At 38.1% G+C, this 144,179-nt stretch overlaps 1 protein-coding gene across 1 annotated transcript; it reads right to left on the bottom strand.

The window, feature by feature from the left end:
* Positions 1–6,210: 6,210 nt before the first annotated feature.
* On the bottom strand, positions 6,211–118,514 carry LOC131067289 (uncharacterized). Its single transcript, XM_058002243.2, has 6 exons — positions 117,661–118,514; positions 96,418–96,516; positions 90,402–90,579; positions 45,703–45,800; positions 6,819–6,883; positions 6,211–6,685 (listed from the first exon to the last, which is right to left on the bottom strand). The coding sequence occupies exons 1-6, from the start codon at positions 118,162–118,164 to the stop codon at positions 6,559–6,561; spliced, it is 1,071 nt and encodes a 356-aa protein (XP_057858226.1). The 5' UTR covers positions 118,165–118,514; the 3' UTR covers positions 6,211–6,558.
* Between the last annotated feature and the right edge of the window lie 25,665 nt (positions 118,515–144,179).

Raw genomic sequence — 144,179 nt, forward strand, 5'->3', positions numbered from 1 at the left:
TAATGTGTTTTACTACAACTAGGTGTATCTCCTTAGGTTCACACATAAACTGACTTAGAGCATTAACTGCATAACAAATATCTGGCCTTGTATTTACCAGGTACATTAGGGACCCAATCATCTATATGTATTGAGTAGGGTCAGTGGGTTGTGACTCTGTTGCTGCTTCTTTAAGTTTATGTAAATTGGTTTCCATAGGAGAGGTCATGGGCCTACAGTTTAGCATTCTGAATCTCTTCAAAATGTTCAAGGTATACATTCCTTAGTTTAGTATAAAGTTGTCAGAATTCTGCCATACTTTGAATCCTAAGAAGTAATGAAGGAGTCCCAAGTCATTCATATCAAATTCTTTGGATAGATCTTTCTTGCATTGATCTATAAGGTGATCATTTCATGTGATTAATAAGTCATCAACATATAAAATTAATACTAGCATATCACCTTTGTTTCTTTTGTAGTAGAGATTAGGATCTGCATCATTCTTAGAGAAACCTATTCCTAAGAGATAGGTGTCAATTCTTTCATACCAGGCCTTGAGAACCTATTTAAGCCCATAGTGATCTTTCTTGAGTCTACACACGTGAGACTCTGCATCATGAATTTCAAACCCTTTAGGTTTCTCTAGGTAGACTTCTTCTGAGATCTCACCATTTAGAAATGTTGTCTTAACATCCATCTGGTGTACCTTCCACCCCTTCGTTGTTGCAATGGCTAGTACAACTCTTACTGATGTATACCTGGCAATAGGTGCAAGTGTTTCTTCATAATCTACGCCTTCCCTTTGTGAGAACCCTCTAGCTACAAATCTGGCCTTGTGTTTTTCAATACTGCCATCTGCAGCATGTTTGATCTTGAAAAAGCCATTTAGATGAAACAACAGATTTCTTAGTTGGCCTAGGAACAATCTCTCAAACATCATTCTTCATAATAGACTGATACTCTTCAAACATGGCATCCTTCCATACTTGATGTTAAAGTGCATCTGATACATTGTTTGGTTCGGCTTTAGAGAGATCATTCATAAGGGCAACATAGCTAGTGAATTTATTTGGCCTTTTGCTTTCCCTGAAGGAGCAACAAACTTCTAAGCTTCTACTACAGTCTTGGTGGCCCATAGTGGTCTTTTCTTGAGGTTTTCTCTAGGTGGGTTTTGAGTTTCACCTATAGTTTCCTCGGAATTCTCCCTCTAAAGCTCAGGAGTAGGATCTTCATCTATGCTAGGGGTGGGGATATAGACTTCAGGCTCTAGTGAGCTTTGGGCTCTTTTGAAGGCTAAGTCTTCTTCAAAGATCACATCCCTACTTAGTTCAATATTCTTTTGACCAGTTATATAGATCATGTAGGCCTTGGAGGTTTTACTATATCCTACGAGGATTCCCCTTTTTTTAGAAGGCTCTAATTTTAATCTTTTCTCCCTAGGTACATGAATATAGATAGGGCATCCAAATATCCTAAGGTGGCTGATATCTGGTTTTGATTTAGTAAAGACTTCCTCAAGGGTCTTATCTTCAAGATGGGAATGAGGACATCTGTTTTGAAAGCAGTGCTAGTTGCTTCTGCCCAAAGATTGACATTTAGATTCTAATCAAGAATCATGGCTTTGGCAGCTTTAACGATTGTCCTATTTTTCCTCTCAGCTACCCCATTTTGTTGAGGATTATAAGGTATTGTTAACTCCCTCTTAATCCCTGAATTTTTACAAAAAACTTTAAATAATTCTGATGTGTATTCTCCCCCATTATCAGTTCTTAGGGTTTTAATTTTATTTCCTGAGTAGTTCTTTGTTAGTGATTTGAATTCTTTAAACCTATTGAGGATATCTTCTGATTCTTTACATTTCAGAAAGTAGATCCAAGTTTTCCTAGAGTAGTCATCAACAAATATTACATAATACAAGAATCCCCCCAAAGAAGGTACGGACATGGGTCCACATACATCATAATGAACTAACTCTAAAATTTTACTTGTTTTTCTAGTACTATTTTGAAAAACACTCTTAGTATTTTTACCTAGGGCATATCCTTTGCATGACCCTGAATGATATTGCTTTAACTTAGGTAGGCCTATGACAAGGTCTCCCATTGATGATAAAGCTCTAAAATTTAGGTGGCCTGGTCTTCTATGCCAAACTTCATTAGCATCTGTAGTTTCATGGATTAGAACTAAGTTGGGCTCTGTGCATAGCTCATACAAGTAGCCTTGTCTTTGACCAATAGTTTTAGCTTTCTTGATCGATGAATTCTTTGGCCAAGCCAACACTCTGTTGTCCATGAAGGTCACTCTGTATCCATTGTCCTCTAGTGCTGATATTGAGACTAGGTTTCTCTTGATGCATGGGACATATAGTACTCCTTTATGTTGTAATGATACACCTGACTTTAGTTTGATGGTGCAGGTTCCAACTCGTCTGACTAAATGTGTGGAGTCATCTCTGATAGTTACTTTCTCATCATTCTCCTCTTTCATGGAGTCTAGCACTTCTCTGAATCCTGTAATGTGTCTGGATGAGCCACTGTCGATCACCCAAGAGTTAACTTTGTTTGATGCTTGGTTTGTGAGTGCTGAATAGAGTACATACTTCTCAGGGTCTGGCACTTCTCTAAATCTTGTAATGTGTTTGGATGAGCCACTGTCGATCACCCAAGAGTTAACTTTGTTTGATGCTTGGTTTGTGAGTGCTAAATAGAGTACATACTTCTCAGGGTCTTCTTCCCTTTAAGATTTTCCTGTTTGGGCAAATGTGGCTTGTTGTTTGGCTCTTTCTGGACATTTGGCAACATGGTGCCCAAATTTGTCACATCTGTAACATTGAATCTGTGAAAGGTCCTTCTTGAAGGTGTTCTTGTCGTGATGACCTTTTCTCTTTCTAAATTGCTTCTGCTTTCTTTTCTTGTTTGAGTTTCTATTTAAAACTTGGAGATCTTTATCTACATTCTTTTGCTTGATCCCTTTCTTATTTTGTCTTGATTCCTCTTGGAGACAGTCAGCCTTTAGCCTATCGAATTTTGAAAATTCATCCCTTGCACTGATGCCTTGGACGAATGTTTCCCATATACTAGGCAACCCATTTAGAGAAATGAGTGTTAGTTCTTTGCTTTGGATCTCATATCCAAGAGTTGCCAGTTCATCCCTTAGGGCTGATATTCACATGAAGTAGGCATTGACTTATTCTCCTTTGATCATGGCTATGTGATTTATTTCTCTCTTTAAAGCCAAGGTTCTACTAGCATTAGATATTTCAAATGCATCTTCAAGTGCTTTGAACATGTTGTAGGTTGTTTCATGTTTCCTTATGATGGGCATAATATTATTTCTCACCCCATCAACTATGATTTTGATGGCCTTTTCATTTCCCTCTCTCTAAGTTGTTTTGTCAGGCTCAGTCTCTGGTTCTGCAGTTTCAGTTTTTACAAATGATTCGACTTTATTTTCTTTTAGAATCATCTGAATTTTGAACTTCCATGCTGAGAAGTCATCACCTCCTCCAAGTCTATCTTCAAATCTGATAGCTCTAGCCATTAGAAGAATTTTGATGTTGAATATATGCTTGTTTGAATTTTCCACAAAATTGAACAGCCTCAAGTTCAATTTAACTATAGCTCTGATACCATGTAAATGATGTTCAATTCTCAATTCAATATGCAAGTTATATTCTAGTTTATCTTTACTTGATCTATGTAATATCTATTTTATTTTGATAAATCTGACTATCTTCTTTTCTATGGCAGGTGAGAGGAGCATTTATTGATTTCGATGTCCTTCTCACAAATGTCGATTGATATGTATATGCAAGCAGGGAGGATCAAACAATGCCTTGACCAGTCATGTAATTACAATCAGTGTATGTTTAACAAACCAATACCAATTGATGTATACTTAACTTAATAGCCCGATACCAATTGGTGTGTATTTATCTTGCCACCCGATACCAATCGGTGTATACTTAACCCGATATCAATCGGCACATGCTTAAATTGCCACCCGATACCAATCGGTATTTATTAGTTAATCCGATAATCATTATTGTTCACTGTTAAATATATTAACCGGTATAAATTGGAATGCATTGCTTAACCCGATTAATAATCGGTGATCACAGTTAATAAGATAACCAATATTAATCGGAATTCATACGTTATAATATACACCTATATTAATCGGTATTCTATGTTATAGGATGATTATCGATAGTTAAGCATTGTTTGAACTAAGTAGATTGAACATATACAAATCAAATGAAGGATTAATAGCTTGAAGTTTTTCATCATAATTTATCGATAGGATAAATGATTGAATGAGAGACTTCATTTATCTCTCATTCAATCATTTATCTTACCAAAGCTGTCATCAAGGAGTCTCATTCCAGCAAGTAGGGTTTGTTCTTGCATGAATCGATCATTCTAATCCTCATGCCACAACATGAATAATGGCATCCACACAAGCACCCAAAATTGGCACCAATCACCTCAGAGTTACAAAGCCAAGCTAATAAATAAGAATGCCCAATTACAAGGAAGTCCCACAATCCACAAAATTTTCATAAGATGGCATACAACTGCATTCTTTAGCTTACAGTGATTCAAAAAATGATCAGGGAAATAATAATTTTTTCATTTTCCTGCAAACCTCTAAAAATTTATTCATCTTCAATCCCTCATGCTCTTATGTGAAACCTGAGTGATTTCACTTGCAATCAATTAGGGTGAACATTTCACCATTGAAACCAATTCCCATAGATGCACCTATGAATCTTGTGTAAATCCACCAAGGTTGGCTAAAATGAGTTTTCATCAAATCAATCAAGAAAGAACACAAGGATTATCATCCTTAAATTGCTCTCATAGAAAACTTCAAAACTCACAAAAGATAATGTAATCTAAAATGGGCAATTAAACTCTCAAATCTCCCTTTTATAATTGACCATAAAAATTTCTCAAAAATATCATCAAAACACCTTTATAAAATAACTTTATAATATTTATTTTTTAAATCACTTAATTGACTTGTTAAATCAATTAAAATAATATCATCCGAAATTTCTTTTTATGCACAACTTTATTTAATTGATTAATTTATTCACTAAAAAACCTAAAATTAACCTACCAAAATTTTAAAAAACTAAAAGGAACACTTCCGACTACTTTGCATGAGTATATCACATATGCTATGGTTATTTTTATGTTTGTGACCAAATTCACTTTTGCATATACCTCCTCCCATATTTTATTGTATAATATATATTTTGCAACTACTTCATTTATTATATGCATTATATTTTAACTTGTTTTTGTGTCTGTTTGTGCCATTGCTACAGATATCACACTATCCATGCATAAATAATGTACTAGTATTTGTGGTGTGTTTTGTTTCGTATATGACCCAATATTTCCATTGTGATTATGTCACCAATTCCATAAATATTGACGAGATACTTGAAATTAAAACTTTAAGCTACAAATTTGAAATCCAAAATCTAGGAGGACAAAGAAATTTGAAATTTATATCGTGATGAGTAGAAAATTACAAATTTATATTGTAAATGATACAATTTTGGTTTTTTTTATTTTATTAATATAATATAATGTTAAATTGTGTGTGTTTAACAATTTTCATTTCTCTCAAACTTGTCCAATCATATTCTTGATTCCCCAAATGGAATCTCCTTCCAGAAATATCTTTCAAATTTCATATGTTATGCATACTTGAAGTTCTACGAGTAATGCTTGAGCTTCTGCTTAATTATTATTTCTATTGACTAGTGTTATGGAGGCTGCCCATGCTATTTATCCATTCCAATCTCATATAAAACAGCTAGCACTTCACACTCCCAAGCTGGCATGGGTCACACAATTAAAATGCAGTTTGAACATCACATTTGGGGGGCGTTCCGTTTGATGTTGGCAAACAGATTTATTTCTATTGACCCATAAGACCCATAAAGAAGAGACTTTTTTATATTTTTCTAATTCCTTATCATTTCATTGTTCCAAATGCTAAAGTTCTATTATTTTGAGCCTACTCTTCAACTCTGAACTACAACTGCACTGTTCTTCCAGTTGTCTGCAGAGCCTGAGCATGGAAACAGATCACATGAAATGCATAACAAAATTCTAGCGAGGGCTGAAGGTATTAACTTTTCTTTTTTTTAGGATTTCCAATTTGCTCTGGTACACACCAATGATAATCTTGAGCACTCCTATAAATATAAAATAAACCAGGTGAAAAGATCTCCATGTATTTTTTATTTTAACTGAAGAATGATGAATTCTCAATATTTGCAAAGGCAAACAAAATGAATAGTACACTTGCTTCTCTTGTGTAGTAAAGCAACAGAAAATAAATAACCGCAACTTGGGAAGTCGGGATATGCTTCCATTCATATAACTTCCCTTGTCCTGTATTGGATGTTTTCATACTGGAAAGAAATCTGGCTTTTGATCAAATTATTTCCTGGATAACATCTCCTGCACTGGTCCATCTTCTGATTTTATGGCACTCACATTCTTGTAAAGTGAACAACCTAGAAGGCTTTTCTGATTTTTTTGAAGTGAGAAATGTTTACTGTCGAATTTCTCCATCAGCCTCCTCTGAATCTGATTCAGAAGATAATTCTACCATCTTCTCAAGGGAATCCATGTCAGATGCCTCAGACAATGTCTCGATCCTAAGAGCATCTGCATCTTCACTGCAAAACAATACAGATTGATGATTGAAATATGACAGTCAGATAAGGAAGAGGAAAAGACAAGATTGAACAAGGTAATTAGTGAACAAATAATAAAGAAGTTTTCCAAAATAGGGGAGACGATAGCACTTACTCAGTTACTCCAAAGATTTCCTTGATACTAAGTGAGCTCCGCGCTGTTGAACAAAATTCATCGAGCTGCTTCATCCAAAAAAGGTTAGTATGTGTAAATCAAATCAAAACAGAATTCGAGTATAAAGTATAAACAGACTAGAGAAATGAAAGATGAAACTTGAAATGTTCAATCACAATCTTCTTTAGGCGTTATAATTTCTAATTATGCTTGGCATTTTATGACTGACAAATCTCTACTATTATGCTGATATAGCACCATTAAGTATTAATATTGGCATTTCACATTGTTTTTGTCATTTGCTTAGATGCTTCTTTTTCATGTGTTGGTCTCCAATGGCATCAAACTCGAGGGTTACGAAGAAAGCAATTGCAGAAGATGAATAGGGTGGACCAGTCTCAAACAAATTACTAATGGTGGCCTTTGCAAATTCAGACTCAAAAGCCATGCATTATATCGAATGGCTTCTTAGAGAGAGCATTCTGAATGAAAAACTAGGTGTCAAAGATTGACATTGAGTCCCTGAGGGGCAATTCTGCACAAAGGTTAAGAAGAAAGTGAAAGGGTAGGAGACATAAACCTTTATTAGGAACACTTCTCTTTTGGAAGTGGTAGGTGAGAGCCTGAATGAGTTGCAAGAGCAACTTCAATGTCCAGAGAAAGGGTAAGCAAATTGGCATAAATCAGTGACAGGATTGCACACATACATCACAAAGCTTTATCTCTTTCCTACAGGAATGATCACCCAAGTTTCTGAACAGGAAACTATGCTGGCTTTAGCCACTGAATGAAAAATTTGCAGGAATATGATTGCAGATAGGCTCTGAAGGAATCCATTGAAACGGAGGAGAGGAATACCATTAAAAGGTTACGCTGGATTTTGGAAGATAGAGAATGCTAAAGCAGTGGAAAAGCTCTTCTTCCTACTGTCCAAATAGCAAATTGCAACCTAAAAGAACAGAATGCAACATTGACAGGTATGGGAGGAATGCATGATGCTGTGATAAGGAGAACAGTCTAAGTTGCTGGTTCTTGTACTGGACCAGGTACGGATACATCGGTATGATAAATTTTTGTTCTTGAATACGATACATTCGGATTCGGCAGTATTTTATATATATATATAAATAAAATTAAAAATATACAGGATTGTAAATACATTTGATAGTATGATACTCAATACTATGAAATGTATTTAGTAGGAAGACATTTACAAGTACAATAGGTTAAGGGATGGAATTAGTGGTTGTTTGTTTTATATATAATTTTAAAAACATACAGAATTGTAAATAAATTAAATAGTATGATACTTCATACTGTCAAATGTATTTAGTGGAAAGACATTTACAAGTACAATAGGTTGAAGGGATGGAACTAGTGGTTGTTTGTTATCTCGGGAATCACTGGAACATGCTTGTCATTTACAAGTATAACATAAGTTGGAATTGAAATACATTTTTTGTTATTGTTATTTGGGGAACTCTTGGGTGAGCTACTAGACCAAATCAATCTTTCAGGTGAAGCTTGGAGGGTTTGTTGAGCTATTCATCACAAAGGAGAGATTAGATCTACAGAAAATGACCAACATAAATTCTACAACATAATATTGACAAGAAATTTTATGGCGAATAAATTGGTATCAATTTGACAACTAAAATATGCAAGCTGAATTTCTGACAGTAGAATTGAGAGTTAGAATCTGAGTGGTAAGAGATTCAAGACACAAAACACACAATTAGTGGGTTAAAAGCTGAATGGTGGAGCCAATACCCAGGATGAAATTAGCATGCAGAAATCTGAATTTTGGAAAAAAGGAACGGAAATATTCAGGAAATGGTAAGGGCTTAATGATTAAGTTGACTAATTGATATGATTATTTCTAGATGTCTATTTGTAAGAGAAGCATATTTATATATTAAAAATCTTACAATGACATTTAATGTTCCTTGCTTTGGGGAATGTCTTCCCACTAAATCTATGTGTATGACATGGGAAAGTCTAGGAGCACCCCAAATGTTCGGGGTTCCGAGGTGTCCAGGGTGCTCCCCAGCAAGAACCTGAACCCAGATGCTCCCACTACGAGCACAGGAAATGAAACACAGGAATGCAGCAACTAAGAGAACAATGGTTGGGCTTGATCAACATTTCCTGCCTCCTCTTTTGTTTATATTGTTGTGTTGCATAGAATAACCCAATAGGCCATAGTTTCAGCAGTATCCAAGATGGTGTTTTTCTAAGACCATGAAAGATGGCTTAGTTTGAATACAAATATGGCTCTGCTATACAAGCATTTGGCTAATCTACAGGTATCTTTTCCTTTGACTACCAATCCTTCAAGTCGATGCATGTAGACTTCCTCATGAGGATCTCCATTTAGGAATGCACTTTGACATGCATTTGATGAATGCACCTACTAAACCATGTGGCAAGTGCAAATACACACCTAATTGTTTTCAATTTTCTTGTTGGAGCAATATTTTCTTTGTAATCAATGCCTTCCCTTCATGCATATCATTTTCCTACCAATTGGTTTCATTTGTCCTGTACTTTGTTTGGAACACTTGTTTGCAACCTATGGTTCTTTCCTCCTGGCAATATTAACAAGCTCACATGTATTATTTCTCATGATAGCATCATACTATGTCTTCATTGCAATAGTCCCTTTTTTCAATTCTAATGCTCGACTAACAAAATTTGGTTCTGAAGATTTGATCACTGTGCTCATTAAAGCCAAATTTACCGCTTCTTGAGATGTAGTTTTGGACTGCTCTGTATTTTTTCACATGTTCCATGTTGACCTCTAAACTCTTAATGAGCAGCAACCTCTTGGAGTTTAACCAGGTTTTGTTTAAATTTGAACCATACCTCCTTTCGAGTTTTCTCTCACTTTATTTAGCATTTCTTGAATATCATAATTTGCTTCATCATCTCAATTGTTTATACCTAAATCTTTCTCGAGGTCTTCTTTTCAAGTCTCCCTTTTCATTCTCCTCCGACTTTCTTGACATCATTGTCCCCCAAGATAGCTGCAAGTTATTGTTTAAGATCTTCAAAGATCACATCTCTAATAATGTTGATCTTTAGGGTTATAGGATCAACTAGCCTATATGCCTAACTTGAAATATCTTTGTGAGATTTTGCCAAGATCAAAAGCTCAATGAAATGTACAAAATAGAGACACAATATAGGACAAGAATAAACTGTCTTCTCATCAATAGAAAATGATCAATAATAATGATTACATACAATGTAGATGAGCCTGCTTATATAGGCAAGGCTAGGGATATGTGAGCACACAAACATGACATGTGGCTCAATAAGAAACAAGGGTAGGTAGAAAATAGGTGTGGGTAGGTAGGAGAAATAATATAATAGTCCACATGAGGTGGATCACCCACTGAATGTGGAGTGTAACAACAAGATCAACACCATAAAAGGTGGAATTTCTCCTACACACACTATCCCAATGTGGCACAAACACCCAAGTGTCTCATACCCAAACTACTATGAAATGCATTTCCTAAGTAAACTTAAGTAAGTGTAATAATATCCAAGATGAATAATTATTTTACACCAACACCCCCCCTTAAGTGCAACTTAGGGGAAATGCACGTAAGTCTACAATGCAACTAAGGAATGCAAGATGGGTCCCGGCTACTAGGCCATGTTAGGTACCCATGTACAAATGCAAATGCTTGAAAACCAATGCAATGAAATCTCTCACAAAGCGGGGAAAGAGAGAAAAACCCAATGGGAAAAAACCCTCCCCCAAAAGAGAGATGAAAAACATACAAGAGAACTCTCATAGAAGAATGTGAAGGACAAAACCCCATGTGAGGAAAAAGTCCCCCCCATATGAGAGAAGAGAAGCTAGGAAGCCCCCCCTCAATGTGGAATCTGCACCAATGATAGAAGCTCGATGTAGGAAGAAACTGCTCCACGAACGTCGAACAACATTCCTCCCCTTAGAAAGAAACAAAACCAAAGGTGTATCCATGAAGTCTCCCCAATCATGAAGGGAAGATGTATGAAGAAAACTCATGATGAAAGGAATCTCTGAAAACTGTTCGAGTGTCCCCATGTTGATGCTGAAAGATACCCCCTCCAAAGGTGGTAAACTGTGCCACACTGCTGTAAAAGGCACTCCAAGATCTAGTGGAGATGGATGTAGAACATGTCCCAAAGACTCACATGTCTCCTCAAAACATAAAGAGACCTCCTCCAACTGTTGTACATAAGTATCCACAATCATGTCAACCTCGAAAGAATGATCATGTAGAGAATGAACAAGAGGGTCAAAGTGTGCCCTCGCAACAATCGAATAAGGATCACCTTCATCAAAGAGAAGATGAATGTCATCAATGATGTCCCCCAAATCTGCAATGTAGGATTCCACAAACAAACCTGCAATGTCTGTCAAGTAATCATCCCATGAATCTGAAGCTGGAAGACAATGAATATCCTGCTGCACTGAATCACATGAAGGCAAAACTGTCGCACTATCCGCGTCATCAGGTGCAATAGGTGATGTGATATCAATATGAGGAGATAAAATACAAGGCTCAAGAATGAGGTCACATGTGAGAATCACCATGTTCAAGTGCCCAAAGTTCTCCTCAAAATCTGAACCATCACAAGAAGTGTGATCATCATGTGTAGAATCATCAAATGTGAAATCATCATCATCAACAAAATCTGAAAAGGAGTATAACCAAGATGCATGATCAACCACCCCAATCGCAATGATAGCTCTAGTCTCCAAGTCTCTAATGAAAACTGAGTCAGGTGTGAACTCCACAACTCTATTAGTTGCGCCATGTGTGATTTGATAGATAGAAAGGAGATTGTTTGTCAAGTGGGGTACACACAACACATCATTGAAGGAGTTATCCCCAATGTCAATAGATCCTTTCCCAATCACATCCATGTATGTATGATTGCCCATCAAAATCTGTGGCATGGTGCAAGGCTCAAATGTAGAGAACATAGACTGCGAAGATGCCATATGATGAGAAGCCCCTGAATCTAGAAGCCATCTCTCTGAATCATGACTGACAGTAGCACATAGAGCTTTTCCTTTTCTTGTTCCAAAAGAGTGAGTCTTCTCACTTGTAGAAGCCATGAATGCTTGCCCTTTTCCTTTTGAATGTGAGGAAGTGGAAGTTGATGAATCATCCTTCTTGTAAACTTTAGGCAAATCAATGTTATGTTTTTTGATGATATGTGTGAGCTCATCAATCTTCTTAGAATGGCAACGATGCTCCTCATGACCAATCTTTTTACAATAAGCACAAGTAGGTCTCTCCCTCTTTGGTGAATTATCTCTCTTGGAAGAGGATGAATCTCCTTGTTGTGGGGAAGATGGTGCCTTTTCTTTAGGCTTTGATTGCCATTTCTTCTTGTTTGAGTTGTCCTTTCCTTGATTTCCTTTGTTCCCTTGATTTGCCACTAATGCTTGAGACTTAGAAGCCTTAAGAATGCCCATGCTTATCAACTTAGTTTGTTCCATCATCAACATTTCATTGAAAGCATCAAATGTAAGCATTGTGTAGCTTGAACCCATTGTCATCCTATGGGTTTGGAAACTAGAAACAAATGCTGCATATTCTTGTGGAAGCTTGCCTATCAAGTTGAATATCAATTGAGTATCTGTTGTGACCATTTCACACATCGCCCCATTGCAAATGGGGACCCTTGCTTTTTTTTGCTTTTTAGGGTTTGTTTTTTGGTCTTTTAGGGTTTTGTTAGTTAGCCTTTGCATTTTGAGTGCTGTCGGGAAGATCAATAGGATAGCAGGTCCTGAAAATTTAGCTAAGTCTGAAAGTCCTGATCCTGAAATTTGGCTAGTCTGGAATATCCTGAAAATTTGGCTAAGTCTGAACGTCCTGATCCTAAAATTTGGCTAAGTCTGGAATGTCCTGATCCTGAATTTGACTAAGTCTGGAAACTGAAAAACCTCAAAAAACTAGATTTTGCAATATAACTCCTGGAGGTCTGAAACCACTCTCAAACATCCTGAAAGTATATATGGAATATAACTTAAAGTATACTTAAATGTTATATTCCATAAAAGTTATCCTGATAGAGAGTTCGAAAAGTCAAATTTCGCTCCTGTCCTTCACTGAGGACCCAGAGCGAACTTCGCTCCTGTCCCTCCCAGAGGACCAAGGCGAAGCGCTCCTGTCCCTCGCCAAGGGTCCAGAGCGAAAATGCTTAGTGGAGTCATTCCTGACCTTGTTTGGATGAATTGAGACATCAAAGGCATGGTGAAGGACGAAATGAGCATGATAGAGCATCCAGACTTGATCAAAAACAATGAAATGATGAAGTTTTTGCCTAGAAGGTCAAATTCGCTCCTGTCCCTCACTGAAGGACCAGAGCGATTTTCTTTATATGCACAATTTTAGACCTTTTTTGGACATTAACTTTTATTCATAGCATTAAGTAAGATGATATCTTCCTTAGCCAAGACTTTTTTTGATGAAAATTGTAACGATTTGGCCTAGAGAGCAAATTTCGCTCCTGTCCCTCAGTGAAGGACCGGAGCTTAAAGTCTGACATTGCTTTGTCCTCGCAGGATTTTAACGACTTGATGACTTGAAGAAGTCCAAAGAGATGCATTTTACCAAATGAATATAACTTGAAGTGCCGTCGTAAAAAAAAAATGAACCAAAATGCAAAAATCGCTCCTGTCCCTCAGTCAGGGACCAGGGCGAAGTCTATTGTAGCTCCCGTCCCTCTCCCAGGGACCAGAGCGAAATTCTTCATAGGGTATGCACTGGGCAAAGATCAAGCAAGTTTTATGTTCGAAGGCAAGAAAGGAGGTGAATTGAACCCATTGAAGATAAATTGAAGATTATAAAACGTCAACAAGGGACCCAAATGCCCAAGTTCGCTCCTGTCCCTCAGTCAGGGACCAGAGCGATTTTTACTTTTGACAAATTTCTTGCCAAGTCACAATGATTTCCAAGCCAAAGATGAATAAAATGGGGCACAACAAGACCATTGAAGATAATTTTTGAAGGTGGCAAAGTGTAGTTGAGCTTGAAAGTACAAATTCGCTCCTGTCCCTCTCCAAGGGACCAGGGCGATATCACATCTAGAGGCATTCGTTCACACGAGCAAGTCAATCAAGCTCGAATGACCCAACGAAAATGGCAATTTCAACGTAGGAATGAAGATTTTGAACGTCAAAAGTACAAGAATCAAGACCAAAATGGTAGTTCGCTCCTGTCCCTCAGTCAGGGACCAAGGCGATAAGGTTTGCATCTTTCCACCTTTTTTAAAATTCTTGGCGATTAAATCATTTTTTTTTTTAATTTATTTTAAATGCTAAAATCGACAAAATCAAAAAATTCAATTAAAATAGCATTTAAAATTAGCGCATGGGCCTTTATTAATTAATTTTTGCCTTTTAAAAATCGAGCTTATTTAAAATTATAGGCATTAAATTAATTAATTATAAATAAAATGGGGCGCTTGATTTAAAATTTGTTTCATTTTACAAAGGTCGGCCTTTTAAACTTATTTTAAATTTGCCTTATTCACCAAAGTCGGCCTAAGGTCAATATGAAGGTGAGCGCCTATAAAGGAAGGTGTTTATTTCATTTTCACATCATCATTTATCATCTCTCATATGCGACTTGGAGAAGGCAAAAGAGGAGCGAATTTCATACAAAGGGCGGGCGAAATTATCATTCAAGAGAAGGTGCGAATTGTGTTCAAGGTGCGAGTCTTATCAATAGGAAGGCACAAGCATTATCAAAGGAGTTTGAGTTTCAAGTTAGGCGAACTTGCCAAGGACATTGAAGAACACATCAAAGACTCCAAGGGTGGCGAATTGATAAAGAGGACGTTCCTTATCCTTGAAGATCACGTTGAAAGTTTCAAACATTAATTTTTGCCTAGGCGATTTTCTTCATTTTGCATTTTTTGAGTTAGCACTCAAGTAAGGTATGGCAAGATCCCTTGTTCTAATTTTGAATTTTGACCGTCATAGCCTTAAAGTTTGAATTTTGAATTTTGAATTGTAATAGCTCAATCGTTTTTTAGGAAATAATAACTCAAGGATTTATTATGAAGTTTCCTAAAAATTAATCTAATCTATTTTATATATTGCAAAATCATGTTTCTAATTTTGAAATGTTGTGTAGGCATCAAATGGAGATCCCGGAGTTGGAAAATCAAGCCAGATCAAGGACGATCAAGCAAGGACAAGGACGACCTTCTTCGATCCAGCCTAGCATCGACAAGGACGGCCTTCTTTGGACTAACTTCATCAAAGGCGACCTCTTCCAATCTAGCGTTCCAAGGCGAGGTACATCATCGTCCTGCACATCAAGGACAAAAGGAGTTAGAACAAGAGTTAATTAAAGATAGCCTCTCAACGACATCAAATTGAATATCTAGCAAGCTACAAGTGTCAGATGAGGTGGCATCCTAGTCATCGCTCATCCAGTCAGTGTGGTCCACCTCAGCATGTCCAGATTCAATGTACCTAACTCATGGAAGGTGGCACAAACTTCGGTGTACCTACCCCGGCTATCCATTGGTGGAATTTTCTAGAGAGGACATGTGTCAAAGCAATACAATTTTATCATTGGTCAAGCATTAAATGTTATGTAATGGTTGTAACAAACCCTAATTAGGGTTTTCATTGTTGAATCTTGGCCATTGATCTCGAATTGATCTAAGCCATCAAATTGTATTGTGGGCACTATATAAGCCCTGGCATTTCATTTGTAAAGGGAATTAGCAATAAATTAGAGATAATATAGAAATAGTTGAAAGCAGTTAGTAGGTAGAGAGTAGTTAGAAATTGATAGAATAGCAATTAGAGTAGAATAGGAGGACAAGGCAAGAAATTGTTGCCATTGATTGTAAACAAACTCCATTTTCATTGAAGTAATGGTGAAGTGTGTCGTTTCTTGTTGAGTCTTCAATCCTAGATGGTAGATGATTAGATGAATGGAGGAAATGTGATTGATTAATGGTGGAAATTCGTATATCCATACTACTAGAAGTTTGTTGATTGCAGACTTGCCTTGTGTAGTCAACTGGAATCGTTCAGCTTAAGCTCAATTTCAATTTGTCGCTTCTTCATTGATATGCATCAACTTGATGGTGTCTATGCCTGCAGTGATGATTTGAACATCATAAAGCTTCCCTTAGAAGATCGCACTAGCCTTGTGGAGATGGTCCATTGATGTCAAAACAAGACCTAGTTAGAGTTTTGTCAAAGATCAATCATTGCTCTTACATTCTTAGTATTAGGATTAGATCCTCTCTTCGCCCCATCCTTTTTCATTTTTTTTAAATCTAAGTTAGTCAGAGCCTGTGTTCCAGCAAAGCAGATCGGAAGTTCAATCATCAAATGTAAGTCCCCTTGTGATTCCAGCAAATCACATCACACCACGGAGAGCTTATCCACACGTAGAGACCCTACCAAAAGAACATTGGAGTCATCCTAACTGATCCTTCATGTGAATCTTCAGCAGTTAGAGACTTTATTCAAGAGAGGATAAGATGCCTTTGGGTATTTTATTCTGTGTATGATCGTGTACAAAATACACGTCAATAGTATCCTTCTTATCAATGCCACAATCTTTGAGTTGTGCCCTCAACTCATTTGCCTCAGTGACATAATCTTGTATAGTATCAAAGTTCTTGGGATCTAACATGGTGAGATCACTATCAATTTGATATCCCCTAATCTCATCAACTTGACCATACAAGTCTTGAAACTTTTGCCAAGCATCCTTGATTAGAGTACACTTCTCAATATGAAAAATGAGATCCTTTGATACATACTTTCTTAAGATACCAATTGCCATGATATTTTTAGTGAGCCAATCCAAGTGACCAACTGGATCAACCTTAGGATCAGCGGGAGCAACAATAGTTCCATCAATGTAATGAGTGAGTCCTTTTTCCATAAGTTTACTCCATGCATCAATTTTCCAAGTAACATAATTATGAGGAGTTAAGAGAGGAAACTTAGAAGAACCCATAGCAGCAAAAAAGAAGGAACACAAGAGCACAAAAGCACAAGAGACACCCCCCCAAATTCACTCAATCAAAGTACCCCCCCAAAAATGATGATTTTGGCACTTTATATGTAGTGCGTGTATAATAGGCCACTTGCAAACAATGGCAAGGTGGACTTCTGATTTTGTTTTACAACTACCCCAATAGGCTGAGAACTACAAAGCAAAAGATCAGAAGATAGATCTATGCAATACAAATGCCAAATTGGCCAAATAAGACCATATGATGAAAGTACAATTTCTACCCACAATTGCTACAAATTGATAGCATATTCTGAGAGTAGACAAAAAATAACACACTTTCAAAAAAAACGGCACCTAAAAAGGAGTTCGTATGAGCTCAAACAGAGACCTAGAAGTTGTAGAAACGAGGATTGGACAAGTACAGTCACCAAAAATTGAGAATTTTGAAAAATCTGTCCATCAAAATCAGAAAAGAATTCCACCACGTGAAAGTACACGAAATTCTAGCCCATTTCAAAAAAAATTGCACCCAAAAAAGAGTAAAAATGAGCAAGTTATGGCCATTTGAAGTTGAACTACAAAATCAAAAAGCTCAATGAGAGGGGCCTGCAAAATTTTTGAAAAATGATGACGTCAGCAAACTAGGGGGTTAAATTTGACGGCCGTATGACCGTCACAAAAACTTCACCTCCCTGCTGACTGGGCGTTCGTACTATACGGACTGCTGACTGGGCAAGTGACTGTGCTGGCCGTACGGATGACGTGGTGCGATGACTGTGCTGTCGTACGGTTGACGTGGCACAATGACTGTGTGTACGGATTAGCTCGTGGGCCAGTGGCCGCCTGCCACGTGGCGGACGCAGGGCCGCCTGTTTTGGTGGTCGCCGACGGAGGGAGCGGCCGGAGCCGAGGCGCCGGCGGAGTCTGTGTCCCGGCCGGCAAGAGGGGGTTGCAATCGCCAAAGAGGGGAAGCGGTCGCCGGAGCCGAGGAAGCGGCCGCGAGCAGAGACGGGCGGGTACCGGTGCGAGCGGCGACGGCGGAGACCGGCAGCGGCACGGGCGACGGCGACGGAGACCGACAGCGGCGCGGGCGACGTGGACGCGGCGGAGACCACGGTTCTGACAGGTACGGCGGCGACAGAGCAGGTACGCGGCCTGCAACACCTGCGACATGCAAGTACACACTGCACAGGGGGGGGGTGTGCGGACCCCCCAAAAAACCAGAAAAAAAACTTTTTTTATTTTTTTTTTTATTTTTCGATTTTTCATGGAAACGGCCTTCTAGACGCAATGGCGGGGTCGGATCTAGTCTAGGACGCCTCCAAAAGATGCTGCTCCTCAGATCTGCCTCTTGACGTCACAATAATGCCTCTTCAAGACAAATCAATGAAGCCCCAATGGCTCTAATACCATGTGAGATTTTGCCAAGATCAAGAGCTCAATGAAATGTACAAAATAGAGACACAATATAGGACAAGAATAAACTGTATTCTCATCAATAGAAAATGATCAATAATAATGATTACATACAATGTAGATGAGCCTGCTTATATAGGCAAGGCTAGGGATATGTGAGCACACAAACATGACATGTGGCTCAATAAGAAACAAGGGTAGGTAGGAAATAGGTGTGGGTAGATAGGAGAAATAATATAATAGTCCACATGAGGTGAATCACCCACTGAATGTGGAGTGTAACAACAAGATCAACACCATAAAAGGTGGAATTTCTCCTACACACACTATCCCAATGTGGCACAAACACCCAAGTGTCTCATACCCAAACTACTATGAAATGCATTTCCTAAGTAAACTTAAGTGTAATAATATCCAAGATGAATAATTATTTTACACCAACAATCTTTGTTTTGCTCCTCCAATCTAAGAAGGCATGTTTGGTAGATATGGGACCCATACTTGGCCCCATCAAATCCTAACTATGGTCTACTATAAGTTAGGCCTAGCCTTTTCATTTGTAAAGGTTAATAGACAATAATTTAGAGCCAGACAATTGACAATAGTTAATAGTTCAATAATAGACAGTTGATAGTTAGAAGTAAAGTAGGAGGAGGAAAGAATAAATTGTTGCCAACACTATGTTGAAATCAATTCAATGCTTCCATTGCAGTTATGTTAAATTCATGTGTTGTGTTTCTTCTACATTTTGCATGGTTTCTTGTTACTTCTCAGTTAATTAAAGTTCATTGATTATGGTGGAGCAATGTGATGATATGTGATAAATTCCCTAGTTCATACTTTTTGTGGTTTGCTAGTTGCAAGCTATAGTGCAAAGTTAGACTGAACCTCATTGTGCTAAGTTTGATTGTGAATGTTTCATTTGGATTGCGTCGGCATTGGGTATTTGAAATGAATGGTTCGCAGAATGAAAATCTTTCATTTCCTTGCGAGATTGCACCAGCGTTGTGTACTTGTTATCATAGCGAAGCAAAGCTCGGTTTGAAGGAGTTCATCTACCAGAGCATTATCCATTATTATCATTGTCCTTAGGTGTTAGCATAGATTAGTTTCTCTAAACCCTTTCTCTTTTGCCTTTTGTTTGAGTTTGGATTAGTGTAGGAAGAAAGTGTTAAATTTTAGTGATCAAATTAAATAGAGATAATTCAAACACAAAATGCACAGAATTTACCCTGGGAAAACCTTCCTCTTGAAGGTGAAAAACCCGACAATTAATAGAATATTAAAATAATGTTAATTTTAGTATTAATGCTCAATAGTGTATATTCTATTTTAGTCAGATCGTCTTCGATCTTCTCAACAATTTCTTATTAGAAACTTGCTATTCTTGTAAATATCCTTGTATTATTTATGAGCGTCTTGCTCATTCTGATATTGAATCAATTCTTTGAAATCCATTGCGTGTCTCGCATTGTTTTATGGTATCAGAGCTATAGGAGAAAATTTTTCGAAAATTTTTTAATCCTAATTTCCAATTAGTGGAAATTTTCGAAATTATTTTCTAAAAAAAATTCATCAAAGTTTTTTGCCCATCTTCTGGGGTGGTATCATCGGTTTTTTTCTTCCTGCGACCTGTGTTCTCGACATGCAGGGTCGTCGCGTGTTGCCACGACCTGTGTTCTCGACCTGCAGGATCGTCGCATGTTGCCGCGACCTGTGTTCTCAACCTGCAGGGTTGTCGCGTGTTGTCGCGACCTGTGTTCTCGACCTGCAGGGTCGTCGCGTGTTGTCGCGACCTGTGTGCGACATCGCGGACTTCGAACACACTCCGGCGTCGCCTCCACCGCCCCCGTGACCTGCAACAGACTTCGGCATTGTGCGTGTCTGCAGGCTTCGGCGTCGCCACCTCCAGCGTCGCCACCTGCAACTCGCCCCCTCTGCAAACACGTGATCTGCACCCCGCGACCTGCATCTTCGGCAACGGCATTTTTCGATTCAGGTGTTAACTTTCAGTTTTTATCGAAAACCAGTTTTTTCTTGCAGATTCGTGGTGGGTTTTTCGAACCCTATTCTGGGTAGTTGTCCGTTTTTTCTGGGTGCCTCGATTTTCGTGCCTCGATTTTCGAGCCCACGGATTCAGATTCTGACAGCAGATTCCTTCTGGGTTTTTGGCACAAATTTGTGGGTGTCTTTGGATTTTTCTGGGTCAGCCGAAATTTTTTTTGGGAAACGTGCAAATGGCTTCTCTCACCAATCTGATGTTAGAAGGCAGTCAACGCTTTAATGGTCACAATTACAACATCTGGAAATAGCGTATGTTGACCATTTTTGAATATAGGCGTCTTGACCAGCTTGTGTTGGGAAAAGAGCTCAGTCCTGGTACACCTGGTGCAGATCAAGATAAGTTTGATGAACGCAATCGGGAGGCAGTTATGCTTCTCAAACTCTTAGTGACTGATGATCAGTTACCGCAGATTCCTTCCGGCAAGACAGCTTCCGACATCTGGAAGCATCTGAAGGAACTGCATGAGACATCCGACAAGAGTCGAGCATTCTTTCTAAAGAATCAGCTGTTCTCCATTATGATGGACGAACGTATGTCCTTACTTACAGGAACACCTCACGAGGATTAAGGACATTCAAGATCAACTCGAAGCTATTGGTCGGACTATGGAGGAAGAAGACATGGTAGTAATCACTCTGAAAAGTCTTCTGAAATCGTATGAACACTTCATTGAGACCCTCAATATTACTTCCACTAATGTTGATCTGAAGTTTTTAGAATTGTGCGTCAAACTTCTACAGCAGGATCGCTGGAAACAACAGTTTGGTAGTGGTACTACATCAGCCTCTTCGGAAAATGCCTTCACAGCCCAATCCTTTCACAAGGATAAAGGCAAATTTCAGTCCTCTCAGTCTTCTCAGCAGAAAGGCTCTTCTCAGACACAGGATGGAGCTAAGAAGAAGAATGTGTAGTGCAATTACTGTCACAAGTACGGCCATATGAAGAAAGATTGCCGTCAGAGGCTCGCTTCTGAACAAAAGAAGCAGGGAGGGTCACACCAGAAGGCGCATGTTGCTGAACATTCCGAGCAGAAAGAGTCTGCCTTTTATGCCTTTATGGCTAAGAGGTCTTCAGATCATGCCAGGTCTTCTGCTTGGTACATCGACTCTGGTGCATCACGTCACTTTTCTCATCGGCGTGACTGGTTTACAGACTTCTCACCTTTTAGTGATTCCGTTGTATTTGGCGGAGGTGAGGAGTATACAGTTGTTGGCAGAGGCACTGTTCAGATACAATCTGGTGGCAGGACTCTCCTTTTTCTGAATGTGTATTATGTTCCTGGAATGGAACTTAATCTGCTCTCTGTTAGCCAGATTATGAGGAATTCTCCTCAACTAGATGTGGTGTTCAGTGCTCACAAGTGCTCCATCATTGATCGGGAGACTCGTCTTACTGTTGCTATTGGTCTAGAGGATCATGGCCTATATAGGCTCCTTGACACTGGTGATTCTCCTAAAGTGGCTCTGGCAGCTCGTGTTTCTCCTCTTAGCACTTTGTGGCATTAGAGATATGGACATCTCAACATTCAGTACCTCTCTCAGCTATCTCGGGAGGGACTTGTCTCAGGGTTACCTGATATTCAGACTCAGCATCTTGGAGTATGTGGCGCCTGTCAAGCTGGCAAACAGCATCAGACTTCATTCCCACATGGCAAGTCTTGGCGCGCATCTAAGGTACTTCAATTACTTCATGCTGATATTTGTGGTCCTATGAATACATCTTCTGTTACTGCTTGCAAATACTTTTTGCTTATTGTAGATGATTTTAGTAGAAAGATGTGGGTGTACTTTCTTAAACATAAATCAGATGTATTTAGTATCTTTCAGAAGTTTAAGTCCTTTGTTGAAAAAGAGTCTGGACATAGTATCATTACTCTTAGGACAGATAACGGGGGGGAATTTTGTTCTTCTGCATTCTCCAACTTCTATGATACCCATGGCATCAAACGCCAGTTGACTACACCCTACACTCCTCAGCAAAACAGTGTTGTTGAGCGTCGCAATCGTACGGTTGTTGAGATGGCTTGCTCTATGTTACAACACAGGAGTGTTCCGAATAAGTATTGGGCTGAAGCAGTGTTTACTGCTGTCTACCTTCTTAACCGTTCTCCTACTCAGGCTGTTAAGGGGAAGACTCCAGAAGAGGTTTGGTCTGGTCGGAAGCCTAAGATCAGCCATCTGAAGGTTTTTGGCTCTGTTGCCTATGTTTGGATTCCAGATGCTAAGCGCTCCAAGTTGGATTCTAAAAGTCAGAAACTCATGATGACAGGATACAGTGATCACCATAAGGCCTACAGACTGATAGATATAGACACTGAACGTCTTATCTTCAGTCGTGATGTTGTATTTGATGAAGACAGAGGATTCTTTCAGTCCCCTTCTTCTGCACAGAGTTCTGAGGATCAGCCTCACAGTGTTCTTATTCCATTAGGTTCGCCTGATGGGAGGGATGATGCAGAATCTATTTTCGATGATGCACTACCTGAGTTCTCTCCGGAGAATAATCCTCCTCTTGCTGCTCCTGTTCCTGATCCTGAGCCTCCTCCAGCTTCTCCAGATGTTCGCACTTCTACTCTCCGGCCTAAATGGTGGGCCAAGACCATTGGTGATCTCAGGGATACTGAGCTCATTGAGGGTAGAACCTCCCGTAATAAGAGCAAACAACAGCATACAGTCAATTTTGCTCTCATGGCTAACATACACAATGTTTTTGAGCCTCAAACATACTCAGAGGCTAAAGGTATACCTGAGTGGGAACAGGCTATGGAAGCTGAGTTCCAAAGTCTTCAGAAGAATCACACTTGGGCCCTTTCTGATCTTCCTTCAGGGAAGAAGCCCATTAGCTGCAAATGGGTGTACAAAGTAAAATACAAAGCTGATGGAACCTTAGACAAGTATAAAGCTCGCCTTGTTGCTCGTGGGTTCTCACAGAAAGAAGGCATTGACTATGAGGAGACTTTTGCTCCTACAGCTAAAATGAGTACCATACGGCTCGTTCTTGCCTTGGCAGCCCAGTTCAGTTGGAAAGTCCATCAAATGGACGTCAAGAGTGCTTTTTTGAATGGTGACTTACAGGAAGAAGTCTACATGACGCAACCCCCAGGATTCAAGGTTGCTGGTCAAGAACAGAAGGTCTGTAGACTAGTCAAAGCACTCTATGGTCTGAAACAAGCTCCTCGGGCTTGGTACATGAAAATTGATAAGTATCTGACAGATCATGGTTTTCAGCGGAGTCCATCTGATGCAAACTTATATATCAAGCATTTTAGTCATGATATTCTGTTTGTAGTTGTCTATGTGGATGACTTAATCATTACTGGCAGTTCAGCACATTTGATCACTGGGATCAAACAGGATTTGTGCCGCACCTTTGATATGACAGATTTGGGACTTCTTCATTACTGCTTAGGAGTTGAAGTCTGGCAGACTGAGCACAGTATCTTTCTCTCTCAGTCCAAGTATGCCAGAAGTCTTGTGGACAGGTTCAGAATGCAGGATTGCAAACCTGTCTCTACTCGTATGGAACCCGGGCTCAAACTTTCAGCTCAGTCATCCTCACCAGTTGTGGATGAATCTCTGTTCAGGCAACTAGTGGGCAGCCTCATTTACCTTACTGCCACTAGACCTGACATCAATTTTGCAGTGAGCTACATTTCACGCTTCATGATAGCTCCCAAGGCTGATCATTGGATAGCAGCGAAGCGTGTGCTGCGTAATGTGAGTGGCACTCCTGATTATGGACTTCTGTACACTCGGAGTTCTGATCCTATACTCAGTGGTTACACAGATTCTGACTGGGCAGGTTCGGTTGATGACCGTAAGTCTACAGCAGGGTATGTGTTTAGTTTGGGATCTGGTGCTGTCACATGGACTAGTAAGAAGCAGCAGGCAGTGGCTCTCTCCTCGACAGAAGCAGAGTATCGGGGAGCAGTTAAGGCATCTTGTGAGGCGGTTTGGCTTCGACGAATGCTTGCAGATATGCATGTCTCCCAGGCAGGTCCTACTCCCTTGTTCTGTGATAATCAGGGAGTGCTCATACTCGCCAAGAATCCAGTCTTCCATGAAAGAACCAAGCATGTGGAAACGCATTGTCACTATATTCGACAGCTGGTTGAAGACGGATCCATCTAGTTGCTGTATGTTCCTACCTCGGAGCAGCCAGCAGACATCTTCACCAAGCCCCTTGGTCCTGATAAATTTGTAAAATTCAGGGGGTCTATCGGTGTAGTTAATAGATTGAGCATTAAGGGAGGGTAATAGAATATTAAAATAATGTTAATTTTAGTATTAATGCTCAATAGTGTATATTCTATTTTGGTCAAATCGTCTTCGATCTTCTCAGCAGTTTCTTATTAGAAACTTGCTATTCTTGTAAATATCCTTGTATTATTTATGAGTGTCTTGCTCATTCTGATATTGAATCAATTCTTTGAAATCCATTGCGTGTCTCGCATTGTTTTAGCAATGAAGTTCCTTATTATATTTATTGATATACAAGATGTCTTTACAATGAATTTGCTCCACTCCTTGAAGCTAGCATTAAACAATTTATTGCACTGTTCAATGTACAAACTGTGAGGAATATATACGATCTGCTGTAAATGTGAAGCGCAATCCACTCGCTGTCTATGAAGCCGCTGCTGTGAGAATATATTCTGAAATGTGATCTGCTGAAGATAGATATATCACGTCTCAAGAAAGGACACGATCTGTTTGTTCGAGATGATAGTTGATTCGCTGATCAAGGAATACGATCTGCTAGATAATACACAATCTGCTTGTGTGAATGAATGATTATGAGGGGAGATTAAACCAATCTTATACCCATGCATAGAGGACACCAAACAACACGTCTCTTTCACAAGGTCGGCTTATATTGAATCAACACGTCTTTTGTTAAATAATTATTATATCATTATTACGTGTCTCATTATTCAAGGGTGGCGGATTACACATAATCAGCATATTAATAATTAGTAGCAAATCGATATAACTAAATTGTCTAAGGCCGATAGGCCAATTAGACAATTTAGTTGTCTATGTCGGCCCCTGAAGAATACCGACCAACGCTATCACATTAACAGAAAGCATCACTAAATTGCTACATCAAGTGATCAAGTTCCAGTTGTGATTCATAAGCGTAAGTCCCTTTGTGATACCAGCATATCACATCATATACACTGAGACTATCCATTTGCAAAGTCAAGACCTAACTAAAGAAACCTTGGGGTAATCTTATTTGATCATATCATTTAGCATATAAGGTTTCCTTGTTCAAGAGAGGATAGAATACTTAGTATTTAATTTTGTGTTCGAAGTGCATAAAAAGCACATCAATGAGTCCAAGACATCCCATCAAAGTCGCACCCTCCTTTGTTCTCCAATGATTGAGTCCTCCAAAGCTATTTAATATTTTATGATTGAACTAATAATTCTGCTATGAATTTAGTGATTATGATAATCTGATTATTGTTGTAAATCTGATTTAATTTATTGATTATAATACTCTGATTATTGTTGTAATCTGAATTTTGAAATCATTGTTGTAAGCGGCTTCCAGTCTATCTGCAGGGTTTAAATCAAGGGAAAGGTATACTCGAAAGGCACCTAATTACTTAGAAATTGAGAATTAGGGCAAATTTAGGGCATTCCCAATTAAGGGACATTACACTAAACATACAAAAGCTCTTGGATGTCCTTGTACCTTTGTCTCCCTTGATCTATTGTTTCAAATTGAATCATGTAAAGATTTTCCTAAAGCTTGGAAATAAATGAAACATTATATGGCACAATAGATGGAGTCAAAGGCTATCAATTTGATAATGAACTAATGAGCTTGTTGGATATTGGGGAGATTGTTGGACATTGTTGCTGCTAGGATATGTTGTTGTCATTGATGTCAACATACTCCTGTGATTTGCTCCTATGATTGCAAATTGGGAAGATCTTATGATTCGGTTTTGTAGTTTGTTTGTCTGATCAGTGCTATGCAGAGTTCAGTATTTCCTCAACTATATTCCGATGTGATCAGATCTTGTGCTGAGTTTTTGGGATATTGTTTGGGATGGTCTTGTGTATCTTCATTTCAGATGGTTTGTGATTTGGTGCTCCGCAAGTTATCTTTTCTTCGTGACAGTTGTTGTTGTTTGAATGTTCCCGACTCTCAGATGTTGATCGATGAAGATTTGATAAGTGGTGTTGGTGTAGATGTTACTGATGATTCTTACATGCTTGCTGGTGTTTTCTAACTGTGTTCTATTTGTTTTGATGATCTGCATTGATCGTTGTGCGAGTTATTGGTGGTTTTCATGAACCGGTGATGATTTTCGTGCTATGCGGAATTTCTGGTGTAGCGTGTTGTGGTTGATCTTGGCATGATTTCCGGTGGAGTTGAGCGTTTGGGAATTTGGTTTAGGTCCATGTTATGTCATGTAAATCATTATAATGGTCTAGTGGTCGATCTTTGTATCGTGAGATGTAATTTTGTAATTGTAAGTTGAGGGTTTAGCCGACCTTGTTGTCAAGGTTGTTGATTTGTATAAATAGGTGATATATTCATGTGATTTAGGTGTTGAGGTTGTGTCTGCATTATTAGAGGGTTGTATATGTGTGAACAAGTGATTCATCCTTTGGCATTGTGATTGAGCAGAGATTGGTGTTGTATAGCAGACATTTATGCTTAACCAGAACTGTAATCAAGCATTTGGAGATGCTATTCTTTCAGTTCATTTCTTCCGGATTGTAGTCTGAATCTTGTTGTAAGTCAATGAGACTTCCCTGAGGGTTGTAGCCTTCTAGGTCATTGTATTTGAGCAGTAAGCTCTAGGCAGTGTGCCTAAATGCATGTGCATTCCCCATTGTAATATTTTCACATACTACTGCAAAGTATTATCTTACTGTGGATAGGCTCCCACCGTGGTTTTTCCCTTAACCGGGTTTTCTACGTCAAAATCTTGGTGTTGTGTGAGGTGCTTTTAATTTGCTTATTGTTGCAGTTTATCAAATTTGTGTTTGTGATTAAGTTTGTAGATCCGGTGAAAACTGATTCATCCCCCCCCCCTCTCAGTTTTCTACATTGTTGTTGCCAACAATTGGTATCAGAGATAGATCCTCTAGAAGAAGCTTAACCACTTGAGGAAATCCGGGATGGCAACTGGAGGTGTTATGTTTAAGAAGAAGAGTTCGAGATTTGATGGTAGTAACTATGCTATATGGAAGAATCGGATGGAGGTACATTTGAGATGTCTTGGCGAAGATTACTAGAAGATTAAAAAGAATGCCTATTACACTCCTCCGAATGGACCAGTCACTACTGATGAGATCAAGGAAGCTGAAAATAACATCAGAGCGAAGGAAGCGTTGCTTAGTGCCTTGACTGATTCAGAGATGACAAATGTAATGGGACTTCAAACCGCACATGAGATCTGGGAGAAGCTTGAGACCCAATATAAAGGAGACAAACAAGTGAAAGTTGCTAAGTTGCAGAGCTTGAAAGGAAAATATGAGATGCTGAAGATGGGAGAAGATGAGAACATACACTCTTTTATGGCTAAGGTGAATGACCTTGTCCTAGTTATCAGATGTGTCGGTAGAACCCTTGAAGAAGATGAAATTGTTGCTAAGGTGCTGAGATCATTGCCTCTTTATAAACATAAGGTAGCTGCTATTGATGAGATCCAGAGTGTGACTATAGTGACAAGAGATATGCTGGTTGGGAAGATTGTTGCTTTTAAGCTGAGCGAATTTGGTGAATCACATGGAAAGTCTGAGACAACATTTAAAGCGTCTGTATCCGGTAAACAGAAGTATGATCCTGATGAGTGCAGAATATCCAGATATGAAAGAGAGAGAAGAGAGATGGAAGAACAAGAAAGAGAGCTAGATGAGCTTGAAGAATTGATTGCCCGAAGATTGCCTAAAGGCGCCGGTAAGTATGATGGAAAATTGCCCTTGAAATGTTTTTCTTGCAATAAGGTAGGACATTTTGCTTCTAGATGCCCAGAGAGAATGGCTAAATATGACAAGCATGATAAGTTTGATAAGCATGATAGGAATGATAGATATGAGAAGTATGATAGGCCTTACAAGTCTAATCGGAAGTATAAGAATCAGAAAAACTGCTATTATGTTGTTGATGAAGGTGTTACAGATGAAGAATCAGAAGGAGATGAAGTTGTATTTCTTGCCATTAAAATATGGACCTGTACCTGTTGATCCCACTAGCTGTACTATTGAGGAGAAAGCTTTAGCTGCTAAAGTTGAAGAAAAGGATGAATGGGTGACTGACAACGGTTGTTCACATCATATGACCAATGATAAAAGCAAATTTGTGAGCATGGAAAGGTATGAAGGTGGAATAGTAAGATTTGGAGATGACAAAGCCTGTGTGATCCATGGCAGAGGTTCTATCTCATTTGATGGTAAGCATAACACTAATGATGTCTTGTATGTTGAAGGTTTGAAGCATAATCTTTTGAGTGTTGGACAGATGATTGATAAAGGTTATGATTTGCAATTCAAGAATGGAAAATGCAAGATCCTAAATGTCTCTGATATAAAAATTGCATCTGGAACTATGCCTGAAGGTAATATCTTTCATTTGAATGCTGGTGAGAAAAGTTGCTTGATTGCTCAAATTGATGAGAGTTGGCTGTGGCATAGAAGAATGTGTCATGTTAACTTTGATTCTATGATTAAGATCAGTTCTATTCAAGCTGTTAGAGATCTGCCTAAGATTGTTAAGCCTGCTAATCCGGTATGTAAGGAATGTCAATTGGGTAAGCAAACAAGAATTTCTTTCGAGAGCAATGTAATGTCCCCTACCTGATCTATTTCAATATATTAAAATTGATTGATATTCTTCAATTAGTTATTAACAAGTGCTTATCTATTTTCCTCATTAGATGATTAATATCATTATTAATATCATAGATGAAAAAATTGCGATTTTTCTCGAGTCAAAACCCTAGGCAATTTAATCGCTGTTAAAATCGCAACCGATTTTTTAAAAAAAATCGCGAGACTTACCGAGAAAAATCGCGATTAAATCGGGCAAAAAACTGGAAAAAACCGTGTTTTAAAAAATGCGTAAAACGTTATGTTTTTTGCGAATCCTAAAAGTTTATTTTTGTGGGCAAAAAGTTCATTTTTTTAACGCGCGGCGCGACTGAGGAGATGCGACGGCCGGCCAACGAGAGGCGATTGACTGGAGGGAGACAGCGGACGGGTTTATTAATATTTTTTGCATTCTAAAATACCAGTTTTACATTTTGTGCAATAAAGTATAAACCCGTTTCACTTCTGCATTTTAAATTTATTTTTCAATGTATAAACTATAACTATATAGCATATTCCAGATTAATGATACCTATATAAACTATATATATTATAAACTATAACTATATAGTATGTTCCAGATTATATATAGTTATAGTATAACTATTTGCATTTCAGATTAATGATACCAGTTTGGTCTAAAATTAATTAATCTTCTGATACCAGTATAACTATTTGCATATTTATTAATTCTGATATTCTGATTCTAAATAATATAGTTATAGAATAAAATTTTAAATTAATATGTTATTGTGTTCTAATAAATTTAGTGTATGTGTTTTTTAAAATATTTTATGAAATTATATATTTTCAAATGTTCAATAATTTTGCCGATTCCCGATTTTTAAAAAATTTCCGGCCAAAAGATTTATTGCCGATTAAGATTTTTTCATCTTTGATTAATATAGATATCAAACCCTACTACTACTTTAGTTTTAAGGGAGAAGGGTTTATGTATGTTACCTCAAAGTTTACAAATCCAAGCCCTTACCTCTCTTGGGTCTATACCCTCAAGGCTTACGGGTTGTTGATCCCCACCCTATCTTGGGACTTAACCTATTGCTTGGATTTAGATTGCCCCTCTTTGGAACATCTCTTTCCCATCTTCTTAAACACTAACAGTAATAACATGATTTAGACTATAAGTATACTAATTTCTTATGTATTATGAATATATATGAAATTAAGTATGATTGTCATACATATTGCAATTTATAACAAAATTATTACTAGATTCTGCATAACAACTTCATCAGGCTTATATACTAAGCATACATATTAAGCACATCCCCATGCATACCACCAAGAACACAAATGTTACTGCCTGTAACTTGATAAAAATTCTGATCGATGGTCATGTCACTAGATGCTTTTGATTCTTTCCCTTTATATCTCTCAATTTGAGGAAGAGGTCACACCTCTTCATCATGTATGCCCTTTGGCAAGAGACATACCCTTTAACCATTAGCACCCTTTGAAAGAGTGCAACTCTTCATTATTTCTACCCTTTGAAAGGGACACAACCTTTCATAATCAGATCTACACTTATTATTTAAATCAGATCTACACTTCTCATTTCCAAATTATCCCCCCTCTCAAATGAGGTTCTCTTCTCCCTTTTATATCTCATTATTGACGGAGTCACAACTTTTCCTTTCATTTATTTTGACTTTTCATTAACTTAATTAGTTTTTTATTAATCATATTTAATTATATTATTTTATATTTTAATTTAATTTTTGATGTTTTAATTTTATTATTATCATTTATTATTAAATTATATTTCAAAGTGGGGACATTACAAGCAAGCAGTATACACCTGATGGATTTTCACTATCAGACGATGGAGACATGGTATGTAAACTAAAGAAAGCTCTTTATGGATTGAAACAAGCCCCTAGAGCTTGGTATGCTAGATTAGATAAATATTTGTTGAAATTGGGATTTAATAAAGGTGCTGCTGATAGTAATTTGTACTTTAAGATTGAAAATGATAACATCTTGATTGTTGAAATCTTTGTTGATGATATTATCAAATCTTTGTTGATGATATTATCTTTCGAGGAGATGATGACTTGAGCATGAAGTTTGTCGGTGTTATGCAAAAAGAATTTGAGATGTCTATGATAGGTGAGATGAATGTTTTCTTAAGTTTGCAGATTTCACAGACTAGAAAAGGTATATTTATATCTCAAACTAAATATGTGAAGGAATTGTTGATGAAGTTTGGGTTGGATGACTCCAAACCAGTTGGAACTCCTATGGTGACTGGTTGTAAATTGTCTAAGAATGATGAATCTCTAAAAGCTAATCAGGGCTTGTACAGATCTATGGTTGGTGGACTACTATATCTTACTCAAACTAGACCTGACATTATGCATGCTCTATGCATGGCTTCTAGATATCAGGCTGATCCGAAGGAGAGTCATGTCACTGTTGTGAAGAGGATATTCAAATACTTGAAGGAAACTGTGGATTATGGTTTGTGGTATCCAAAGAATGATGATTTCATGTTATGTGCTTACACTGATGCTGATTGGGCTAGTGATGTTGATGACCGGAAGAGCACTATCGATGGAGCATTCTTTTTGGGTAAGAAATTGGTTTCATGGGCTAGTAAGAAACAAGATATAGCATCCTTATCTATTGCTGAAGTTGAGTACATTGTTGCTACTAGTAATTGCACTCAGGTAGTTTGGATGAAGAAAATGTTGAAGGATATCACAGTTATCTATGATGAACCTATTGTTATATACTGTGATAATTCCAGTGCTATTAACATGTCAAAGAATCCAGTGCAACATTCAAAGACTAAACATGTGTCAATAAAATGTCATTACTTGAGAGAACAAGTCAATGAAGAGAAAGTGAAGCTGGAGTATGTATCTACAAAAGAACAAATTGCTGATATTTTCACTAAGCCTTTGCTTGCAAATACATTTGTCTATTTGAGAGACAAGTTAGAGGTATCTACCCCAAAGATGAAAAACTCTTAATCGGCAATAAATCTTTTGGCACAAAAATTTTCAAAAATCGGGACTCGACAAAAAATAAAGAAAAAATCGGCAAATTTATCAAACATTTGAAAATATATAATTTCTTAAAATATTCTTAAAAAAACACACATATTACATACACACTAAATTTCAAGACCATAATAACATATTACACTAATTCACAAATTTAGTCTTAAATATAGTTAAATATATACACTTTTTCTTTCTCACTGCACTTGAAAAACATCATGGAAACTCATATGAATGGATTCCAAGCTTAAGTTATTTAATGTATAATATGACAGAAATCAAAATAGCACAAATTTGATCCATTTTTTCCAGATAGGGTTTGTGAAAGAAACTCGACCACCATAACAGAAAATTCAAGATACAATTTGATTGTGACGTATTTACGATTTTTTTAAAGTTTATAATATTTTAAACTAATTTATTAAGTTAGTTCAATTTCTTTGAAGGTGAAGCGAAGTTTAGGGATGAAATTGTGTCGTATCAACAACTTTCATCGGCTTTTGCGTCTTTAGTCTCGTGCTTAAAAATAATAAAATCACCCCCGTGCGTAAAAAAATGAAGCCGCTTTTTAGGTTTGCCGGAAGTTATAAACTAATGCAATTTTGAAGACGCGATTTTTCCAATTTTGCTCACGATTTAATTGCTTGGAATATCACGATATTTTAAAAAAAATCGGCCACGATTTAAACGCCAATTAAATCATTTGCTACATTGAATCGTGATTTTGGCGATTTTTTAACGATTTCTTCATCCTTGATCTACCCCTCCTGATGAGGACTAAGATGCATTGAGTTGCATCAATCCAGTGGATTTCATAGTCTTATTCCTTTTATCCGGATTGATGAGTTGGTGCTACTCCTCTGGTGGAGTAGTGTGTTGATTTGGTTTCTTGTTTTTAGGAGAGAATCATGATTTGTTTATGAGAGAGTTTGGTTATCTGTTTTGAAGAAGATCTTTGGCATTGATGTCAAAGGGGGAGAGAGATCATGTGAAAAACTACTTTATCTGTCTTGATCTTAGGGGGAGTTTGTTGGAGATATCTTCTCTCTTTGCATTGATTGTTTTTCACATTCATATGTTGCCATCAATGCCCAAGGGGGAGATTGTTGGACATTGTTGCTGCTAGGATATGGTGTTGTCATTGATGTCAACATATTCCTGTCATTTGCTCCGATGATTGCAGATTGGGAAGATCTTATGATTCAGTTTTGTAGTTTGTTTGTCTGATCAGTGCTTTGCAGAGTTCAGTATTTCCTCCAATATATTCCAGTGTGATCAGATCTTGTGCCGAGTTTTTGGGATATCGTTTGGGATGGTCTTGTGTATCTTCATTTCAGATGGTTCGTGATTTGGTGTTTCGCAAGTTATCTTTTCTTCGTGACAGTAGTTGTTGTTTGAGTGTTCCTGAGTCTCAGATGTTGATCGATGAAGATTTGATAAGTGGTGCTGGTGTAGTTGTTACTGATGATTCTTACATGCTCATTGGTGTTTCCTAACTGTGTCCTATTTGTTTTGATGATCCGCATTGATCGTTGTGCGAGATATTGGTGGTTTTCATGAGCCGGTGATGATTTTTGTGTAATGCGGAATTTTTGGTGTAGCGTGTTGCGATTGATCTTGGCGTGATTTCCGATGGAGTTGAGCATTTGGAAATTTGGTTTAGGTCTGTGTTATGTCACGTAAATCATTATATTGGTCTGGTGGTCGATCTTTGTATCGTGAGATGTAATTTTGTAATTGTGAGTTGAGGGTTTAGCCAACCTTGTTGTCAAGGTTGATGATTTGTATAAATAGGTGATATATTCATATAATTTAGGTGTTGAGGTTGTGTCTACATTATTAGAGAGTTGTATATGTGCGAACAAGTGATTCATCTTTTGGCATTGTGATTGAGCAGACATTTGTGCTTAACTGGAACTGTAATTAGGCATTTGGGGATGCTATTCTTTTAGTTCATTTCCTTCGGATTGTAGTCTGAATTTTGTTGTAAGTCAGTGAGACTTCCCTGAGGGTTGTAGCCATCCGGTTCATTGTATTTGAGCAGTGAGCTCTAAGCAGTGTGCCTGAATGCATGTGCATTCCCCATTGTAATATTTTCACATACTACTGCAGAGTATCATCTTATTGTGGGTAGGTTCCCACCGTGGTTTTTCCCTTAACCGTGTTTTCCACGTCAAAATCTTGGTGTTGTGTGATGTGCTTTTAATTTGCTTATTGCTGCAATTTATCAGATTTGTGCTTGTGATTAAGTTTGTAGATCCGATGAACACTGATTCACGCCCCCCCTCCCTCTCTCAGTTTTGTTCATTGTTGTTGCCAACAGAGCCTTCATCCAAAGGACTTTGATAACATTCTGGACTATACCACTAAGGTTAACAACCTGAGAGAACAATGTAAAGAAAGTGGAAGTGAGAAAAAACATTCAGTTGGTCTGCAATGAATCGAACAAACTAGGTCCTAAATATCTAGCTTTTGTTTCTAGCTTTCAAAGTCATAGGCTAACTATGGGATCTACATATACATCTCCAATTTTTTCTTTTTTTGAGATGTCAATAAATGAGCAACAAAATCTTATTTCTATGGATCTCAAGAAGTCATCACAATCTCAGGCTTTGCTGCTTAGTCAAGCAAAAGAAGAAATCAAAGAACAATTCACAAATAGATAAAGCAAAAAATAAATCCTCTTCAAAAGGGAATTCGTCTAAGGAGAAGCCTACTTGTGCATATTGCAAAAAGATTGGACATGAAGAACACTGTTGTTATAAGGATATTGATGAAATGAAACATCTTAAGAAAATCACATTGATCTACCTTCTAGAATGTCAAAGTAAACCTCTTCTTATCCAAAACAATCTAATAAGAAAAAAGGATGTGCAAGTCTTGTTCTACATCAAATGAAAATTAAGGAAAAGCTTTTTGTACTTCTATGGGTCTTGAAGCAAAGAGCCTCTAGATTCAAGGGCTAAATAGCTTCTTCACAAGCCATGTTCTCTTCTTTTGAGCCTTGTTCTAAGTCACCTATTTTGATGGGAAACAACACATATACATGTAATTGGGAAGGGATTTATTGATATTGGGGATGGCACTTTCAATAATGTCATGTGTGTACCTCATTTGTCAAACAATCTTCTTTCCATCTATCAGATTACTCATGGTGAAGCAAGAAAGCCTGCGGAATTCACATCCGATTCAATTATCTTTAGAGAATTAGATAGTAGAGAGATTATTACTACTTGGGCGGTTGATCATGCATCTCGGTTGTACACCTTTTTAGATTTTTCTCCTGATGATAGCTCTAATCCTTTAGATGATGATCACACTTCTAGTGTGGACCATGATTTTGAGGAGAATTTTGGCTTCTTGAACTTGGGTATTTCACATGTAATCCAATTCTTAAGCCTTGCATTCCATCTCCTCCACCTATTGTTGCATTTGATGATGCTTTTGTTGCTACAATCATGGCTACATGTAATTCAATGCAGCAAGATATAAATCGTTTTCCAAATGTGGCTAATTGGATGGCTTCTTGACAAACATTGCAGTTTTGTTTAGAGTCTCATATTTCAGATTTGGGAGACACATTGACTATATTCATCTTCTCTTTGATGGAAAATGATTCTTTTTAGTTGTTGTGAACAAACCTTCGGACCCTCTTGTTCATCCTCCACATGATCATTCATCACGAATATGGATACTTTTGAGCAACATTCAAAGGAGGAATCTGTGTCTTCAAAGGAGACACTTCAGTCTTTGGATCTTGTTCTACATACATCTCCACTAGATTTTGGATTGTCTTTTTCATCAATGTTGCCTAGAACACCTGATGTGGAAGGGGCAACTTTCAGCATCAATCTGGGACACTTGAGCAATTTTCAGAGACTTCATACATCTTGATCCTTCTTCTCTCATCTTCCTTTCAAGAATGGAAAGACATCATTCATCCACCATTGGTTTTGTTTCTTCCTAAGGGGAGGAACATTGTTTGACGATCGTGGACCATCTTCTACATTTCGTTTCAACCATCTATCATTGGTATAGATCTTACATTGAGGGGGGACTCCATGGTCTCTCTTCTTCTCTCTTACGTAGAGGATTTTTTTCTCACGTGGGGTTATGTCCTTGACATCTTTTAAAGAGCATTTTTCTTTGCGATCTCTCTTTCGGGGAGGAGTTTTGTCCCATTGTTTTATTTTCTCCTTTTCTCTGTTTGTGAGAAATTGCATTTGTACTTAGGTACCTAACATTGTTTGGTAGTTGAGACCCATCTTTGCATCATTTGCATTTGTTCATCATTCTCCCCAAGCTGCACTTAAGGCGAAATGTTGGTGTTAATAGAGGTATTTCCCATCTTGTTTCCGCTTTCGTAGTGTGAAGAGGGTACATTATCTAATTAGTTCCTAGTTAGGGCCTTTTCACACATGTTTACATGTTGCTAGTGAGTTAGGAATCTTTCAAGAAGTCTCTTGTAGACATTTGATGTTATCCTTTAGCTGTCACATCACATAGGATTAAGACACTTATCATCATCCTAGTTAGTCCTATCTCTCAACATTGTCTATATAAGCAAGGTTTCATATGTATATTTTGACTAATTCATTGATTATAGTATTCTAATATATTTTGCATCCATTGTTGCAAATTTATGCTTGTTCTTTTCACTCTTGTAGAAGGTTATTTTTTATTTTGCAAGTGATCCTAGGAGCTTGATTCCTTGAGTGACTCCAACATTGCATCAAAGCTAGCTATCAGCTCTAATAGTTTATAGATTTGACATTCCTTTACACTAAATGATCAAACACAAATGCAAGCATTGCTGCTCAAAAGGCTCCCCTTGATTGGCACTAATTCTTGATCACTAAGAATTCTATGAAAGCAAGATAATGATCTTTTGTCTCTCTTCTACCTTGCATTTCTCTTGGACTCATCTAGACTTTTCTCTCTCTACATGGATTTATAAGGTCAAGAAAACATGCTAACATCCTTTCTTTGAGAGGTAGCATCAAGGGATTGTCCACTAAAGGTAACCTTCAATTCTGTAGGCTCATCCTATTCTCTAGTAGGTACATGTTTTATGCTAAACGGGGCACTGCTCTCAACATTGCTCATGATCATGCTAGGACATATCTTCCATAAGGGGTGTGTATTCTATTATTGCTTGAGTTTTGGAAATATTCTTGCTTTTACCCTTTTAGATCCCAAGTAGTTTATCTCTCCTATCATTTCTAGTGGATCCCTCATAAGTATCTCACTCCATGGACTTTGTCCCTTTTGTCTTCACTTTGATCCCTAGGGTTTTAAATTCATTTGCCTCTCCTTCCCCATCTAAGTCACAGATACACATTAAAGACCCTTGTGCTGGTGGGTTCTTCAAAACCTAAATCTTTCTCTCAAAACAACCCAGGTGACAACTCTTCCCCCACCCACAACTCTTCTTCTGCCAACAACTCTCATTCTTGTTCACCAATTTGATCATTCTTCATATCATTTTGGGAGATATCCTTTTTTCATCTGTTAGTTATTCTGTATTCAAAGTGAATAAAAATCAAAATAGTGTTTTCATGCTAACAGATGTGTTATGAATATAAGAGGTAAATGGTCACAATTAAATTTTTTAGATATGTGACGAAGATAATTGTTATCAATTAAGCTTGCACCCTTACTAAAGCTATGAACTTCAGCAACCTATTGATATATGGGAGCACTTCAAGGTTGTGGGTGACCTAAAAACGAAGTGGACCTCCAGAGTAAGCTGGCTCTTTCTAAGTACTTCACCTAAACTAACACTTCTTGCAGAGGAAAGAGTAAGAAAGAGGACATGTAAAATGAAATCTAATCCTAAGGTGATGCACCAGATGATATCTTGAGACTCACACAAACAAATGACACACAATATAACAATGTAATGATTTTCCTACACAACCCAATGATACACAATTATGCATCAATAATTCATGAGAAGGCTAAACAAAACACAGTTCTTAGTAGGAGAAAAATCTCTTCCTCACAATTTAAGACTGATTCCTATGATTAACACAACTCACAACCTGCAAAATATGTGTATTCCTGCATAAGGTATCAACATGAAATGCAATTTTAAGGGCAAAACATCACCACAAGAAACTACATAACACTAAAGACACACAGTACAGAAAAATGAGAAGGCACAAGTTATTATAACTACCAAAAGGTGTCACCAATCTGTATTTCTCTCCAAATGAGTTACAAAATTGCATACTTCTGCAAAAGAACTCAGAAAATTGCAATATGCCAGAAGCAAAAAGGTAAGAACCCCTTTAAAAAATGAAGTCTGAAAGTATATATGCTTTTCCCAACAGATGTATCCAAATAGGAAACCCGAACCATCTTGGTCGAATTCACCCAAAAAGCCTATTTTTTAGGGTCCAAAACAAATCTAAAAGTAAAAGGGCTTGAGAAAAAAGTCAAGCCACCCTATCTCCTGCCATAAAAGCCCTTAATTGCACATTAAATGGCCCCTAAATATCCCTGAACAGGCCTGCAACCCCTCATAAATGCAAAAATATCACTAACTACTCAATAAATACACATAAGATAAATATCTAATAAAGTGGTTTTTTTCTCTTTTATTAACACTTTATTAAATATTTATTTTATTTCTATTTGTACATTAAAGTCAAGACTCTAATAAATATAATGAAAAAAATATTTAATAAAGTGATTTGTAATATATCACTTTGATAAATATGTTTATTATTATATTTATTTAAATTCATGTTTTTATCTTTCATATATAGTATTTATTAAGTGATTTATAGATTATCACTTAATAAATATATTATATGCATTACAAGGGGATGCAAAAAAAATAAAAACATTTGATCACTTCACCACCATGCACATATTAGCAAGGAGAGAGAAAAATTAAAAATAAAGGCAAAAAAATGCCTTAGGCTATTGTTGATGAAATAGTGAATGAAACCCTAAAGCACCTCATTTCTCTTTGCATTCGATGCATCATTCTTCTTTGCTTCCTGTAGCGCCGCCATGGAGTTTGAATGTAGGGTTCGAGCTGCAAATTTTGTCAACTCTGAGTGTTTGCCATACAGATTGTCTGTGTATAATGCATGGTAAGCTGTTTTTACTCTCAAAACTGAGACTCTGACCTCTATTTTTTCGATTTGAAGAAGATTTTGGGCCTCCTAGGCTACGACTTTGACTGGTTTTAATGCATCTTTTCCTTGATTTTCTTCTCTGTGAAAAATCTGCTCTCTTTGGCAACTCACTGGAGCTTTGGCGCCATGAAGATCTTCTGAGAGTTGGAATGGGCTTTTCTGGAAACGATTTTTTGCAAATTTTCTTTCCATAATTGGCTGCTTCAAGTGTGCATTCCCTTTGTACAAAACAACTCGATTTTATCATTCTATTTGACTGGAAAAACGTGAAAAACAAGCGCTGCTCTCTGTTTTTCTTATTTTCTCTGTGCATCTTGAATTCCATTTTGATGCAATGAAGTAGGACTGAGATTTTGAGGGTTTCATCTTTTCTTCATGGCATGATTTCGTTTATCAAACCCTGCATTTGTGTTATCAGCTTCAAACATTTCCTAATAAAGAAAAAACGTGGCTAACTGCTGAAGAAATTCGATTTTATTTCTGTGTTGAACTTGTGCTAGAGCTCCTTACTATGATCAATACCTTTGATCATTATAACAATTCACTGTTCTTTTCATATATGGCTTTATTCTTAATGCTGCAGCAAAAGTATGACTGTCATTATTCCTTTGGAGCTGTTCTCAAATGTTTACTGTCCTTTACATGACTGTATTTTCTTGAAATCTGCTATATTCACCAGATGATTGAGACCTTTGAATGCCCAGATGACTGTGTATGCAATCTTCCAAGTGACTGCTCTTCTATTGGAAACTATGATCTGATCTTTTGCATATAGATTTTCAACCACTGCTGTAACTTTGTATTCATGATAGAGAGCTCATGATTATTTTGACATCAACAATGGTCAATGACTATTCGCATTTGCTTATGAAACTCTTAATGTCCTTGCTCATGCTTTATTCTAATCACTGTTCCTATGTTGGACTTGTGATCTTCTATCTCCAACCTGAGTGCTTAAGATCATAACTGTTTCCTCTCACTGTTGGACTGTGTGTCTTCAATCACTGTTATAATAGCAACCATGATTGTTACTGCTCTATATCATACAGTCCTAACTCTTTGCAAAGTTCTTTGATTTGTCATTCTTGATGATTTACAATATGCTTGGAGTTGTAGCATACCTTCATCCTTCATTATGACTGTCTCTATGGGCTGCTACAGTCTCTTCGACTGTGATCTTGTTTTTTGTTTGATGATCACTGTCAAGGTCATCAAACTTTGGAAACTGTTCACTGAGATCATTGTCCTAGTAATGATATATCACTGTATTTTTCTGTGTCTGTCGATGATTTCATGAGCTTTCTGTCTTTTGTATATTCATGGCTGCTCTAAGTCTAAAAGACTGAGATGGATTGTTCTTGAATGCATGCTGCTTTGTATATATAGTATATCTTTGAGCAATTGTCTTTTGTCTTTGGAAATGTGTTTGAAGGGTCCTGACTGTGATTGTATTCTTCTCGCTTCAGGGTGACTCCATTGACTAATGATTTGTTATTTATACCAGTGGATTCATTAATTCACTGCTGTGAATAACGAACCCTTTCTTGATTGAGTTATACTAAGCGAGAAGAATACAGTTTCCTTCAAACAGGTTTGATTGCAGCATGCTGGGCACAACCCTTGTGGGAGCCCATTTACTCCACATGTTGTAATAATAACATTGAATGAAAACCAATGATATAATTTCACCTATATCTGCACAAGGAAACAAACAATGTTAGATAAAAATGATGAAGCTTAGAGGCTTCCATTGAGGATCTTGTGGCACTCTTATGACATTGCTCTACCTTTTTTCTGTTATCTGATTTCTATATAACTTGTTCAATGCTCTATCGGGATGGATTATACATTTGCTGATGTATAAGATGTGTATAGTGATACCGAGCTCTAACATCACCCTCCTATTCACTTGCAAGTATTCAGGGACAACAAAGCAACACATAGGAAAATTCGACCAAATTCAACAAGCGACCTTCAGGGTTCGTCATTCCAGGCAATGACGGATCCCTATCCACTTCTTATGCTTTTTTTTTTCTTGTTCATCAAATGTATAGTCTATTTTCATATAGCATAGAATAAGTTAATCCCACGGCTTGTGTGGGAAGCTATACACTTGTAATTGAATTCATGAATAAAGAAAACAAATTTCATATACTGTTGTAAACTCTTGCTTCTTGTAAAAACACTTTCATTGAATAAATTGTTTCAGTTGATAGCATTTGTTACTTGTATGAGCACTTAGCATAATCAGATGTGTACTTCAATCTTTTAGCGCAACCACTATCCTAGCTCTACCTAATTGAGCTGGAAGCGAAATTTAGGTAACAATAACACTTACAGCTACGGTTTATGTTTATGTTTTTAAACCACTATAATCATATAAGGTCTCATAAAGTAGGTATTGTGGTATCATATACATAGCAGCCACCTTGGAATAGGCATATGTATAATCTACTGCAACATTTAACATACCACCATGCTTTTCAATTTCCTGTTTGCAAATGCCAAGCACACTGAATATATAATAACAAATATTGAAAGGTACAATCACCTAAGCGATTGAATAAATATAAAGGCAAAACATTTCAATCAAATTTACTATTTCATACGAGTCAAAAATTAATATTTTAACAATCCATATAGGGCATAAGCATCCTTTTTAACATTAAAAAGAAGAGATAGGAGGCCTTCAAACTCTAATGAAAACAACTGCCAGACAGAAAGAGAAAATGAAGAGCACACACAAAATTTTGAGATGGGGGTGGGGAGGGCGGGGAGGGGTGAATCAATATTTTAAACTTATATAATCATGAAATCTCATAAAACATAAAGAGAGTAACCATCAAGACACGAACACCAAATTTCTCATAGAAAACCCCTTCGGGTAAAAAAAACATGACACACAATAGCTTTCAATAAAAAAATGGGCACCAACCCAAATTACATAAGTGAGCACCAACTCTCTAAGAGCACCAACTCTCTAAGAGCACCAACCCTCCTCGAAGCACCAACTCTGATCAGCTGAGGCACCTCAGTTTGAATACCAACTCAAAAATAAGACTGAAATACAGAAAACAATCCTTGAACTCTTGTAACCAGCACTACACACACACACCACTGAAGTGCTCTGCAAGCAATATTAACTCATCGTCATTTTTTCTTAATCATTCTACTCAACATCTCCTTCCCTTTTCAAATATATATCCAATTCATGACTTTCTCAACAACTAAAATCATTGCCTCTTCTCATGCTTGTTCGACTCCCCACCAATCTCTTACAAACGGCTTTCACCCGATATCTACTAATACGCACAGCAGCATTACAAGAAGGCCCAATCACTAAACCATGCAATACTTAAAATCGCTACACAACACAGAAGACTACTTCACACGGGAATCAAAACGTTCCACAAAAAAACACCCAACTAATAAACTGAATCATTGGCACACACTCCAGTCTTCAAAAAGTCGACTCGATTTATTTTTTATACACAAACCGTAATAATACTAGATTCACTACTTTTTCTATGCACGTCTCCTCTTTTTATTCAAAACACACAGCTATTAATTTTTGTAACTCCAACATGTTACATATAGCTGGAGCCTAGAGTTGTCACACCACAAATAGGCACCACTCTAATTGATATGCACGTCTCTTAGCCTTTTTTGATAAAAAAGCATCATAATACCAAACAAATTCCTCACAGTATTGAAAAGGTGATGCACAGCTATCTTAAGCCACTCAGCATTTTTCTTCATTCAATTGAATCCATTTTTATAATTTGAACATGGTATCGAATGTATTCATGCCCATGTTCTTAGAGCATTAATATTTTTCACGGCTCAGTTAATAACAGAATAGTCATCACACCATATATAAAAAATGATTCCCCTTATTCAATTAAATTGTGCTTCTAGAATATTCAACTAGTGACATGGCAAAGAAGTAGACAAGCAAGCAGCTTAAGCAGATAGTCAACCAGCTCCAGCAGACACCCAAGTAGCTCAACCAGACAGCCAAACAACTCAACCAGACAACCAACCAGCTCAAGCATGCAACCAAGTAGCTCAAGCAACCAAGCAGCTCAAGCAGACAACCAACCAGTTCATTCCAATTCTCTATTACTTTGAGTAATCCCCAAAATTTATACGACTTTGATCATCAACCTTTGACATCAATGACAACATATTCAGCAAAAAAAGCACTCCAAATTAAACTTGTACAGGGTTATAACCCAATAATTCGTTTTAAACTTGAATCAATGTCAGTTGTCTATATATTTTTACAAAATGATTGTACAAATAAATTATTACTCTGCAAAAACAGATTATCCTTCATGCAGCAGCAGACTTTCTGTTTTAAATCTTATCATAAAATAACTCCCATGTCTTGTCCTGAGCTGTTCCTAATCCGCTTTATGTGGTTGGTCTAAATTGTTTATTGTAATTTGTAAACACTATCAACCTGGTTTATTTATTAATGACTAATGATATGATATCGATCAGATCAGATCAGAACTATTATGGAATGGCAAACACAAACAGTAATGTTATCTAACAATTATTAAAGATATTAATTACATTCTTAATAATATTAATTATATTCAGATTAATTAGTGATTATTATTATTAGCCAATTCTTATCATTAATGTGTTAAAACACCTAATTAGTATCCACAGGTTATGAATGGTTGCCATGGTTGAGAGCACATGATGAAGGAAAGGCAGCGACCTTTCAAAGGGGTCGCTGCCACCAAAGGACGTGACCACTGATAGTGGTCTTTCTAACTAAGGATCAGGGAGGATAAATACCCCCAACAGCATTGAAGGGAAAAAAGGTTGGAAGAGAACTAGGAAAAAAGGATCGAATCTGCATGCTACCATGAGGATAAGACAACATTCTGGTATGGAGTTTCTGTGCATAACTTTGTTAATATTCTCTGCATATCATTATGAATAGCAGACCGTCTTTAGCCTAATCACTGCATGTTATCTCCTGCACTCAGTGTGTAATCCATTATGATTAGTATGACGAAATATGATGTTATCACCTATGCATATTATATCTGATTTTTGGAATCAACGATGGTTATTAAGACTTGCAACAGGGAGAACGGCTGATAGGGCACCCTGACAATGTGATTTGCAACAGGGAGAATGGCTGATAGGGCACCCTGTCAATTTGACTCACAATAGGGAGAACGGCTGAACCATGGTTATTAAGACTTGCAACAGGGAGAACGGCTGATAGGGCACCCTGTCAATATGATTTGCAACAGGGAGAACGGCTGATAGGGCACCCTGTCAATTTGACTCACAATAGGGAGAACGGCTGATAAGGCACCCTGTCACTGTGGCTTGATAAGGGAGAACAGTGGATAGGACACCCTATCAAGTATAGCTTATTTCAGGGAGAACAGTTGTTAAGACACCCTGACAAGTTACCTACTCCATCTTGATTGGTTCAGATTTCCTTTAGTTAAAATCTATAATTCTGAGCTTTACATCTGCCGTTATTTATAATTATAAATTGTATTTAGCTTCACCAATAACTGATATTTCTTTACTTCATGTTCTATCTATATTTCATAGTTAGTCTCCCCTTATCTTATTGATCATAATTAGACATTCTGTATTTTATTATCATAGTTAGTATATTGTATTTATTAATCACTTATACATTATATTTCTAATTTGTTGCAGGGTTTCCTATTTTGAGAAATAAAAGTATTCCCTCTCTAACCCACTCATAAGTAACTGTTACAAAATAAGAAATAAAGGAACTTGTGAAAAATGCATCTGCTTTTAGAAAGAATGTCTTATTAACAGTAGTGCTTCTGTCTCCAACAAGAATATTTAAGCAGTGTCAGTGAATATGTTGATTGATTTGATGAAACATAAAAATCAGGTTGTTGAAGAACGCCAACTATCATGCATGAACCTTAAAACATTACCTGTTTATAATAGCAACTCTAAAAACTATATCCCAAGTGAATTTGGCTAATTAGCAAATCCAAACCCTTATAGAGTGGTATATTACTATAAGATGCAGGTAGTAATAGTAAAATACTTTAGCTTAAAGAGAAGTTTAGTAAAGAAAGCCTGTGCAACAAGTTTGTCTTATGAATGGAAGGGTTTCCACCTCCAACAAGGAACTTTAAGCAGTGTTAGGAGATTTGTTAACTGATTTGATGAAACATGAAATTAGGTTGTTGAAGAATGCAGGCTATAATGTGTGCCCTTTGAAAACATTTACCTGTTTATATAGCATGTAATTCTAAGAACTAAATTCCAAGTAAAATTGGCTAATTAGCAAATGCAGATTGCACTTGAGTGACATAGATTTCTCTGGAAATAAAATATTAACTATGCAAAGCAATACCTCGGCTAGATAGAGGATTTTAGCAAATAGGGCCTGTACAGCAACTTTTCGCTGTATCCCCTTCTCAGTAAAACCTTCTGTATCCATCACAACTGGACCTGCAAAATCAAAAATAATAGAGTTTCCGCACATATAATTTGGGAAGTACATTGCAAGTGTTGAGAAAATATTATACCAACACAGATATCCAAATGTACTTGATAAATTTATTAATAATTATAGTATCCTTTTACACATAAAGTGACACTAGTCTGTAGACTAGACAGAAGCACTGAGCAATGAAGTCATTCAATTTCTACCCACATACAAGTTTGCTTATGAATTGCTTTCTATGAATAATAAACAATATGTATATCTTGGTTTATTTAACATATTTGTTCTCCTATGTTTTGCAATTAGGTGTAAATACAATCCCCTGTAACTGTGGTACGGCTTACCAATCAACTACCTAAAACTTGGTCATGTTAATAACCAAAATGAAAAATCTAATCTAAGATGCTGGGGTGAAAGCAATTGAATATAGATCAATGTTTAGAAACCCTGAAGTTTATTTCTGATCATTGAAGACAAAACTAAATGTGATTGTTAATCACCTAGAGCATTTAATTATTTGTATCAATAATTAACTATGTGTGATTCTGTGATAACTCCACAATTAGGTGCAAATCTATGATGAATGGTGCACGAATATGAATACAGCCATAAGTCATTCAATCTTCTATTACTAAATAAGAGTATTCTTTGGGAATGTGTCCTTGGGGATTTTACAATATTCTGGATGAGTAGATGGGGATAGAATGTCCACACCCATCCCCTTTTCTTAAGAAAATCTGGAGCTGTCCCGGGGATACCCCATCAACATGGGGGAACATCTCCTAAAGGGGAAGGCCAACATCCCTGCGACATCCTGCTTATTAGAATATTTAATTATATTTTAGTCACCTATATTTAGTTCCTTGTTTAACAATCATTTAGCTTTTTAGTTAATTAGCTTTTTAGCTTTATTTAGCATTTAGCCTTTTTTTTTAGTTAATTAGCTTTTAAGCTTTATTTAGCATTTAGCTTATTCTTTTAAGTTAATTAGATTTTAAGCTTTATTTAGCGTTTAACTTTTTGGTAGTTCACTTTAAACGACTTGTTCTTAATTTAGAACGTCGTCTTGTAATCTCTATATATACGCTTGTATATTGTTGAATACATCATCCGATTAAATTGAATGAGGGTCGGTGGGATTCTTTAAAGTTTGGCAAAAATTTTTAATAAAAATTCATGGCCTTCTTTCTAGAATATTTTCCAGATTTTTTTGTTTTGTTTTTTTATAAAAAAACGATTTTGCTTTTTTGAAGGCTTTTTTAGGGTTACGAGGGTTTAGGGTTCGTGGTGAATTTCTTTGTGCTGGGCAGCAGTTTTTTTTTAGGGTTCTGGAGATTTTTGAACCTGCAACTTGGAGGTTTTCTTTTGTAGATTGAAAATTTTCCTAAGGTTTCTGCAATTTTCGACTAGGGTTTTGACCCTTCAATTCAATTCAAAAAAAGAATTTTGGTTGCAAATTCTTAGTGGGTTTTTTGAGACCTCAATTGGGTCGTCGTCAAATTTTTCAAGGTGCATCGTTTTCCATGCCTCAATTTTTGAGCCATCGGATCTACATTTTGATTTCAGATTCTTGGTGGGTTTTTCGAGAGCTTTTCTAGGTTGGTCTCAAATTTTTCTAGGTGCTTCATTTTCCGTGCCTAAATTTTGTGCCAGCAAATTTGTCTTGGAATTTAAAAACGGTCCGCAATTTCTGCTAATTCTATGGACGTCGAGAATTTTGGTGTTTTCTGGGCACCGTTTACGCTGTTTTAAGTTTGTAGAGCATTCTGAAGAGGAGTCAACCTTCTATGCTTTTTGATTTTGTCATTGGTTGGGTTTTCTGATTTTTCTCCACAAAAAAATCATGGGAGGGTTTTGCTTGATTTTTCCTCAAAAATCAAGGAGTGTTGTTTTACCACATGATGTCTGCTATTTTGCCGCGTGAGGTTTGTTGTTTTACCACGTGATGTTTGGTATTTGACCATGTGATGTTGTCTGGTGTTTTCTCGCATGATGTCTGATGTTTTACCACGTGATGTTTGGTGTCTTACCACGTGGTGTTTTGGGTCTTGCCATGCAAAGTTTCAAGGTTTTGTTCAATTTTATCCACAAAAATCGTTTCAAGGGTTTTTACCATTTTTTTCCACAAAAATGATGATTTGTATCTTCAGTTTTGGAGTGTTTGCCGATTTTTCCTCAAAATCATGGTTTCAAGTTTTAGTTTGGTTACCCAACGTCAAGTTGGATGGATTTTGGTATTCTTGGTCATTATTTGTGATCAAAAGACCTGCAGTGTCTTCTGTAGGGTAGTTAGTAGATAGAATGACCATTAAGGGAGGGTATTAGAATATTTAATTATATTTTAGTCACCTATATTTAGTTCCTTGTTTAATGGTCATTTAGCTTTTTAGTTAATTATCTTTTAAGCTTTATTTAGCATTTAGCTTTTACTTTTTAGTTAATTAGCTTTTAAGCTTTATTTAGCGTTTAGCTTTTTCTTTTTAGTCAATTAGCTTTTAAGCTTTATTTAGCGTTTAACTTTTGGGTAGTTCACTTTAAACGACTTGTTCTTAATTTAGAACGACATCTTGTAATCTCTATATATATGCTTGTATATTGTTGAATACATTATCCGATTATTGAATCATTCATTCAATTTATTTTTCACTATTGTGGACTGTAACATTGAATACATTATCCGATTATTGAATCATTCATTCAGTTTATTTTTCACTATTGTGGACTGTAACATTGAATACATTATCCGATTATTGAATCATTCATTCAATTTATTGGATTTTTTAATTTTATAAAACCCATGGTCATAGTGTCGCAATGAATTGAGATTAGCACATCAACATTTAGCAGGTGTAGTCAGATGGGCAATGTTGCCGGGAATAATCATTATGTTATGTTGTCATATTATGTTGTCGTCGGTAATAATGAGTTATGGCAGTTAGTTAGTGTTGTGACCATTTCACACATCGCCCCATTTAAAATGGGGACCCCCTCTTTTTGCTCGTTTTTGCTCGCCTTTCGCTTTGCTTTTTAGGATTTTGGTAGTTCGTCAGTTGTCTGGATTTAGGGTCAAGCCTTAGGGTTTCCATTACTGTCTTTTCAGGCCAGAATCCAGTCAGTCTTGAGAGCTTTTTAAGCTTCCTTTTGTAGGATGCAATTTTGAATGAAATGAATTCGCCAGAATGGTCTATTTTCAATTGGAATTTTTAGTGCAGAGTCTTAATTTGCCTAAGTGTTGATGATGAAAATATGAATTTTATCCAATTGAGTAATTTTGACCAAATTTTGAGTTTTTTGATTTTTGATCCTGGGCATGGGAAATGATTTGTTTTTGCCTTGAGAAGTGATTAAATTTGTGAAATCATGATATTTTGGCCTGTAGGAGCAAAATCGCTCCTGTCCCTCAGTGAAGGACCGGAGCTCGTTTTCAAAAATCTTACTATCTCTGCAGGATCAAGATGATTTTTCGAATGGAAGTAGTAAAGGAAGGCGTGATCTTTCCATTGAATATAAATTGAAGAATTTCACGAACACAGAAATGCCTCAGGAAGCAAAATCGCTCCTGTCCTTCAGTGAAGGACCGGAGCTCAAAATCAAATATTGCTTTGTCCTTGCAAGATTTTAACAACTTGACGATTTGAAGAGGTCCAAGGAAGTACATTTTACCCGTTGGATATAATTTGAAGGCACAAACATGAAGAAAATTGGACCTAATTGCAAAATCGCTCCTGTCCCTCAGTCAGGGACCAGGGCGAAATCCATTGTAGCTCTCGTCCCTCTCCCAGGGACCAGAGCGAAATTCTTCATGATGCATGTTTTGGGCAAAGATCAAGCAAGTCTTAGGTTTGAAGGCAAGAAAGGAAGTGAATTGAACCCGTTGAAGACAAATTGAAGATTACAAAACATCAACAAGGGATCCAAATGCCCAAGTTCACTCCTGTCCCTCTCCAAGGGACCAGAGCGATTTTTGCCTTAGATGAATTTCTTGCCAAGTTACAATGAATTCCAAGGCGTGGATGAGTGAAACAAAGTATAACAAGACCATTGAAGATAAATTTTGAAGTTCGCAAAGTGAGATGAAGCCTACAAGAGCAAAATCGCTCCTGTCCCTCAGTCAGGGACCAGGGCGATATGGTGATTATGTTGCCTTTTCGCTAAGTTTAAACCTCTCCAAGACGAAGTACAAGGGTGGTGAGGACGTTTTAAGGCATCTCAATGAAGAACAAAGCATCAAAGGTCGCCAACATTTAAAGATTTGCACCAAATACCCTAGTTCGCTCCTGTCCCTCAGGCAGTGACCAGAGCAAAATTCCTATAAAGGCCTAGATTTTGAAAGTTTACCAAGTATTAAGCGGCCAAGAAGGATCAAGGGACTACGTTTTACCCAATGAAGGTAATGGCAAGTTGAAGAAGGCAAGGACGAGCTCAAAACCTTGAAATTCGCTCCTGTCCCTCTCCAAGGGACCAGAGCGATATTTACTATATTTGCCAATTCATGCAAAATTCATGCCAAGTCAAGGTTTTGCGAGGTCGCACAAGGTCTAAGGCGTCTTAACAAGATGATATACAAGGGTTTTAAACGTCAAATGAATACCAATTTGTACAAAGAAGCTATATCGCTCCTGTCCTTTGGACAAGGACCAAAGCGATTTTTATTAAAACCTTCATTTTCCTTCAAATGCATGTCAAGGCAGGGTCGCACAAGGTCAAGGACGCCATTTGGAAGACTATGAACAAGAGGCAAAGATCAAAAGTTTGCAAATTTGAGCCAGGACACAAAGATCGCTCCTGTCCCTCACTAAGGGACCAGGGCGATAATCCTCCAAACATCAAATACGCCTTGTAGAAGTCAAGTGAGACAAGCATGGAATGAAGAAATAACATTATTGTTTGCCTTATTATGGAGATTTGAGATTTAAAAAGCAAGATCAAGGAGAAACTATGAAGTTCGCTCCTGTCCCTCTCCAAGGGACCAGGGCGATAATGGTCATAAGAGGCATTCGTTCACACAAGCAAGTCAATCAAGCTCGAATGACCCAACGAAAATGGCAATTTCAACGTAGGAATGAAGATTTTGAACGTCAAAAGTACAAGGATCGAGACTAAAATGGTAGATCGCTCCTGTCCCTCAGTCAGGGACCAGGGCGATGAGGTTTGAATCTTCCCACTTTCCCAATTTTGGCGCTAAACAAACATTTTGAATTTATTTAAATGCTAGAAAATTCGATAATTTGAAAATTTAATTAAAAATGGCATTTAAAATTTGCGCTTGATCATTAATTAATTATTATTTTGCCTTGTCAAAAAATCGAATTTATTAATTTATAAACGAAGGCATTTAATAATTAATTATTAATTAATTTAAAAATTAAATGGAGCGCTTGGTATTAATTGGTTTATGGAAGTCGGCCTTATTATTTATTTAAAAAAATCATTTTTAATTGCCTAATTTTACCAAGGTCGGCCTAGTGGTAATTGAGGTGTGAGCGCTTATAAAGGTTGGTGAAGATTTTCATTTTCACATTATCATTTTATCATCCACATTCAAGTGCGATTTGAGGAAGACAAAGGAGAAATGCGAGTTGTGTTTTAAGGTGCGAATTTCATCAAAGGAAGGCGTAGGCATCAATCTAAGGGGTGCGAATCTAAAGTTTCATATTGTGCGAACTTGCCAAGGGTATTGGAAGATCACGTCAAAGACTTGAAAGGTGGCGAAGTTGCTAATTTGAAGAGGAGATCACGTTGAAGCCATCTAATATCAATTTTGCCTAGGCGATTTTATTCATTTTGCATTCTAGAGTTAGTTCTCTAGTGAGGTATGGCGATATGGTTTTATTGTTTTAATTTTAATTTTGGATCGTCATAGCTTAAATTTTGAATTTTGAAATTTTGAATTCCAGCTAGCTCGATCGTTTTTTAGGAAATGATAACTCTAAGACTTATCATGATGTTTCCTAAAATCTATTCTCTAATCTATGTTATTCATTGCAATATCTAGTTACTTATTGTGAAATGTTGTGTAGGTATGGCGACCCCTAAGGCGGGAGCATCCACCAGTCGTCCAGCTCTCATGAAAGAAGATCAGAAGACCGAAGAAGTGGAGACCAAGATCGTGTCGAAGTGGAGCAACATTGGAGATACTAACTTGGGCAACTTCAGCACGAAGAAGTTTCGAGATGTCCCTTACATTGGTAAGCCATCACCTGTCGCCTGGAGGATAATTGAAAGTGGCATCATTAAGGCGGTCGGCTTCCCTCCAGCAGTACAGTGTCATGAGTTGATGATCGAGTGTGCTCGTCATTATGATCCTCAATCCAGAACGATCGTGTCCAATGAAGGAAACACTTTGGCGTACCTTTCAGAGGAAGCTATAAGTGAAGCTTTCCATCTTCCAGAGCATAGAGACATGATATACAAGAGCATAGAAGGAGCCAGGTCAATGTACGAAGATGATCCAGATGCTTGCCTAAGCATCATCAACAAGAACTGGTTACTCAAGAGTCGTCCTCGCCTGAGTAAGATCCCGAACACACCACACAGGATTGATTTCCAGGAGGAGTATAGAGATTTGATTACAATGCTCAACCGAGTCACAGGTGCACCTCAAGCTTTTTACTTTGAAAAGTGGATGTTCTACTTCATTCAGGTGATAGTTCAGGGTAAAGGAACAATTCATTGGGCTAGAATAATTAGCCATTGCTTGGACGTACAATTGAGGAGACTCAAGGCTACCAAGTCCTTCCACATGAGTTCATACGTCATCTATGCCTTGATCAGGAGCTTCGAGTACGCAGGACTACCTCACAGAGGAGTGATTGGAAGAGGACCCGGCGAGGTCAGAGTTTGTGATTCTTATGTCCACTTGCATCATCCGCCAAGAAGCAACTACAAGTTAGTTAATGATACCTTCACTATGAACATCACAAGGACGTTGCAAGGTGGGATTCACAATAGATTATCTCAGGATGCACAGAAATTAATAAAAAGGTATAGTACTTGGTTTATTCAATTTCCGAAGTTTACTTATATCAGAGTACATGGATGTCCTTTACCTCCATACATGTTGCCGAGATATCCGACAGACAGAATTGTGTTACTTGAGGTAACAAGACAGTTGGCAGCTTATGCGAAGGCATTCAGACACAGACATGGAAATGGAGTTCCGGTACCTATTATATTGGGCAATTCAGTTGAGGTATGTCCTAATGCTTTAGCCATGGATGACGCAGAGAAGGAGTTAGCCTTGTATTCTTTTTCATCCTTTGCTTTGAGAGAAAGCTTTGATCCACATGGACATTTAGAGGAGACAGTCGGTAGGAAATTTAAGCATGAGTACCAAATTGAAGATTTTATGATGAATCTCTTAGATGATCTTGAAGTGAAACGAAAAATGCATATTCTAGATTGCCTTTGGATTTCATCAGGAAATGCAGGATTTACAGAGTGGCCGACCAAGCACAGGACAGTGGTAGACATATCCAGTCATCCTATGATCGAGAAAGCAAATCAATAAGGTTAGATTGGAATGAGCCCGAAGTCGTGGATTTAGATGCTTTGATGGCTCCAGTCTTGTCTTGTACTCGCAGATGGGTTGACGTACAGCATCAGAAGTTGAGAGAGCAAAGCATAGCTATGACTTTCACTTTGGAAGAGAGGCCAGCCGAAGGTGGAGCTAGTGTAAGCGAAGGTAATCCTAACCCCAGAAATGCAAATGAAGGTAACCTTCGATGTGCCAGTGAGGGCAATCTCCATCCAAGAGGTTCGAAGAGGAAAGAAAGATCAGAAAAGAAGGAATCTTCCAAGAGGAAACAAGGAGTCAATCGTGATCGTTCATCCGGTACATCTTCTAAACCAGAGAAGAGGACACTTCAAGTAGAAGAATCCATGGAGTCGATGGTACAAAACGATAGGCAGGAAGAAGGACGGGCACCGCAAAGGTCACCAGGTGGATCTCTCCAGGATTATGAGCTAGATGAAGATAGAGAAGGCAACGAAATAACATCTCCTCCCAGACAAGAAGTAGTGCATAAGGAAATTCAGGTTCAAGAGACAAGATCGGCCATCCCAGATTGGTTGAAGGAAAGATTAACGAAGGTGATCGTGATAGAGGACGAGGACAATGTGATTGATTTAGAGAGCCTTGTTGGACATTCCCAGGAAGTGACAGAGAAGAGAAAGGCTACCAAGATGTCCAAGATGATTAGAGATGAGACTGGATCCAGAAAATTACAGATAGCTACACCGGCAGTAGACAAGTATGAAGGTGAGATCTTAGCAGAGGAATATGATGTAGAGACATTTGAGCTAGGTCCATCCACAGCTGAGCAGACACTAGATGATGCCACAGATTCCTTTGAGGCATTGAAGGACAAGCTTAGAGAAGAAATGGAGAAGAGTAGAAAGCTTGAGAGAGAGGTCGGTGCATGGAAGGCATATTTCAGTCATCTCAATGAACCTTTGGGACGTCAGGATCCAGCTAGATCACCAGTGCAGGCACTTCCCCTTCAATCAATTAATGAGGCAGAAAGATTCAGGAATATGGTCCAGCGTACGAGTACTTGGATGGATAAATCTCATACAGTTGCCGTAGAATTTGTAACAAGGATGATGAAGACTATTCATCAAGCTATTCAGGTTCTTGAGATAATCCACAATTTGATGATAACAGTAGCCGCCTTTGCTCATACCAAAGATGTTATCATTCTTGTCTTGAAAGTAATTAGACACACATCAAGGAAGGTCTTAGCGCAAGAAAAGATCATGGATGGAGGATCTCACAGTTTGCTTCAGTGGTCAACCTTACTCCATATGAAGAGTGTTTTCTTTGAGGACATCAGTACTAGATGTAGCCAAGTGGAGGAGGTGATCAATCCGATCCAGGACAGAGTATTTGAGGTACTACGTACCATTCTTGGCAGAAGGATCGAGGTCGAGACAGATGTGGATATGTAGGAATTAGAGGATAGAATCAAGGTCATCTTTTGTAAGGACGCTAATGTTACAGACGAGCAATATGATCAGATGTTTGCCACCATGCTCCTGATTGAAAGAACAAAGGAACTTGAAACTTCATGGGACGCAGCTCTTCTAGATGCATTCGATCAGGTCATTCACTTAGAAGAAAGTATGAAGAATCTTCCCGAGATTCCAATTGCAGAGATCGAAGGAATCGTATCAAGATTCATTGCATATGCTAAAAAAGAGAATTGGAAAGGGAATAAGATTCTAGATGATAGGTTGTTATAGATGACATGGCATCTTAATTGTCATTGGTTTATGTCTCCTAGGTTTTTGTGCCAAATTTAATATTTGGCTATGCATTTAATATTGTTCAGTAAAAAGGAGGCCATTTGTAACAAACCCTAATTAGGGTTTAGGTGTCATGATCTTGACCGTTGATCTACTTTCAATCTGGACCATACAATGTAATTGAGGATGATATTTATACCCTCATTTTTCATTTCATTAATAATAGTAATGTAATAGAGAATAGAGATAGTCAAGAGATTAGAGAGATTAGAGTTTAGAAACAATTTGTTTTTGTAGCAAGATTGAGTTTGAGAAAAGGAATTCAAACAATTGTTGTATATGATGACTTTGAAATCAATGAAATATTGAAGTTATGGTGTTTTGTTGCAATTTTCTTGGTTATCTTCATGTTTGTTCAATTTACTTGAATCATGCTCAATCAAAGTAGTGTGTTAATTTGAAGGGCAAAGTGTGAGACTTGATCTTTGGTAGGATTCGTAATCCAAACCACTAGCTTCTTGCTGATTGCAGGAACGCCTTGTGTGGTCGACTGGAGAATACCTGAATCATTTAAACTTCAATCATTATTGTATTTTGGATATGTACCTTCGTGGTAGTGTCTTTGATCTTTGATGCGTTGAAAATCATTTTGTTACCTTAGAAGATCGCATCAATTTCAATTGAGTTGTTATTTTATGGCGAAATTGAAGTTGGTAGAATCTTGCCAAGTCTTGTTCGCATGAAGTCATTCTTAGGGTTAGATTAGATTAGACTTCTTGCAAAACCCTATCCTTTTGTTTTTTTTTGAAAAGCTTCTTAGTTTAGTAAAATTTCAGGCTTTCGGAGCGTAAGACCCCTTGAGGATACAGCAAATCACATCATACCACTGGTGCTTGTCCACACGTAGAGACCCTACTAACCAGAACATTGGAGTCATCCTAACTGATCCTTCATGCAAATCTTCAGCAGTTAGAGACTTTATTCAAGAGAGGATAAGATGCCTTTAGGTATTTTATTTTGTGTATGATGGTGTACAAAATACACGTCAACAGTTAGTTAGTCGTCCCGAAGGGTAGTTGGACGTGACGGTTGGTCACACCCCTTCGAGTATTATATATTGCATACCTTTCCTTCTTAGTATCATCATGATAGTCGTATCTGGGTGTAATGTTATAAGCACTTAATGTGCATTGTCATAGTGCCGCAATGAATTGAGATTAGCACATCAACATTTAGCAGGTGTAGTCAGATGGGCAATGTTGCCGGGAATAATCATTATGTTATGTTGTCATATTATGTTGTCGTCGGTAATAATGAGTTACGACAGTCAATTAGTTAGTCGTCCCGAAGGGTAGTTGGACGCAACGGTTGGTCGCACCCCTTCGAGTATTATATATTGCATACCTTTCCTTCTTAGTATCATCATGATAGTCGTATCTGGGTGTAATGTTATAAGCACGTAATGTACATGGACTGTTGAATTAATATAGAAACTGGTTCTTTAATATATTTCCATTATGTTATGTGCATTTACTTTCTGCATTTAATCGTTTACCCGTATGTGGCAAACATCTAGCGCCGTTGCCTAGACATACTCGGGAAAGGAAGGAGCGGATGGCGTACGGACACGATGGGCCTACCCGTTGGTGAGATTAACCCAGAGGCTGATGACGCGCAAACAGAGCTCTACGACGAAGAAGACACTGCAACGAGGGAATTCTCAATCCTGCTTCAAGTGGCCATCGAGACCTACGTCCGAAGAGAGGCCACGGAGGCTGATGTCCCAACAAGTGTCGTGTGGACCGCACTGGAAGTTAGCCTCGCAGTGAATCGATTGATGAACCACCTCCCCCGGTTGCTTGCACAAGCATCACTGGCACAACGAACTCGCCTGGAGGAGATTGCCCGTGAGGAGCAACACCAACAAGCCCTCCAACAGTACAAAGAAAATAGTCGTCGCTGGGAAGCGGAGCATGATGGCACGAGGACAAGGGGAAATTGACAAAAATTGAATAAAGAACATTCTATATCATAATAATGGTGTCGTACTATTGACACAAATTGTATCCGATGGGATGAATTAATAAAGAAGTGTTCTATTTTTATGTGGTGTTGCTATTTATGGAGATGTACAGGAATTAATGCCCAACCTATTAAATAAAGATAGAAATAAGAAGGCACAAAGTGAGGAGTGGGAGGCCGCACAGAAGGCCTTGATTCGGAAACAACAAGTAGAACGTAGACGGAGGCTAAGGCAACTTGCCGAAGGACAACCTGCCGAAGGGTTGCCCGTAGGGAACCAAGGAGGTGTCACGGAGGGTGCAAAAGCCGAGGAAAATTTCTACGCGTCGCCATAACACTATAGGGTGAGAAGCCACGAAGCGTTTTTGGAGGAAACGAGGCTACTAAGGAATTTGGTCGAAGAGACCCGGGATCAGTTCAGGAACTTATCCCTTACGCCACGCAATGAGGACCACCGAAGGAAGCCAGTAGCGGACGCGAGTGAGAACGGAGGTGAGGGCAACCGTACGACCGTAGGTGCGGAGGAGCCACACAGCAAACAAAACACTGTACCCCCAAGAAACACCACCGGCGCGGGTGCACGACGGACACAGCCACCTTCGGGGACACAACCCCCATCAATGGCCAATAGGCAGAAGCTACCAAAATTCACCGGCAACGAGGAGGATTCCGTCAGGCACTGCAAAACCTACGAAACTATATGGGCGGCCAATGGTGTCACGGACCAGGACGAATGGACGACGCAATTTCCAGCAACATTACGAGGAGTCGCCATCAACTGGTACTCGGATATTGACAAAAATACAATGGCCACATGGGACACGCTGCGGAAGGCCTTCGAGAAGGAGTTTCGCCTACTCCAGGATGACAATGAAATAGTGGCAGAGATATACAACACTAAACAAGGACAAAAGGAATTAGTTCGTGCCTACGAAAGGCACTTGAAGGAGCTAATTGGGAAAATGGAGAGTCAGCCTGCCGATAGACTCAAGAAGAGGTGGTTCGTAAAAGGCCTAAAACCCAGTTTGAAGAAGAAAATGAAAATAGTCCCTCCTTCGTCATACAATGACACATACAATAGGGCTATGGACTTAGAAAGTGAATACAAAACGTCCAAGAAAAAGGGGAAGTCCTCCAAGGAAAATGATTCTTCCTCTGATGAGAGTGGTAACGAGGGGTCGAAAAAGAAAGTGACGGCCCTGCAGAGGGACATGGAGCGCATGATGAGGGAATTTAAAGCGATGAAAGGCTCTACTAGCCGGACCAAAGGAGACGTGTGGTGCACGAAGTGCAAGGAGGAAGGACATACGAAGGGTACATGCCCGAAGAAGGCCTTTTGCGAAATTTGCCAAGTAATGGGACACTCCATCAAGGAGTGCCCATACAATATGAAGGCTCGGAGTATGCAAGTGCTATTCACTAAGCAGGCCACACCATCCGCACCAACGGGTACGGCCCAGCAAACCAACACAATGGCATCATCTGGAGGTTACCGAAACAACAAATGCGACAGCGGAAGGAATAACAACAATAACAATAACCGAAGCCGTGTCCAGTATGACGCCAAGGGCCGACCAATGATCCAATGTAGGGCATGAAATCAGTGGGGGCACTTCGCTCAGGATTGCACAAAGGAAGCCACCCCTCAACACTTTTGCCAATGGTGTGGGCTAGGTGACCATGAGGACGCAAATTGCCTGAAGCAAGGAGTAAACCTTTTGAACATCGAACCTACGAAGGCCGAAGTGTTGGCGATCACAAGGGCACAAGCCAAAAAGGCTGCATATCCAGATCCTCGCACCGAGAGGGTGAGGGAAGCAAGAGACGAGATCACAAAGGAAATGGCCGCACAAGGACAAAACAGCCACGAGGCCACAAGCTCGTCACGGACAAGGGGAGAAAAGAGAATCTTACAGCAAATATTGCAAATGGAGGTACCCATGAAGATTCAAGACCTCCTTGAAACCATGTCGCAATTGAAAATAGCTATCTTAAACTCCGTACCCACACAAGTGAAAACGAGGGAGGTCGCAAGCCCCACTGTTGACCCCATGTTGTTAGTAGTCAACAGCGGACGCCAACCGGCGGTGGTAGAAATGGGCATCCTAGGGACTACCTTGACGGACACCATTGTGGACGGAGGGTCAGGAGTAAATGTGCTCCCAGAAGACACATGGAAAAAACTGGGAAAGCCTACGTTGTGGCCTCCCATGTTCAACCTACTAATCAACACGGAATTAAACCCCTTGGTACCCTCATGGGCCAGCGAGTGATGATTGGCACGCAGCCATTCGTGCTGGATTTTGTAGTGATTCTACTAAAGCAAAAAGGGTACGACGCCATTCTCGGGCGTGGGTGGCTCCTTGTAGCAAAAGCGAACCATAACTGGAAGCAGAATACTCTTTCCTTGGAAAACGTGGGGAGGAAGTACGTGATCGATCTTCGTACAAAGATGGTGAGCGAGGAGTTAGCATCCTCCTCCGACTCGGAATCTGAGGGAGACCAGTTGGGGGAGGGTGGAGACGAACGCGGCATGGAGCCCAGTGACAGAGGGGTGATAGAATTGGAAGCATGCTCGGGGGATGATGGGGACTCCTTGAATGGCCTCTTCCACTGGCAAATGGGAGATTATGAATTGTTTACACCCTCGTGCAATGTATTGAGTATCGAGGAAGAACCAAATATATTTCCTCCAGAATACGGAGAGTGCAAGGAAGGGGAGGCCTCGGTGAATGACACACCGACACACCAGTTCCCGAAGGGGGAGCCTATTAAATATCAAGAAGCCAATTTGAAGGAGACAAATCTTGGGGGGACGAGTAACCCCAAGATCATCCTTGTCGGAGATGACTGGAATCCAGTGCTGAAGGTCACAGCCTTCAAAATTTTCCTTGAATACAAGGATGTTTTTGCATGGATGTACAAGGACCTGAAGGGCGTGCCCCCAGAGCTATGTGTACACCACATAACATTGGTACCAGGAGCTCAACCGGTAAGGAAGCGGCCTTATCGTATGAACAAAAATTATGCGGCACGGGTGAATGATGAAATTGAGCAGATGTTGGAAGCGGGCATAATCTTCAAAGTACAGACAAGCGAAGGGGTGTCTCCCATTGTGATTTCCCTCAAAAAAGAGGCCAACCAGATCCGGATCTGTGTCGACTTCCGATGTCTGAACGTCGTCACTATTAAAGACCCGTTTCCCATACCCTTCACGACAGCATCCTCAAGGAAGTGATTGGACATGAAATCTATTCCTTCATGGATGGTTTCTCTGGGTACAACCAGATATCCATTGCCGAGGAGGATAAGTTGAAAACGACCTTCGTGGTAGAGGACGGTGTGTATGCATACAACCAAATGCCCTTCGGTCTATGTAATGCACCGGCGACCTTTCAGCGCATCATCTTGCACATCTTCGACAAGATGTCCGTAGGGAACTTCAAAGCCTTCCTAGATGATTGGTCTATTTATAGCAGACAAGACATCCACCTAAAAGCCCTCAGGGAGTGCCTGGAGAGATGTCGAAGGGCACAGTTGGCCCTTAATCCGAAGAAATGTAGATTCATGGTACCACAAGGAAGATTGCTTGGACACATTGTGCGTAAAGAAGGATTGAAAACGGACCCTGACAAGATTCGAGTCATAGTAGAAATGGAAGCTCCTACAGACGTCACTAGGGTAAAGTCCTTCCTTGGTCATGTAGGGTACTACAGGAGGTTCATCAAGAACTTCGTTGAGGTGTTCCACCCGTTGGATAGTTTGACACGGAAAGGGGAGCCATACATCTGGACGAAGCCACAGAGCAACGCATTTGAAGAGCTGAAGACGAGATTGGTGGGAGCACCCATATTCGCATACCCGAACTGGGATAAGGAATTCCACATTCACGTGGATGCTTCAAACTATGCCATCGGGGCTACATTAGCCCAAGTAGGAGGACACGGGTTGGACCATCCCATTTATTTTGCGAGCAGGTTGCTCTCGAAGGTTGAAAAGAACTACAGTACCATAGAACGCGAAGCCCTCAGCATGGTCTATGTCATACAGAAATTTCGTCATTACCTACTCGCTACACCATTCACATTTTACGTAGACCACCAGGCACTCATGTATTTGGTAAACAAGCCTATTATCCAAGGGAGGATAAGCCGTTGGCTATTGCTACTACAGAAGTTCACATTTACAATTGTGGTAAGACCAAGGCGAAGCCATGTCATAGCTGATCAATTGTCCTGGATCAAGTCGGAGGAACCTCCGGAGGGAGTAAATGATGATTTCCCGGATGCGCACTTATTCCAAATAGTTGCACTCCCTTCGTGGTACAAGAAGATTGGAGAGTACTTGTCGACATCGTGATTCCTGGAGGATATGCCCCCAAGGGAACGGAGGAAGCTAGTACTAAGAAGCAGGACCTTTTCACTGATCAATGGCTTACTCTATAAAATGGGACCAGACCAGGTACTAAGGCGTTGTGTCATGGAGGAAGAAATCCCCAGTGTATTGAGGGAGGCACACGAAGGACCCGTAGGCGGACATATGGGCCCAGACACTACGGCCCGCAAGGTGCTTCTGGCAGGACTGTGGTGGCCAACCGTACATCACGACGCCAGGGAGTGGGTTGTGAGGTTCGACACTTGCCAACGGGCAAACAAACCTTTGAAGCGGGACTTCATGCCTCTCAACCCTTCACAAGCACAGGAACTCTTCGAACAATGGGGACTAGACTTTGTAGGGCCTCTTAAGGCTAGTCGTTGTTGACGTGTATTTTGTACACAATCATACACAGAATAAAATACCATTAGGCATCTTATCCTCTCTTGAGAAAATAGTCTCTAACTGCTGAAGATCTGCAAAAAGGATCAGTTAGGTGGACTCCAAGGTTCTTTTAGTGGGGTCTCCACGTGTGGACAAGCTTTTTTAGTGGTATGATGTGATTTGCTGTTTCCTTCAAGGCTTCTTACGGATTCAATAGTTCGAAGGTTTTACTAATCTAAAAGGAACTTTCAAAAAAAAGGAAAAAGGACAGGGTTTGAGTAAATCTAATCTAGTCTAATCCTATGAACCACTTAGCATGAATGAGATTTGGCAAGACTCAACCAATTTCAATTTTGCCATAAGATAACAACTCAACTGAAATTAGTGCGATCTTCTAAGGTAATAATGGTGTTCAATGCATCAAAGACCAAGGACACTACTACGAAGGTACATATCCTAGATGCGAAAATGCTTGAAGGTTAAGGGCTCAACGTTTTCCAGTCGACCACGCAAGGCGTTCCTACAATCAGCAAGAAGCTAGTGGTTTGGATTACGAATCCTACCAAATATCAAATCTCACACTTAGTCTTTCAAATTAACAAACTACTTTGATTGAGCGTGATTCAAGTACATCCAACAACCATGAAGATAACTCAAGAAACTTGCAACAAAACACCATAACTTCAATATTTTATTGATTTCCAAGTCATCATATACAACAATTGCTTGAACTTCTCTCTTCAAGACTCAATCTTGCTACAAAATAAAAATTGCTTACAATTCTAATCTCTCAACTCTATTCTCTATTTCTCTATTGACTATTCTATTATATATGAAATGAAAAATGGGGGTATAAATAGCATCCCCAATTACAATGAAAGGTCCAGATTGAAAGTAAATCAATGGACAAGATCATGACACCTAAACCCTAATTAGGGTTTGTTACAAATGACCTCCTTTTTACTGAACAATATTAAATGCATAGCCAAATATTAAATTTGGCACAAAAATCTAGGAGGTATCAGCCAATGAGAAATAAGATGTCATGTCATCTGTAACAACCTTTCATCTAGAATCTTATTCCCTTTCCAATTCTCTTTCTTAGCATATGCAATGAATTTTGTCACGATCCCTTCGATTTCTGTGCTTGGAATCTCGGGAAGATTCTTGATGCTCTCTTCTAAGTGGATAACCTGATCAAATGCATCTAGAAGAGCTGTGTCCCAAGTGGGTTCAAGTTCCTTAGTTCTATCAATTAGGAGCATGGTGGCATACATCTGATCATACTGCTCATCTGTAACATCTGCGTCCTTGCGAAAGATGATCTTGATTCTATCCTCAAATTCTTGTAAATCCACATCTGTCTCGACCTCGATCCTTCTGCCAAGAATGGTACGAAGTACCTCAAATACTCTGTCCTGGATCGGATTGATCACCTCCTCAACTTGACCACATCTAACACTGATGTCCTCAAAGAGAACACTCTTTATATGGAGTAAGGTTGACCACTGAAACAAACTGTGAGAATCGCCTTCCAAGATCTTCTCTTGTGCTAAAATTCTTCTGGATGTATGTCTTATAACTTTCAAGACAGGAATGACAACGTCCTTGGTATGGGCAAATGCAGCTACTGTTGCCATCAGTCTGTGGATTATCTCAAGGACTTGGATAGCCTGGTGGGTGATCTTCGACATCCTTGTAATAAACTCAATGGCCACCGTGTGAGATCTATCCATCCAATTACATGTACGCTGGACCATATTCCTGAATCTTTCCGCTTCATTGATTGATTGAAGGGGCAATGCCTGCAATGGTGATCTAACTGGATCCTGACGTCCCAACGGTTCATTGATGTGACTGAAATATGTCCTCCATGCACCGACCTCTTTCTCAAGCTTTCTATTCTTTTCTACTTCTTCTCTGAACTTATCCTTCAATGCCTCAAATGTGTCGGTGGCATCATCTAAAGTCTGCTCTGCTGTGGATGGTCCCAACTCAATAGTCTGTATATGATAGTCCTCTGCTAGGATTTCACCCTTATATTTGTCTGCTGCCGGTGTAGCTATCTGCAATTTTCTAGATCCAGTCTCATCTCGAATCATCTTGGACATCTTTGTAGCCTTCTTCTTCTCTGTTGTCATATGTGAACGTCCAACAAGGCTCTCTAGATCGATTGCACTGTCCTCGTCCTCAATTACGATCACCTTAGTCAATCTTTCCTTCAACCAATCTGGGATATTTGATCTTGTCTCTTGAACTTGAATTTCTTTATGTACTACTTCTTCTTGTCTGGGAGGAGATGTTACTTCATTATCTTCTTCTAAATCATAGTCTTGGAGAGATCCATCGGATGAAACATGCTGTGCCTGTTCTTCCTCCTGCCTGTCATTCTGTACCATCGATTCCATGGATTCTTCCACTCGAACTGTTCTATCTTCTGGCCTGGAAGAAGTACCTGGTGTTTGATCTTTGTTAGCACCTTGCTTTTTTCTTGGAAGGCTCTTTCTTTTCTGATCTTTCTTTTCTCTTTGAACCTCTCGAATGGAGATTGCCCTCACTGGCACATCGAAGGTTACCTTCACCTGAATTCCTAGGATTAGGATTGCCTTCACTAACACTGGCTCCTCCTTCGGCTGGCTTTTCTTCCAAAGTAAAAGACATGGCTATGCCTTGTTCTCTCAACTTCTGATGCTGAACATCTACCCATCTGCGAGTACAAGACAAGACATTGCAAAAGAGATCGAAGTTTAAAATCGCCAAGACCAAGGAAAACATGTGGATCGCTCCTGTCCCTCTCCAAGGGACAAGGGCGATGATCCTTATAACATCGAAGGTACCTTGCAAAAGCAAGTGGAAATAAGCGCAAAGGACACAAGCAATGATATTTCGAAGGTCAAAGATGCAAGGTGAACGCAAAAACATGGAGATCGCTCCTGTCCCTCTCCAAGGGACCAGGGCGATAATGGTCATGGGACGCACTTGCTCGCACAAGAGAGGCATTCAAATTCGAAGGACCACCAGATGATCGATTTGGGACGTGAAAATGAAGGAGTTGAACGTTAAAAACGCAAGAATCTAGACCAAAATCATGAATCGCTCCTGTCCCTCTCCAAGGGACCAAAGCGATGAGGTACGTCCCTTTCATTTTCATATTTTTTGGCGCCAAATTAAACAATTCGAATTTCCTTAAATGCTAAATCGATTTAAAAATTGAAAATCTTATTTAAATTGGCATTTAATATGGCGTTAATCTTTATTAATTATTTTTGCCTTTATTAAAATCGAAATTTGCAAATAAAAAAACGCAAGGCATTAATAATTAATTATTTAATCAATAAAAAATCGATTTCAAGCGCTCATATATGGAAGTCGGCCTTGTTATGTCATTGCAAATCATTTAAAAATCGTTTGAAATTGTTATATTTCATCAAGTCGGCCAAAGAGATAAATCGATGAGAGCGCTATATATAGGGGGGTGAAAACTATCATTTTCACATCATTATTTTACCTCTCTACATGCGAATTAAGGAAGACAAAGGAAAGTGTTAAGTGTGTTCAAAGATAGTGCGAATATTATCCAAGGTGGTGCGAGTTTCATTCATCCAAGGGTGGCGCGCTTAGCTATCAAAGGTGGTGCGATTCCAAACCAAAGGTGGTGCGAATTTGAAGATCACGCCTAAGGCGAATTTGCTAAAGACTTGGAGATTTATTTGTGCGAATTTGAAGATCCATTTGAGACCACGTCCAAGGCGATAAGTGAAGATCACATTCTATCCAGAGGTGGCGAAGTCAATTTTGAGGGGATCATATTGAAGATTATCTTTATACCTCAATTTTGCCTAGGCAAATTTTGTTTTTTGCATTCTAGAGTTAGCTCTTTATCGAGGTATGGCGATTTAATTATTATTGTTTTATTCATTCATCGTCATATTTCAAATTTTGATTTTAAATCTCTTAGCTCAATCGTTATATTTTAGGACATGATAACTCTAGGGACTTATCATGAGGTTTCCTAAAATCTATCTCTCTTATCTGCGTTATTTATTGCAAAATCTATTTCTTATTATGAAATGTTGTGTAGGTATGGCAACCCCAAAGGCGGGAGCATCCACCAGTCGCTCGGCCCTCATGAAAGAAGATCAGAAGACTGAAGAAGTGGAGACCAAGATCGTGTCCAAGTGGAGCAACATTGGAGATACAAACTTGGGGAACTTTAGCACGAAGAAGTTCCGAGAGGTCCCGTACATCGGCAAGCCATCACCTGTCGCCCGGAGAATAATAGAAAGTGGCATCATTAAAGCGGCCGGTTTTCCTCCAGCCATTCAGTGTCACGAGTTGATGATCGAGTGTGCCCGTCATTACAATCCACAGTCCAGGACAATTGTGTCCAATGAGGGAAACATTTTGGCGTACCTTTCAGAGGAGGCCATAAGTGAAGCCTTCCATCTTCCAGAGCACAGGGACATGATATACAAGAGCATTGAAGGAGCCAGATCAGTGTACGATGATGATCCAGATGCTTGTCTAAGCATAATCAACAAGAACTGGCTACTCAAGAGTCGTCCCCGTCTGAGCAAAGTACCGAACACACCACACCGGATCGATTTCCAAGAGGAGTACAGAGATTTGATCACTATGCTCAACAGAGTTACAGGAGCACCTCATGCCTTCTATTTTGAGAAATGGATGTTTTATTTCACCCAGGTGATTGTTCAAGGGAAGGGTACAATACATTGGGCTAGGATAATTAGCCATTGCTTAGACGTACAGTTGAGAAGACTCAGGGCTACTAAGTCCTTCCACATGAGTTCATACGTCATCTATGCCTTAATCAGGAGCGTTGAGTACGCAGGACTACCTCACAGAGGAGTGATTGGAAGAGGACCCGGCGAGGTCAGAGTTTGTGAATCCTATACCTACTTGCATCATCCACCAGGGAAGAACTACAAGTTAATCAATGATACTTTCACGATGAACATCACAAGGACGTTGCAAGGAGGGATTCACAACAGATTATCTCAAGATGCCCAGGAATTAATCAAGAGGTACGGTGCTTGGTTCATTCAGTTTCCCAAGTTCACTTACATTAGAGTGTATGGATGTCCTTTACCCCCATACATGTTGCCGAGATACCCGACAGACAGGATTGTGTTACTTGAAGTAACAAGGCAGTTGGCAGCATATGTGAAGGCATTCAGACACCGACATCAGAATGGAGTTCAGGTACCTATTATTTTGGGTAATTCAGTTGAGGTATGTCCCAATGTCTCAGCCATGGATGATGCAGAGAGGGAGTTAGCCTTGTATCCTTTTTCATCTTTTGCTTGGAGGAATAGTTTTGATCCTCATGGACATTTAGAGGAGACAGTCGGTAGAAGATTTAGACATGAGTACCAGATTGAAGATTTTATGATGAATCTCCTAGATGATCTCGAAGTGAAACGAAAGATACATTCTAGATTGCCTCTGGATTTCATCAGGAAATGTAAGATTTACAGAGTAGCCGACCAAGCTCAGGACAACGGCAGGCACATCCAATCTTCATATGATAGAGAAAGCAAGACAATAAGTTTGAATTGGAATGAGCCCGAGGCCGTGGATTTAGATGAATTGATGGCACCAGTCTTGTCTTGTACTCGCAGATGGGTAGATGTTCAGCATCAGAAGTTGAGAGAACAAGGCATAGCCATGTCTTTTACTTTGGAAGAAAAGCCAGCCGAAGGAGGAGCCAGTGTTAGTGAAGGCAATCCTAATCCTAGGAATTCAGGTGAAGGTAACCTTCGATGTGCCAGTGAGGGCAATCTCCATTCGAGAGGTTCAAAGAGAAAAGAAAGATCAGAAAAGAAAGAGCCTTCCAAGAAAAAAGCAAGGTGCTAACAAAGATCAAACACCAGGTACTTCTTCCAGGCCAGAAGATAGAACAGTTCGAGTGGAAGAATCCATGGAATCGATGGTACAGAATGACAGGCAGGAGGAAGAACAGGCACAGCATGTTTCATCCGATGGATCTCTCCAAGACTATGATTTAGAAGAAGATAATGAAGTAACATCTCCTCCCAGACAAGAAGAAGTAGTACATAAAGAAATTCAAGTTCAAGAGACAAGATCAAATATCCCAGATTGGTTGAAGGAAAGATTGACTAAGGTGATCGTAATTGAGGACGAGGACAGTGCAATCGATCTAGAGAGCCTTGTTGGACGTTCACATATGACAACAGAGAAGAAGAAGGCTACAAAGATGTCCAAGATGATTCGAGATGAGACTGGATCTAGAAAATTGCAGATAGCTACACCGGCAGCAGACAAATATAAGGGTGAAATCCTAGCAGAGGACTATCATATACAGACTATTGAGTTGGGACCATCCACAACAGAGCAGACTTTAGATGATGCCACCGACACATTTGAGGCATTGAAGGATAAGTTCAGAGAAGAAGTAGAAAAGAATAGAAAGCTTGAGAAAGAGGTCGGTGCATGGAGGACATATTTCAGTCACATCAATGAACCGTTGGGACGTCAGGATCCAGTTAGATCACCATTGCAGGCATTGCCCCTTCAATCAATCAATGAAGCGGAAAGATTCAGGAATATGGTCCAGCGTACATGTAATTGGATGGATAGATCTCACACGGTGGCCATTGAGTTTATTACAAGGATGTCGAAGATCACCCACCAGGCTATCCAAGTCCTTGAGATAATCCACAGACTGATGGCAACAGTAGCTGCATTTGCCCATACCAAGGACGTTGTCATTCCTGTCTTGAAAGTTATAAGACATACATCCAGAAGAATTTTAGCACAAGAGAAGATCTTGGAAGGCGATTCTCACAGTTTGTTTCAGTGGTCAACCTTACTCCATATAAAGAGTGTTCTCTTTGAGGACATCAGTGTTAGATGTGGTCAAGTTGAGGAGGTGATCAATCCGATCCAGGACAGAGTATTTGAGGTACTTCGTACCATTCTTGGCAGAAGGATCGAGGTCGAGACAGATGTGGATTTACAAGAATTTGAGGATAGAATCAAGATCATCTTTCGCAAGGACGCAGATGTTACAGATGAGCAGTATGATCAGATGTATGCCACCATGCTCCTAATTGATAGAACTAAGGAACTTGAACCCACTTGGGACACAGCTCTTCTAGATGCATTTGATCAGGTTATCCACTTAGAAGAGAGCATCAAGAATCTTCCCGAGATTCCAAGCACAGAAATCGAAGGGATCGTGACAAAATTCATTGCATATGCTAAGAAAGAGAATTGGAAAGGGAATAAGATTCTAGATGAAAGGTTGTTACAGATGACATGACATCTTATTTCTCATTGGCTGATACCTCCTAGATTTTTGTGCCAAATTTAATATTTGGCTATGCATTTAATATTGTTCAGTAAAAAGGAGGTCATTTGTAACAAACCCTAATTAGGGTTTAGGTGTCATGATCTTGTCCATTGATTTACTTTCAATCTGGACCTTTCATTGTAATTGGGGATGCTATTTATACCCCCATTTTTCATTTCATATATAATAGAATAGTCAATAGAGAAATAGAGAATAGAGTTGAGAGATTAGAATTGTAAGCAATTTTTATTTTGTAGCAAGATTGAGTCTTGAAGAGAGAAGTTCAAGCAATTGTTGTATATGATGACTTGGAAATCAATAAAATATTGAAGTTATGGTGTTTTGTTGCAAGTTTCTTGAGTTATCTTCATGGTTGTTGGATGTACTTGAATCACGCTCAATCAAAGTAGTTTGTTAATTTGAAAGACTAAGTGTGAGATTTGATATTTGGTAGGATTCGTAATCCAAACCACTAGCTTCTTGCTGATTGTAGGAACGCCTTGCGTGGTCGACTGGAAAACGTTGAGCCCTTAACCTTCAAGCATTTTCGCATCTAGGATATGTACCTTCGTAGTAGTGTCCTTGGTCTTTGATGCATTGAACACCATTATTACCTTAGAAGATCGCACTAATTTCAGTTGAGTTGTTATCTTATGGCAAAATTGAAATTGGTTGAGTCTTGCCAAATCTCATTCATGCTAAGTGGTTCATAGGATTAGACTAGATTAGATTTACTCAAACCCTGTCCTTTTTCCTTTTTTTTGAAAGTTCCTTTTAGATTAGTAAAACCTTCGAACTATTGAATCCGTAAGAAGCCTTGAAGGAAACAGCAAATCACATCATACCACTAAAAAAGCTTGTCCACACGTGGAGACCCCACTAAAAGAACCTTGGAGTCCACCTAACTGATCCTTTTTGCAGATCTTCAGCAGTTAGAGACTATTTTCTCAAGAGAGGATAAGATGCCTAATGGTATTTTATTCTGTGTATGATTGTGTACAAAATACACGTCAACAGTCGTACACGACGGTGCCGCTACATTGTGGTCGCGACAGAATACTTGACTAAGCGGGTGGAGGCGAGGGCTCTTACGGATAACTCCGCAGTAAGCACACCTAAATTTATCTATGAACAAATTATTACGCAAAATGGCATACCTATTCAGTTGACCAGTGACCGAGGGGGCCACTTTGTGAACCATGACATACGGCTGTTGACCACAGAGATTAAGATTTTCCACTCATTATCGAGCCTGTACTACCCACGTGTGAATGGGTAGACCAAGCCACTAATAAAATATTGGTGTCGGTAATCTACAAGTCCTACGGAGTAGAAAAGGAAGACTGGGAAGAGAAGTTACCCTCCGTATTATGGGCCTACAGAACGACTTACAAAGTGACCACCGGTCAAACTCCATTTCAACTAATGTATGGTCAAGAAGTTGTGATGCCTGTCGAATTCATGGTACCTAGTCTCCAAATAGCAATTGAAAATAGACTCGAAGACATGGAAAGCTTGCGGGAGAGGCTTTACAACTTGAACAAACTAGACGAGTGTCGAATGGTGGTGCAGTTGGCCACGGAGACCGCACAAGCCAGAAGAAAAGTATGGCATGACAAACACCTAAAACGGGTAAGATTCACCCCAGGACAACTGGTTTTGAAATACAACGAGAAAAACGAGATCAAACCAGGGAAGTTTAAGGTGAGATGGCTAGGACCCTTCCGAATTCGCGAAGTCGGGGCCAACGGAGCCATCCGGCTGACAACGTTGGACGGAAAACAAGTGCCCGAGGCTTTGAACGGCTCCAAATTGAAACTGTATCGTGAACGACAGCCCCACCAGCAAGTCCTCAGGGACAAAAATAATTTAAAAAAAAAAAATTAGAAATAAAAATTAAAAATAAAAAAAGGGCCACAGTGGAACCTCTAAACGACTGGACCACCCAACGGTGGAACCATTGTGCGGTGGAACCATCGTGCGATGGAACCACCGAAAGGTGGGACCACCGTGTGGTGGAAACCACCGCAAAAACACCGCCGCCAAGCATAAAGACACGCAGCCCGCACAAACACGCAACCCAGCCGCATATGCAAGACAGTCGCACACGCCACACACAGTCCCACACTGCGCACACATGCCACACGCAGCCGCACGAAGCTGCACACACAACCGTAGGCATTCGGCCTAAAGACAAAGGCGACCGGATTTCAAGCATACCCGTAACCATTGTTGCAGGGAAGGGGAAGTGGTGTATCAAACCAGGGAAGTTTAAGGTGAGATGGCTAGGCCCCTTACGAATTCGTGAAGTCGGGGCCAACGGGGTCATCCGGCTGACAACGTTGGACGGAAAACAGGTGCCCGAGGCTATGAACGGCTCCAGATTGAAACCGTACCGTGAACGACAGTCGCACCGGCAAGTCCTCAAGGACAAAAATAATTAAAAACAAAAAAAATTAAAAATTAAAAAAAAAAAAAAGGGCATTATGTGAACCAGTATGAGGACATAATGATATTGTATGTTGTCATTGATGTCAATACGTGATATGCAGAGAGAACCGGCATATGTGAGAACCGGTATATATGCCAAAGTAAAGCGGTATATTTGTTCAAGGTGAACCGGCATGTCAAGGTGAACCGGCATGTAGTCATGAGAACCGGCACATGGAAGCATTGTATGACTACCAGTTGGTAGGTAGTTTCCCTTCAGGATTTCCGGTTGGAGTATCTTAAGCCTGTGTGACTCAATCGGTGATCTTTATGTGATGAAGTTAGCATGATAACGAAGAACAGATAGTGTTGCCACGTAAGCCTTGTGCACGTGAAGGATCTTGCATAAAGAAGAGTGTTCCTATCTATCTCGGGAATGTGCGAAGTCTATAAACGGTGATAACATGTGATGGGTTATCAGCCGCCACGAAATCGGTGGAAAACGAACGATGGAGAATGTCTTGAGATTGGATCAAGACTGTTGCATTCAATACAGTATGATCAACAGTCAGGATTGAACCATTTGAATTCCTTAACCTAACAGGTCTAGGGTTTAGGGTTTATGCTACCGACCTGTCTGTTGTCCTATAAGGTCGATGTTGTGATTCTTTAAGAGTTTGTTGGCAAAAGTTGTGTGTGTGTATCCAAGAGAAAGGATACGTGTTTCTTGCCAGACCAAAAGGAGAGAAGTGATACCTGCAGAGTGTAAGTGCAGAAGGAGAAGAGGAGCTTAAGCGGATCTGCATTGGCATTGAGTGTTGTTACCAGATCATAGTAATACCTGTTGATCTCTAACCACCTCAACAGTTGGAAAATCCCTTAACAGGGTAGCCTTAACCGGCTTGCTGTAAATCCTTTAACAGGGTAACTCTAAGCTACTGAGTTTGAAGTCCTTTAGCTATTGAGTTCTTAAAATCCTCTAACAAGGTTTAACCCTTAATCGGGTATTGTAGCCATCCCTTAACCGAGTGATCTCTAACAGGATTGGTTCCTAGCAGAACCTTTTGTAATGTCTTTAACCGGACAAGGCTCCTAACAGAGCGGACTTCCAAAGAGTTCAAAAACAGCTTGTGGGTATTCATCCCCACCGTGGTTTTTCCCAGTTGGGTTTCCACGTGAAAAATATGTGTTATGTGTGATGTTTTTATCTTGTGATGCTTTGCTATTGTTTGTCAAGCATATGATGGTTCTGTGTTTTATGCCCGTCAATAAAACATGTTGAACTAGCTGCTATTATGATCTGATGATAGATTACCTGTTTATGCACAAGAGTGAACTGGTAGTGTAGTCTCAAGTTGAGTGAAAGGCTAAGTGAGTAACCGGTTAATGCTTACCTCAGACATATTCTTAGCTTTACCGGTTGCACTCTGTTTCAAACCGGTGTCACTGTCTGCTAGTCTTCTGAAGTGTTTGCTGTCAAACCGGTTTAAGAGAAATTGTTTTGTATGTACTGATTCACCCCCCCCCCCTCTCAGTACCGGTTTGGTACTATTCGCACATCATTGAGTTATCAAATACTACACCCCCTCGAGGAGGACAATTGGTTGAGCAGGGAGTTTGAGATGACACCCATGTCGCCTAGGCCGGTTACTACCATTTCTCCCTCACAGGCTACTCCCGTGCGCGGTGACCCTCGGGAGGACTTAGATGCAGAGGTTGTGGACTTAGATAGCGAAGGTTCCCCTAGGATGTGACACACTTGACGGAGGTGCAGGGCAGGGAGTTGGCACTGGAGCAGATAGCGGAGGTCCACATGGAAAGCCAACGAGGCAAGGTAGACAACCACATGGAGAGCAGGCAGCCAGGCCAGGTAGACGTGGAGGCGTACCTCCAAGATATGGTGGGCCGAGGGCAAACTTACTTTCAAGAACTAGTACAGACTTATCTGCAGGAGGAGGTCCACCGAGAGCGGGAGGTCATTGCTTCCCTTCAGTTAGAGGGTCTCGATAGCACCGTTCAGGAGTTGGAGCGGATGCTTAGGTTTATGAGGGAGGGTTGTCAGCAGGCATTTGCTGCCTGTTTTGAGAGAGGTGGATAGCCAGAAACTGAGACAGCAAAGATGTTGGCCGCATGGGCAGTGAGCACTCCAGTAGTGGAGAGTAGAGTGGAGTCTCTCGGGAGGCAGATTGAACAGACCTTCAGGGAAGTGTATCACAGTCTTCGCTGAACGGAGTTCGTATCTGCAGGACATCTGACTGTGAGGGTGGCCGCGAAGAGAGCTTGGGAGGAGTTGGCCACCCAGGTTGATGTTGTGCAAAGAGACTTGGACCGCCGGGAGGCGGCGTGGGAAGCCGAGAGGGCTCAGTTTGCTGCCGAGAAGGCACAGTTAGCTGCAGAGTTGGAGGACACAAGGGCAGAACAGGCAACCCTAAGCACTACTCTGGTACAGGCGCGAGAGACGGTGGATGCCAAGGAGGGAAAATTCCTGGAAGCTGCCCGAATGGTTAAGTCTGCAATTGAGCACAAGAAGGTTGTTGAGTGGGACCTGCAGGTGCGGACACAGTAGGTGTATGATCTGCGCGCACAACTGACACCAGCATCATCATCAGCCCTGCCACCTACTACTTCAGGGACGCCCCCTCCACCCCCTTCTTCTTCTATACCTTGATTTTGTTTAGTGTATGCACATCATCTCTATTTTTGTATTAAGTCATCCGGAGACAACTTCTTTTCTTGGGGGGGATGATGTTGCCTGGAATAATCATTATGTTATGTTGTCATATTATGTTGTTGTCAGTAATAATGAGTTACGGCAGTCAGTTAGTTATTCGTCCCGAAGGGCAATTGGACGCGACGGTTGGTCGCACCCCTTCGAGTATTACATATTGCATACCTTTCCTTCTTAGTATCATCATGATAGTCGTATCTGGGTGTAATGTTATAAGCACTTGATGTACATGGACTGTTTGAATTAATACAGAAACTGGTTCTTTAATATATTTCCATTATGTTCTGTGCATTTACTTTCTGCATTTAATCGTTTACCCATATGTGGCAAACAGGCAAGACATCCTGTAGGAACACCATTCATGAATCTATTACTGCATCATAGAATTAGCGGAAAACTACTTATAACTAGATAAACATCAATGAGATTGAAATCAGCAATACTGATAGTATCCGTGGAAAGCCACCAACCATGGAAAAATAAAATGAGAATGAAACTGAGGACACTGACATAGAAGGCACCAGGAGATGAATGCTGATTAAAAGATTCATCTTGCTGTTAACTATTACGTATCAAGTCAATAATTACTTTGAACATAATACAGTTCTGTACATACAGTGGAACAAGTGCATCATGTTTGTAAATTATGGGGTTTGAATCAATTACAACTGTTAAATATAGGAGATTTTCCCCTTGTTTTCCCAAATCATTTAAGCAGTAGGCTTTAGGCCCAAAGTTTGGGTTTTTGTTGTCATCTTCTCCTGGGACTCTAATTATGAAATGAATATTGTGAATTTACTTGTCAATAGCTACAGAGTCATCTTGTTTTATTACTACAGATTTGCATGCACTGACAAGGGAAGTCTTAGATAAATGGAATTTGTGTTAGGAGACGGAACAAAAGTGTTAGTATGAATAATGTTTTCTGGTTATTTAATTGCTTTCTAAGTTGCAGCACTGGCATTGCTTTACCTGCTTAGGTGCTGTGTGACCTGGTGTGGAGGAATCTTAAAAGAAATACTTTGAATATGGTAAGTGATACAGCTCCTGGCAAGTTGTTTAACTGTTAGAAATTATAAGTTATCTTTGATCAATTATTGTAGACTGTAGTGTCTTCTCAAATTTCTATTTATCATTTACTTTTGTACAATTTGTGTAAATTATGATGTGTGTGTGTGTGTATCCCCTCACCATCTAGGTAAAATTTTTACCAACCTTCCCCATGCCCCTCAATCCAAGAAACTCAGAGAATCACTGCTAAATAATAAATATTGAAGTAGCGACTGGGATCACTATATCGAATTCCACAATTATGAACACAAATAGAAAAGGCTAAAATAATATGTATGTATGTATATATGTGCATTGTAGTGGCCTTAGGGTTTCCCATGTTTGATCGTAAACAAAATCGGGCAGAAAGAAATATATGTTTGGGACTGCACACTGCACCGTTAGCATTGTGACTTCTAGTTGACTGTTGCATCAGATTTCAACAGCATGCAATGAATAACAACTTGAGGAATCCACAATTTATTTGCAAATATGCTGAAAGCCCGTTACAATTAAATTGTAACAACCACCCTTGTTTTTGAATTTTTGCCAAATATGATTTCAACTTAAAGCAAACAGTTTATGACAATTGAATGCCAATAAGTGCTGATTCATTGATCATTCAATACATGATTACATATTTAGAGCATTTTCAATGTCACAAGCAACCCAAAACCAATTTCAAGTAACAAGTACAGCTACTTGACTGACAAAACAGAGAAATACCTCAAGAGGAGAAATGAGGGGTCATGATGCAGGCATGTAGGACAGATATCACTCTGTAGCAGAATAGGACAACAATAGAAAGCTCCCAGCAAGCTCTTCAAGGCAAAAACTAAACGACCAATGGTCTGATAAAATTTTCTGATCACTTAAACCGATCTTCAATATGATGATGGTATGCAATGCTGCGGGTCTGAAATGACAAATAAGATTATTTGCAGGTTGGCAGTCAACTTGTATGACCTGGAAGCCAAGAAAGTCCCTTCAAATGCCCCTGTCCAACCAACAAAGAACCCAACCTGGCAATCACCAAACACAACTATACACATGAAGTCCAAATCACCCTCAGGAAACCAAGGAGAAAGTGAGTTACAGGGCTGCTACGGCCTGTTACACAGTTGCAGGTCTACAGGGTTTGGCAGCCATGAAAATACCTTCAACGCTCAGTCCATTCAACAGAAAACACCATTCAGGAATGACCAACAACCAATAGTCGCCCACCACTTAACTCAACCATAGATGGCAATTAAAAACCAATTATCAGGGGCTGTCAAGAAACTTCAGGTACCCAGCAGCAATTTTGGAGCTGGAAACAGGGGCAATTGGCATTTCAAAAATCCAAGTCTGTTCATCACTCAACCTTCAAAACAACACTAGCAAATCATCACATATGACTAGGTGCCAGTTATTGAGGGAAAATTGAGCCCAAAACCCAGTGCTAAAACTGATAAAGAACCCACACTATGCTGCAATTATGCCTGGTATAGCCTGCTATACCTGTACAGCCCTCTTAGAGATTGTACCTGCTGCTAAACCTTGGAAAAAACGATTCAATCAGATTGCCCTGCTGTTGCAAATCAATTTGATTAAACCCCAGCGAAACTTTCCTTCATACACACTTTCCCAAGCAAAAAAAGGAGATATGGCCCAGCTAGGGCACACAAGTAAACTTCTAATATTAGATGGCCAGAAAACAACACAAATGAAGGAACTGAAATACCTCAAGTTTCTCTACAACTTCAACCAAAAACATACCCAAAAACATAGAAACAAGACTCAGACTCGCCACGGACGAACTCGGCAAAAAAACTCAGCACAGACTCGGCAAATTGAAAAACCCAAGAAATTAAGAGATTTTTAGGGATTTAAAACTTGTTTCATGTACCCTTTATTAAATACACCTTAAAGACACAATAACATCATCAAATAGAAGCTAATTTGATCACATACACAAGTATACATCGATCACATAAGTATAAAGGCAAATTGTAGATGAAGGAAATAGCGAACTTAGATATATAAATATTGTCACATGTATAAAAAACTCATGGAATATGAAATCAATGACATCAAATGTTCCAAACAAATATCAAAACAATAACTACAAGTCTATGGCTCAAGGGAGCCTGCATCCCTCCTACAAAAGCGTCTAAGTTATGCCTGTGTCTACTCGTGTTCTATCCTCCTCTACCATGGCTTCAGCCTCAACCTCTTTATCTGCCTAGTCAACCCAATCAAGGTCACTAAAGATAGGATCTGTAGCCTTAGTGATCTACTCAGATTTTGCATCAACCTCCTCTAGCGTGATCAAGGTGGATTCATGGTCCAAAACCTATCTCTGTCTAAGACAGAGGTTGTAATGAACAAAGACTAGATCATTCAACCTCTCCAAAAACAATCTATTGTGCCTCTTAGAGTGTATGTGCTCAAACAGACTCCAATTGCACTCACAACCGGATGCACTGCATAGTTGGCTCAAACTGCGAATGGCTGTCCTCTGAAGATTTGGTGTTTTAGGACCAAACATTTGCCACCATCTATCTGAAATGAGGAAAAAAAAAAAAAAATCAGTCTCATTTCCAACTTTAAGACTTTAAGTTTCAAGTTTATAAATTTAATAATAAATTTATTAGTATAAAATTAAAATTATGCCCTTAAAATATCTTTTTACCTGGCTGCAATTTTACCCAATTTCTTAGCAAATTTGATGAGAGGAGCTCCCATTGTGCATTAGAAAAGGCCCCTGACTATAGTGCCAAATCACCATGTGACATCCACTCTGTCACTAACTAGAGCTCGTTAAGACCTCCTAATCCACCTTAAAATCGGGGCAAAAATGGAATGTCTAATTGAGGTAATAAGCGGCTGCATGGAGAGCTTTATGTTTATTTTTGCACTTTTTAAGTGTCGTCCTATTGGTCGAGTCCAAGAGTCCCGGGTTTGTGCGAGTCTCGCCTTGGACTCGAACGAGCTCGAGTTCGAGCCCCTCGAACTTGCCCAGGGTCACCCGGCTCAAGACTCGCCAAGTCCAAGCAGGTCCTAGCAAATCCGGGAACTATGCCCAAAAATATGCTTTCAAAAAACCTTGAAAAACTTCATTTTATTTGAAACCCCAATCTATGAAAACTGTTAGACAAGGGGTTGGTGTGTGCTTTATAACACGCCTAACACAGAATAAAGATGCCCAAAAGACACTCTACCCTCTCTTAAATAAAATCACCATGTATGCTAAGATTGCAAAGAAGATCATATGGCGATTCCAATGTTTTTGCTACGAACTAGGAACTTTAATGTTGGATATAGCTCGTTTGGTGATGTATGCTGGTAATCCAAGCGGGACTTGCAAATTTCATTCACAATGAAAACTTTCAGCTATAAAAAATCCTTATTTTTTGGGTTTTTCCGATTTTGGATTTCAAAAATAAAGGAAAAAGGAAAAGGATTCAGGAATTCTATACTATTTCTAGGAATTTAAGAGACGGTAGTGATTGGGTGAAACTAAACCACGCTTTGGTTTGCCAACTTAAACAACTAAACAAAGTGGGTGCAATCTTCAAGGGTTGTGCTTAAAATTTTCATACCATGAATAGTACCATCAAAATGAACAATACTTATTCGAAAGTAGAAGTTAAACATCCACAAAATAAATCAGGCTAACTTTGCACAACGAACAAAAATCATTTGTTCATCAAAAGTATGAGCAATGATTTCACCAACCAATATTATCAAATCTTGCATTCATTTAACTTTTATAAAGCAAATTCTATTCTATGTTGAAGAAAATATGAAACCATGCAACTATGAGATAACATAGAGATTCAAAGCAATGCAAATGAACTTTATTATCATAATAGTCTTAAGCAACAATTTCACCAATCTCTCCTATACAAATGAGAGAAGCGGGGTTTATATAGAGTTTTGAAAATGAACGGAAGGCCCGGATCAAATAGAAATCAACGATCGAGATCAAAACATAGATACCTTGAATAGGGTTTACAATTGTTATCCAACAAGAGCAAATGAGAGAAAGACAAGTGCCACAGGGAGCTTTCTTCTAGAAGAATGCATCATTATCCCTTTTATGTGGCAGCGTATTCGATGAACCTGGACACAAGAGGATTACCTTCTTCCTTTGTGACATGTGGCGGCATGTTTATCTTGAATCCGATCACGTCCAAGTCATCAGCATAGGTAGCAAAAGCATTCTCTCAATCCAATTCATGTTTCTGAAAGGCATCCTTGATGGAAAAGAAGGTGGATGCCTTAGTCAAATTTTGCTTAAGGATCGGTCCTATGAAAGTAAAGAAATTCTTTTGAGCTTTGACCTTCAGATTTTCCATGTTCATTTCATTTTCTCGAATTGCTTCCTTTCCAAGCACATCAGCGGCCACAAGGAAAATCTTATTTAGAATTTCTTTAATCAGCTCTTCAATTTTGACACCATCAACCTTTACCTTCTCTAAAACTTTATTTCTTGCTATCAATACCCAATACCACGTGTTAAAGTCATAGATATCTCCAGGTACAATTACTTGTCCATCTATTAATTCCTTTCAACACCTTCAAGCATGGGATTACTTTTTCTTGAATATTTTGAAGATCTTCCCACATTTCTACCATGTCTTGAATTCTAGATAGTAATGAAGAAGCTTGCCTATATGCCAATATCAATTCTTCCACGAATGTGACAACTTCATTATTGATATCTGCCATCCATTCCTTAGTTTCTTTAGCTGTCACCTTCATTTCTTCAAAGTCTCCAAATGTTTCATGTGGAAGAGCCAAGAGCAGAGGGACTATGGTATCTCCTTAAGCAATAGGATTGATCAAGTGCTAAAGATAACTTCTCAACTGCTCAATCTCTATTTTTAATTCTTCTTTCTTTGCTACTTATTTCTTCAATCTATCTTTGATTGTCTTAACTGAATCATCCAGTTCCTGAACTTCTTGCTCTTTAGCGGTTGGACCCAAGTTGATAGTTGTTACTTCATACTCTTCAGGAGTAATATCTTCTTTTGCCTTATCAACTCTTGGTACAACTACTTGAACTAAACGAAATCCTGCATCGTCCTATTGGATCAAAGAATACTTCTTGGTTGTTTTCTTTATTGTAACCCTTTCTAATCTAGCCAATAAATTTGTTGTATCATCTTCTTGTTGAATTTCCACAGGTGTCTTTACTTTCATCCTCTCCTTTAGCCAATCAGGAATTTTGGGCTGCTCAATATCTTCATCCTCTTGATTGTTTTCATCACATGGATTATCCTCAACTCCTCGAAGAGAAGAAATCATTCCCTCCTAGAATTCTCCATCTAAGACATCCATCTCATCACTTTCCAATTCTATTATTTTCATGTTTGAAGCAAATGGTTGTTGCTCTTGAACTTCTTGTTGAACAGATTTCATGTTTATTTCTTCACGAATTGGGGAAGGGATTTTCATCTCACCCAGTGGTTTGTTTTCAAGAATTGATATATTGTTCAAATTTTCAGATGAGGCACTGATAAAGGAATGAGCTTGACCTAACTTTTGCTTCTTTCCAACAACTCCTTTATTTGCAATTTTCTTTCCTTTTGACTTTGCAGAACTTTCGTTTGTTTCCTTACTCTTTCTTGAACTTATACAATCTGGTGGCTCAGCACTTTGAGATGCTTCATCATTATTGGAAGAATACGACTCCATAATGCCCATCAAATTGTAAGTAAGAGGTATATTTCTTCGTCTTAGCTCATGGATTTGCTGATCAGCCCACCATTTTGTATATTTAACAACTAGCCTCATCAGGGTGGTCAAATCTGCGAGTTCAAGATCAGACCATCTTATTGTAGAAAGAGGTTTGCCCTCATTATATCGTGGTTGTGTATTCTCCATCATCTTCTAACTGGTCATGCACACAGAAAAGTTCGGTTGTCCTGATCAAATTCACAGGTAATCTTGACCACATCCTTTTCCTGATATCAAATTCATCTGCTGCATTAGCCCAAAAGTCTTCAAGATCCATTTTGTGCTTGTATTTTTCTCCATTCACTGATCCAATATGATTATGAGAATCGAAGTTAGCTCTGGATCGGTAGAAGATATATGGATACCATTGCATCTCCATCCTTGCACTTTCAACGGCTTGTGTTGTTGAAGAAGATTCTAGCATTTTTCCAATGAAAAATGGAAAAGGAATTCCAGCCCTATGTTTTCCTCTCTAGAAGCTTTCATATGTCTCTAGCTATCTCAAAACTTCAAGCAATATCATTCTGTTGGTGGGATAAATTGGAAGTCTATATGTGAATCTTGGATACTGAATAAACCAGGATCCAAATCTTCTTATCAAGTCTTTAGCTTCTTCAATTAGTCTCTGATGAGTTCCTCCTTGTAATATTCTAGTGATATACATCAAGAATGCATCATCTACTCGCTTGAAATGAGATTTCTCATGAAACTGTAGTTGTGGGTAACAATCATGTACATTGATTTCATTCTCACCATTACCCACTGTACCTTTTCAAATTAATCCTATGTGCTTTGAATTTTTGGCAAGTAGGTAAATAACATAAGAACTCATATAGAAAGATTTTGTTCTTTCCAAGTTTATTAGTTGTTCATCTATGGTATCACTGATTATCCTCACCCAATTGAACATCTTAACTCCTGTAGTGATTTCATCAATAAAATAATACATCCAAGTTTCAAATAATGCACCTTGAGGGCTGTCCATTACTATACTGAGTAGCAAGATAATATCTACATAATCTTCTTTAAAATCTGTGCGAAGAAGTTTCTTTGGCATCTTTTGTAGTTAGGCCTTGGTTTCTCTCTCCAACCATAGTTTGTCGATAGTTGTTGCACAAGGTTCAAGTTGTGCTTCATGAAGCATTGTAGTTTCTCCTTTGGTTTTCAACATGGTTGCATGGTAGTTAGGAATCCTGAATGCTTCTTTGATAGCAACTTCTTCAAGGTATGCCAATACTCTTACATCAGATGCAATAATCTGCCTTTCCTAGGCATTGTAGTGTGGCACATTCTACAATTAATTCACTACACTCCACTGCTGGTGGAAATCCAACTGCCTGGACAATACTGTTTCTCATCATCATTTGAGCGATTGTTGTAGGTAGATACCCATCTTGTTCGTACATTCTTTTCTTGAAGTCCTTGAAATCAACATGGCCAAGGTTAGTGTCTCCAACCTTCTTCCATTTCGAAATGATTTTAGATTCGGGCTATGCTCCCTTGCTAGCAAACTTCATTTGAACTTTCCTTTAAAGTCCTCCTTGAGTGGTCATCTATTGCCTGAAAAAGACAAAGAAATTAAATTAATATCACTTTCAACATGTGAATTCTAAGTCTAATGAGATTTTAATCCTGATTGTGAACTTTGTTGTCTCAACTTTTCACCTTCAGCCTGTCATAAATTTGAAATTTTGTGAAAAAATCAATGTATGAAAAGAATCTGCTCAAAACCTTGTAAAATCTGTGAAAATTAGCTTTTGAAACAGAAAAATGATGAAAAAACCACAACTCAAATTTTGGACTGAAAATTATACTTTTAACTCTAAAAGTTGATGGAAAATCTGTCTTCACTTCTGAAAGAAGATGAAATCCTTCAAGAAATTGATTAATTCTTTCGCAAAACTCAGAAATTCTCTTGTTGCTCTTCAAATATCTTCTTTCTTCTTGAATTAGAGAGAGACAGCTCTTCAATTTCGAACTTTAGAAGGAGTGAAAGTTAAATGAAATGTTGAATTGAATATAAGGCTAAGAAGTTCGAACTTCTTTAGCATCTTTCTGTTTTTTTTTGGGGGGGGGGGGGGGGGAGTTCAATGAATTTGGTCTCTTTCCCACATCTCCTTCCTTGTTTTTCTCTCCTAAAGATGGCAACTTTATCCTTCTAGAAGATCCCAAAGAATATTCTTTCCTTCTTCCTTAGCGTAATTTCACACAGCCATTTTTTCTTCTATCTTGCTGATGTGTTGGCAAAGAATCTTCCCTACATTTTCTCTTATTGGGCGAACTTCACCTTGGTTTTCACACTTAGCCAAACTTTTCACTTATCCACCTAGAGCGGATTTGGCCATTGGTTAGGATTATTTTTTCTCATGCCTTGGTGGACTTCGCCATGTTTCAAGACATTTGACACAAGTGATGGGTGGAGTTTACCTTGGATTAAGATTTTCTCATCTGAGATGGGTGGACTTTGCCATGTTTCAAGACATTTTCTCACCTTGAGACAATGGAGTTCATATTGCTCTAGGATTTTTCTCATCATGCCTTGGCGAACTTGGGCTTGGTCTGGGATTTTTTCAACCTCATGCCTTGGTGGACTTGATGTTGCTCTGAGGCATTTTATCTTTGACATGAACAATTAGTAAAATTTCTTGCTCATCACCATGTTTATCTGGAACTTTTTGGATCAATGCCTTCTTTGGAGAATTTTCTTGATTTTTCACCTTGAAGATACAAACTCTTCATTTTGAAAACAAGAACCTCATAGTTATGACCTAAACGACCTAATCCCAGGTCAATTTTCCAAAAAGCTAAAAAAAAGGCAAAAAGCAAAAAGCATAAAGCAAAAAAGTTGCTTCCCAAATTGGTCCCAAAGTGCCAAAAAAGAAAAAGCAAAAAAACAGAAATCCACAAAAATAGGAAGTTCTCAGGATTGACCTCAAGCAGTTGCGTTTTTCATCCTTTGGCTTGCTTTAGCAAATCTGAGATATCAAAATGCCCATTTGATCATGATTGGTCCAATTGACCTAAGGACTTTAGAAAAACTCTTTGAAAACCCCTAACTCTAGACTTGCAAAGATTGGCGACTCAAAAAAAACCCTAAAAAGCAAAGAAACTAGGGGTCCACATTTGCTATGGGGCGATGTGTGAAATAAAGGTCTCAAAACAAGGAAGATTCCTATTTAAAATCACTCCTACGATTCCTACCAGCTAGGGATCACCTCTCAAATCTAAAAGTAGTGATTTTATGAGGGTTTTTGTGCTTGATCAATCCTTGGAAAAACTCTCTATTTAATCCAAAAACACCCTATTATGTGTACACTTCTGAATAATGGAAATGAGAGCCCAAGACTTCCTTATATAGAGTTGGAGGGAAAATAATCCAATTTCAAATTCAAAAATAATTCTTTTTCCCTGAAATGTGCTTATTGACAATTTAAAATTAACTTATGTCCAAGTCCCCCTTCCCTAGGCATCCACTTGAGGATACATAAAGTTACTTTACTAAAATAATACTAAAGTGAAATATGATAACATATACTTCAGAACTTTGGTGCATCATTTAAATATTCCCAGCCAAGTTACAGAAACTACTCCCAAGCCCCTAAAAACCAAAACTGATCACACCAAGGAGTAACTGAAGCTAAGGGAAGATATTCAGTGCCAAAAATGGGAACTTACAATTAATGGGTGTGTTCTCCAAGAAGTGTGGACAAAATCTAGAAGGCCAAAAGCACTTTGAAAAGCATCACTGCAATTCAAAACACCAACTAAATTCAATACCAACATCAAATACGAAGAAAAATACACCCAGAGCCTTGTGAGAAAACCCAATAACTGGCAAAACACTCTTAGAACAACATTGCATAAAAATGGGAACATTACATAAATCATAACTCTGAATGTAATTGTAAAAAATTTCATATTGGAGAAAAATTTACAAAGAAGAGGATGAACCCCTTGACGTAATCAAATATAATATTCTGTTAATTCTGATCTGTATTAACTCATGGGAGAGATCAGGGCACACGAGTGCAATGGCATGTAGAAGCAGAAATATATCCTATCCAAACCCTATAGAAGGGTCTGAGGTGTGAAACCATCAGTCTGCTATCCTTGAATCGCTGAGCTCACTGTGTCTATACTCTATACCCAATCTGGAGTATCTTCAGCTCAGATCTGAGATGTTTGATCGGCCCACATGACTCCATAAATGTCTGGTCCCAGGTTTCTATGTAATGTCCCCAACTTAGTTACATTTTCCACACTGTCCTAAGATGAGTTCAGATATAATTAATTCAAGAAATGTCTTCATTACAATGAGAGGCAATTCATTTACAAAGTACAAGAAAGTTAGTGACAGACCAGTTCTGACGCATGTCAGAACTGTCTGCCTTTGCAGCAGTTAAATAATCCAGTAACACATTAACAGCAACTTTATTATGAATATGTATTAAAGAGCAATCCGATATTAATAAGGAACACACTCAGATTTATTTCAGAAACTAATAGTTATTTCAGCATTTCCAAAAGCCACAATTAGTTAAGAAATATATTAAGGAAGGCAGCAATTCATTAAGAATAGACACCACCCATGGGAAGAGGCAAGAGGAGGTGCCTAATCAACCTTCTTGGAAACTATATAATGAAGAACCTCATTCGGGAGAAGGCATAATGGAAAGGAGAAGACAGATCAATCTAGGACAAATCTGGAATCAGAGTTCATTAAGGAAAATTTGCATTAATATTGGCATTTGACATTCTTTACAGCAGTCTATCTCTGAACATAATTGTGGTATGCATTATGGTTCATATTTCATTAGTATAATTTGCTAATTTAAATAAGAAGAATAATAAATAAACATAATTGTCAATTATATGGAGTAATAATGAATATAGGTATATGTTATTTTATATAAATATATATAAACATGAACGTACTTGTGAAATAGAGAGTTGTATAATCAATATTGAATTATTCAATAAATAAGAATAAGGGCCAATAATAATGAATTCAGTTTAATATCGAAAAAAAAATTAGGAATATATATACATATATCAAAACATATACATTTATAATACATGGAAGACTATTATAATAACCTAGCCTTAAACCTTTCACTAATGCTTTTAGGAAGGATAGGTTGGTTTGTGTAGGGAAAGGCAAAGTAATTCCATCCCAAAATAGGTGAGCCCCAAGAGGTGGTATTCACGGGTGTTCATCAAACCCTTGGGCCAAGTGGTGGTATTGATGGGTGTTCATGAAAACCTTGGGCCTATTTGTGGAGAGGGTTTCCAAGCACCCTATGACAGTAAACCCCCATCCTCCATTAAGGTTAGGAAAGAAGTAATGATAAGGTCTAAATATAATAATTATTCATTGTATTATGAACAATTACTTATCTCTGGCTTAATAATTTGAAATAAAGAATAATGGTGCATAATAATGTATAATGTTGCATGTTAAACAGGCAGTTCCTAGTAGGGGACATTACATTCTAGGCCTATGTTACACCATAATGAGATTGCTTCTACATCAAACGCAACACAAAGGGCGGAATTCCCCAGTATGAAGAAGGGTAGGTGAAAGTGATCAAATCAGATAAGATGATGCAATTCAAGAATATCTCCCACTATCATCACATCCGTCATGAAGCTTGGATAATATTGAGTATCAAGAGATATTGCACCATCAGAAACACTTTGTAATGATCTACAAGATAAGCAAGCTGAAGTGGCACCTATTCATCATCAACCCAATCACATCATTCCAACTCAAGGCATCCAGATTCAATGTACTTGACTCATCCAATGATGAGGATAACTACCACATATGAAGGCACAAAGTTCAATGTACCTAGCCTCATCACTCATTGGTGTACATTTAGAAATAAACATGTGTCCAATTTAATGTAATTTTCTCATTGGCTGAGAAGAAGTTTGTTGTAACAAACCCTAATTAGGGTTTTATTGTAAAATCTTGACAACTGATTGGAGAAATATTCTGAGCCATTGAATTGTATTGAGGGAAGTCTATAAAATGCTTGCTCTTCTCATTGTAAAGGTCAATAGTTGGTAGCCAAGTAGTTAGTAGTAGAGTAGAGCAAGAGAAGAAGGCAGAAATCATTGCCAAGGCATGTAAACAAACATACTTTTCATTGAATTCATGGTAAATAGTGGTGCTTCTTCCACATATTGCATGGTTTCTTGTTATATCCTCAAATTTAGATAAAGTTGATTGATTATGATGGAGAAGTGCATTGATATTCGATGAATCATTCGATTCATACCATTTACACCTTGTTGATTGCAAGTTGTAGTGCATGGTTAGTCTGAACCTAATTATATTGTGGCTAAGTTCGATCGTGAATACTTCATTTGAATTGAGCCAGAGTTGGGTATTTCAATGGATTGTTTACAATATGAAGATCTTTCACTACCTTAGGAGATCGCACTCTTTATATGGCGTTGTGAGCTATCTCTAGTTAAGTAGAAAGTAGTTTCATGAAGGATTTGTTTATCAAAGCATCATTCATTATCGTCATTGTCCTTAAGAATTAGTAGTTAGCATAGATTCTCTAAACCCTTTACCTTTTTGTCCTTTTTTTCATTTGAGTTGAATTAGTTTAGGAGAAGAAGCATCACATGATTGATACATCCGATGTTCATGTTCAAGTTGTAGTTCATAAATGTAAGTCCCCTTGGATTACCAGCAATCACATCAACACACTAAGTCTATCCACGTACAATGTCAAGACCTAACTATAGGAACCTTGGAGTCACCTCGTTTAATCACGAAGTTTAGCATTTGAGGAGATTTTGTTCAAGAGAGGATAGGGTACTCGGTATTTTATTTTGTGTTGTAAGGTGTCATAAAAAATATATCAACAGAACCCAACCCCAAAAAAAATTGCCTGAACCTACAAACCAAATCCTCGAACACAAACCCAAACTAGTACTAAAGCTGATAACTTACGTAAAAGCTATACATTAACCCTCGTAATGCTATCCCTATAATGCTATAGGAAAATGTCATGTTTCCAACTCTTTCCATGTAAATCAATTGCCATGTTAATGTCAAGTAATGTTGCAAACTAGTGCAAATGGATTTTCTTGGCCAACAAGCTTCTGGCATATGCTGCCAACAACTTGGAAGGGCAATTTATTTGCAATGCACTTGCAATTGAACTGCCTGATAAGTTTTTGTTGGCTCAATTGATTTATGTTCCCTAATTACCCAAATCAAGGTTGTCATTGCCACTAAATGATTTGATCTTGACCCTAAAAAGAGATACGAAAAAATCAATTCAAATAAAACAACATCAAACCTTTTTACACATCTCAGCTAAAAAGAAAACAAATATTGCATACCAAAAAAATTTAAAAACAGCAGCTTTGAAGGTTTGACCAAATAAAAATGAGGTATGTAACAACAGCTTTGAAGGTTTTATAGAAGCCATTTAGTTTCTAACTTTATAACTCAAAACAAAACATGTTAGCATTAGCAGCTATGGCCAGGTATTTGACATTTGAAAACAAAACAAAAACAAAAAAATAATTAAGAAAAAAAAATAAGAATGTGTTACATACCTCTTCCTCCTTTTCCTCTTCCTTCTTCTTCCTCCTTCCTTCATTCTCCCTTGCCTCTCTTTAGTTTTCAGTTTTTTGAACGTCCTCCTTTCTTTTTCTTGCAAAACTAAAATTCTGAATATGCAAATGAAAACACAAAGGGGTAGTGGCTAACACAAATAAGTGTACAATAACAAAAAATCATGTTCAGGGGTCGTACCTAAAATGTTTTAGCATTTTTTTTAAAAAGTGATAAAATGTTTTTGCTTTCATAAACTTTATGCCTGTGGGTTACATCACAAGGATGTACTGACATTCCCTGGATTTCCATCATGGGGAATGTCCCAAGAGACATCCCCCATAATGGGAATATGTCCCTGGGATGTCCTTAATTTCTGCAAAAAAAAATGGCGATGAAGAGGGGATATTTATTAGAATATTTAATTATATTTTAGTCACCTATATTCAGTTCCTTGTTTAATAGTCATTTAGCTTTTTAGTTAATTAGCTTTTAAGCTTTATTTAGCATTTAGCTTTTTCTTTTTAGTTAATTAGCTTTTAAGCTTTATTTAGCGTTTAGCTTTTTAGTAGTTCACTTTAAACGACTTGTTCTTAATTTAGAACGTCGTCCTTGTAATCTCTTTATATATGCTTGTATATTGTTGAATAGATTATCCAATTATTGAATCATTCATTCAATTTATTTTTCAATATTTTGGCCCCATCCCCCATCTCGAAGACAATTTCCATCCTAAATCCCATAAAAACCCACTGGTAAAAGGAAACAAATTAAATGAATATGGTGTGTGTACGTATATAATAAACAGACGTTAAACTTCTACAAAAAGAAAAAGAAAAATGCATATAAAATAACCAATCAGACCATAGCATTGTTATAATTTTGGCATCCATACATCATAAAACATATCAGCCTCAAACAGAAAAATTAAATGAAAGCAACTTTAAATACCCTCTAAGTATGTAGAATCTTAATGTGATTAGGAAGATTTTACCTGCTAATCACTTTATGAAAATAGGAGAACAACTTTTAAAAACGAAAGAACGAACAAGTAACTTTGTAGGGTACAAAGGTCGATCATCACTCAAGTACTAAATATATACAAATTTTACATGCATCAAGTATTTTGTCAAGGCAATTATGTGAGTTGGATTCATAATACTAATGGTATAGGCATGTATAGGTAAACAACCATACAATTTAGCTATCTACTGAGCATACCTAGCATTGTCTTGAGTCACAGAAACTTACCCCGGTGTCCAGGCTTCTATTTCTCACATCAGTATTATACTATGTATTACATTTTGAATGACTTGCAAAATATTAGACAATAAACATTACACCAAGCTTCCAAAACTCAAAATACCCAGTCATCAAATAGTCTAGAGCTCTAATCTATTCAACCACAGTATTTCTCAAAAACAAAATCCTAGAAAAGATTTAGGCTGCAACTGAGGTAAAAATGAATCCAAACCACTCAAAATAAGAAACTTACTTTTCTGTCCAGGCTTCTCTGTTTCACATAAGTATTAGACAATAAACATTACACCACCAAGCTTCTCTCAAAACACCCATTCATCAAACAGTCTAGAGATCTAATCTATTCAACCATAATATTTTTTTTAAAACAAAATCCTTGAAAATATTTTGGCTGCAGTTAATGCAAAAATACATACAATCCACTCGAAGTAAATGGCAAGGAAAGTGTGAAAGAACTGTATTCTTACCCTTTTCTTTTACAATGCGTCTTGAAACCTCATTTAAAACCTCTGAAACTTTGTCATCTTCTAGAGTTGAAGATTTTCTGAGATGAATAAGGCTTGCCACCAAATCAGGATTGAATGGCTTCTCATTCAAAGCATAACGAATATACTTCCTTAGAATCTCTTCCATGCCAAAACCAGTCTGCATAGAAAAGGGATAAATACATTAAAAGAAATCGCTGACATGAAATAAGAAAGAAATTATAGTAATGTGTGCATATGGCCAAAGCAGGTTGATAGCACTCAAAAGTGCATTCAGTTACATTAGGAAAGCACTAAGTTAAACAAAACACTATGCTCTGTAAAGAAATCAAACTCTCAAACAAATCAGCTAGTTTACTTTTCTAGCTAAATTAGTGTGGAACAGTAGATAGAATCACATTAATGTGATTGAACCATAGTAGCAAATTAGCAATTCCATTCCACACCATTGACATGGTAGACTGAAAGTGTAAATGGAATTCAATTACTCAGGTTTAAAAACAGAAAAAAGTAAAAACTAAGCAAAAAACACTTAAGTTGGTAAAAATAACTACAAAAAACTTATGTTTTTCATGTCAAATATAGACAGAAACAGACATAAACATATAAGTAGAATTTATGCAATGTTGCCAATTACAACTTGTAAAGTTTCTCTCAAGCCTAAACTCTCAAATTGTCAATGAGTTTCAAATTCTCAGTTAAGTAAAACACAACTTTAAGTATAAAACAATACTTGAATTCACAATTAGCCTACAAGGCTCCTGAGCTATAGAATGTGAAACCAATGCTGCTCCAATATCCTGGTTTTCCTCCCTTCAACTGCAGTCACAATCATCAAATGCCTCATGCAAGATGACCAAATCCTCATCATCAGCTTCAATATAGGGTTAGGACTTAGTTAAATAAAAAAACAAGTTAGGGCTAGGGCGTCATGGTTAAACTTGAACTTTAAAATTTTAACCCTAAAAGTTAGGGTTAAACTGTAATGATTGGGGTTAAAAGTTATGCTTACAATTTCAAAATGTCTAGCACAATACTTTAAGCCCTAACCCAAAAACGTTATAAACTTAAAATTTAAACCAACAGAAATCTCTTATGCATCTTACCTCTTTTGTGTGACAGCATAAAGATCAGATTGAACAAGGAAAACAAAAATAGCAATCATTGATAACAAGTTCAACAATCCTCAAAAATCTCCTATCTGCAAATTCTTTTGTTAACTTATAGTGTGAAAAATTTTATTCTAAAGAGAAAAACTGTCAAAATGAAGGGCAATTGGAAAAAAACAGAATTAGAAGTGAGTAGAAGTGAGTTTTGAAAAAAACTGCCATGCAGTTATCAAAACATGGTTTTTTCAAAATAGAACCCTATGCTTTTCTCAAATGCCACCTTGCAGTTATTGAATAAACCCTCTGTTTTTTCAGAAAACTGCCTCAGGGTTATTGAATGAATGTATTTTTCCAAAAGAAAAACACATGCTTTTCAACTCAGAGATTTGTGCCTGAAAAAACTTGCCCAGGAGTTCAAACAGCATTATATATGAGTTGTACTGCCATTGACCACAGTTAACCACATATTTTTCCCATCTTTACTTCTGTGGATTGAACTCTATTATACAACATAGTCCTAAAAGACCGTTCTATATTTTGGGAATTTAGAAATTGCATACCAATCCTAGGTATTGTGCTTCTCAGAATGAGTAGGACTGGCAATGAGACAAAAGAGATTTTCACAAAGATGAGACTAATCTAGAACCTAAGGATGATCTAGGGGTGGAATTCAATGTAAGAAACCATAAAACGTGTAAGAACAATATTGACAGATTATGTTTTCATATATTTGAAGTTTTGAATGAAACTTGAGAGTTACCATATATGACTACAAAATTAACTGGAAGATGGCTACAGAACTAGATGTGAAACTCATTAAATAGTTGTATTGTGTACTGATAAAAATGTGAGGAAGATGACGCTAGACAATTACGAAGAGATACAACTACTGATCACATCATAATTATACTGCTAAATCCTCCTAGATCAGTCACACCTCAAAAAGTAGTTGACCCCATTGCATCAATTTGAAAAAGCAAGTGGGTTAAGTATTTTACAACTTGTACTCTGATGTACCATTTTCCTTCGTGAAGTATCTGACAAGTGTGATGCCTCCTCCTATGTCTAGCATGTGCATTTATGACTTGGCTTGCTTCTATTGTCACAATGCAATCACAATTTATCCATACCAGTTTGAGATCTTCCACGACTTCATGTCTGTCCAACAATGGTGGCAATGGCATCATCATTTCATCCACGTGTTAATTACTTGAGTATACTTCCAAGGTGGACCCACTCCTTCGACCAACTTGTGCAGATACACAATACAAAGGCTTACCAATTGCACAAGGGTACAGTTCATGATTTTATATCTTATTCTATGAATCCCTGCTTTCTAGTAGGACAAATTATTAAATACATTAGTTTGCATAAAATCATGGTTCTTTGTATTATTCAAAAAGGAGTAAAGAAAATATAAGTTGTCACCACTAGAAATCACTTTAACTGGATTTAACCTGCTCGGGGTGAAAGGAGTTTCAGAAAACTCTGGCTGACACTTAGGCTGACAGGCTGAAACATTGCTAAAGCAATTAGTCCAAGATGTTGTTTTGGATAACCATACCTAAATGAAATCAATATTAAATGGATGTAAAGACCACCTTGTGTAATGCAAAAATATTCCTCCCTACAGGCTATTCAATTGTCTACCAACAGTCTTCTTCTAGGTTGCCATTGTCCAACAGATCACTGTAAACCGTCAGAAGTGAACAATTAATTATATGAGAAGGGTAAAATTATGCAAACTTTGCACTAGCTTTAAGGTAATTCATAAGTATAATAGTTAAAAACCATTCTGCCCTTCCCATCATTGAAAGCTACGGCCAGCTAAAAGGGGCACAACACATCACCAAAACCATCTAACTTCTTATCATCATCAGGTCTATATGGCACAAAATGAGGTTTGCAATAAATCCTTCAAGACAGATTGCTCATGTCTTTTGGTCTTAATAATATGCCTCTAAACTTTATTTGCCTAGTTAATAATATTTTCTGCCTGCAACCTGGAAATGTATTGTGGTCTCGAAGCATGTGAACCTAATGTTATATTTTCTTTATCAACACAAGTTCCAAGCCACAATAAAGCCCTTCTTAAGACACTTCAATTAGATACCTTGACCCTGTCATAAATGAACATAGCATACAACCAGATATAAACAAAGTTAAGCTACTCAAAAAATGGACTGCCCTTTAACTGTTTCTCATTTAAGAGTTTTTATAAAGGGTTTAACTCTTAATAACATTTTATTCATCATTATCGTCACATAGCTTGCCCCCTACATCAGATCACTAGTAAGAACTCTCCCACATGATGTCAAGCCAAAAGAGGCTTTCCTAAGATCAAGATGGAAGCTTCAAATTGCAAAGGTCCGTAGCAAGAAAGGCAATCTGTATTATACCATCTAAGAATTTTGTGACACACCAAAATCAATGCCCTAACTTAAGAATTAAGACAATGGAATCAATATTCACTTTGCATGTAAACAGTGTTGTGCAAGAATTGCCAGCCACTACAGTTATCAAATTCTCAAATCAGAATTAAAGAACATATTCACTTTCAGTGGACATCTTATATAAACTTTGTTTGGCAAACCAGTACACTGTACAAAAAAGAAGCAAACATAAAGTGGTTGAACTTCTCAGTCAGCCTCCAGCCAAAGTCCTTAAAATTTGTGAAGTTCAATGTGCAAACTATAATGATCGGAAACAGCTCTTCCAAACCAACCTTGACTGCCATCTGATCTTAGATGTACTCAGCAACTTACCATTGTTCAACTAAGTAGCTGAGTTACCAAGAAACAGAAATGCAAACTGGATATGGCTATTTTCAAGAAACCCCTTAACAAAAATGGCATAAAAACATCTGTACAAAAGTCCATATAGACATATAGAGAAAAGACACAATTTTCAAATTTTGTACATAAAAAAAGATAATAACCCTATAACTCCCTGAAAACACCCTTGCAACAGCTAGAAACCTGTTAGAAAGGCTCAAAAATAGAAACAGGGAATGGCTATTTCCACGGAACCCCACGGGGCCATAAGAAAACAGCAAGAAAACATCTGTTAAAAAATAGTATAGATATATTGCCCATAATTCTCAATTTTCATGCATAAAAATATAATAACCCCTTTAACTCCTTTAAAACACCTCAGAAACAGCTGAAAACATGTAGGAAAAGTCTCAGATATGCTGGAAAGTATTTGAAAATGTTTTAGAGACATTTCTATATCTATTTCAATCTAAAAAATATCAGAAGTGCACAGCAATGAACCACTAGGAAGTTAATGATATCAAGTTTCCACAATTCATAGTGAATTATTACTGATGCTTCTGGATTAGATTGTGTAGAATTTTTTTGCATTAACATTTCAGATCACACTCGTGATCCATCATCAGGATGATAAAGGAAGCTCAAGACAATTCTACACAATCTAATCCAGAAGCATCTGTAATAATTCCCTATGAAGTTTCTTGCAATTTACTCGAGTATTGAAATCGGACCAAAGCAGAAAGGTTACCATGCAATCTATAATTCAGCTTTGTATTCTAACCAATTAAGTCCAATAGCAGCTAGGCAAAGAGGCTCACGCCTCTTCACATGGGATTCAATTTGGTATTCACATGACACCACAGCACCTGCAACAATATTTTTGTTCACAATCCATAAAGACAAGCATGCAAGAATTGTCCCTGTGTTGGCTCATTAGTCATTCCAGAGCATTCAACCAAAAAGGGGGACTGTATTGACCATGTCCAGTATCCTTACAATTATGGTAACTGAATAGTGCTTCCCAACAACTAAAGGCAACAGCAAACACATCTAGTCTGCATTAACCCACACAAACACTCGTGCCAATCATAATCAATGAACCTATCTTATCCTTTGTAGAAACTTCAGATGAAAAACATTCCCAAAAAGAGGAAAAAGATATATTAATTGAAAAAAAAAGGATGAACCGGCAGGTAACAAATATAAAGAAATAGAGAGAAAAGCTTCAAGGTTTTCCATTTAGATTCTGAAACCAAAAAGCACAGAAACTCATTGAAACCCCCCACAGAAATAGCTGATCCAAGCTTAAGGGCAACAAGAAGCACAGACATCCTTTTGAAAACATGCTCTTAGAAGTTGCTATGAAATTGTTTATGGGGGTGGTTAAAGGGGGTGGCTCAACAGATCGTACTGCCAAACTTTATTGTGCTCAGACCACTGATTGTACACCCCAGCAAGTGCCAAGAAGACAAATAAAGAAGAGAAGTACCTCAGTTCTGGAAAAATGTATATATAAACATTAATAATCGGATCAAATATTTAATAAAGATGAATCCACAGGTACCAAATATAAAGAAATAACTAATAAGAGACTACTAGTACACAGCTTACTATTTAGAATCTAAAACAAGCAAAAGCTCAGAAACCCATTCAAACCCACACAAAGACAACTGACCCAAACTTAAGAGCAACAAGAAACACAGATCTTTGGGAAACATCATTTTGGAATCTTGCATTTAGAAAGTGCTTCTAAAATTGTTTATAAAAATTATCCATTCAAAGGAAATGACTCGACATCATACAGACAAACTGTAACGTGCTTATAAAAACACAAGTAAGAAAAGTAAATGTACATCGGTTATGAGAAAATGTATGGACAATATTAATAATCAAAATGCTAGTTTAACTTCGTGTCTTCATTTTTCCATGTTCTTTATATAACTAAATTTTGGTACTGGTAGATTGGTGTTTCTGTTTCTGTTTTAAAACACCATAAAGGAGTAACAATTATGTAACATATTAAACATCTTCTCCTTATAAAAATTATGTATTTGAAAGACAGAAAAAAAGATAAGGAAAAAGTATATTGAAAACCATTTGAAATGACTATACAACCTTCCGCATAAGCCGATGCAATGCCGCATAGTTTAGCTCATCTGGCTTAGACTCTAATAATTTATCCAATGTCTTGCACAACATAGCATTTGTGTTCACCTGCGAGACAATCGGTTCACCAGTATAAAGAAACAGCAGAGCAAGTACTACAGAGTAAAAAAATGTCAAAACTCATGTGCAACGTAAGATAAATGATCAGAAAGGAATGTGTTTACCAAAAATGAAGTCCAGATCAAGCACCATTTACCGACATAATAAAATAGCTAAGATACAATAACACACTCAAAGAAACAGAAATTTAAAGAAGAAAGGTACAAGCAAAATGAGTAACAATGAACTCACACTAGCTGCAGTTAAATATGTGAAAATAATAATCCAAAGGAGCTCAAAACAAAGTTTTTCTTTTAAATGACTTGAAGGAATACTGATAAACATATTCAATAGGAAGCACAATTCCACGGAATTTCCTGACGGGGATGCAAGGACATGGGGATGGGTTTCGGCGATGAGGGGACCAAGAGCCTAATTTTGGGGACAGCGTCAGGGCGCCGATGGGGGGCAACCCTGAAATCAATAGTACTTGAAAAAATAGTTATAAAAGGATGTATAAATATAAGAATCACAAATGAAACTTTGGCAAACTAGTAAAACTTAGAAACTACTAAACTTTAAAGTAAAGATTAACAATTTAACATTGCAAAATAAAAATGTTAGACTATAAGGATGTATATTTTATAATGATGATTCCAAATGTTCAAAATAACAAAATGGAGTGAAATAAAGCCTCTAATCATCCCCAAACTCATCACTAGAACTGTTAGACTCCACGTGATCACTCCTCTTCTTGATCTTCTTCTTTCTCCTCCTCAACCCTCTTGCACTTCACTCACACTCTTTCACCTTGCACTTGTCTCACTCTAACTCACACTATCAGCTTCTTGTTGATTTGTTTGTGTGAGTTGAAAAGAGGACTTGAAGGTGTTTTATAGGCTTCTGGGGTTTAGGTGGGGCCAATAGGCAGCGCAAGGATTGAAAAAAAATTGAGTTTTAAAAAAAAATCTGCCATTTTGGCCATCCAGCCCCATGGGACTCCTAGGTGTCCCTGAAACTTTCAAGAAACTTCTGGGAGTCCCCCGAATGTCTCAGGGATGTCCTAGAGTTCCTAGTGCCTCCAAGGTGGTGGAGGTGGTGGTGGTGTAGGAGGGGGTCGTTTCCCCCAAGTCCTCGCATCCCAAAAATGTCCTTGTCTTGGAAACGTGAGGTGTTTTGGTGGGGACGCATCCCCATGGAACATTGATGAGAAGTATAAATAATGGCTCAGACTATATCGTGGGAGTGGAAATCTAGGAATGGGGTTAGGAGGAAGATGGTTTTCAATTAACTATCATGTCCCTATACGGTTATGAGTTATATAAAAGAGAGAGAAAAACACAAACAACATATCAAGCTATATTTATGTGTTATATGATATAGAGTATCCAACCATGGTATCTAAGACAAGAATGCATCAGACTTCAGTTTAAAATCCAAGAACATTATTACAAAACAATTGTGTTTATGAGAAAGCAATATTATGTTAACAAATGAACCCACAAAACCAACGATTATTTCACAAAGAGAATTCAATCAATGAATGATAATGATAACCATTATACAGAAAAAAACTTAAAGCAATGTTCTGAATGGTGGTCATGGTTTTTACTACTAAAGTTTACATTGGGCTTTCCTCTTAATGTGCAAACCATTAAAATCCCATATATGACAAGTGTAATGTCTTTGGAAGGGCATGGATGCCTTCAAATTAGGTTTTCTGACTGCTAAGGCCTTAATCCCCATAGTGGATGCATAAAATCACAGCATTAACTTGTATGACAGATGCAATAGCCTTTGAAAAAAACTGGAAACTTCAAATTGTACCTCTGGATTGCTGCCGAACTTTCAAAAATGGTTGCTAAGAATCATAGCATATTATTAGGAAACATGCAGCAAGGCGACTTAACAAAAGTTAAACTTATCATGACATGCTAGCAAAAGCATCAGGAAAATGTTTAAATCATTTTTCACCTACCCTCCTTTGCCTTTAGAACAGTTAATCTCCATTAGAATATATGCTAAATTTGGTGGGGATCTAACCATACGACTATAGGTCTAGGTGAATGAAGAAATTTATAATAGCAAAATAAAATAGTGGAACTAGTGATGTTGCTGAAGAAGTTATTTAGTTCATCAATCTACCTATGAAAGGAATCATGCTCATCATGATTTTTTCTTCTGACAATAAGCACATTTGACCCTACATGATTTGAAAGGCTTTAGAGAATAATCCTACTAAAGAGGGGCAACCCTACATGACAACATTTGTCCATTTTAGACATGGAGAATCTTTGAAGATGCCATGATCCTTGTAAAAACAACAGGAGGAGAAGTCTTCTATAGAACAATAAGATGGAAATAAGAGGAACTAAGAGAGATGATGAACCCTCCTAAGATTTGAAACTTTATATCAGTTCATGATTACAAAACACCCATGTGTAAGCTGTTGGCGGCAATATTGTACACAGAAATAAAACTAGTTAATTAAGTTGTAATTGTCTTGGTTAGTTGGCAACCGCAGGGTGGTAGTTGCGGTGCGACGGTTGGCGCTCGCACCCCCTCGGTACCTTTAAATACTTCCGAATGTAACTTGTGAGGGAACAACAACACTTAGGAATGGAATAACATCTAATATATTGCATCTGATATCTATGGCACTATTATTCTGCATTACGTACTTTATGCTTTAAGTTATTCACCCGAGAGGGCAAACATTTGGCGCCGTTGCCTAGACGTACTCGGGAACAGAAGACGCGGATGGCGCACGGACGCGATGGGCCTACCCGTCGGTGAGATGAACCCAGAGGCCGACGACGTGCACACGGAACAATCGGCGAAGGGGAAATTGAACCCTTAATAATCCTGGCACAAGGTTGATATAAATTGTGGCCGAAAGGGAAAAATAAAAAATAAAAAATAAAAGAATTGTGTACATGGTGTGTGCTTGCTATGTACGGAAGTGATTTATGCCAAATATATTAAATAAAGACAGAAATAAGAAAGCAGAAACAGACGGGTGGGAGGCCGCGCAACGGGCCTTGATTCTGGAACAGCAAGTAGAACGTAGATGGAGGCTGAGGCAACTTGCCAAAGGGTGGCCCGAAGGGAACCAAGGAGGTGTCACAAAGGGTGCAGAAGCCGAGGGAAATTTCTACGCGTCGCCAGAACACCGTAGGGTGCGGAGCCACAAAGAGTTTCTGGAGGAAACAAGGTTACGACGGAATCTAGTCGAAGAGACTCAGTATCAGTTTAGAAACTTATCCCTTACGCCACGAAGTGAGGATCACGAGAGGGAGCCAAGAGTGGGTGCGGGCGACAACGGAGGGGAGGACAACCGTACGGTTACAGGTGCCACACACAGCAGGCAAAGCACCGTACCTCCAGTCACCCACGCATGACACACCACCAGCGCTGGAGGGAGCGGCGCACAGATGTAGCCACAACCACCTCCAGGAAGACGAACCCCCCTCGATGGTGGGCAAACAGAAGTTGCCAAAATTCAATGGAGATGGCAACGATGACCCCGTACGGCACTATCGTACATGTGAGACAATATGGTCAGCCAACGGGGTAGTTGACAAATCAGATTGGGTGGTGCAGTTCCCTGCCACCCTGAGAGGAGTAGCCATTGATTGGTACTCTGATGTGGACAAAACAAAGGTGGGAACATGGGATGACCTACAGAAAGCTTTTGAGAAGGAGTTTCGACTCCTTCGAGATGATAATGAGATCGTGGCGGAGATACTAAGCACAAAGCAGGGAAAGCACGAAACAGTGCAAACATACAACCGACGATTAAAGGAATTACTTGGGAAGATGGAGAACCAGCCGGCTGATGGACTGAAAAAGAGATGGTTCGTGGAGGGGCTGAAACACTCTATCCGGAAGAAGATGAGAATTGTTCCACCAACTTCATACGAAGATGCATATAATAAAGCGATGGATCTCGAGAGCGAGACCAAGACATCGAAGAAAAAGAAGAAGATGGATAGCTCGTCCGAGGAGGATGACTTGTCACAGGAAAGCAGCAGCGACAGCGAGGCTGGCAAATGGGTGCAAGCGCTCCAGAAAGACATGGAGCGAATGAGGAGGGAATTCAAAACAATGAGAAGCACCGGTCGGACCGAAGGGGACATATGGTGCACTGAGTGCAAAGAGGAGGGGCACACAAAGGGTACTTGCCCGAAGAAGGCATTCTGCGAGATTTGCCAAGTGATGGGACACTCCACCAAGGAGTGCCCATACAACATGAAAACCCGGAATACGCAAATGAACCAGGTGCTATTCACAGAGCAGGCCACAATGTCCGCATCAGCAAGTACGGGCCAACAAGCGAACAACAATGCAACCTCGGGAGGCTACCGAGATAACCGGTGGGGAGGACGAAACAACAATAACAACAATAACAACACAAGGAGCCGGATCCAATACGACTCCAAAGGTCGATCGATGGTACAATGCAGAGCGTGCAGCCAATGGGGGCACTTCGCCCGAGACTGCCCGAAGGGAGAGGCCACACAATATTTGTGCAAATGGTGCAGCCCGGGAGACCACAAAGACGCCACCTGCCCGAAGTCCGACGTCAACTTGCTCAATGTCGAGGAAACCAAAGAAGAGGAAGTGTTGGTCGTAACCCGCGCCCAAGCCAAACACGCAATGTGCCCAGACCCGGAGATGGAGAAGCGAAGGGCACGGGAAGCACGAGAAGAAATTGAGAAAGAGATACGAGAAAGAGCGAAGGCAAATGGTACGGGGAGTACTTCTAGCCGACCGGAGGCGAAGGATGCTATACTAAATCAAATTTTAAAATTAAAACTGGAGGTGCCTGTGAAGGTACACGACCTCCTCCAGACGATGCCTCAATTACGAACGGCGTTGCTGAATAATCTCTCCCAACCACGCACCAATACCAACCACCGCACAGATGTTCCTGGGGGGTCTGCAATAGACCCCATGCTACTAGCAGTTAACACTGGAAGGAACTCGGCCATTATGGAGATGGGTATCCTTGGCACCATTCTAACCGATACCATCATCGATGGTGGATCAGGAGTGAATGTTCTTCCAGAAGAAACCTGGCGGAAGCTGGGGAAACCGACGCAATGGCCATCTACATTCAATCTACTCGGAGCAGATCAGCATGGAATCAAACCCATCGGGACATTGATGGGCCAACAAGTTACCATCGGGACGCAACCCTTCATACTAGATTTTGTGGTAATCCCACTCAAGAAGAAGGGGTACGACGCCATCTTAGGCAAAGGGTGGCTGGTTACAGCAAAGGTGAACCACGACTGGAAAAAGAACACCCTTTCTATGGAGAAAGGGGGGCGGAAGTACACCATTGATCTGAGTACCCAGGTTGTCGACGAGGAACTGGCATCATCTTCGGAATCAGAGGGTGAAGGAAAAGGTGACCTAAGGGACGAAGGACGAGGCTGCAGGGAGCCCAATGACGAAGGGATTCTCAAACTAGGAGAGTGCTCCGAGGATGAGAAGGGGTCATTGAACGGGCTCTTCCACTGGCAGATGGAGGATTACGAAATGTTCCAAAGCTACAAGCTCGAAGTAGAGGAACCAGAGCAAGCAACGGAGGAGGTGTACCTGCCAGAATACAGAGAATATTGGAAGGGAGACGCCCCAAACCTCGATGACGTAGATAATCCAAAGATTAATTGTGTCGGCAACGATTGGAACCCTGTGTGGAAGGCCGCAACTTTCAAAATCTTTATTCTTCTTCTTCTTATGTACGGGAAGGAGACCGTGGTCCCTGTAGAATTTGTGGTTCCAGGTCTTCGGATGGCCATTGAAAATAGACTTGCCACCAACGGGTCCAAATTGAAACTCGTCCACGTGAAGCGCGCAGGGGACCCGAGAGGCCGGACGGACACCCGAGAGCCCGGAGGGGGAACCGAGAGGATGGAAGGGGACTCAAGAGGCACAGGACCATAGCAAGAGACTCTCGGGCGAGGAAAACCGAGAAGGATGAAGGGCGATCCCAGAGGCATGGGACCCGAGCCGAAGACTCTCGACAATTAGATTATATAAAAATTTAAAAAATTAAAAAACCATCGTACGGCAGTTGACCGTATGGCTGAAAAGAAAAAAAAGAAAAGAAGGCGCATGATGGTGGGGACCACAATGCGGTGGACCACCGACGGTGGAACCACCTATCGGTGGGACCACCATGCGGTGGACCACCGACGGTGGAACCACCTATCGGTGGGACCACCATGCGGTGGACCACCGACGATGGAACCACCGAAGGTGGGACCACCATGCGGTGGACCACCGACAGTGGAACCACCGTGCGGTGGACACCCGCACACATAAACTCCCGCAAAAACAAAGTGCAAAACACAAAAACGCACGCAAAGGAAAAATACGCAACCCACGCACGCGAAAAAAAAAAAAAAAGACGCAGCCGCACAACCACGCAGCCGTACAAACACACACGCAACCGCTTCGTCGTCAGTGGTCACTGTACGGTTGAACTACATTGGGCATGCGGAAGGAGGACCGTACGGTGTGCACAGTTGAGCATGTTGTCCGTACGCTGGAGGTGTGTCCGTACGGTAAGGAGGGATATTGACCGCACGGGAAGTTGTCCGTATGCTGGAGGTGTGTCTGTACGTTGGACATGTGTCCGTACGGTAAGGAGGTTGTTGACCGTACGGGGAGGTTGTATGGTCGGGGTGCCATCGAGGACATTACAGAGGAAACCAAAAAAAAAAATGACGACGACCAGATTGAAAAATCATTCGATGACATATGGAGCCAAGACGCTGAAAATATTAGAGTGGAGAAGAAGGGTTTTGACACCTTAAAATATCACAGAAATGATGTGCGCCATGGACTTTCGTATGGTTCTGAGAGTTGTAAATTGGTGTTGGCACCTGGGGCGCTGCCCCCGGACCCCACGAGGGGGGCGCTGCCCCTCGACCCCCAGTTTATTTTTTGAGCTACAGTACACTTGTTGGAGTTGGGCGAAGGGCATTAGAGATGTCACGGTAAGTGTTGTGGTTGTCCGTACTGTGAGAAGGAAGCTTGAAGCTAAGCATTGGTGAGGGAAGGCATTGCAGGTCCGTGCAATTGTATGACAGCAGAGAGTTATTCAATTCAGTTAGCAGCCTTTGGGGAGTGTGATGGAGGATCGGAGGTGTCTCCTAGCCTTTGTGGCCGAAGGTTGTGGCCACCTCCAGGTAGGAATGGTACGCTTGAGGAACTTGGAGTATGTCTCAGCTGGACGTAAGGTTGCCTTGGTGGATGCATAGAGGGCTCGGGAGGAGCTGACCACCAGGTTGGAGGCAGTAGTAGCGTGAGACTTAGCTCAGCGTACCCAAGAGTTGGATGCCGCGAGGACAGCGCGGGTGCCTATCGAGGACAAATTGGCTAGGGACACAGTATCATTTGAGTAGCAGTTGGTGGAGGCTGAGACCGAAAAGCATGTTTTGCAGACAAGTTTGGTTTAGGCACAAGAGGACTTTGATGTCAAAAGAAGCAATAATGGTGAAATCCGCACTTGAGCATCGGATGGTAGCAGAAAAGGGTTTTCAAGCGAGGACGCAGCAAGTGTAGGGGTTCCAGGCTCAACTGGTGTCAGCCGTTCGCTACCTTGGTTTTGTTTAATGTCATTTCTATTTTTGTATTAAGTCGTCCGGAGACGACTTCTTTTCTTTTGGGGGGGATGATGTTGGCTGCAATATTGTACACAGAAATAAAACTAGTTAATTAAGTTGTAATTGTCTTGGTTAGTTGGCAACCGCGGGGTGGTAGTTGCGGTGCGACGGTTGGCGCTCGCACCCCCTCGGTACCTTTAAATACTTCCGAATGTAACTTGTGAGGGAACAACAACACTTAGGAATGGAATAACATCTAATATATTGCATCTGATATCTATGGCACTATTATTCTGCATTACGTACTTTATGCTTTAAGTTATTCACCCGAGAGGGCAAACATAAGCCCCCCCAAAACAAGTACATGAAATGGCACTTATAAAGGAGTATGTTCTACAATAACACCCCCCAAAATAGCTCAATAAGGAGACCCTTATCAAATTGCGATCCTTGGCACTTTATAAATAGTGTGATTACAAAGTTGAAGTTGATTTTTGAAAATTATACAATGTCCAATGTGGACCAAAAAGTTGAAAGTACAATCAAATGATAGGATAAAAACAAATAGCCAACACCAATGGGTAGTGCTTGAAAAATCTTCTCCTTTCAAAATGGTAGGAACCAAATCCAATTATGTTTGGAAAAGTTATGAGATATAGAACTTCAAAAAATTGAGATTGCATAACAAAGTCTATGAAAAAATCAATTTTAGAAAAAACCTTGGAGTCATGAATAGAAACCAACATCATGACAAATTACTAAGAAAATGGCCTATTTGAAAAAAAACGCACCAAAAAGTACTTTTCCATGGTCAAGATATGGGCCTCTAAAGTTAACCTATAAATTTGAAACTGCCAATGAGGGGTGTCCTTACCCCTAGTGTCATGTCCCCTCTTTGAGAATTTGATCAAATACCATTATCGATAGACATACCTCAGTGAATAAGGAGCAGTGAATAAGCCTATAATATATGACAACGATTACATGGTATCAGATATATGATAGTGACTAAAAGAGAAAGCAACGATTATGAAGAATGATAAGCAATTAAGTATGTGTAGCAGTGATTCAACGGAAGGATAAATCAGCGATAATGAAGAAGAGACAATGATTATGTAATTAAGAAAATTGTAGAGGATCGGCAATTATATTGATCAAGCAATCTAAGACGATGACTAAAGGCAGCGATAAGATCTGTGTATATCAAATGCAGTGATCAGAAAGAAAGAAAAAATAAATGTTAATAAGATATTATATAATAACAAGATATTATAAATGTAAATGAGATATTATAATATTAATCATTATCAATATTATAAATATTATTAAGTTTGAACAAGACTAAAGTCAAAAGCCAAGCATTGTTTAATACCACAATTTGTTAATAACAAATCGTTGAAGAAAAGTCACGATTTACTTTATACTCATAATGGCTGCAATATTAATATGAATAGCCACGGTTAGAAAGTCATGGGCTTAGACTTTGAAAAGCCACGATAAAACTTAGACTTTGAAAAGCCACGATGGAACTTAAACATTGTGAAGCTACAGTGGAACAAATAGCTTTTAAGTGTCACAAACTAATGAATATGACTTTTCAGAAAAAGACGTATTGTTCCATCACATGTAGGTATATGAATGCATAAAGCAGTTTTCAAGATGGGGGTAATGCAGAGAGTACAAGGAGATGGCAAGGAGACAGAAAAAGAAAGACGCACATAAACAGTGACTTCGTTCTGGTCTCACGGGTATGTAGAATATTACCCAGCATTAGTAACTACAATAGCAAATATAAAAATATCTATCTATTTCCCTGTATTTGTATAATTATATATATATATATGCAAATGGAACAGTTAGTAATCTGTATGAAGTTAAAGGAGAATATAAATACTGATCATATATACAGTAAATATATATATATATATATCAAAGAACAAGTTTACGATTTAAATTAAATCAAATATTAAATAAAGAGTTAATCCATGGTTCAAGAATAAATAGATAATAAGATAAACAAATAAATTGATAATTTCTGAAACATAAATAAGAATGACTTTAAACCGTCTAAATCATAATCAGTTCTGTATTTTCTATTCTCCAAGGGAGATGGGTGCTGCTACGGAAGTGTTGGTGTCTGTTTTATCATCTACCAAACATTAGGATAGGATACCCCAAAGCATTCTATCCTCTCTTGAAAAATCACTACTGATTCCAAGGTCTATATGTGCGAATGAGCGACTTTAGTGGAATAGCTTCTTGGGTAGTGTATGCTGAAATTTCAAGGGGGACTTACGTTGACAAGTATCTTGAACTGCTGAACTTAGATGGATTTGGCAATTTTAGGCTCTTCTTCTTTTTTTGGGGGGGGGATTTTCAGGGATTTAGACTTTCAAAGAAAGGAGAAAAGGATAGGGTTTAGGATTAGATTAATCCTACGAACTCTGGAGACGGTATCAACTGGGTGCTCTCGAGAAACCAAACTCTACTTCGCCACACTAGGGACAACTACACAAAGCCAGTGCAATCTTCAGTGGGTTGTGCTTATGATCGAGATATTGGGATGCACATAGGACGGGCTCAGACTAACTTTGCACGGTAGAATGGAAATCATCCATTTACCAAAAGTATGAGCGGAGATTACACAATCAATTGATACTTATCAAATCCTTCACTCAAATTAACAACAATGAAAGCAAATCTATATTAACTTTAACTAAGTATTGAAGAATTTTTTGAGACCATGCAGATCATTCAAATAATAGGGATTACAAAGCAGAGCACATGCAATATATTATTTGGAAATGACCTTTCGCAACAATACATCAAAAAAAACCTCACACTATCCAAATGAGAGGAAGTAGCCTTATATAGTTTTTCAGAAATCAATGAACGACCGAGATCAAACAGTGATCAAGGGCCCAGATTGAAAGCTACAAACCCTAATTAGGGTTTCCCAAAACTAACTACCCTCGACCAATGAGAAAATTACATTTGGGACACTTGTCCTTCTTGCTAAATATGAACCATCAATGAAAATAGAAGGTTGTTGCATTGTGAAGTGTGTCCTTCTAGAAGCTTCTGGATAAGTCAAGTTCATCAAACCTGGACATGCTGACTTGGAACGATCTAATTGGTTGGAAGATGACGAGGCGCCACCTCAACGTGTTGGATGTCTTCCTTGAATTTTCCAATTTGTGTCAAGAAATTGTCTAAGTATGGAAATATGATTCCTTCTTGTCACCATTTGATTCTGCTTGGGAGCTTGTCTTTTTTAATTTCTTCAAGAGATGAAATCCTTCAAGAAGTTGGAAATTTATTTAACTTTTCCATATTTTCACCAAGTCTAAGAACTTTTTCTTTCTTGATGCCTTGAGATTCTTTCAAGTGCCTCGAATTTGGAGAAGAAATCTCTTCGCGAAGTATTTCTCATACTTAGCCAAATTTTGGCCCTCTCTATGCTTGGACGAACCTTGCTCGTGGTCCTATCTTGAATTCTAGATTTGGCTTGAAACTCCATTTGTGTTTTTGTGACGATCCTGCCTTCAGCTGCCAATTTATGTTCCGTGGGAGGAGGGTAAAAGCTCTGGATAACCCCTTGCAAATATGAAATGATAGGATCAAGTTGTTCAGACATTTGATGTGATCATGCCCTCCCTCTTGATACCATGAAATTTGGAGAAGAATTTCTCCATGCCTTCATCATAATTGAAGAAATTGGAATTTTCTCTGTGAAACATTTCCCATACTTAGCCAAATTTTGGCTATCTTCACGCCCAGATGAACCTTGCCTGTGAACTTGTCCTCAATCTTTCGTTTGGCTTGAAACTCCAGCTGCAATCTCTATGATGATCCCTCTTCTATTTCCTCGTGCAACCTGTAAAACCAAAGGAAATCAAGTTAGAAATCTATCTTGGATTAAACAAAATCGAGGTTGCGAACGGCTAAGTGTTTGGAGATTTCATTTCATTTTCATACTTAGCCATAAAAACTGAAATTTCATCCTCAAAACCCTTCAGTCTTCAAGGGTGGTTGTGATCGTAAATCAACACCAAGTGCTATAACTCTGAAAATTTCTTATACTTAGCCAAAAAAAATTATTTTCATTCTCTAGAAGTTCAAATAAATTTACTAAAAATCATTTCTTAAAATCTGAAAAATACTCAGAAAATTCAAGAACGATTCATTAACTCTTCATTATGGTGGTTGTCTTTCTCAAAAATCTATGAAACTTTTGTCAAAAAAGTTTATCCAACCTCCAGCACTGTTCAAAACTTTCTCCAGATGATCTTCAAACTGAAAATACTTTACTAAGCTCTCCTTAGTAACTTCGAATTTCTTGGTGTAGAAATGAGGTTTACAACGAAGTATTTGTAAATAAGTTAAATCCTCAATTAGAAACACTTAAAATCTTCCAACTCATACTTCCAATTCTAACTTCGCTCTTTAGGAAAGTGTTGTCATGTTTCCAAGTTTGAAGAAAATATCTTCCAAAAGTTTCCAATTTGGCTATAAGTTTGAAATATCTATTAATCTTCCAATATTCTCTTTTAAAAACTTTCCATTTTGGATTTAAGTTCAAAATCTTTATCAATCTCCAAATATCCTCTTCAAAAAACTTTCTATTTTAGTCTCTAGGTTCGAAATCTTGGAGGATTTTCATGACATCACTTGCATTCTTATTGATTTTGTTTGACTTTCATGTGTAGGCGGACTTTTGGAGGCTTACCTTCATCTTCCTCAAACTTGGGCGGACTTTCCTTACCTCTCCAAGGCATGGCGGAGTTTGAGAAGGCCTTCACATGGCCTAGAGCGGAGTTTTGAAGATCTTCTTTGATGCTCTTCCTTTGCACGGCGGAGTTTTAAGACATCTTTTACAACCTTTGAAGGCCACCTAGGACGGAGTTCTATCTTCCTCGACATGGCGGACTTTTGCTGGTCTTCAACCAGCATGACGAACTTTTAGAGGCTCTCTATCATCTCCTTGGATAGGGCGGACTTTGGTGTTATTTCCACCAAGGCAGAGTTTGAACTACCTTCTCCTAGAGCGGACTTCTATGGCATCTCCTCATGGCGGACTTTGGAGGGTCTCACGGATAGGGCGGAATTTAGGTAAGACCCTCATATCTTCTTTCCTCACTCCACAAGTCATAGGGCGGAGTTTAGAGGTGGCACCAAGGAGGGCGGAGTTTTGAGCTCCCTCTTCTTAGTCTTCTTAACCTATGGCGGACTCTTGGTCAACCTCTTTATGGAGGACATCTAAGACACCTCTTCAACATTTGAAGGCCTAGGGCGGAGTTTTAGAGGGTCTCCAACATGGGCGGGCTTTTGACAAAGCATGACCACCACTTGGCATGCTTGGGCGGGGTTTTGATGGCCCTCCCACATGGTATGGCGGAGTTTGGAAGGCTCTCTTCAAGGCGGAGTTTAGGAAGTCTTCAACCAGCATGGCGGACTTTTGGTCTACCTCTATGGCGGACTTTGGAGAATGCCATGACTATCTTCATCATCAAGTTTTGGGCGGAGTTTGGGAGGCCTTAAGAGGCTTACACACCATCATGAGCGGACTTTAAACATCCCTCCAACATGGCGGAGTTTGGAGAGCCTTTTCCTTGGGCGGACTTTGATGCCCCTTCCATCTTGGGCAGAGTTTTATGACCTCTCCACCAAGCATGGCGGACTTTAGAGACACCTCCTAAGGCGGAGTTTTGATAGGTCTCTACATAGCCTATGGCGGAGTTTAGACAAGGCTCCCACATGGCTATGGCGGACTTTGGAGGTGGCTCTATCAAGGCGAATTTTGGCTAAGGCATAGGGCGGACTTTAGAGCATACCCCCTATGGCGAACTTCTAGACATCTCCCTCATGTTGCTAGGGTAGGGCAGACTTTGGAGTGCTGGCCACCAAGGTGCTAGGGTAGAGCGGACTTTAGACTTCCCTCCCCTTAGCCTTCCTAACCTATGGCGGACTTTGGAGGTTGCTCCTATATGGCCTAGGAAGACTTTGAAGACCACTGCCAAGGCTTCTCCAAGACAATGGTGGACTTTGGAGTGTTGGCCTTCATGACCTCCCACACCCATGGCATCATTTATATATAAGGCTCAAGGCGGACTTTGATGGGTCCTGAACACATGGCGAACTTCTGGAAGGTCTTCTCTTCATGGCCTCCTGCATCATGGTGGAGTTTGAACCTACAACAATTCTTCAAAACCCTTGTTAGCCAGACTTAGAAGAATTTTCAGAGAAATTTCAAAATTTCACAGTTCAGTCAAATTTAACCGGATTAACCTGAAATTTGAAATCCATGCCTAGGTGGATCATCTGAGGCATCACGCCCCCTAAAATGTAGGGATTTGGCTTTTTGGGTCAAGACTTGGAATTTTCGGATCCCGGTCGAGGCAGGTCAGTGGCAACAGTGCAAAGCCTATGTACCCATTCCGAAAAAGCAAAAAAGCAGACTTCCTAAAAATAGAAAGAAAACTTTCTAAAAATAGCCATACCGAGGATTGGACCAGAAATGCCAAAAATGAAACTTCCTAAAAAATAGGAAAAAGCAAAAAACAAATTCATCCAGATCGATTGCGATCTTCGTCCTTTGGCCTCTCTAAGCACTTTGAAGGTGTTCTGACTCTAGAATCACTTGTTTTGCAAAAAAAACTAACTTCCGATCTTAGGACTTGAAATGTTCAAAACTGAGCAAGGCTTGGCAAAATTGGAGTGAAAGGTCACGGGCGCTAACAAAAACCCTAGAAAGCAGGAAAAGAGAGGGTCCCCATTTGCAATGGGGCGATGTGTGAAAAAGGTCACAACAGGAAGGACGGAGTAAAACCATCCGATAGAAAGCCCCAAGGGTGAAAGACTCCTCCTGAAATCTGGGCTGCAGGCCCCAAAGGTGAATGGACTGAGTTCAGTAATCTGGGCTACCTTAAAGAGGTTGTGTCAAGCACCCTAGGCAGCCAAGCCCTCTTCTAGGAATGGGATCAGATTGGTTTGGATTTAGGCATGGTTTTAATGGCATCATAAGTTATATTATAGAGAATTAGTTAGTTATGCTTAAGTAATCATGATAGAAGGTAGTAACATAGATGTTGCTCTTGGGAATTGACAGCCTACAAATAGGGGACATTACAATTAGTATTAGAGCTTTGATCTTGCCATCCTGCAGGGTAAAGACAATTCAACTGACTATTCTAGTTAATAAGAAAGAATCTAATAATTAATGAATAGAGTATATTCACGTGTATGCTTCATGCTTATGTGCTCTCTGCTTAAGAACTACGTAAATTCATGCTTATGCGCCATATGTATGCATTTATGCTTCATGTCATTATGACTTATGAGTGAATTGATGTGTATACTTCATATGCTATGTATATTCTCATATATGCTTCATGATTGATGTGTCTTCAGCATACCCACTCTATAAGTGCATTTCTCATATATGCTTGTACCTTATGTGTATGTACTACTTCATTGTTTACATGTATGATATGTGGGTGACTCATGCCTTATGCATATTCATGTGTATACTCCATGCGTATTTGTTTATCCATGCTTCGTAATGGACATGTTGGCTTTCTGCCTAATGTGTTTTCCACGTGTGTTTTTCTCATGTATGCCTTGGTCTTAAGTGTACTTATGTGCATGATTCATGCCTTACATGTATTCCTCTGTATACTTCATGATTCATGCCTTTCGTGTATTCATATGTATGATTCATGCTTTACATAGCTGCTTCATGCCTTATGTGCTTTGCTTCATGTTTTACGTATATCTATGTGTGTTGTTTCTTGCCTTACATATATTCATGGCTTCATGCCTTACGGTTTTGCTTCTTGCCTACATGTGTCCATTATTTCATGCCTTATGTGTACACTTCATGTCTTATGATGTTTATGTGTGTTACTTCATGCCTCACATGTATACTTTATACTACATGTATACCGCATGCCACAAGTGAATTCATGTGTATACTTCATGCTAATGTGTTACGCGTATTCATGTGTACGCTTCATATGTATTCAAACCATATGTTTTATGTGCGGGCTTCCTGCCTTAAGCGTATACTTCATATTTTAAAGTATATTCATATGCCTTATGTATGCTTATATGATTGCTCCATGTTGTCATTCCTAAGGTATGCCTTATGTCTATATTACAAAGTTCCCAGACTCGGACTCGACTCGGACTCGGCAAGGCCGACTCGACTCGTGACTCGGCTATGACTCGGCAACGACTCGGCAATGACTCGGCAAAATTAAAAAAAACTTGAAATTAAGAGATTTTTAACAATTTAAAACTTGTTTCATGCACCCATTATTGAATAAAGCCCAATTATAATGTGTGCTAGCTTGTTATGCCATGAAAGGCATGCTGGTAGAGTATCTACTTGTTTGGGGCTTTTGTTTAGTATTTTCTTTGGCCAAATTGAAATTTTGGGAGCACCAACATGAGACATCATGAACATCTTCACTTGGAAATTGTAAGGAATGCTTGTGTATGGTAGCATTAAATAGTGTGCTTTTTGAACTTAGGTTTTACCTTGGGACTATAGTTGACCTTGGTCTTTCTTGGACCTCTTAGTTTTTAAGCTATATATATGCTGGATGGAAGGGGAAATTGTGAGGCCAGAAGGGTTTGGAATATGCTCCTCAGAGACATGTCCCTTGCCAAAAATAACCTTGTGCCCCATGGGGGAATTTTTTGGGATGTGGGGATAGGTAGGAAATATCCCCAACTCACCCCCTTTTTTCAAAATTTTAAGAAACATCCCTGTTGTGAGGTACTCACACATCGCCCCATTGCAAATGAAGACCCCCACTTTTTGCTTTCTAGGGTTAGCTCTTTTAGTTTTGTTGTTGGTCGTTTTAGTGTCTTAGCCTTTGCATTAAAGGGATTGAGTTTCTCAAAGGTCATCAAATCAGGTGGATCTCCTCAAGGTGGAGTGAAGGAGGTTAGGTCAGTTGAGTGATTAGGGGTTATTTAGATCATTCCTAGGGTTCTTGTGTACTATCTGGTCACGCTTCAAGTTGCTAAATCAAACCTTGGTTGAATGCATAGTGTCCTCCTAGGTCCCATCCCTTACATCATGGTCAGAGTGAACTCGCCTTAAAAGTCTGGAATGTCATCCTGATCCTGAAATGGCCTGAAATTTGACTAAGTCTGGAAATTTGAAGGATCCTCCAAAAACTAGATTTTGCATTATAACTCATGGAGGTCCGAAACCACTCTCAAACATCCTGATAATATATATCGAATATAACTTAAAGTATAAGAAAGAGAAAAGACATAAGGAAATGTCACTTATACTTAAATGTTATATTTCATATATGAATCCTGACGAACATACTAACCTGTCAAACAAGTCAAAGCATTGACCTGTAGTGGCCGAGTTTTGGAGCTTGGACTCGGCGAGTTTTGCCATAACTCGCCTGACTCGCGAGTCAGGCGAGTTATGGTCAAAACTCGCCGAGTCCGAGTCCCGAGTCAGCAAAACTCGCCGAGCTTGGCTCGACTCGCCAACTCGGTGAACTCGCCTGACTCGCGGCGAGTTTGGGAACTCTATGCTTTGCATTATGTTTTTTGTGTTTTCATGTGTTTATTCCGTGCGTATTTCTATGCCTTTCCCAAATGCTTCTTTACTACAGGACTGATGTGTTTTCGGAATGCTTACTCCATGTGTATTTTCTAAGCGTTGGTATCATGAATGCTTTCTGACTTACATGCGATTGCTCATGCTTACAACTTGTGTGTTTACATAAGTGTCTTTCCCATAACTTGTAAATTCATGCATGCATTCAGCTGTGTAAATCATGTCTCCTGTGTATGATTCATGTCTTGCAGTGTACACTTCATGCCTTACATATGTTCATATGTACACTTTATGCTTCTGCCTCCATTGTATTTGTGTAATGCTGTAAATTCTTCATGCCTTACATGTCTATGCTGTTGTGGATATGCTTGTTTATATACTGGCTTCATGTACAATGTGTCTTCAACAAAAAAACTTTGTGGGTATTTTGTATGTGTACCCCTCTCGGTTATGTATCTTGTATGTATGTTTCATGCTTTATGCTTACTTATTTGTTTGACCCATGTATGTCATGTTTTCAGCATGCTAAATGCATGTGTGTACCTTATGTTTAATTTGTTGATTTTATGATCAGACTGATAACAAAGAACATAAAACAATAAATGCAATACACATAACACAGTAGTACCCTGGGAAAACCTCCCTCTTGGAGGTGAAAAACCCAGCAACAATTATCTCAGTTTATATTGGATCAAACACAGTAGCACAATTACAACATTCCCATGCTAGGGCAGACTTATCTGAAATGCTATGACCTTGACAATCCTTTAAATGCGGGCGGACTTGGAAGAAGTTGTGCACCATGTCCAATCTTCTTCAAGGCGGACTTAGTCATGTCTTTGCTCTTACCACATGGCGGACTTGCTCATGTCTTTGCACCTTTCTACATGGGCGGACTTCAAGAGACATGTGCACCACATCCAATCAAGGGCGCAGTTCATAGGACTTGTGCACCATAGCATGGGCGGACTTCCTTGCTTCCATGACCAAGCTAAGTCCCTTCCAAAGTGGACTTCATGACATTTATGCACCAAGTGTGAGCGGACTTGATCAATCTTATACACCATGAGGGCGGACTTCAAGAGACCCTTGACCATATGAACCTCTTTGCTGGGTGGACTTGGAGAGAGTTGATCCCCATGATAACCAGATTTGAAACCTTCATAACTTATGCAATCCTACTTGGATCATCTTGAAATTTGAAAATCACAAACCATTTTACCGTTGAATTCCTCTGGATCCCTAAAATTTAGAAACTTAACCTTTTTGGACAAAATTTGAATTTTGGGTGAAATTCTCAATCATTTTCGATATAACTCAAAGCCAACAGTGCAAACTCCAGATCCTCTTTCCAAAAATAGAAAAAGCAAGGATCCCTAAAAAATAGGAAAAACTTTCAAAAAATAGCCATTTTGGGGATTGTTGTTAAAGTGCTAAAAACAAAACTCCCTAAAAAAGGAAATAACGGAAAAAGAAAAACTTTCCAAAAATAGAAAGTTGTCCAAATTGACCCAAATTAATTGCAATCTTTGTCCTTCGGATTTCCTAGGCACATTGACGATATCTAAACTCTGTTTTGACCATGGTTTGCACAAACTGACTTATGACTTCCAAAACTCAAACCTTTCAAAACTGACAAAATTGGTGCCAGGAAGGTTGCGAGGCTCTAACAAAAACCCAAAAAGGCAAAAACAGGGGGGGGGTCCCCATTTGCAATGGTGCGATGTGTGAAAAAGGTCACAACAACACTTAACTACCATCAATCAAAGATTGATGAGGTAGTGGTGGCACTAGTGTACCTCAAATCAAGGTATACACATGTCATTATTAGATACCTATATGGGGGAGATTAAATATTCTTAATATCCTAGATAAGTTTATTAAATAGGTACAATATCACACATAGGATAAAAATTATCATTGGTGAAGTATAAATATTACACCAACAATAGACATAGCACACTAAATAATGTCAAAAACTAGGGCTTACGGAAAAGATAAAGTTAATTTTCCAAATGGATGCAAAACTAAGAATAGCAGCTCTCCTCATCCTTTTTGAGAAAAAGATCTCCAAGGGTAACACATTTAATTTAGTTTAGGCATAAACATCCACTAGTGACCAAGAATGGCTAATGGGGCTAAAGAAAGCATATGTTAAAAAAAAGGTATATGAAGCAACATATCTTAAAATTTCAATTCGAGAGAACCTGTGGCAACAATTGCAAGTTCAAAAGAAAAAGTTCAAAACCTACTTTTTAAAGTATTTTTTTAAACATTAAACATAAGATAAAAACCTAAAAAGTGCCTAAAACCCTAAAACGTGCCCATACTAAGAGTTGAATAATGTTATGGTATTTGAGCTCTTTGAGATTAATACAAGGAAGATGCTCACACATGGTGGTACCTCCACAAGCAAGATTATTTGTTCCTCCAACCTCTTGCAATCAAAATTCTATGAAAAGTAAGAATTTGTTTTTTAACATTCTTAGTATTCACCATTCTTTTACATTTTTTTATTTTAAAGTGGATTAACTTTCTCTCTAATTTCAACAAGTTACAAGTTATTCTTCAACTGAATGAAATTGGAGTACATACTCCTTTATCCACTCAATGATGCATAATCGGTTGACTTTAAAAAACAGAAAAATACTTGATTTATATTAATTCCAATTTGAGTCTCCTATCACATAAGGAAGCTGACTAGAAGGGGCAATGAAGAATTGGGATATTACCTCTGATTATGCCAACTTAAATGCATTTGTTGTAGAGCTTGCCAGAGTAGATGATGACAAGGCTTCTACACATGATGTACCTACTAGGAGTCGCACTGCATTAGTTTGTAGTTCAAATGATGTTGAACCAGGTGATGGCTTTGATCTAGATGCTTTTGATGAAGATCAAAGACCAAGTTACAGAATTTTTACTGTATTATTTTCAACTTTTGTAATTGTAATAATTTTTATTTGAATACTGACTCTGGGGTCCTAGTCATATGTGTTATATGACATAATATTGAAATTTTGAACTATCAATAAACAATTAATATTATCATAATCACTCACATCGATTAATGACAAAATATCATTCTATCAAAGATTCAAATGTCATTATTATTATATGAAATATCAGATGTATTTTCAATTCTATATATCTTTTAAATTTTTTGACACACATATGAAACACAGTCATACTGTATCCAGCCAGAAAAATTGTACTGATGCACCCTTACCGACCCCATACCAGAACCAGCAACTAAGTAGAAACTCTACTAGCATTTGAATGGTCAGGCTACTGCGTTATGGAATTCTGGTAAGTGCAGAGCTTACCACCACAATGGCCCAAGTTCAAGATCTCTGTGAGATAGCTTCAGCTATGATAATATAGTTACTATCCATGATAATGTGTGATAATGTGCTTGTTGTATACTGGGATGCATATGTGGAATTAAGTGCTCTCTTAAATGTTCCCAAAAGGAGAAACCTGTTGGATATAACACATCTGCAATAAATATGATACAAAAAGGGATTACAAGGCATTCAAATCGCTGCCCATATGTAAGTCGCCTTTAGCATGCCATTGGTTGATGTGTTAGCATCTGCTTTCTCTCCTATAATGAAGTGTGTCTTGTAAGACTATTTGAAATGTGATTGTTGTTCTTAAGTTTACAGAAAATAGAAAATTTAAACGAACAGTAACATATCCCTTGTTAGATTATCTCCAATGTGAATACTGTTCAAAAAGCTTACAGAAGCAAAACAAAAGTAACACGCTGGTATATCACTTGTGAGATTGATTCCTATGTGGATATTATTCTAAAGTTGACAGGACATATAATCACAGTGGCATGTCCCTATTAGAGGATTTTGTTCCACATTAATATATACTTATAAAAATCAATACCTGATTTAAAAACCAGAGTTTCTAGGTCTTGAGTCTTACCAGTCTGCGCTTTTTTTCTCTCGGAGAGTTGAGCTTCATAATTGTCTTAACCACTGCTATGACAAATGAGAGACCCATGTAGCCCAATGGCACCGCTAGTAACCATGGCAATGAAGTTTTTTTCACTCTGGGTCCAGGGATAGCCTGTATGACTGTTCCCGTGTACTCAACAAGATCCTCTGCCTTCTCCTGTATCCATGTCAACTCCACCTCTTCTTCTATGTATTCTTCCTCCTCTCTACCATTCACCTTCTTCCCTGCCTCTTTGCCTTTCTCAACAGGCCCCGCTGTGCTCTCATCAGATTGTTTCTTCGCTCTCCATGCCCTGCAGTTAACTACTTGCCTATCGTTATTCCCAAGCAATGGGTGCGCATAAGTGAATCCTAGGGGGCGACCCAAATGCAGAAACCTAGTATTGTGTATCAGGTTTTTGGGTTTTGCACTAGGACTGCAATATGAAGGAAGCTGGAACAGGAATATAGATTGCAGTTTGAGGGAAGACATCCTTACCAATGGGTTTATCGTCTAGAAATTGTTAAACCCAATGCCCTACATCACATTTTTCAAATTCTTTAATCAGCGTTTCAATTAAGTGTATACTCGTTTCTGTAACAGCTACTTTCTTCTTTCTATTATTAAGCAAAATCTCGAAAATGGGTGTTTCTTGTTGACTGGTTTTCAGGCTGATTCAATGCTATCTTGCATGTGATTTTGTTGCCTGCTATAGGCATCTTCACATACGCCAAACCGTCATTGGCAATTTGGCCGATATGTTCATGACTACCCTATTGAACCCCATGCTCCCGACTGGCTGGCTTTCTTCCAAATTATTACATCAAGAAGAGATCCGAAAAACAATTAAGCCTTTTCTTAATTTTAATTTTATTGAGTTCGGATAACTAAAGAGAAAAACAATCTTTTTGAAATGTTTTGTGTCTGGTTTTAATAATAGCTTTTAACATTGATGAAGTCAAAAATAGTTTATGGGATTTCTCAATATTATATTTATTGTCAATGGGCCCTTGGTTCCAAATGAGCCCACTAGGGATCAAGCCTTGTTGAGTGCTAGGCTCCGACATCATAAGAGATGAGGTCGTGATCGTGCCTCGGGCGAACTTGGCGGAATGGATACCCCTCGCGGGCTTCATGCCCTTGTTGGGTTGTCATGCTCGCAAGTCTGGACCTCCATCAAAAAAAAATTATTATTATATTTATTAAATGAATATTGAATATAAGTTGTAGCTAAATTATTTATGTATTTGGTTCACGTAACTTTTGAAGTGTTCTTGTTTCTATTGTATGTGGGTACAAAAGATACATACTTTCTCTTCCCACACCTCCTTTAGTCTTTTCCATCTACTTGTAGCATCATAAATTGTAGCATTGTACAATTCACACCTCATATTTGTGCTCCTACTTTAGCATGTCTTATCTTCATTCCCCCTAGGCCCCTTTTTTTACTCCAAATTTGATGTCACCTAATTGCACAACTAAGTAGACCCCATCTCTGTTAAGTGCATAGCTTCCATCGGATCAAATAAAATCTATAGATATATAAAGATGTGCATATTTATTAATACATAAATATTAAATGACATGGTCGATGTAATAATCTCGATAACTATCGGACTACATTAGTTAATATCAACCGATGCAATGGGTGGGAGACAAAGAGTTATGTCCCCGTAGGGTCATGACTCTACGTGGTATAAAGCCACATAGAAGTCATGCCCCTACGTGGGCATGGCTCTACGTCTCATATACATATCCAAAGAATGTCAACAGTTTTGGAAAGTTAATCAATCACCATGACAATCAAACAATCCAGAAATTGTCGACATTAATAAAGAATAAAAGTTACATATTTATACTTAGACATAAATCAAGGAGAACAATATTCATTGCAGTAATTTTTGTTAAAGTTCATCCCTGATAAAATATAGTAAGTATGTTATCTTCTCTATCTCTGATCAAATTCCTTAACATGGTATCAGAGCCAAGTTGGTAGAGAAATAAATAAAGACAACTCCGTTTCAGACTTGCATTCAAAATCGAAGGAAAGCAATCATGGTGAACACTGTTAGAGTGGAGGATAGACTTGAAGGAGCATCCATCTTTGTCTCATGGAGAATTCGAATAACAACAATTCTTCAAGAACTCAAATTAGATGCATACATAGAAGAAGACACCAAGATGCCTGAAGACGAGCCAAAGAAAACAACCTGGAAAAGACATAACAACAAGGCTAAGAAAATTATAATTGACGTTGTTAAAGATCACATTCTTCCAACCATCTCAAAACTTACTACAGCTTATGATATGTTCAAGACCATTTCAAACTCATATGAAATAAACAATGCAAGCAGATTGCTCACCTTAAAGCAGTAATCAATGCATATCTCCATGAACAAAGGAGAATCAATTACATCCTATTTCATGAGGATTTCAAAGTTAAAAGACCAATTATCAACTATTGAAAATAATGTAGATGACTTGGAGCTATATCTAATAACACTTAAAGGATTACCATCTAGTTGGGAATCAGCTCATCCGACACTACCAAAATTCGATCAACTCAAGAATGGTTGCACTCAAGAAGAATCTCGGTTGATCACAAGAGGATTGGGTCCAAACAAAGAGGGAGAAATTCAAGCACTACATGCTAACACAAGTAACAAAGGGAATAAAAGGAAGTTCAAACGAAAAAGAGGAAATAACCACAAAAGCATAGACTTCTCCAAGATTCAATGCTACAAGTGTGATAAATTCGGACACACTCACAGATTCTATCCAAAAAGGAAGAAAGCTCAAGCAACCATAGTTGAAGTGAAGGAAATAGAGAATCCTCTATTTTTCCTAGCTTTATCAAGTGAACTAAACTCAAACAAACATATGTGAATAATCGACAGTGGAGCCTCTCGTCACATAACCAGATTTAGAGATCAATTCGAAACATTTGAAGGCCACTCAACTGAAGAAGTTACAATAGGAGATAATTCTACCTATCCAGCGAAAGGAATTGGGACCTACTCAATTCAATTAAGAATAGGGGTTACACTACAGTTGAAAGATGTTCTCTTTGTACCAGGTATCAAAAGGAACTTAGTCTCTATTTTAGGACTAGTTGATCAAGGATATCGTGTCACTTTCCATGAAGATAAAGTTCTACTTTGGCCTAAAATTTCTAATATACAGAATGTTATTCCTATAGGATCTAGAGATGGTAGTTTATACAAACTATGTAATATTCAAAAACAAGCACTAAACCATGAAGTATCAAACTCTAATTAAATTTGGCATAGAAGGTTAGGACATCTTCAATTTTGTGCCCTACCTTTCATAGGAAAGATTACCACAAGATTACCAAACCTAAAAACTAATCATGTTGGAACTTGTAAGGGATGTGCTCTAGGGAAGAACTCAAAGAGGTCCTTTCCCTTGAGTGAACACAAATCAAAGGTTGTACTAGAACTTGTCCACACTGATTTGTGTGGTCCAATGTCATTGCCATTTCTAGGGGGTTTCTTGTATTATATGATATTTGTTGATGACTACTCTAGGAAAACTTGGATCTATTTCATAAAACTCAAGGAATCAAATGAAGTATTATCAAAATTTAAAGAATTTAAAGCCTTAGTAGAAAATCAAACTGGAAAGAAAATAAAGACTCTAAGATCAAATAATGGGGGTGAATACATCTCTGAGAATTTTAAAGAATTATGCATTTCTGTTGGGATTAAGAGGGAGTGTACTCTACCTTATAATCCTCAACAGAATGGAGTTGCAAAAAGAAAAAATAGAACCATCATCGAAGCTGCTAAAGCCATGATGCATGACCAAAATCTACATATCTCATTTTGGGCTGAAGCCTCAAATATAGCTGTGTATATTCAAAACAAATCCCTCATTCAATCCTAGAGAATATAACACCTGAAGAAGCCTTTCCAGGAAATAAACTAGATTTAAGCCATCTAAGAATCTGTGGTTGCCATGTGTATATTCACGTTCCTAAAGAAAAAAGAACCAAGCTAGAACCCTCTGGGAAGAAAGGTATATTTGTTGGCTACAGTGAAACCACTAAAGGATATAGAGTCTATATTCCAGGACGAAGATCTATTGAAATCAGTAGAGATGTCAAATTTGAAGAAGATGTTGCTTATAAATTCTCCCTAAGTACAGAAGATGATCAAATCACAGAATCAGATGAAAATCTTACAGTTGAGAATCAAAGGGAGAATAACATAGAAAATCAGGAACTTCAATCACCTAATTTTGAGACTGTTGAAAATCCTAACAACAAGAAAAGACCACTATGGGCAAGAAAGATGATTGAAGAAAATAATGTGGAACCTGGTGAAATCTTCAAAGGGAATAAGAAAACAAGAATTCAATCATGCTATGTTGCACTCGTGACCAAACTTACAAAATCTGAACCATCAAATGTTGAAGAAGCCTTAACATGTCAAGCTTGGGAAGAAGCAATGATTGAGGAATACCAATCCATAATAAAGAATGATGTCTGGGATATTGTATCTAGACCAAAAGACAAATCAGTTGTCTCATCAAAGTGGTTATTCAAAATCAAATATACACTAGATGGTAGTATTGAAAAACACAAAGCCAGATTCATTCCCAAAGGTTTCTCTCAAAAAGATGGAATCGATTATGAAGAGACATTTGCTCCAGTTGCTTGATATACTTCTCTGAGAACAATCATTGACATTGCAGCTTCCAAAAAGTGGAAAATACACCAAATGGATGTAAAGACTGTATTGTTGAATGGTATTATTGAAGAAGAAGTATACATAGAACAAACTGAAGGCTTTGCTATACAAGATAGAAACCTCTATGTGTGTAGACTTAAAAAGGCTCTCTACAGCCTTAAGCAAGCTCCCAAGGCATGGTATGGAAGGATGGACAGTTATCTCTCCAAACTAGGATATTCCAAAAATGAAGCAGACTCTAACATATACTTCAAAATATTGGATGGTAACATGTTAATACTTGTTCTCTATGTTGATGACTTGTTGATAACAGGAGAAGATCACCTCATTGCAAAATGCAAATAAGATCTTGTGGCTGAATTCGATATGAAAGATCTAGGTCTACTACACTATTTTTTGGGCCTAGAAGTATGGCAAAAGGAGAACTATATTTTCCTAAATCAAGGAAAATACACCATTGATATCCTAACCAGATTTGGTATGATAGATTGTAAACCTCTCTCCATTCCAATGGAAACAAATCTTCATAAGCTCAAAAGTGAAGTAGCAGACTCAAAACCTACAGATCCTACATACTATAGACAAATCATTGGATCTCTTATGTACCTAGTAAACACTCGCCCTGATATTTGTTATGCTACTAATGTGTTAAGCCATTTCATGTGCGAACCTAAGAAGATTCACCTAATGGCAACTAAGAATATTCTGAGATACTTACATGGCACTATTGGACTTGCCCTGAAGTATAAAAATGTCGAGATACAACTCCAAGGGTATTCTAATTCCGACTGGGAAGGTAGTTCCATTGATCGTAAAAGTACAACAGGGTGTTGTTTTAGTCTTGGATCAACCATGATATCCTAGTTCAACAGAAAACAGTCAGCAGTTGCTCAAAGTTCCACTGAAGCTGAATGCCTCCATGGGAGCTTGTGAGGCAGCGTGGTTAAGGAAATTACTAGTTGGACTATTTGGGAAACCGTTAGATCCCATAGTGATAATCAAAGTTGCATCAAACTTTCTGTAAATTCAGTCTTTCATAATCGATCCAAACATATAGAGATCCCATACCATTACATAAGAGATATGGTAGACAAAGATGTCATCAAATTGACCTACATCAACACTGAAGAGCAAAGTGTCAACATATTCACCAAACCTCTTGCAAAATTGAAAGTGGAATACCTTAGAGGTAAACTTGGTATGACTAAATTATAATTGAAATTTCTAATATTAATATTGTTCATATATGATTTATATATTCATGAATATCTTGGATGCAATATTGCATGTATGTGTTGTGTTGTGAAAGGTGATGATCTTCATGTGAGTGTAAGATCGCTATTGTAAGGTGACGACTTTAACAATAGCCTGATCTGTTATCAAGATTGACTACATTAAGTTGATGTCCCAGAATGTGTCAGAAATCTTGATACTAAATTCGCTATGATGAGTTACTGAGTTGTTATCATTAAAATGTTGTTTTGAAATATGTCGGAAATTATAATAACAACTATATCATGATTGACTACATTAATTTGTTGTCCCGGAATGTGCCGGACATCATGATACTAAAATTGGTTCACCTATGATAATAATATCAAGGTAGTAAATCTGATAAGACTTCAAACAATTGTTGTCCCAGAGTGTTGGATATCAGATAATCCATATCTCTCTGAGATATGAAGTATTTCATTAGTAAATATTCTGAATGAATGATCATGTCAAATAAATTTGTGTATCTAGAAGGTTGCTTCTTAAAACTCAATTATGAAATTCAATCCTCTTTTGCTAGGAGGAAGTGTTAAGTGCATAGCTTCCATCGGATCGAATAAAATCAATATATATATATATATATATATACACACACACACACACACATTGATATATTTAAAGAGGTGCATATTTATTAATACATAAATATTAAATGACATGGTCGATGTAATAAGCTCGATAACTATCGGGCTGCATTAGTTAATATCAACCAATGCAATGGGCGGGAGATGGAGGGTCATGACTCTATGTGGCATGGCTCTACGTCTCCTATACATATCCAACGAATGTCGACAGTTTCAGAAAGTTAATCAATCACCGTGGCAATCAAACAATCCAGAAATTGTAAATATTAATAAAGAATAAAAGTTACAGATTTATACTTAGACATAAATCAAGGAGATCAATATTCATTGCAGTAATTTTTGTTAAAGTCCATCCTTGATAAAATATAGTAAGTCTGTTATCTTCTCTATCTCTGATCAAATTCCTTAACAATCTCGAGGCTATGCCTCCTTATTTGTTGGTCTTTTTGTCCTATTTTTGGAGGACAAGGGCATTGGGCCACCCCTGTCTGGACCAAGGCACCCCCACCGCCATGGTCCTCCTTAAACAGGACCCATTTCAAATATGGGCAAACATTTCCCCTCCTCAATGGATTTTGATCCCTGAAGCTCCACTTGATTGTTGAAGGTCAACCTAATAATCTACCTAGGGAACCCTCTATAAGGACATCTTATCAATTCATTTAAATATCACACTCATACCCCACCACTCGTGCATCTGTCAAGCATTCATCATCAAGAATTTTCAAGCACTCAAGGCAACATTTCATCCCACCATATCCTTCAAGCATCATGGAAAAAAGTCACACCAATTTTCACGCAAGCATGTATGTTTGATTAGGTCATTCATGTGTTTGTCATGTTATTGCTTTCAACATTTATGATCACATCTAAATAGAATTTCATAATCAATCTTTTATCAACCATTGAAAATTTGAGGTATATCTTCAAGCATTTACTTCAATATTAACATTTCATATTTCAATTCAATTCAAGTTTAATTCCTAAACTGGGGTTTGACCCAAGGCAAACCCCTATCCACAACCCTTTTCTCTTTTTTTGTGTGCAAGAAATTGATTTAGGTGCTACGATCAAAGTTTTCAATAGAATAGATGACAACAAACAAGTGTAGCTTTTACAAGTGCAAAAATTAGCAGACCTAGTAGCTCCCATTGCCCTAGTCCTAGGAATTCAGTTTGATCTTCTAATAGTGAATTATGTGTATCTTCCTAATCTAGAAAAAATCCTATTGATATGCCCATATGTTTCAAGACCAGGGTGCCCTACCCTCCTGGTCTTGACAATTTGGCTCAAATTTTTAGTTACAGGTTCTGATCCACTTTCTCTTCTCAGATCTCTATATATGGCTCTATATGAAGTCTAGAACATTCATTTATTACTATTTTGATTCAATTCTCTATTGTTTTACCCTAGAACTTGTACAACTCAAATCCAGTTTCAACTCAACTCAAGGAGGAACACCAATTTGATTTGCATTCAATCTCTTGGAGTGTTGGATCAACTAGATTCATCTTTCCTCCTTTATGTTAGTGTGGATCTTAGTGGCCTTATCAATCCTCTAGGTGGTAAAGCCTGAAAATTTCACCACTAAACATTTTGGTGAACCTGACGCTTCTTACATTTTACATGTTTCTGATTTAGTGTTTTTAGATTTGTTTTTTCATAATTTCATTGCATACATTAAGTGAATGTTGCTTTGATTATTGCATATCATAAGTAGATTTGTTAAATGGAGTTGATATCTTACTTTACTAATTCAATTTTAATTTTAATTCAAGATCTCCATAATGTTCCCTTTTGTGCATATGATTATAGCTCATATTTTTCTTTTATCCATAGCTATGATTTGCCCTCTCTCTAAGATCCTCTCACTCCTGAAGACACTTTAGTGTAAGAAGAGATTATTAACACTTCTTTTAAAACTCCCTCTCCTAAGAATGAATTTTTGATGAATAATGTTGATCTTTCTCCTAAAATGTCTCTCTCTCATAAGGATATCCTAGAGGAAGAGGATGATATCTAAACACATTCCTTAATGTCACCTTACCTTCCATACATGGTATTCCTCGTAGAGATGAAGCATTAATGAGTTCTTGTACCCCTCCTAAAATACCTTTTATTCATATTCATGAGGAAAAAGTCAATAATCCTATCAATGATCTCTCTAATGGAGAGGAAGCACTGAAGAGAAACATGACACAATCCTCTTATCATAAAGGTACTTTAGTGCAAGGGGGGGGGGCGCAAGTTAAACATGTTGGTATATCAATATCTCTAGATCCTTCTTATTCTCCTAGAGCTTGTCTTGATCATCAACATATTTATAGGCAATATGGTGTTATGCTCTTTATTCATGACCTATCTCCTAACATAGCATTGAGAAAAGATGAGGCCTTAGATGATGAAAATCCTCCTTCCCAATCTCCCAAATGCTACATAAATAATGATGATAAAAAAGGAGAATTTCCCTACAAAGGATATCCCTTCTTCATCTAATTATCCCTTTGACCCTTCAGCTTGTCCTTATACAATAAATTTTGAAGGAATTCATAATGAAAGCCCTTCTCCTTCACAATTGAGAACATCCTATGAAGTTGGATATGATATGATTTCAAGACAAGGCTATAGAGGACAAGGACTTGGAAATGTGAACAAGGAATTAAGATCCTTGTAGACCCTCACACACAATTTACTAAAGAAGACCTGGGATATCCTAATTCTCAAACATCTATGGACTCAGATGCTCGTAAGGTTCAAATTCTTATAGACTATTTTGCAAGACATAGAAACTATCGTCCATCCAAACATACTTCTTCATAAAATAATCCTCCTCCTTTACCAATTCTTTTGCCTCAATAAAACAATCCTTCTCCTTCCACTTGCATGCCTTGTCCTACATCTCAAGAGACAATACCTAGCCATATTGAGAATCAAGAAAAAATAGGTACAAGAATCTTTTGGAGATTGAAGTATGATAAGCATGTTATTTTTCCTTTAATAAAATATAAGAACAAAGTGGGTGGTGAGTTTTTTTTTTTTTAATCATTGTTATTCTCATTCTCTTGGAAATTGCAAAGCTTTTAAAGAATTTGTTCAAGACAAATATGATCAAGCTCGTATAGCTCTTACAACTGACCTTGTATTTTTTCTTGGTGAAGAGGTCGTTCCTTAGCACTCCATTCACCTTATTATGTTTCTCCTTACCCTATGATTACAAAAGTAGTTTAACTTTATCCAGAGCTCTTTGTCCTGTGTGGTGATGCGTCTTCAATTCCAATCATACTTGGACAACAACATAATTATTCCTTGTCTCCTTGCTTGGGTTTCAAGGATAATATATTCAATTCTCTCTCTTTTTCAAATATTGCCTCTTACATTGAGTTGTATTTTTCATAACTTGATGTCCTTTCTCACAATGAATTGTCCTTCATGCAAGTGCATGTGTGTTCCTTGGTTAGGACCTATTATTTGCTTGAAATGGTACATCTTTTATGAATAATATATCTTTAGGAGTGTAATCCTTTTGTTTGTCCCTATGATTTGGGGGAATTGATTCTATTTTATATCTCCTATCATTTCTAAGAATCCACTTTTCTTATGACATGTGGTGTTTTCTTATGATGCAATGCCATTACTTGTGTGAAGTTGTTTGTTTTCTCGATGATTCTCTCTTATGCAAGAGGTGTGTATCCTTGAGTACAACCTCTTCTTCACTTGACGATGTATGTCTATTATAAATGAACCCCTCACATAGAGTCAAAAGTGTGTTATCCTTCATCAAGAATCCCTTTACACTTGTTGCAAGATATCTCTTTTACAACTATTAGATTGGATTTATGTACATTGTTTTCTAAAGGATGTCTCCTTGGTGTTGAAGGTGTATATCATTGTTTCTATTTTCCTTAAGTTATCAACAAACCACTATGTTGAAATCTTAAGGGGGGGCATACAGCACACCCTCCTTGTACCATATTTTCAATTTAAATTATGGATTTCTTGGTAAAATGTCTTACTTGACCTTGTCCTTTTGTATGTTTTATATGGGTTGTTGCATGTTCAAAACCCGACCTAACTCTTAGACAAGATGCTTCAATCCTAAAATGAGACACAATCCTTTTGTATGTTTTATACGGGGTGTACATGCTCGAAACTAGACCTAACTCTTAGATGAGATGTTTTAATTCCCAAAACTAGACATATTGTTTTTTAATTGCATGTCTTATACAAGTTGTTGCATTCTCAAAACTAGACCTAAAGTCTTAGATGAAATGTTTAACTCCTAAAACTAGATGGCAACATATGTAACAGGGTGAGTTGACTAGCATAACACAACTTGCTAGACCTTTCAGCTCTTCCTTTTTCAACTTCTTTGAGGTAGGTTGACTAGCATAACACAATTTTCTAGACTATTCAACCCTCCTTGTGCAACATTGTCAAGATGAGTGGAAATAGCATAACACAACTTTCTCAACTATTCCAACTCTCCTTCTCTACATGAATTGCACAACATAACACAACTTGTTGTCCCATGAGTATTCATGTTCTTGTGGATCACCTACCATAATGCAAGTTGCTATCTTATGAATTCCATGGTCCCTCTTGATTTTCTCATCATGGATCGCCTAGCATAACATAGCTTGCTAGTTTGTGGCATCCATGTTCTCTCCTTTCTCCTCCCCATGAGCTCATAACTTTGCTACTTGTTGGGTCATGGTTTATCACTTAATGCATGGTCTTTCTCTTTCTATAGACCACTTGTGTTATTTTAATAGAATTTTGAGAATGAGATCAATGGTTGAGAAATTTTGACTATCAAAGTCTCTTAAATAGTTGACTTGGAGCACGGGGGCTTCATTGGATATGCAATATTATATCACATGCATTCATATTGGGGGGTTTAATATCCCAAAAACCAAAAACAATATATTTCCTATCTGTTGAAAATAGGGAGTTTTAAATTCGAGCTATGCAAAAATACAATATTTGGTGAAATTAGGGGGGTTTTTAATTTGGGTTGTGTATTGGGAGGGGGTGACAAAAAAGGAGTTCAAGTCTATATTTTTTTAAAATAGGGGGATTCTTTAATATGCCATGAATGCATGTGATATAACCTAGGTTCACTAAGTGAATCCCCTGTGACTTGGAGCTTTTAATACTAGCCCCCTTTGTTGTGTGTCTTTTGTCTTTGTTTACCTTTGTTTGGCTTTTTTTGTCTTTGTCTTGTTTTGTGTTTCCTTGCATGTGATTTAGTGAGTTAAGATCCTAAGATTGGGGGCTTGGTTCTTTGAAATTAGTGATCGTATCTATTTGTGATCTTGCTCCTAGTTGCTCCTCTCTCGCTTCCTCATCTTTCTAGTTAACCTCAAATATTTGCATAGGCTCATACTCCCATTAAAGTGGGGGCTAAATGTAGCATTGTAAATTATAACCTTGTACAATTCACACCTCATATTTTTTCTCCTACTGCAGCGTGTCCTATCTTCATTCCCCTTTTGCCTATTTTGGCCCCTTTTTAACTCCAAATCTAATGTCACCTAATTACATAATTGAGTGGGCCCCATCTTGGGGCCATGCCTCCATATTTGTTGGCCTATTTATCCTATTTTTGGAGGAAAAGGGTGATGGGGTGCCCCTATCTAGACTAAGGCACCCCCCACCACCTTGGTCCTCCTTAAATAGGACCTATTTCAAATATGGATGGGCATTTCCCCTAGACCCAATTGATTTTGGTCCCCATGCCTCTGCTTGATCATTGGAGGTTGGTCTAATAAAAAATTTACCTATGGAACCCTATGTAAGGACATCCTATCAATTCATTTTGATATCACACTCATACCCCACCATTCATGCATCCATCAAGCATTTTCAAGCACTCAAATAAACATTTCATCCCGCCACATCCTTCAAGCATCATGGAGCAAAATCAATCAATCTTCATGTAAGCATGTGTGTTTTATTAGGTCATGTTCATGTTATGTCAAATCATGTTATTGCATTCAACATTTGTGATCACATGATCTAAAGAGAATTGCATCATCATTCTTCTATCAACCATTGTAGATATAAGGAAATTGATTCAAGTGTTGCAATCAAAGATTCCAACAAAATGAACAATGAAAAATAGGTTCAACTTTTACAAGCACAAAAAGCGAAGGACCAGGTAGCTCTTGCTACCCTAGTCCTGGGAATTCAGCCCAAGCTTCTGACAGTGAATTTTGTGTGTCTTCCTAATCTAGAAAACATCTTGGTTGTCTACCCAAAATTTGTAGGACTAGGGTGCCCTACCCTCTTGGTCCCGATAATTTGGCCTGGATTTTCAACTATAAGTTCTAATCCACTTTCTCTTCTCGGATATCTATCTGTGGCTCTATATGAAGTTTGGAACATTCTATTATTACTATTTTGGTTCAATTCTCTATTGTTTTGCCCTATAACTTGTACAACTTCAAATCCAATATGAACTCAACTCAAGGAGGAACACCTTGACCTAATCCATATTCAATCACTTAGAGAGTTGGATCAATCAAATTCATCTTTCCTCCTTAATGTTTGTGTGGATCTTAATGGCCTTATCAATTCTCTAGGTAGTAAAGTCCTAAAATTCCACTAAACACTACCTATTTAATATAATAATAAGTTTGTAAGTAGTATATTCTTATATAATTTTAGTCTATAATATTATCTTATTTTAATCTTGCGGTCTTTTATTTACAAGATTGATCTTGATTCTTAAATTTTTTATTCATCATTTTAGATCAAATTTGTTCAGAACTTGACCCAAATTATTTCTTTGATTATTGATCTAGACCTTAAACTTTTAAATTCAAATGTGTGCATCATTAGACTTTTATTAGTCTTTATCATTTGACCCAACATGTGCTTATGTTGAATTGTGTGTTATGTTGTAATTAAATATATTTGTTGAATTGTGTGTTATGTTGTAATTAAATATATTCATTCATTCATTCATTCATTTGAAATCATGCTGGAATGTTCCATTAATTCAAGAATAACTTAGGATTTATTAAATAGCATTTATGAGAACATCATAACACTATTTTCAAAGCATCATATAGCATGCATCATCTTAGATCTAGTATAATCTTTCTTGTTATCCTCAATTTGTGTTACAAAGTCATTCAATCAATCCAACTAGGGGCCTGGCTAAGGAGAACATGACCCTCACAATTTAATAGATTCCCCAACAAAATTATAACATTCCTAGTTCCTTAGTAGATCAAAATATCAAAACATTGATGTGAGTGAATTCTAACAATCAAATTTCTACTAAGTCAACCTTACAAATAAAGGCTCTATTCCATACACCAAATCATTTTTACACTCACAAAGATCAATTCCACAAATACAAATATGAACTAGAGTAAAACTTGGTTAATTTGTAAATTTCAAGACACTTGTCTAGTCAAGCCCTAAAATTTCAACATTGTGCAAAATGATTGATGACATCTTCTACAATGCCCTCTCATTTGTTGCCTTGAGAGATCCTAGTTTTGGAATTGTTTTCTAACTATGTATTAAGGGATGCATAGGTCATGCGTGTGCTTGTTGTCTTGAGTGTTATGGGGTGTGTTTGGATCACCTATATGTTTGAGATGGCATTCCTCAACATGTGTGTTGTTGATGTTTTGGTTTCATATTGATATGTTTATGCAAATGGGAAAAGTTCCTTATGAGGACTTGATGTATTTCATTAATGTTGTCTTCTTAGACATTTGTGTATTATGTTATCTTGTTATCATAGTGATTTATTTCATGGTTATTAATATATGTATTATAATTATATATATATAATGTGACGTTGAACCCCATTAGATGATTTTTACATACTTTGATTGTTATATAGTAAACAAGTATACTTGAAATATGTATTAAATGGATACAAGTACATGGTTATATCTCTGTCTGATTCACAAGTTTGAGTTATTTCCCAAACGTGGTTAATTGGAGATGTCACTTTGAACTTATGTGTTTGGTAGCCACTTTTTCAGCCAGTTGAGTGCAAGATGAGCCTATGGCTTTAGATCTAAATCAATGGAAATTCTAGTATCTATGTTGTGGAAAATCCATAATATGTCTTTTAATGTGGTTGTTTATTTTCATGTTAGCATGCAATTGTATTTTCAAGGATTAAATTTTGCATGTGAATAATGCCTAGTGCATTAGGAATCAAGAAATTGGAAAAGAAAAATAATAAGAGAGAATTGTAATTTAATATGCATTAGGAATATTTAAATTATTGCAATTAGTTAAAAAATAATTCAAAATTTTTCCATTGGCTTCAAAAATAAATTTATAAAATTTTATTGTCTTGAAAAAGATTGAATGGTATTATTTAAATGCCTTTGAAAAATGAACAAATCAGACATTTAATTCAATTGATAATTTGTATTTTGTGAAGTGAGAAACATAAACAAAAAAGTGAAATGAAATTAGAAATGAAAAAGGTGATAAAGGAAAAACATTTAGTCTTTTGTAGTATTCTCTCTTTTTCACATTTTTGCTTTCAAAAAAACCCTCCTTGAAATGGAAAATTATGGTTTTGCATGGAAATTATGGATAGAATGACCTAAAGTTGGATTCAAATTAGTGGTGTTTGGTATGGGATTGATTGGGAGTGAAAATCTAGTTACAACACATGCAAATTTGACATATTTGCATTGCATTATGATGCCTGAATTGTGAAGCAAATAAGTGCCTATGTCTTGCTGCAAAAACTTGGCCCATCTAACTTATGCAATTAAAATCCACTAACCTACTTATTGTCATGCGAATCCCTTTGGCACAAAGTTTGTGTGGACTATCATGAGTATGCCTACTCAACTTCATGACCCCCATATGAGTTTTGAGGCATATTTTAATAGGTGGTTGACTATAGGTAGGTCTTGGAAGGTCCCAAAAAATTTCAAATTTGGCAATTCTGGTGACAACGCATTTCTCGATTTGGCCTCAAACATCCTTAGTTCCATTTTTGTGGTGATTCAAGGGGTTCTTGCATGAAAATGAAAAAAAAGAAGTCAAGCCCTTAGGGGCCCAATGTGCACAAGGTGTCAAATGGATTGGTTAATCAAGTTGTCAAAACCAAACAATGAGCATCCATGTGATAAATCTTGCTTCTCTACAAAGGTTCATAAGCTCTAACTTCAATTGGCTCTTGTAACGATATTTTTGCTATCGCACATGAAGAAGATTTAAAGATGTCAATATTATTCATAATTTAAATTTAATATTATTTAATTTTTTGTAATGATTTAATTAGTTTGGTGCAAGTTTAATTTGGAAAATAAATGGAACTTGATGCAAAGAATCCCTTTCTAAATTGTTCCTAGTCACACTTCCATAGGGACTCACCTCTGCTTGCTAGGTTAAAAGTAGAAAAAGGGCGTTTATAGAAAAATCACACTCTCACTTGGTTTGTAATCTATTATCTTTCTTTAGTTTTAAGAAACACATATATTGGCTCTTGGATGAATAAGAGAGTAATAAAATTCATTTTTATCACATATGTCACCAAGAAGAGGTGTTTATTAGTGGTCAACAAAAAAGGCAGCATGCAAGAGTAAATATGTGCAAGAGGATGTTATTTTGATGAAATTTATAGGCAGCTTTCATAGCTATTTGAAGAGGTGTGCATCACTCTCAAAGGTGAAAGAAAGATGGGGTTGTTACTACTTATTATAGTTGCCATTAGTTTTATATCCAAAGTCATTCTATATACTCTAGTCGGTTACTACTACCGAAACATTCAGTCAATATGCATAGAGCAGTCAGTTATAGAAGAAAGTAGTCACAGAGCCTAGTATACACTGAGCTGTATACCGAGTAATACTGTATGTCTACCGAGCAACAATAATGATACACCGAGTTGATATACACCGAGTGAAATGTTTAACCAGATTCATTGAACCTAGACACTTGTGTGGAAATGTGTTACAAGATCGAGGAGCAAAAGAACCATTATCACATTGGTAATTGCACTTAAGAATTGTGTATGATTTTGAGCTCATCTAACCAATGAAATATTTTGTATGGTTATTCATTTGATAAATCATGTTTGTAAGATCGAAGCAATGAACCAGATCACCGACATAAGAGATCTATTTATACAGCATGGATTAGGATCAGAAAGATATGATGAGGTATGTGTGTATGAATGTGAAGACAGGCATATGTGAAAAGCAAAATCATGGGAAAGCACTGAGTATTGAGACTGTCAGAGACACAAAGGTCACCAAGAAGGATTTTAGAGAACAGTCAAAGAATAGAGTAAACAAAAGGGTTTATCGAGTTACTTTATGGGTTATCGAGGTATGCTATAAGCAAGGTAATCTCATTTTGAGCACATAGAATCTGCTATAACAATCCAGATGTAAAGTTGTAGATATTTGTAAAGATTGTATTGTAATATTTTGAAGTTGTAAGAGAAACCTTTAACAGGTTAAAAGACTCTAACAAAGTCTATAAATTGTAAAGCCTTTAACTAGGTGCAACATTTAGAATAAGTGTTGTAAAATCCTTTAGCAAGGTAGATCTAACGATCTTGACACTCCTAATAGGGTAAGTTATCAGAAATAGCTGAACATGTAGCTCTAACTGAGCACTCTTTATTATTGCAGGAGTGAAGTTGTGGGTGCCATCCCCACCGCAGTTTTTCTCTCTAATCAAGAGTTTCTGCGTAACCAAAATATATGTGTTATGGAGTGAATCATGTATGATTGTTATTTATTTGTTTAAGCTTTATGTTATGTTACAGCAGTTTATGGTTTATGCATAATAGTAAAGATATTATTGAAGAAAAGTTTTGAAGTACTAATTCACCCCTCCCCTCTCAGTACATTAGCTTTCCATATTGGGCCTAACAATTGGTATCAGAGCTTGAATCTTGGAAAAGGGTTTAACAGCCTAAAGAAAAAGATCTTATCAATGGAAGGCTATAAACAATCTTAGAGAATTGTGTATTTGCAAGAAGAGTTGGATCATGCCAATCAAGTGATTGCAGACATGCAAAGACAAATGCAAAAATCATTGAAAGTTAGAAGAAGATTATCTGATGATTTACAGGACTCTCAAGATCTAGTGGAACAAATTGAAACATCATCTGAGAACAATATATCTGAAGAGACTAAAGAGATGATTGGAGAACTCAAAGAAAAGAACAAAGCACTGACTGATCAGCTAAAAGCAATGAAAAGAGGACATGAACATTTCAGCACACAGATGACTGAGAATCTTGATGCATTAAGGATAGCCGAGGAGAAAGTAAGAGATCTAGAAAGAGAAAAACAACAGTTTGAAGCTTTAGTATCTGAAAAGAATGATGAAATCACAAGGTTAACTGGAATTCAAAGTAATCTGTCAGATCAATTGGGTTATGCACATCATGAAGCAAATCTGAAGGATAATGAGAATCAAGCATTGAAACTTGAAGTATCAAGATTGACCGATGTACTTGAAACAGAGAAGAAATGCAAAGAAACACTAAAGAAGAGTTATGAAGCATCAAAGATGTTGGATGAGCAACTGAATACAAGAAGACCCAGCAAAGAAGTAGGACTCAGTTACAAAGGAAAAGACTCTACTGAGAAGGAAATCCACACTACCGAGAGAGGAGAATCATCAAAGCAAGCTAGAAACAAGAAGAACATAAAAGGAAAGAAGCCTATTTGCAACTACTGTGGAAAACAAGGACATACTGCTAATATGTGCCAAATTAGAAAAGGTAAGCAACCGAATGTCACTAAGTCTAATGATTATTGTAACAATTGCAATAAGTATGGTCACACATCTAACCAATGTAGGACAAAGTCTGTTAGCAATTATTAGAAGGCAAAATTCAAAGGGTTTTGTGAAAACTACAATAGATATGGACATAGTACCGAGAAGTGTTGGTTTAAGCAGGAGAACTATATGTGGTTTGCACACTGAGCAAATACTAGAGGCTACCGAACTCACACAGATCCTTACCGATAATATTCTGCAATATCATGGGATTACAATACAAGGATATGGTGTGAATGTTGTGGAAGATATGGACATATAAGTGCCAACTGCTTTATAAGGTTTGGAATGAACAATCAAAGATCATGGAGAAATCCTGGTATGGCATGTTTTCATTGTCACAAAGTTGGACACTTGGCTAGAGATTGTAGAGATCAACCTAGAGGAGTCACTTAGGAAATAAAAGACAAATTATAGATGATTTGGAGAAAGAGGGAAATTGTGTCAAATGAAGAAAGCACCTTACCTACCAAGTCAGGTGCACCTATTCCAAATTAATCAGTAAAGGTATGAAGGGACTGCATTCTTTCAAAGGTTAAATCTTAACAGCTCCTATTCTATCATGTACTTAATTCAAAAAATCTACATAGCTAAAGATGCATTAGGAAATTTGAAATTTTATCAAGTCTTTTTGAGCACTAGTCAAGTCGGTAAATTTAGGAAGCTTGTATAGTCGTTAAATACAAAAAGTCTGGCTACTCGGTAAAAGCATAAAAAGGAAAGGTAAATTGGTTTAAGGGAACCAAGTGGATTTAATGTCTTTTGACCTAACTGCACGAAGCCCGATAAGGTATATTGTGTACTTAAAAGTTTTTACGTGGTCATTTCACACTTACCAAGTTTTCAAGAAAGCAGAGCAAAGCGATTCAAAGGCGATCAAACCACCTCCCGAGAGAATTTCAAGGTATTTACACATCGATCTCAAGAATTTCTTAGAGCTAGCTACCAGGAAATATCAGTTGTGATTATCTACTTTATATTTGTTTGCCGTTTGAAAGTCTTTGAACCCTAAGAATCTTTTGTTAAGAGATTATCCGAAATTTGCAATGGCACCTAAGATCCAGAAGCCCATTGTTGTTGAGAACATTGAAAAGCCCTCACTGAAATATTCTCTAACTCCCAAAGTAGCTTTTGAACTGGATGATAAAACTACATTTTCACTTATTTCGGATAGGGTTTTACTATTTGAGGATGTTAGATTCTTCACTAAATGTCGTGTTGAGGAACTAGGTCATGTTGAAATCAAGGATACATATGATGAATTGTGTACCGATGGGAAATTGGATAGCAAGTATGAACACATCAAAATCAAGGGATTGATCGAAGCCCTAACCTATCCCCGTGTCTTCAAACCCCAATGGGTCAAGTTTGTTCTGAGCAAAGTTCATGATGATTTCATGTGGCTAGCGGAGAAACCATTCAAAATCACCAAGGAAATCATTCATTTGATCACCGGTTACCCTATTTTTGATCATGCTCGAGCTCAGAAAATGATATCTCAAAAGGAATTGATCACTCTAACCGGAGTTGAATCTGATTGCAGAGGACTGAAATTGAACAATGTAATAGATGCAGAGTTGAAGTTTGCCATTAGAGTAATAGGTTATTGTTTCTTCCAATCGGCAAGGGAAAATAGTGTACCCTACGCAACAGTTGATTTAGCATATAAAATTGTGAAGAAATGAATGAAAATTGATCTTTGTGGAGTATTGCTAAAAAACCTGTTTGAGAATCTAAACACCATAAGGAAGCCAAAGAAGAACAACTCGGCTAATACACTAAAGTTTGGATCACTTCTGGTATGCATGTTTTTCTATTTTGAGAAATTCTTTCCATCAGTCGGTAATGTAGTTTGGGAACTACACCGACCAATCACCCATCAAATTAATGACTTTATCAAAAGACTAGGTGATAACATTAATGATATTATGGATGATTATTTCAGCAAGTTTCAAGAAAAGATGCATAATTGGTATAGGATTCCACCCCAGTTAGTAGAGAAATACAAGGATGACATATGCTTTGAAGTGGACACTAACTACTGCTATGTTAATGCTATGGAACCGAGAACTCAACCTTTACCACCTATGGGTTATGAGATTGATTTTGACATCACACAACAACAGATAAATGCTTTTCTTACATTACCAAGGCATGCTACCGAGCTGAGGTATGGAACATATGAAGAAGTGAAGGAAAAAGTAAAGATGAGCATTGTAGTACCCAAGGCTACAAGGAAGGCAACCAAAATGATCAAAGCATTAACAGAGAAATTTGGAGAAGGTTCTTCCTCCACACCTGTCAAGGGCACTCTAGTAATCACCGAGGAGGAATCTGAAGCCCAAGAGGCAACTATAACACTGAGCACTGAGTTGCCTAAAGGAAAAGTTTTGAAAAGAAAGAAACAAGATACATCAAAGGTATCACCAACTCCTTCATTAAAGCGCCCAAACACAAGATCATCTAGAACATCACCAAGTAAGAAACCAAAGAATGTTGCCGCACCCAAGGTAATAAAAACTTACAAGAAATCTACTCGGAGACTCATTTTGACTAAAGAGTCCAGTGACACCGAATCTGAAGATGCAAGCAAATTTCAGATTGTCAAGAGTAAAAAGGTAAATGTACATAGTGTTGACAATTTTTGTACTAATTTGAAGCAATATGATGGATTTGGAGCATTCAGATATGTTAAGTATGAATCCAGATCTGATGATGAAAAGAGACAAATAGAAGAAGCTGTCATCTGCACACTACTGAAATTCCGATTGGTCCCATTGGAAGTATCTAAATCTCTTCCAAATGAATTATATTTGCATATTGACAACAGGTGGAAGTATGCCATGGACTTAGAGAAACAGATGAGAGAAAAAAGTTTGGTACATCTTTTTCCAGACATGTCGGTAGATGAGATCACCGAACATCTGAAAAATTGCCACACAAAATTCCTAGTCAAGCAAAGAGCCTTGAAATTGATGAATGGCCTTTACTTGGATGTAGAGAATGAGACCAAAGAAAAATGGAAAGAAATCTTTCGAATCAAGAATGCTGGTGAGCAAGCTGAAGTTGAAATAGTTGATGTCACTGAGCAAGATCCTGATATCACCGAGCAAGACCCTGCTGACACTATACAAGTTGATGAGGATATCATGGACACCAAGGCACCTGAACAGGAAATGATAGAAGGGAATGCATATGCCAAACTGGTATCTAGTGAGTCAGTTTTGGAATAAGTTCAACCCTATCCTCCGATCACTCAACCTACTTCAACCAAGGCCCCTCAAGATACTGAGCAAGGAACAGAGGGTCACAAGTCTACAGAAGGAGAAACTACTTCTTAGGCCACTAAAGAACAGTCTTCTCAAGCTCCTTCTAGCACTGAAAATGTTACATTATGAGACCCCAAGCATAGAAGCACCGAAGGACACCACAAAAGCTACATCAGAGGTTCAAGAAATTGATAAAAGTGTTGCCTCTACCGAGCAACCTACCGAGGGTCACCAAGCCTCACAAGCCATTGTTTTAGTTCAACCAGTGAAAGGTAAATAAAAGAAAATGAAAAAGCATAGTTTCAAATTAGATTTGTCAAAACTAATAGTGTTGCCGAATGTAGACATTTCCAAATTAAAAGGGCAAGCACTCATTGAATTCGGTGAACTATGCAAAGCCAAAGCAGAATAGGAGAAGCAAATGGCTATTCAAAAGAAGAACAAAGTACTTCAGAAGGTGAAAGCACTATTATCAGATATGCTACTTGAAGCTACAGTGACAAAAGATGCAGCCATCCACATTCAATTGGATGAACTCCTAACTAAAATAGAGACATCTGGAGTAGACGCATCTGAATATTTGAGCAAGTTAAAGGACAAAGAACTCACTGCTAAAATGATTGAAGAGGTACAAAAGGCTATTGCTATTGGCAAAGTAAAACTTTTCAAATTTATTGCTGATTTGTCCCCTCAACTCAAGCACATTTTTTATTTATTTCAGAAACTCTGTACATTTTCTTTATTCATTAAAGATATCAAAAATAAAACTGAAGTGATTGAGAAAGAGATCACCGATCTCTCAAATAAGCTGACCACTGAGCCAAATTCTATTCAGCATTTTTATACACAGTTACAAAAGCTCATGGCTCAACAATTGGAACTCAGGAATGAAGAGCACAAGATAAAGATGGACATAATGACTCTTCAGACATTATTCATTCCTCATCTTTCATCCGTCCAAGAGCAGATCAACAAAGCTACCTCCCTATCCACTCAGCAAGAGGGAAGCACCTTAGATGGACTTATTTCACTGTTAGTTGACATTATAGCTCATAATTCACTCATGGACAGTGTCAAGGATGCCCTCTCTGCCGCCCTTACTGATGCAAATACAAAGTATAAATCCATTTTTGACCAGTTGCCACCACCGAATGGTAACTAAGTTTTGATGTTTGTTAAAAAGGGGGAGTGATTATAGCATCAAAGTATCAAAGAGGAAGTGTTGTATACAGGGGGAGTATACCAAGCAGAACAGAGTATCCAAACAAAATTTTTGACAACACTGACCAGTGAGAACTGAGCAGTTATCACAGAACATTGATCACCGAGCATGCAAAATCAGAGTTTTGTACAGTATATTGATAAGGGGAGTATATCTGAAACATACCATTTTGTTGACTAATGTATATACTGTCTGTTTAGTCAAATTTTGTAAGTATATAGATTTTTTAGTTATGACTTTGAAAGTAGTTTTGTCAAACATCTCAACTAATGTCAAAAGGGGAGATTGTTACTACTTATTATAGTTGCCATTAGTTTTATATCCAAAGTCATTCTATATACTCTAGTCGGTTACTACTACCGAAACATTCAGTCAGTATTGCATAGAGCAATCAGTTATAGAAGAAAGTAGTCATAGAGCCTAGTATACACCGAGCTGTCTACTGAGTAACACTGTATGTCACCAAGCAGAAATAATGATACACTGAGTGAAACATTTTACCAGATTCATTGAACCTAGACACTTGTGTGGAAACGTGTTACAAGATCGAGGAGCAAAAGAACCGTTATCACATTGGTAATTGCACTTAAGGATTGTGTATGATTTTGAGGTCATCTAACCAATGAAATATTTTTTATGGTTATTCATTCGATAAATCATGTTTTTTAAGATCAAAGCAATGAACCAGATCACCGACATAAGAGATCTATTTATACAGCATGGATTAGGATCAGAAAGATATGATGAGGTATGTGTGTATGAGTGTGAAGACAAACATATGTGAAAAGCAAAATCATGGGAAAGCACTGAGTATTGAGACTGTCAGAGACACAGAGGTCACCGAGAAGGATTTTAGAGAACAGTCAAAGAACAGAGTAAACAGAAGGGTTTACCGAGTTACTTTATGGGTTACCGAGGTATGCTATAAGCAAGGTAATCTCATTTTGAGCACATAGAATCTGCTATAACATTCCAGATGTAAAGTTGCAGATATTTGTAAAGATTTTATTGTAATATTTTGAAGTTGTAAGAGAAACCTTTAATAGGGTAAAAGACTCTAACAAAGTCTATAAATTGTAAAGCCTTTAACCAGGTGCAACATTTAGAATAAGTGTTGTAAAATCCTTTAGCAAGGTAGATCTAATGATCTTGACACTCCTAACAGGGTAAGCTATTAGAAATAGCTGAACACGTAGCTCTAACCGAGCACTCTTTATTATTGGAGTAGTGAAGTTGTGGGTGCCATCCCCACCACAGTTTTTCTCTCTAACCAAGAGTTTCTGCGTAACCAAAATATATGTGTTATGGAGTGAATCATGTATGATTGTTATTTATTTGTTTCACCTTTATGTTATGTTACAACAGTTTGTGGTTTATGCATAATAGTAGAGATATTATTAAAGAAAAGTTTTGAAGTACTGATTCACCCCTCCCCTCTCAGTACATTAGCTTTCTATATTGGGCCTAACAGGGGTATTTCTATGTTAAAATGTACAAGAAAAATAGTCAATCCTTTTCTAAAAAGGAATAAAGACAAAAGAAAGAAAGCTTCTTTTGTAGTCAGCGATATCGAGTGATATGTATATGGGTCTATAGTTGGCTTATAACAATATGAGACTAATCACAAGAAAGTAACTCTAAAATCAAAGCTCAAGGCACTCAAAGCTTAGTTATTTTTGTTAAGTATAATGAACATTGTGCACTTATGTGATCTAAAATGTCATGCATACAAAACACGGTGGAAGCTATATTGAGAGTTGTGCTTGTGGAAGAACACGATTAAAAAGAATAAGCAGAAGAGGTCAAGTTTGATAGGGATTTAGATTGCTTGAAGGATGATGAAAGAATGATGAAATTGATCGAAGAACAGAGGGATCAACTATGATATATGGTTTGGATTTTGTAGCACACCAAGGTAAAATATTGAATGTATTGTCATATGCATCTACTCTTCGTGTTTTAAGAATTGATGAGTAGTGATTTGGATATTGCATTTTCTTCCCACCACATAGTGTAAGTGCACCAGTTCACATAAAGAATTTGAACAGTTCCAATTTAATGGCTCGTAAAACTTCTTATGAGGAATGATGAAATTGATCGAAGAACAGAGGGATCAACTATGATATATGGTTTGGATTTTGTAGCACACCAAGGTAAAATATTGAATGTATTGTCATATGCATCTACTCTTCGTGTTTTAAGAATTGATGAGTAGTGATTTGGATATTGCATTTTCTTCCCACCACATAGTGTAAGTGCACCAGTTCACATAAAGAATTTGAACAGTTCCAATTTAATAGCTCGTAAAACTTCTTATGAGGAATTGTTTAGAAAGTGGTTGGAGTAAAATTACACAAAATTCATGTTATAGGTAATTAGACAATGTTGGGTTCAAAAATTCTACAATGCAAAAAAATAATATATTTTTTTATAAAAGTTATTGATTGTGTTGTAGTGTGTTAGGAATTGCATGCAGAAAATATCAATTATGTGCAGGTAAATATTAAACACAAAAATAATAACAGCGAAGAGACAATATTTAACGTGGTTCACCCAATCTTGGGCTACATCCACCAAACATATAGTCCAATATTATTATCTAGTAAATAAAAAATGATTAAAACTAGCAATCCCTTGCAACTCAATGCCACTGCAAAATGCTATAAAATTCTCTATAGAAAACCCCTAACCCTTAGCCTTTTTATCAAGACTTATGTCGGTTACAAAATTAGGGTTACAACGTGTCAGCCAATAGAAAAATAACACCCGACGCCTTTAAGTCTTTTTGGCCTCATGGGGCGCTACCCCTTGAACCCGCCCTATATGGGGTGTTGTCGCTTGACCCTGCAAGGGGCGATGCCCCTTGACCCCATCTTGGGGGCGCTGCCCCCAAACCTCCATAAAAAATATATGGGGGGAAACCATGCAAATAGAAGTAGGGAAAGTTTAACCTCCGAGTCTGATTAGGCTCCATATAACAACATAGTGGTTGAGAAGCTTTGGTGGCAAGCAATAGATTTTCTGACTCTGAAGTGGAAAACTATTTCATATTTTGATGGGAAACTAGTGATGAATAATGATGAACAAGAAATACCCTAATCAGTATTGAGAGAGGGGAGGTGAATTAGTACAGACAAAAACTTTCTCCCCACAACTTATCAAGTTAAAACAATACTAACTGGTTGTCTTCATCACTGAACTTAACCATGACAATACCGGTTAAACACAATATGACTTCAGACAACATAAATCGGTAAGACTAAACACTTCAAATACATTCAATACTTGATAACTACTTCACCCATAAACATATGCATGTGGTATATCAGCAATACCATAACCAAAATAAAGAATACTTAATCATCACATGAAAAATGCACAACTCATAACACACAAATTTTTCATGTGGAAACCCAAATGGGAAAAACCACGGTGGGGATGAATACCCACAAGCTTGTTTTTGAACTCTTTTGTAGCTCGCTCTGTTAGGAGCCTAGTCTGGTTAAATACTTTACAAAAAGGTTTTGTTAGCCGATCCTGTTAAAGATCACCCGGTTAAGGGATGGCTATATACCCTGTTAAAGGTTGAAATCCTGTTAAAGGTTACCTCACTAGAGGATTTGAAGAATTCAATGATCTTTAGTCACCTGGT

This window comes from Cryptomeria japonica, chromosome 7 (genome assembly GCF_030272615.1).
Source record: "Cryptomeria japonica chromosome 7, Sugi_1.0, whole genome shotgun sequence".
In the NCBI taxonomy this organism is placed as follows: Eukaryota; Viridiplantae; Streptophyta; class Pinopsida; order Cupressales; family Cupressaceae; genus Cryptomeria; species Cryptomeria japonica.

Coding starts and splice junctions, on each gene's coding strand:
- LOC131067289 (XM_058002243.2), bottom strand. CDS start 118,164: ATGTCTTCCCTCAAACTGCAATCTATATTCCTGTTCCAGCTTCCTTCA. Junction 96,517..117,660: donor GAGAAAAAAAGCGCAGACTG/GTAAGACTCAAG, acceptor ATTGTCTCGCAG/GTGAACACAAATGCTATGTT. Junction 6,686..6,818: donor GAAATCTTTGGAGTAACTGA/GTAAGTGCTATC, acceptor ATTGTTTTGCAG/TGAAGATGCAGATGCTCTTA.